The sequence below is a fragment of the Salvia splendens genome, chromosome 17, assembly GCF_004379255.2.
Source record: "Salvia splendens isolate huo1 chromosome 17, SspV2, whole genome shotgun sequence".
In the NCBI taxonomy this organism is placed as follows: Eukaryota; Viridiplantae; Streptophyta; class Magnoliopsida; order Lamiales; family Lamiaceae; genus Salvia; species Salvia splendens.
This window is the reverse complement of record NC_056048.1, coordinates 209,676-343,195: the sequence shown is the minus strand read 5'-3', so window position 1 is coordinate 343,195 and position 133,520 is coordinate 209,676. Positions and strand designations below refer to the sequence as shown.

The following is a 133,520-nucleotide window of genomic DNA, read 5'->3' as shown; positions in this document are numbered from 1 at the left end:
ATTGAATAGATTCCTTTCCCAAGCAGCCGAAAAGCAACTGCCGTTCTTCAAAGTGTTAAAAAAGGCACCAAAGTTTGAGTGGGGAGCCGAGCAGAAAAAGGCTTTTGACGAGCTCAAAAGTTATTTAGCCGAGCTTCCTATTCTCTCTGCTCCAACAGATGCCGAAGTGATTTTCTTATACTTAGCGGCATCCGATCAAACCATTAGTGCGGTGCTTGTACGAGAAGAAGGCCTAAAGCAGTTTCCCATCTACTTTACAAGCCGAGCATTAAGAGGTCCAGAAACAAGGTATCAACCTCTGGAAAAAATTGCTCTGGCATTAGTGAATGCAGCAAGGAGACTGCGGCCATACTTCTATGCTCACAAGGTATGCGTCTTAACCGATCTGCCTCTTCGGCAAGTTTTGACCAAGCCAGAAGCATCAGGCAGAATCGCCAAATGGGCCATAGAGATGGGAGAACACTCAATCGAGTACCTACCTCGGAAAGCCATCAAGGGACAAGCCTTGGCAGATTTTCTTGCAGAGGCCAAGTTCGATCAAGCAATCCCTGTCATCGCCGAACAGAAAAATTCTGCCAATGCCGAACTAGCACAGCCCTTGGAATCCGAAGAAGAGCCGCCGGACTGCTGGAGCGGATTCGTAGATGGAGCTTCGAATAAAACGGGAAGTGGAGCTGGTATTCTGCTTATCGCTCCCGATGGACACGAGGTAACCTATTCACTTCGGTTCTCATTCCCAACCACTAATAACGAAGCCGAATACGAAGCCCTCCTTGCCGGACTCCAGCTAGCGCAAAGTCTATGTATCAAGTCTCTCAAAATCCATTGTGATTCACAAATCATAGTGAATCACATGTTGGGTACAAGTGAAGCCCGTGATGAGAGGATGAGGAAATATTTAGACAAAGCGCAAAGCATTAGCCGAAGTTTCTCTTATTTTCGGATAGTCCGCATTCCCAGAGCAGGAAACAGCCGAGCAGATACTTTAAGTAAGTTAGCCGCATGTCCAAGCTCAAAAGTGGAGGAATTGATGCATCGAAGCATTGACGAAGCTGAGGTGCATTCAGTAACCAGCTCACCGAACTGGATGACGCCGATCTTACAGTATCTAGATCAAGGACAATTGCCCGAGGATAAGAGAGAAGCTCGGAAGATCACGTGCCGAGCACTTCGGTACGAACTTCATGAAGGAGTCCTCTTTAGAAAGTCTTACCTCCAGCCGTTATTGCGGTGCGTAGGACCAGAAGAGACGGACTACATCCTCAGAGAAGTTCATGAAGGATCGTGCGGTAGCCACATCGGAGCTAGAGCTTTAGCTAAAAAAGTTCTAAGATGGGGATATTATTGGCCAACCTTGGTACAAGAAGCAGTGCAGCTCGTCAAGACCTGCCCGAAGTGCCAAATCCATGCAAATATCCCAAGGATGCCGCAGACCGATCTATCCACTATGCAGAGCCCTTGGCCTTTTATGCAATGGGGCATAGACATAGTGGGACCACTTCCTCAAGCTCCTCGGCAAATAAAATTCCTAATCGTTGCCGTGGACTACTTTACGAAGTGGGTGGAAGCTGAACCATTAGCTACGATAACGAGCTCGAAGGCATTGGATTTCGTCTGGAAGAACATAGTGTGCCGATTTGGCATACCCCACATCCTCATCTCGGATAACGGGACTCAGTTCACCGACAAGACGTTCAAGAATTGGTGCCAAGAGCTGAATATTCAACAGCGGTTCACTTCGGTCTCTCATCCACAAGCAAACGGACAAACGGAGGTAACAAATCGTATCCTGGTGAAAGGGTTAAAAGCTCGGTTAGAACAAGCCAAAGGACAATGGGTAGAAAATCTCCCTCAAGTCATATGGTCCTACCGAACTACACCCACAACCTCCAACGGTGAAACTCCGTACAGTCTTGTGTACGGCACTGAAGCCGTGATTCCGGTGGAGATCGGCATACCCAGTCCCCGAACTCTAAATTTCTCGGCAGAAATGAACGACGATGGACTGAGAGCCGAGCTAGATCTTGCCGAAGAAAGAAGAGAATTGGCATGCATAAAAGCAGCCAAGTACAAGGAGCAAGTAGCCCGGTATTACAACCAAAGGGTGAAGAAGCTGCAATTTCAAGTGGGAGATCTCGTCTTGAGAAACAACGAAGTAAGCCGAGCAGAAAAGCTGGGCAAGCTCGAACCCACGTGGGAAGGTCCTTATCGGGTGTCAGAAGTCCTCGGCAAAGGGTCTTACAAATTGGCTCACATGTCAGGAGAACAGGTACCCCGAACATGGCACATTTCCAACCTCAAAAAGTTCCATTTGTAAGAGACAGACCGGTCAGTCAGTCTTAAGTCCTGTTCGGTCAATGTGCTTTCTTTGGTTTGCTTGGTCTTTGTTTGTCTATGTGCGTTTTGTCTATGTGCGTTGTGTCTGTCTATGTGCGTGTCGTCTCTTACAAATGTTACTGAAGTATCTTGTTCTTCGAAGGCTGATCCCCTTCTTAGAACATATACAAGCCAACGATTGTGAGTCAAAGCTTCTACAGAAGATACAAGACCACAATTCAGCTTAAACAAGCAGTTCGTCTGAAACGAGCTGCAACAAGCCAACGATTGTGAAGTCCAAGCTTCTAAAGAGGATACAAGACCACAATTCGGCTTAAAAATCAAGCACTTCGTCTGAAACGAACTGCAACAAAAGTCCGATTCACGCGATAAAACTTGCCTGAATTAGGACAAGGGAAAGTCCGATCCACGCGATAAAACTCGCCGAATTAGGACAAGGGAAAGTCCGATCCCCAAATTAGGACAACGGAAAGTTCGATCCGAGCGATAAAACTCGCCAAATTAGGACGCAAACCAAGTCCGGTCAAAGAAGAGTTCACTTCATCAGACCGAGGACAAACATCAACATACCCCGTACCTTTATCCAGAATGCCGAAGTGATTCACTTCGCTTTTCGGGGGGGGTAGTGATGGAGTACGTACTAAACAAGCCCATCAGCCTAAAGCCCAAGAAAGAGTATCAGTCCGGCATGACTAAAGAGTTCAGTTCGGCACAACCAAAGAGTTCGGCCCCAGCCTACAGCTCGGTAAAAGCCAACCAATCAAACTCTGCTCTCAGGTCGGCATCAAGCTCTACTCTCAGATCGGCAAAAGCTGCTCGGCAATAATTCAGCAGTTCGGTCTCAGTATTCGACCGAACTGGGAGATAGCGGACTCATGCATGACCTCCACGACATCCACGACATAATTACTGATGATGTAAGCCACTGCCTAGTTAGTGGCCACGCAGGATCTCATGACCTCCACGACATCCACGACATAATTACTGATGATGTAAGCCACTGCCTAGTTAGTGGCCACGCAGGATCTCATGACCTCCATGACCTCCACGACTTAGGGTGGTGATGCAAGCCACAATCTCAGTTCAATATATAAATAGAACTTAGATCTGACAGAGGAGGACTCTCACTCTTTCGTTCTCTAGAGACAGAATAGATTATATAGCAAGTGTGTATTGTAAGCTGTAATCCCAGATCAAGCAATACAACTCTGCCCTCTTTTCTTCCCGTGGACGTAGATTTACTTCAGTAAATCGAACCACGTAAATTCATTGTGTCGCGATCTTTATTCTCTACCAACATTTACAAACATCAGAAATTCGCGGCTTCATCAATATCAACAGGCAAAAGCCTTTTGTACAGAGTTCTGATAAATTTGATGTAAATTTCGCAGTATTGTATTTAAATTTCTACTTATTTTATAACTTTAAATTTTCTTAAATGGACCTTCGACGTTCGTACTGCTGCCCATCAATTTTAGGCTCTATCAACTTCTTTTATTTTAAGAATTTGACGATTTTCAAATGCATATACTATATACTTCTACTATTCTTATTAATTATCAAAATATAGTTCCTTGAATAGAAATATAATCTATTATATTGTCTTCATCGTCGTTATATGTCTAATTTTACAATTTTGGGATGTCAGTAGTTGCATGTTCCGTTTTTCTTTTCATTTTTAGATTCTCTTTTGTTTTGCTGCTTGTGATCTCTAGATTTCAGATTGAGGGGTGAATAGGGTGAAAACGGAAGGGAATATTAGCAAGAGCTGAAAGAAGGTTCAGGTGATCGGGGCTATTTCCTATCTTCGGGGGAAGGGGGTCCGGGGAAAGAAAGGCCTTTGCTTATCTTGCGTGATTCTACTGTGTGCTGTAAGATCAATATTTCATCGTGTTGATGTCGTTGGGTGAAATTGTTGTTTGTTTTTGTTAAACATTTAGCATACTTTTGTTAGCGTAATGGAGTAGTTTTCTACTGTATGTAGAAACATCGTTCTTGATGTACTATGTCATGCTTGCCAATTTTTAGATTAAATATTTTTCATTTGTTAAAATGTATAGTTAACTACAAAAATTAAAATAAACCTAGAAATATTGAAATGCCACGATATAGTGAGCGCAATAGATTGTCATCGGATTTACATCTCATGTAATACTGTTAAACTCATGTACTTTAATACAATGACTACTACTGGACCTCATGGTAGTACAATGTGTCACTTTCTTGTAATTAATTAACAGTAATTAATAGTTTGAAGAGCCACTTCAAAAGAGATTGATTATTGAGAAAACGGGCAGTGTATATTTATAGCCAGCTCCAACTCTCTCTTTTTAGACCGATTAATTTCCCATTTCATTATTTAAATAGTAGTATCTGATATTTTTCATCAAACCTAAATTTGACTCTGAGTACCATACATTGCACAACATTTAATTGTGTTTTATCACATCATAATTTTGGTTAAATATTGGTGTTTCTTATAATTCTGATACAGTCAATAGCCAGCTAGCAATATTAACTCTTAATTGGTGTTATACAAACAAATACTCCCCACGTTTACGAAAAACAGTTTGAGTTTGCTATTTTGGGATGTTCACCAAAAAAAAAGTTTTATTTTTAAAATTAAAAAAATTATCTCTCATATTTACTTTTTCTCTTCTCTCTTATGGAGTACTACTTTGTTTACATTTTCTATTTATCTCTCTTACTTAACCTACTTTTTCTCCTTCTCACTTACTTTATCAATTTCATACTATTAAAACTCGTGCAATCCACAAATGAGACTATCTTTTTTTGTACGGAGGGAGTAATCAGGAAACAATATTATTAGGCCTACTAGTTTATGTTTAATTTGAAATATATAGTTTATCTTATGGTGCACGGAAATAAAGTCAAGATAAACAACGTAAGGAAAATGCTAACTATTGTTCACCTTCAAACTAATACTAGTTTTACATAAATTATATATGCAACGTCTACCGTCAAAACTATTAGTAATAATTTAATAGTGAAGAGAAAATATATTTATGTACAAACCAAATGAAAAATGACTATTAGTTATAGATAAAATGATTATTGTTAGTGAGTGCATCAGTTTATAAGTAGTAATGAAATTCGACAGCCAAGGACACTTAAAAAATGGTGGGAGTATACTATGGGTATTTGTATATAAATTCTTAAACTTATGCAAAATTTTAATTTTGTATTCCTATTTTAGGATTTACGACGTATACATATTGAGCTATCGATTTATTTTATACGTATTTGTAATCAGTTAAGATTTTGACTTAGTCGTAAACTAAAATGCAGTCATATTATAGATAACAAAACAACACCGTATTATAGTAATTAAACTAAAAAATATCATTTGTTATAATACTTCATTTTATCTCGTTTCTCATTTTTTCCCCTTCTATCTCATCCTTTTGTTTTGTTAGCTCTAATTAAACAAATGAGATTATTTAATTAATAACAATAGTTTTAGTTGAGAATCTAATTGTGTCAAATATGTAAATCATCGAATCGAGTCAGTATCAAAATAAGTACTACTATGAATTAGTTAGAAAATCTAAACAAGTTATTAATTCAATTACTAAACCTACAAAAAAATCCAAATATAAATATTGGTGAGCGTGGGAAACAGAGTAGAGAGTGAGAGAGAGAAAGATAGAGAGAGGCCCACCGGCGGCAGAGGAGGCAGAAATGGGTTTCGGGAAAGCCGGCGAAAAAGTCGAGTGGCTCTGAGCTCTCTGCAAAAAGATTAACAAGCCTAACTGATGGAGTACGTACTAAACAAGCCCAACAGCAGTAAAGCCCAAGACAGAGTATCAGTTCGGCATGACTAAAGAGTATCAGTCCGGCGTGACTAAAGAGTTCAGTTCGGCACAACCAAAGAGTTCGGCCCAAGCCTACAGCTCGGTGAAAGCCAACTCATCAAGCTCTGCTCTCAGGTCGGCATCAAGCTCTACTCTCAGATCGGCAAAAGCTGCTCGGCAATAATTCAGCAGTTCGGTCTCAGTATTCGACCGAACTAGGAGATAGTGGACTCATGCAAGATTTCCACCTCCACTACACCGACGATCTATTTAGTGGTGTCCAGCAGTCATTAACTCATGCAGGATAGTGGACCCATGCAAGGTCGCCACGATCTCCACGACATCCACTACCTAATAAATGCTGCATGCCACGATCTTAGTTCACTGTATAAATAGAACCTAGGTCAGATAGATAAGGGCTTCTGCTTCTTCTTTTAAACTCTAAAAAAGCTCTCTAGAGAGAATATCATAAAGCAGGCCAGTGTTGTAAGCTGTAATTCGCAGATCAAGCAATACAAACCTGCCCCCATTTCTCCCCGTGGACGTAGATTTACCTCAGTAAATCGAACCACGTAAAACCTCTGTGTCGTAATTTATTTTTACGTGCATTAATTACCATCGAAAATTCGCCGCCTCATCACTGGCGCCGTCTGTGGGAAACCAGAGAACCAAATTTGTGATAAAGCGAGTTTTTGATCCTCTTCTACCAAAAAAAAAAATGCATACCAGATCACATAACACCCGTGCCTCCGTCCGTGATAACCATGAGGAAGCTAATCCAGCAGCCCATAGGCCTGGAAAGCAGCCTCGTGAAAAATCTACTTCCAGTTCTCACGGAGAAGGAGCAAGCCGCTCAAAAGGTCCACACACCGAGTCTTCCCAGCAGCCTGATTTGAACGAGGCTGTCAAGCTGTTCTTGGCCGAGAAGCAGGAGGAGTTCTTAACCTTCCTGCAGAAGAGCCAACAGTCGGAGAAGACAACGGCGGATTCTCCCTCCTCATCCAGACATGAAAGTCACTACCGCAGTAGTGACGTGTCTTCCAGGAGAAAGAATCCTCAACCCCGACATGTTCCTCCTCGGTACCGGAACCACAGGAGAACTCCATCTCCTCCGTACCGAAGAGATGTCGGGTTCGCCATGTACGGAGCATTAAAGACTCCATTCTCGGACGACATCACCCGGACTCCTTTGCCGCGGAACTACCGGACACCGTCAATGACTTATGACGGGCTAGAGGATCCTCATGACTTCTTGGGACGCTATCAATATAATATGGCGAACCAGGGTCTCAATGAGGTCCACATGTGCAAGCTGTTCCCCGAGTTGCTCATCGGGAACGCCAGAAGGTGGTTCGACAGCCTTCCTCAAGGCAGCATCAGATCCTACCGAGATCTCATGGATGCTTTCCACAGGAGGTTCTTTCAGAAAGCGGAAGCCCGAATCACTTCGGCTCAGCTGCTTTCTATACGTCAAGGTCGCGACGAAAAGATCAGCGACTTCCTGACGAGATTCCATAAGGAATGCCTACAAGTAGATAATCTCAATGATCTACTTGTCATCTCGGCATTCCAAAATGGAATCCTGCCCGGAGCTCTCTACAGAAAGCTCGTGGAGTGCGGTCCGCAAACAGCTCAAGAAATGTGGGACATTGCGGACCAGTTTTCTCGTGCGGATGAGGCAGACCGTCGAAAACGGTCGTTAGACAGCTCATCCCAAGGAGACAAAAGGAAGCCCGATCAAAGCGACCAGGTGCTTCCTCGCCGAACTCCTTTTGAAAGAATTCAAAGGGCACCAGTACAAGGCAGATTGGGACCACGTCTCAATCCTGAGAAGCCGCTCGCTCAGTTCGTACCATTAAACAAGTCAAGAGCGGAAATTTTCGAACTACATTCCGATATGTTCGAAAAACCAAAGCGGATGACGAAATCAGCCGCACGGCGACTTCAGGATCAATATTGCTCCTTCCATCAAACCCACGGTCACGATACCGAGGAGTGCCGAGATTTGGCTGCAGGTATTGACGTTCTTGTGAAAACAGGAACGTTAAAAAAATACCAAAGCAAGCAGCCGAAAAAGAACAAAAGGCAGAGAAGTGCGAACTGCAATCCTCAGGATCCGAAAAGACATGAGGATCCCGAAGACGACGACGAGCCGCAATACGATGGAGTAATCCTGACTATTGATGCTCTCCCAGCCGGGAAGACTAAGTCGTCCCTAAAAGCAGAACGCAGAGGTTCCAATCAAGAGGAACCAACACATAAAAGGCTGAAGAAAGACGAAGTGATTACATTTTCAGATGCCGATCCCGTCCCAGCCATCTCTCCTCACCAAGACGCTATTGTCATCCAAGCCGGGGTGGCAAACAAACTGGTCCACAGAGTATTTGTGGATACAGGAGCGTCAGTCAGCATTCTTTTTAAAGAATGTTTCGATAAAATGGAAGTGGATCCAGCTCGGCTCAGTCCGGCTCCACTTCCTCTGAAAAGTTTCGCCCAGGAGGACACCCGCCCTGAAGGTATTATCAGCCTTCCGATCACGGTGGGAAAAGCGCCTACAAGCTCCAATACGATGATCGAGTTCTTTGTGGTGAAAGCTCGGTCTCCGTACAACATCATCCTGGGGAGGGACTGGCTCAACACAGTTCGGGCCGTTTGCTCTACTTATCACCTCACCATCAAGATTCCCACTAAAAATGGGATAGCGGTCATCCGAGGTGATCAAAAGAGAGCAAAAGAATGTCTGCAGATTGCGCTTAAAAGTGCCGAGCAATCAGTTCGGCACCATCAAGCATAGCAATCACAGCAACCGGAGTCGGAGGCAAGCGAGATGACCGAAGTCACTTCAGAGCCGAACTCAATGACCGTTCAGTTATACGAAGATGATCCATCCAGAACGGTCAACGTCGGCTTCGCAGGAACGCCTCTACTCCGGGAAAAGACCATTCAGCTCCTCAAGGAGTACAAAGATGTCTTTGCATGGTCTCCGTTGGACATGACCGGAGTGCCCCCCGAGGTAATCACTCATCGGTTAAATATTGATCCTTCAATCCGGCCAGTAAAACAGAAGCAAAGACTCTTTGCGGCAGAAAGAAGCCAAGTCATCCATGACGAAGTCCGCCAATTACTAAAAGCGGATGTACTATTCGAGGTGAAATATCCTTCTTGGGTGGCCAATCCTGTGATGATCAAGAAAAAAGGAGGAGGATGGCGGATGTGCATAGATTTTACCGATCTAAACAAGCACTGTCCAAAAGATTGCTATCCCCTTCCGAATATAGATAAAAAAGTAGAAGCTTTGATCGGCTTCGAAATTTTCTGTTTTCTTGATTTATACAAAGGATATCACCAAGTGTTGATGGATGAGAGTGACGCTCCGAAAACAGCTTTCATCACCGATTTCGGCATTTTCGCTTATAAAAAGATGCCATTCGGTTTAAAGAATGCCGGAGCCACTTATCAAAGGATGGTAGACAAGCTTTTTCGGCACCTAATCGGGAAACAGGTTGAAGTGTATGTCGACGACATAGTTGTCAAAAGCAAAAGCACTTCGGAGTACGAAGACAACCTCAAATCCACTCTCGACGTGCTCCGGAAAGCCAACCTCAAACTCAACCCCCAAAAATGTACCTTTTTGGTAGATTCAGGAAAATTTCTGGGTTGTTGGGTTTCAAAGGACGGACTCAAGGCAAACCCTTCAAAAGTTCAAGTCATTCAAAACATGGCAATGCCGAAGTCCATACATGACGTGCAAAGGCTAACCGGATGTCTAGCCGCACTGAATCGATTCCTTTCCCAAGCAGCCGAAAAGCAACTGCCGTTCTTCAAAGTGTTGAAAAAAGCACCAAAGTTCGAGTGGGGAGCCGAGCAGAAAAAGGCCTTTGACGAGCTCAAAAGTTATCTAGCCGAGCTTCCTATTCTCTCTGCTCCAACCGAAGCCGAAGTAATATTCTTATACTTAGCGGCATCAGATCAAACCATCAGCGCGGTGCTTGTACGAGAAGAAGGCCTAAAGCAGTTTCCCATCACCCGGACTCCTTTGCCGCGGAACTACCGGACACCGTCAATGACTTATGACGGGCTAGAGGATCCTCATGACTTCTTGGGACGCTATCAATATAATATGGCGAACCAGGGTCTCAATGAGGTCCACATGTGCAAGCTGTTCCCCGAGTTGCTCATCGGGAACGCCAGAAGGTGGTTCGACAGCCTTCCTCAAGGCAGCATCAGATCCTACCGAGATCTCATGGATGCTTCCCACAGACGGCGCCAGTGATGAGGCGGCGAATTTTCGATGGTAATTAATGCACGTAAAAATAAATTACGACACAGAGGTTTTACGTGGTTCGATTTACTGAGGTAAATCTACGTCCACGGGGAGAAATGGGGGCAGGTTTGTATTGCTTGATCTGCGAATTACAGCTTACAACACTGGCCTGCTTTATGATATTCTCTCTAGAGAGCTTTTTTAGAGTTTAAAAGAAGAAGCAGAAGCCCTTATCTATCTGACCTAGGTTCTATTTATACAGTGAACTAAGATCGTGGCATGCAGCATTTATTAGGTAGTGGATGTCGTGGAGATCGTGGCGACCTTGCATGGGTCCACTATCCTGCATGAGTTAATGACTGCTGGACACCACTAAATAGATCGTCGGTGTAGTGGAGGTGGAAATCTTGCATGAGTCCACTATCTCCTAGTTCGGTCGAATACTGAGACCGAACTGCTGAATTATTGCCGAGCAGCTTTTGCCGATCTGAGAGTAGAGCTTGATGCCGACCTGAGAGCAGAGCTTGATGAGTTGGCTTTCACCGAGCTGTAGGCTTGGGCCGAACTCTTTGGTTGTGCCGAACTGAACTCTTTAGTCACGCCGGACTGATACTCTTTAGTCATGCCGAACTGATACTCTGTCTTGGGCTTTACTGCTGTTGGGCTTGTTTAGTACGTACTCCATCACTACCCCCCCCCGAAAAGCGAAGTGAATCACTTCGGCATTCTGGAAAAAAGTATGGGGTAAGTTGATGTTTGTCCACGGTCTCATGAAGTGAACTCTTCTTTGACCGGACTTGGTTTGTGTCCTAATTTGGCGAGTTTTATCGCTCGGATCGGACTTTCCGTTGTCCTAATTTGGGGATCGGACTTTCCCTTGTCCTAATTCGGCGAGTTTTATCGCGTGGATCGGACTTTCCCTAGTCCTAATTCAGGCAAGTTTTATCGCGAGAATTGGACTTTTGTTGCAGTTCGTTTCAGACGAAGTGCTTGTTTAAGCTGAATTGTGGTCTTGTATCCTACCTTTAGAAGCTTTGACGCACAATCGTGGGCTTGTTGCAGCTCGTTTCAGACGAACTGCTTGTTTAAGCTGAATTGTGGTCTTGTATCTTCTGTAGAAGCTTTGACTCACAATTGTTTAGCTTGTATATGTTCTAAGAAGGGGATCAGTCTTCGAAGAACAAGATACCTCAGTAACATTTGTAAGAGACGACACGCACAGAGACAGACAAAACACACAAACAAAACGCACAGAGACAAATAAAGACCAAGTAAACCAAATAAAGCACATTGAGCAAACAGGACTCAAGACTGACTGACCGGACTGTCTCTTACAAATGGAACTTTTTGAGGTTGGAAATGTGCCATGTTCGGGGTACCTGTTCTCCTGACATGTGAGCCAATTTGTAAGACCCTTTGCCGAGGACTTCTGATACCCGATACGGACCTTCCCATGTGGGTTCGAGCTTGCCCAGCTTTTCTGCTCGGCTTACTTCATTGTTTCTCAGGACGAGATCTCCCACTTGAAATTGCAGCTTCTTCACCCTTTGGTTGTAATACCGGGCTACTTGCTCCTTGTACTTGGCTGCTTTTATGCATGCCAATTCTCTTCTTTCTTCGGCAAGATCTAGCTCGGCTCTCAGTCCGTCGTCATTCATTTCTGAGGAGAAATTTAGAGTTCGGGGACTGGGTACGCCGATCTCCACCGGAATTACGGCTTCAGTGCCGTACACCAGACTGTATGGAGTTTCACCATTGGAGGTTGTGGGTGTAGTTCGGTAGGACCATAGGACTTGAGGGAGATTTTCTACCCATTGTCCTTTGGCTTGTTCTAACCGAGCTTTTAACCCTTTCACCAGGATACGATTTGTTACCTCCGTTTGTCCGTTTGCTTGTGGATGAGAGACCGAAGTGAACCGCTGTTGAATATTCAGCTCTTGGCACCAATTCTTGAACGTCTTGTCGGTGAACTGAGTCCCGTTATCCGAGATGAGGATGTGGGGTATGCCAAATCGGCACACTATGTTCTTCCAGACGAAATCCAATGCCTTCGAGCTCGTTATCGTAGCTAATGGTTCAGCTTCTACCCACTTCGTAAAGTAGTCCACGGCAACGACTAGGAATTTCATTTGCCGAGGAGCTTGAGGAAGTGGTCCCACTATGTCTATGCCCCATTGCATGAAAGGCCAAGGGCTTTGCATAGTGGATAGATCGGTCTGCGGCATTCTTGGGATATTTGCATGGATTTGGCACTTCGGGCATGTCTTGACGAGCTGCACTGCTTCTTGTACCAAGGTTGGCCAATAATATCCCCATCTTAGAACTTTTTTAGCTAAAGCTCTAGCTCCGATGTGGCTACCGCACGACCCTTCATGAACTTCTCTGAGGATGTAGTCCGTCTCTTCTGGTCCTACGCACCGCAATGACGGCTGGAGGTAAGACTTTCTAAAGAGGACTCCTTCATGAAGTTCGTACCGAAGTGCTCGGCACGTGATCTTCCGAGCTTCTCTCTTATCTTCGGGCAATTGTCCTTGTCCAGATACTGCAAGATCGGCGTCATCCAGTTCGGCGAGCTGGATATTGAATGTACCTCGGCTTCATCAATGCTTCGATGCATTAATTCTTCCGCCTTTGAGCTCGGATCTGAGGCCAACTTACTTAAGGTATCTGCTCGGCTATTTTCCGCTCTGGGAACGCGGATTATCCGAAAATAGGAGAAACTTCGGCTGATGCTTTGCGCTTTGTCCAAATACTTCTTCATTCTCTCGTCACGGGCTTCACTGGTACCCAACATGTGATTTACTATGACTTGTGAATCACAATGGACTTTGAGAGATTTGACGAGCAAACTTTGCGCTAACTGAAGTCCGGCCAGGAGGGCTTCGTACTCGGCTTCATTATTAGTAGTGGGGAATAGGAACCGAAGTGAGTAGGTTACCTCGTGTCCGTCGGGAGCGACGAGTAAAATACCAGCTCCACTTCCCATCTTGTTTGAAGCTCCATCTACGAATCCGCTCCAGCAGTCTGGCGGCTCTACTTCGGATTCCAAGGGCTGTGCAAGTTCGGCATTGGCAGACTTTTTCTGTTCGGCAATGACAGGGATTGCTTGATCGAACTTGGCCTCTGTAAGAAAATCTGCCAAGGCTTGTCCCTTGATGGCTTTCCGAGGTAGGTACTCGATCGAGTGTTCTCCCAGCTCTATGGCCCATTTGGCGATTCTGCCTGATGCTTCTGGCTTGGTCAAAACTTGCCGAAGAGGCAGATCGGTTAAGACACATACCTTGTGAGCATAGAAGTATGGCCGCAGTCTCCTTGCTGCATTTACTAACGCCAGAGCAATTTTTTCCAGAGGTTGATACCTTGTTTCTGGACCTCTTAATGCTCGGCTTGTAAAGTAGATGGGAAACTGCTTTAGGCCTTCTTCTCGTACAAGCACCGCGCTGATGGTTTGATCTGATGCCGCTAAGTATAAGAATATTACTTCGGCTTCGGTTGGAGCAGAGAGAATAGGAAGCTCGGCTAGATAACTTTTGAGCTCGTCAAAGGCCTTTTTCTGCTCGGCTCCCCACTCGAACTTTGGTGCTTTTTTCAACACTTTGAAGAACGGCAGTTGCTTTTCGGCTGCTTGGGAAAGGAATCGATTCAGTGCGGCTAGACATCCGGTTAGCCTTTGCACGTCATGTATGGACTTCGGCATTGCCATGTTTTGAATGACTTGAACTTTTGAAGGGTTTGCCTTGAGTCCGTCCTTTGAAACCCAACAACCCAGAAATTTTCCTGAATCTACCAAAAAGGTACATTTTTGGGGGTTGAGTTTGAGGTTGGCTTTCCGGAGCACGTCGAGAGTGGATTTGAGGTTGTCTTCGTACTCCGAAGTGCTTTTGCTTTTGACAACTATGTCGTCGACATACACTTCAACCTGTTTCCCGATTAGGTGCCGAAAAAGCTTGTCTACCATCCTTTGATAAGTGGCTCCGGCATTCTTTAAACCGAATGGCATCTTTTTATAAGCGAAAATGCCGAAATCGGTGATGAAAGCTGTTTTCGGAGCGTCACTCTCATCCATCAACACTTGGTGATATCCTTTGTATAAATCAAGAAAACAGAAAATTTCGAAGCCGATCAAAGCTTCTACTTTTTTATCTATATTCGGAAGGGGATAGCAATCTTTTGGACAGTGCTTGTTTAGATCGGTAAAATCTATGCACATCCGCCATCCTCCTCCTTTTTTCTTGATCATCACAGGATTGGCCACCCAAGAAGGATATTTCACCTCGAATAGTACATCCGCTTTTAGTAATTGGCGGACTTCGTCATGGATGACTTGGCTTCTTTCTGCCGCAAAGAGTCTTTGCTTCTGTTTTACTGGCCGGATTGAAGGATCAATATTTAACCGATGAGTGATTACCTCGGGGGGCACTCCGGTCATGTCCAACGGAGACCATGCAAAGACATCTTTGTACTCCTTGAGGAGCTGAATGGTCTTTTCCCGGAGTAGAGGCGTTCCTGCGAAGCCGACGTTGACCGTTCTGGATGGATCATCTTCGTATAACTGAACGGTCATTGAGTTCGGCTCTGAAGTGACTTCGGTCATCTCGCTTGCCTCCGACTCCGGTTGCTGTGATTGCTATGCTTGATGGTGCCGAACTGATTGCTCGGCACTTTTAAGCGCAATCTGCAGACATTCTTTTGCTCTCTTTTGATCACCTCGGATGACCGCTATCCCATTTTTAGTGGGAATCTTGATGGTGAGGTGATAAGTAGAGCAAACGGCCCGAACTGTGTTGAGCCAGTCCCTCCCCAGGATGATGTTGTACGGAGACCGAGCTTTCACCACAAAGAACTCGATCATCGTATTGGAGCTTGTAGGCGCTTTTCCCACCGTGATCGGAAGGCTGATAATACCTTCAGGGCGGGTGTCCTCCTGGGCGAAACTTTTCAGAGGAAGTGGAGCCGGACTGAGCCGAGCTGGATCCACTTCCATTTTATCGAAACATTCTTTAAAAAGAATGCTGACTGACGCTCCTGTATCCACAAATACTCTGTGGACCAGTTTGTTTGCCACCCCGGCTTGGATGACAATAGCGTCTTGGTGAGGAGAGATGGCTGGGACGGGATCGGCATCTGAAAATGTAATCACTTCGTCTTTCTTCAGCCTTTTATGTGTTGGTTCCTCTTGATTGGAACCTCTGCGTTCTGCTTTTAGGGACGACTTAGTCTTCCCGGCTGGGAGAGCATCAATAGTCAGGATTACTCCATCGTATTGCGGCTCGTCGTCGTCTTCGGGATCCTCATGTCTTTTCGGATCCTGAGGATTGCAGTTCGCACTTCTCTGCCTTTTGTTCTTTTTCGGCTGCTTGCTTTGGTATTTTTTTAACGTTCCTGTTTTCACAAGAACGTCAATACCTGCAGCCAAATCTCGGCACTCCTCGGTATCGTGACCGTGGGTTTGATGGAAGGAGCAATATTGATCCTGAAGTCGCCGTGCGGCTGATTTCGTCATCCGCTTTGGTTTTTCGAACATATCGGAATGTAGTTCGAAAATTTCCGCTCTTGACTTGTTTAATGGTACGAACTGAGCGAGCGGCTTCTCAGGATTGAGACGTGGTCCCAATCTGCCTTGTACTGGAGCGGATTCGTAGATGGAGCTTCAAACAAGATGGGAAGTGGAGCTGGTATTTTACTCGTCGCTCCCGACGGACACGAGGTAACCTACTCACTTCGGTTCCTATTCCCCACTACTAATAATGAAGCCGAGTACGAAGCCCTCCTGGCCGGACTTCAGTTAGCGCAAAGTTTGCTCGTCAAATCTCTCAAAGTCCATTGTGATTCACAAGTCATAGTAAATCACATGTTGGGTACCAGTGAAGCCCGTGACGAGAGAATGAAGAAGTATTTGGACAAAGCGCAAAGCATCAGCCGAAGTTTCTCCTATTTTCGGATAATCCGCGTTCCCAGAGCGGAAAATAGCCGAGCAGATACCTTAAGTAAGTTGGCCTCAGATCCGAGCTCAAAGGCGGAAGAATTAATGCATCGAAGCATTGATGAAGCCGAGGTACATTCAATATCCAGCTCGCCGAACTGGATGACGCCGATCTTGCAGTATCTGGATCAAGGACAATTGCCCGAAGATAAGAGAGAAGCTCGGAAGATCACGTGCCGAGCACTTCGGTACGAACTTCATGAAGGAGTCCTCTTTAGAAAGTCTTACCTCCAGCCGTCATTGCGGTGCGTAGGACCAGAAGAGACGGACTACATCCTCAGAGAAGTTCATGAAGGGTCGTGCGGTAGCCACATCGGAGCTAGAGCTTTAGCTAAAAAAGTTCTAAGATGGGGATATTATTGGCCAACCTTGGTACAAGAAGCAGTGCAGCTCGTCAAGACATGCCCGAAGTGCCAAATCCATGCAAATATCCCAAGAATGCCGCAGACCGATCTATCCACTATGCAAAGCCCTTGGCCTTTCATGCAATGGGGCATAGACATAGTGGGACCACTTCCTCAAGCTCCTCGGCAAATGAAATTCCTAGTCGTTGCCGTGGACTACTTTACGAAGTGGGTAGAAGCTGAACCATTAGCTACGATAACGAGCTCGAAGGCATTGGATTTCGTCTGGAAGAACATAGTGTGCCGATTTGGCATACCCCACATCCTCATCTCGGATAACGGGACTCAGTTCACCGACAAGACGTTCAAGAATTGGTGCCAAGAGCTGAATATTCAACAGCGGTTCACTTCGGTCTCTCATCCACAAGCAAACGGACAAACGGAGGTAACAAATCGTATCCTGGTGAAAGGGTTAAAAGCTCGGTTAGAACAAGCCAAAGGACAATGGGTAGAAAATCTCCCTCAAGTCCTATGGTCCTACCGAACTACACCCACAACCTCCAATGGTGAAACTCCATACAGTCTGGTGTACGGCACTGAAGCCGTAATTCCGGTGGAGATCGGCGTACCCAGTCCCCGAACTCTAAATTTCTCCTCAGAAATGAATGACGACGGACTGAGAGCCGAGCTAGATCTTGCCGAAGAAAGAAGAGAATTGGCATGCATAAAAGCAGCCAAGTACAAGGAGCAAGTAGCCCGGTATTACAACCAAAGGGTGAAGAAGCTGCAATTTCAAGTGGGAGATCTCGTCCTGAGAAACAATGAAGTAAGCCGAGCAGAAAAGCTGGGCAAGCTCGAACCCACATGGGAAGGTCCGTATCGGGTATCAGAAGTCCTCGGCAAAGGGTCTTACAAATTGGCTCACATGTCAGGAGAACAGGTACCCCGAACATGGCACATTTCCAACCTCAAAAAGTTCCATTTGTAAGAGACAGTCCGGTCAGTCAGTCTTGAGTCCTGTTTGCTCAATGTGCTTTATTTGGTTTACTTGGTCTTTATTTGTCTCTGTGCGTTTTGTTTGTGTGTTTTGTCTGTCTCTGTGCGTGTCGTCTCTTACAAATGTTACTGAGGTATCTTGTTCTTCGAAGACTGATCCCCTTCTTAGAACATATACAAGCTAAACAATTGTGAGTCAAAGCTTCTACAGAAGATACAAGACCACAATTCAGCTTAAACAAGCAGTTCGTCTGAAACGAGCTGCAACAAGCCCACGATTGTGCGTCAAAGCTTCTAAAGAGGATACAAGACCACAATTCAGCTTAAACAAGCACTTCGTCTGAAACGAACTGCAACAAAAGTCCAATTCTCGCGATAAAACTTGCCTGAATTAGGACTAGGGAAAGTCCGATCCACGCGATAAAACTCGCCGAATTAGGACAAGGGAAAGTCCGATCCCCAAATTAGGACAACGGAAAGTCCGATCCGAGCGATAAAACTCGCCAAATTAGGACACAAACCAAGTCCGGTCAAAGAAGAGTTCACTTCATGAGACCGTGGACAAACATCAACTTACCCCATACTTTTTTCCAGAATGCCGAAGTGATTCACTTCGCTTTTCGGGGGGGGTAGTGATGGAGTACGTACTAAACAAGCCCAACAGCAGTAAAGCCCAAGACAGAGTATCAGTTCGGCATGACTAAAGAGTATCAGTCCGGCGTGACTAAAGAGTTCAGTTCGGCACAACCAAAGAGTTCGGCCCAAGCCTACAGCTCGGTGAAAGCCAACTCATCAAGCTCTGCTCTCAGGTCGGCATCAAGCTCTACTCTCAGATCGGCAAAAGCTGCTCGGCAATAATTCAGCAGTTCGGTCTCAGTATTCGACCGAACTAGGAGATAGTGGACTCATGCAAGATTTCCACCTCCACTACACCGACGATCTATTTAGTGGTGTCCAGCAGTCATTAACTCATGCAGGATAGTGGACCCATGCAAGGTCGCCACGATCTCCACGACATCCACTACCTAATAAATGCTGCATGCCACGATCTTAGTTCACTGTATAAATAGAACCTAGGTCAGATAGATAAGGGCTTCTGCTTCTTCTTTTAAACTCTAAAAAAGCTCTCTAGAGAGAATATCATAAAGCAGGCCAGTGTTGTAAGCTGTAATTCGCAGATCAAGCAATACAAACCTGCCCCCATTTCTCCCCGTGGACGTAGATTTACCTCAGTAAATCGAACCACGTAAAACCTCTGTGTCGTAATTTATTTTTACGTGCATTAATTACCATCGAAAATTCGCCGCCTCATCACTAACCATTTCTCATCCATCCCCTTCTCACCATTTATTCCCCATTATTTTTTATTTTTTTGTCATTTTTCTATTTTAGTTTTATTGTTTTTCAAAGTTACCATGTACTCCTACTAGTAGTACTAGTTATCATTTTCATTTTATTTAAATCACGAAAATTATATACTCCTTATTACTCTATTATTTTTTTTATTGTTATGACATATGTGTACCCGTATGGAAATGCCTTGCTTGGGTATATATAGAAATATATTAGTCATTTTCTCTTTGAAAGTAAAGAATATTCTTCCGTTAATTAACCACGTACTTACATATAAAAATTAGTATTACTAAGTATTGTCACTATAATTAGTGAAGATGCAGTTTTCTTTTTTTCCTGGGTCACTTAAGGGCACCCGCAACGCTGTGCCGTTGCGGTTCCTATGCCGTTCCGGCGGAACGGTGCCGCGGCGGCACGCGTTGCAGGCTCCGTTCCGTCGCCATTCCGTGCCCATGCCGTTCCTATGCCGTGTCGCGTTCCGTTCCGGAGGAACGCGGAACGAAACGTTCCGCCACGCGCCGAGGCGACGTGGCGGCCTCCCATTCGACGCGTGAAGCCCACTCGCTGCCCCGCGAGTGGGCTTCGTCCCGGTGACGCAATAATTCAATTTTTTTTAAAAAAATTCGAATTTAATAAAAAAAATTTTGCAACGGTAATGTGACCGTTTTTTTATATCCGTTTTGTATTTTTTTTATTTTTTATTTATTTATTTACTCTATAAATACTCCTATTTCATACTCATTTCAATCACAAACACACATCTATTCCTCTCTATTTCCACCCCAATTTTCATCTCAAATCAACTCTGCTTTTCTTCTCCCAAATTTAATCAAACTAATGGATCCTTTTGAACAAATGCGTCAAATATTACAACAATCACTTGAAGAAGATCGACGACGGGAGGCCGAAGTGTGTAATTTTTAATTGTGTGCTTTTTATTTTTTTAAGTTTAAGTTGTAATTTTTTTAATGTTGTGTGTTTTTTAATAAAGTGTGTTTGTTTTTTAATAAAGTGTGTTTGTTTTTTAATAAAGTGTGTTTTTTTAATTGAATTTAGTTGGAAATAAAAAAATGAAATTGAATGAATAGTAATTTAAGGAACGGTTAAGGAACGGAGGGTTGCAGGTTCCGTTCCTTAGTTAATGAATGGAGTAAAAAAGTACAGTGGGGCCCGCAAATAGTGGTTTAAGGAACGGTATATGAACGGTATAGGAACAGCGTTGTAGATGGCCTAATATTGCTAAGTAAAAAGCGCTTTTGGCCCGTGTTCGCAGTGAGTGAGAGTCAGATGTACATAATGCGATTTCAGAGCGAGTCTAAAGCGTGCTTTGCTTTCATGTTATTGTTTTTGCTATTTTCTTTTTCTCAAACACAGCCTTGTATTTATAAATTTAAAATACAAAAAAGGATAAAAGAAGTATGTGTAGTCGAGATCAGTTGGACCTCATGTAGTAACCCGTTTTGTCCGGGTTGCTTATCCTAGGCTGTACCCAACCTCATCTAGGTGCCATGCAATTGAATGCCTGACATTTGGTTTCCTCTTCTCACCTACCATTTCCCCCAAATTACAACCCTATCCACTTCTCTTCTCTAGCTAATCACTAATTAAGGGGTTGCGGGGGCATATCGTGTCTCCAAGGGTGGACGCAGAAAAAATTCATAGTAAGAGTTGCAAGTAGGAATTCGTTCTTCGGTAATATTGGCTTGATAATGATTTTCCAATTTTTTTTTAAAATTTTAGAAGTAGAAAATAATTTAAAAAGAATCTCGGTAAGGGCTTAAGCCCTACCCTATTACAAGATGTGCCCACCCTTGCGTGCCTCATACAGGTTATAGTGGCACCGACCGCAGCCGCGATCGAAAGTGTGGTCCAAGCCGTACAAATTCATGTCATCATCTGATTTTATGCAGCAAAAATTACGAACAGGAAACAAATTTCGATTCATAACTAAGATTGCACGTAAAATTTGAAAAGGTTTGTCGCATGTAAATAATATAGATCCGATGAGATTTTATGGTATGATTTGTGAATTGTCTAATTAGTATTACCCGCCCTTAGTCTCTACTCTCTACCAAGTTAATATTGCAACTAGGGGTGTTTCTATCATTTAAGAAACTTGTATATTTTTGCCTTATTAAATATTCAATCCAAAATATTAAGTAGTGATTAGTGAAATAGGGGGATCATTTTTCGCCTCTTTTATTCACTACTTCAAAAAAATCCCTTGCCTCGCTCCTTTTGCAAGGCTTTGTCTGCAACTCTTTTTCTTTTCTAGTAACATTATTTAACTGTTTTATTTGATCATTTGTGCCTCTAAATTCAATCAAGTACATTAATATTTATGATGATTGTGAAATAAGATGATATGCTATTTAGCTTCAATACTTATCCGTCTTTTAACCGTTCCTTAAATTACTATTCATGGGCTTCATTGTACTTTTTTACTCCATCTTTTAACTAAGGGACGGAACCTGCAACCCTCCATCTCTTATCTGTCCCTTAACTGTCTCTTAAAATCTATTCATTCGATTTCATTTTTATTTTTATTTCCAACAAAATTCAATTAATAAAAACACACTACTTTAAATAAAATAAAATTACAACATAAAATAAAAATACAACTTAAAATTCAAAAAATAAAAAAACACATAATTAAAATCCTAAAAAACTAAAAATTACATAATTTAAAATACAATTTAATAGAAAAAAAAACTAGTCCCCTGGCGAATCATCCCCCGAAGGCTGTGGAGGTGCACTGAAGCCACCTGGAGGCGGAATACCAAGTTGTCTTGCCATAAACTCAATTCCGGCAAGATAGGCTTGGTATTGGGGAGGCGTCATGCGAGAAGTGTCCGCCATTGTGACGGTCATGTACATGGACATTGGGGAGTTCGAGGGTGCCCCCGAGCCCGAGCCCGAGCCCGCCTGGCTTGATTCGGCTCGGCCCCTCCTCCCTCTAGCCGCCTTCGCCGCATTTCTCCCTTACGGTCGATGGCGCCCACGGGAGGATCCCCCAGCATCGTCTGTCGTGCGCTCAACCTCCTGCGAGGCAAACTCTTGTGAGGCGCTGCCCGAACCGCCCTCACTAGACGAGTATTGGCCACCCGCAGTGTGCTTCGTGCGCTTCGAGGTCGAGCCCGAGCTGGACCGGACACCGCCGACCCACGACCTTCCAAACATCGACATGTTTGAATTGTTTGGCGGTGTCGTCGAAGTAGACTCGCAAAGCCGACCTCAGAATGTCGGCTCCCGTGGCTCCGCTTTGGTAATGAGTCGCTTCACTCTTGTAGATGGCACAGAATTTTTTGACCTCTCTGTCGACTCGGTCAAAGTGAGCGCAAGGCATCTTATATGTGCGACAGCGGGACCCCTCCGGCTTAATCTCGTGGTAGGCCTCGGTGACCTTTTACCAGAAGCACTTCCGAGATTGTTGATTCCCGACGATGGGATCGTATGAGACGCTTATCCAAGCGTTGTACACCGCCAGCGTTTCTTTGGGGCTGTACGGATGCCGGCCTAGATCCCCTCCTCCTCGTCCGTCTCCGCCCTGGAGCTTCCACCGCCTCGGCCTCCTCCACCGCCTTGGCCTTCTTCCGCAGTGGGTTCAACGGAATAATCCTCCCGAATATGGGATAATCCCTGCGAATACCTCGGGGCGGAGGGACGGGCGTATGAATCCACATCAAAATGGAGTGGTTGGTACCCCCCGGCGTCGACGAACCGGAACCACCACCCAGGACATTGTACATGCCCCCAGTCGCCGAACGCGTTGATGTTGAACCCGCCGGAGCCGCCACCGCAAAAGTTTCTGTCGCCGGACATTTTGTGATGAGAGGTTAGATGAAAATTAGAGAAAAAATATAAATCATTTGGGAAGAATACATATGTATTTGTGTGTGAAATGAGGATGAATTAGGAGTATTTATAGAGTAAAAAAATATATATAAAAAAGAAAAAATTGTAATATTACCTTTTTTTGTTTTTTAAATTTTTTTAATTCGAATTTTTTTAAAAAATGATTTATTGCGTCAGCGTGACGATGCCCACTCGCGGGCCGACGAGTGGGCGTCACGCATGGCGCCGGAGCGCGCCACGTCACGCTGACGCGTGGCGAGACGTCTCGCCATCCGTCTCGGCGGGACGGTACTCTCGGCAAGGCTGGGGACGAGACAAGGCGCTGCAACGCATCATGCCGCCGTCTCGTCCTTGTGCGACTGATTAACGGCCACCCGCGGACGCGTTGCGGGTGGCCTTATATTAGAGGATGGATCACTATTTGTAATAGAGGATCGTGCTTTTATTAGGGCGTCGAGATTTTTGTTGCATTAATTTCATCTATTGGAAATGGAATGAAGTATCGAATGTGTAACACCAAAAATAACACGACGAGACTTTTAATAAGAGACAAAGGAAATATTAAATCTGTGTATCTGTGTCCCGTTGCACTATTAATAATGCGAAAACCGTAATACTTATGTGTTAATTTTTTTTGTTCGATAAATATAAAATTGAACTACAACAAAAGTCTTTAACGTTTCCATTTGTGTCACCGCAGGTCACTAACAAAAAAAATATCGTCAGACAACCCTAACCTTAAACATAATCACATATCATATATATGTAGCCATTTTTTGACCAAAATACTCAAATGCCTTCAGGGGCATTTTAGTCAACTTACCAAAAACATGTACACCTACACTGCAAACCTCCACTGCCTTGCATACCTACCCTCTGTAATGTCATGTCATATTTGAGACCTTGATGATTAAATTTATTTTATTCTAAACAAACCCTCCGAATTAACTAAAGTAATACTTGTATCAAGTCATGCCTATAAATTGTAGTACTACTACAACAAATAATACTTCGAATTAATTTACATGCATGTGCATGTACAACCTATGTATTTATAGTTTGTCTATTTTATTAATTTTAAAACCAATTTACACTAAATCATTTAGTCCTAAATCGGCATAATTAAAATCATTCCATAACAATTCCATCCTAAAATTTTAAATTTATTAATTTATCCCCAACATTCTAAAAATTTTCGACCTACTAATCTATCAATTCTACTCAATTATTTTTCATATATTTACTTCTAAAATTAAAAATTTGTGTATATTAAAAAGTGAAATAAAATCAGTAAGCTTAAAAAGGTTAGAACAAAATTATTGAAAATTAGAGATAAATTTGATAATTTTAAATGTTGAGATGAATCTGATGAAACAACTAAAAACAAGATAGATTCGATACAATTTTAAGTCAATAAATTTGGTCAAAACTTTGCTCAAAAAGTGTTTTATGGGGTATTTTATTATTTTGTATAAATGCAAATTCTCACCATTATTTTGTGAATTTACACTCATGCTTCAATTGTTCATAAAATAAGATATATTATTAATTACTTTACTCAATTGCAAACTCTGATATTTTGTGAATTTTGCAATGTCATATACAGATATACTATCAACTATTCTTAAATACAATAAATGCTACGCAATTTTGCAATCATGGATCCAACTTTATTCTTAAATACAATAGATGCTGCACAATATGTTCAATCGCCAACCATCACTGAAATGATCGGAATGCCCTTTTAGGGCTTAAGGGCAATATAATCAGAAAAAACACGATACGTGATTATGTTTAAGGTTATGATTGTTTGACGATATTTTTTTTGTTAGGGGTCTGCAGTGACACAAATAGAAATGTTAAGGACTTTTGAGATAGTTCACTCTAAATATAAAAATGCTTAAAAGTCATGAAATTGCAAGCATTGTCCACCAAGAATAATGATAATCCAAACAAAATATAAACACGATTTATCAAAAAAGCAAAAAAAAAACTAACAAAAAATAGAAAAACAACTATCAATAAACAAAAACACACAAACAATATCAAACTCATTTATCTTCCATATTTTCTATTGTAAGTAATCTCAATAATTATTTACTCTTATGTTTGTTGCATTTTTCTAGATTTGTGAGCGATTATTTTACTATTAAATTCTCCCAAAGGATTCTCATAAATAAAATGAACATATGAATTAAATCTCCAAGTATTACTTTATTGCTGTATTCTGGTCCATCATTGGCCCCTTTATTTATTTCTTCACCAAATAAATTAATATAGCAAGCAAAATGTTGTGTCCAAACTATCAATAAAGATGTTACAAGGTGTTGTAGCCATCTAGCATAGGAGCAACAATCAAACATCTGACTTTAGACATAAATATAAATTTATTTTTTTGATTTGGCCAACTATATTAAACTCCTACTACTCCTATTAAGTATGCTTAAAATAACAAAATAAATTATCATCCAAAAATTTGATAGTCAATTAAATAAGGGTAAGGGACACGAGGGAGATTTGTTGAAGTGTAAGGGGACAGAATAGACATCCCCCGAAAATAAAGGGGGCTTTTTTTTAACACATTTTCTCTCTCTCTCTCTATCTCTATCTCTATCTCTATCTCTATCTCTCATAGTCGTCGTCGTCGTCTTCATACAACCCCCATACCCCCAACTAACTCCCAAAACACACACAGTTGCTACACTCCAATCAATACATACAGCTGGGCGTGTATCTACATCCCACGTAGGCTAAGCCTACAGCCCAATAAAATCTAGCATTTTTCATTAATATTTTATTACACATTCACTCTCTGCCACACACATACATCATCGGTTTTCCATAGCCCAGTTGCTGCAGCGCTGCACTTTTGCAGCTGCTGCAGCTGCCATTTGCGGGCCCCACTCATACTTATAGTATTACTCAAAGATCAAGTCTTTTTCATTTAGTAGTGTTATCCAATTATTATCTCATTTTAGCGTCCTTTAAAATATTTCTAGTTTTGTATTGATACAACTTTAAACAGAGGTTAATAAAGGCTGATTTTGATGCACAGTGAAGAAAGGCATCCCCATTTTGGTGAGAGAAAGCTAATGCAGAGCTGCTAAAGTTAAATAACATAAAGGTACTCTCTCTCTCTCTCTCCATCTCCGATTTTGTTGGTGGTGTATGGAAAGTAGAAGAAGCTCGCAGCAGCTGATAATTCCCTAATAATCCTGGTTAGGGCTTGAATATGGTGATGTGCGGTATGATCGATTTGAACACTGTGGACAATGAGGATGAAATTGCGTCGGCCTGTGGCTCACCTTCGTCGTCGGCGGCATCGGGGAATTTGGAATTGGCTACGGCGCCGCCGCCGTCGGTGTCTATGGAGCTGTGGCACGCGTGCGCGGGGCCGCTGATTTCGCTGCCCAAGAGGGGGAGCGCCGTCGTCTACTTCCCCCAGGGGCATGTGGAATTCCTTCCCGAGCATCCTGCTGTAGCTTATGATCTCCCTCCTCACGTCTTTTGCCGCGTTGTTGATGTTAAACTCCATGTAAGTTCCTCTTTTTTTGGTGTTGAATTGTTTGATTTTTGCCGTGGGTTGTGTTGAAGAATTGATGTTTGTGTTTGTAGGCGGATGCAGCTAGTGATGAGGTGTACTCACAGGTGTCACTGGTGCCGGATCAACAGGTACGACGATGCAATGTTGAATAGCATTCTTTTTGTATGACTGCGTTCTACGTTAATGGTAAATATGAAGAAAATGGAGAAAATTTAATGAATGTGTTTAAGAAACCTTGCTTAGGTTCCTCTGTGATTTGGTAATGGTTAAATTTAGGATATTTATCTTTCTTGGGAATGATTGTTGGATTCTGGGTTGTTTCTTTACAATGGAAATAATCTCTCTCCCTCAGAATTGGAAAGAGCTAGTTTTCATTCTTGAAGAGGCTAAAATTTCTGTTTTTGGATGATAATGTAGTTATCAGTAATGATATGCTTGTCTGGTATCATTGTCAAGATACTGCTGTTCTCTAAAGAGAGTTTTTATCAAGTGAATTCATTTTGGCAGATTGAGCAAAAATGGGGGGAAGGGATAATGGAATCTGAGGTCGAAGACGAAGATGTTGAAGGTGTGAGGAAGACCATGACACCCCACATGTTCTGTAAAACTCTTACCGCGTCGGATACCAGCACACATGGTGGATTTTCTGTTCCTCGTCGTGCTGCTGAGGACTGCTTTCCTCCACTGGTAGCTAAAATCACACTAATCCGATCCCCCTGACCTCGCCAAACCCCGAAAAGGATTTTTTTGTCCTAATGCTGAGCTGTTGTGTTCTGTTTTTAGGATTACAAACAACAGAGGCCTTCACAGGAGCTTGTTGCTAAGGATTTACATGGAATTGAGTGGAAGTTTCGTCATATATACAGAGGTGAACAATAATGCGTACTTGGGTGGTCACAATGTATGTGAGTGCTATTCAAACCCTTTGTATTAGACAAAGGATCTCAATTTTGTTGTGTCACAGGTCAGCCTCGAAGGCATTTGCTGACTACTGGTTGGAGTGCATTTGTCAATAAGAAGAAGCTGGTGTCTGGAGATGCTGTTCTTTTCCTAAGGTTGGGATTGTTATGCATTTACTTGGCTATAGTTAAATTGGTTGATTCTTCTTACAACGGAACATTGTTGCAGAGGTGGCGATGGAGAACTCAGGCTTGGAATTCGTAGAGCTGTGCAAATCAAAAGTGGTGCAACCGTCCTCCCCCCCACTAGCCAACAGTTCAATGCTAGCAGCATTGCTGCAGTAGTGAATGCCATATCCACTAGGAGTACATTCGACATTTGTTATAATCCAAGGTACATTATTTACCAGGTGACTTTTGCCAATGTAGTTCTCAAATCACTAGTTACTGTTCCCTAAGCTGGCAGAGGAAAGTGTATTTAGGCTCAATATTGTAGATAATGAGTCTACGGAATGTTTTTTCCTTTCTGTTTTTGTCTGTGCTGGATCAGTTTTAAATTCCACTACTCTTCCATTGTTTATTCTTTGAACTATAACTGCAATCGGACAACGGAGGGGGGTCTGCAAGCACAGCCCAAAGGTTTACCTTTTCGTGATAATCGCTGGATTTTTTTTTCTTACTGTATCATTGTCGAATCCTGTATTGTTGTTAATCTTTATTTCGCTGCGGGTGTGTCCCATTTTTGTGATCATATTATACTTTTCTTCAGCAACTTGTTTTCTTTAAAAAATTGTATGCTTGTCCTTTTGTAGTTAATTTTCGACTTCATGCAACTGAATCTCTAGTCATGTTATGTAGAGTGCGGTCATCAGATATTATTGTGCCTCATCATAAGTTTTGCAAGAGTCTCACACAAAGTTTTTCGTGTGGAATGCGGTTCAAAATTCGATTTGAAACAGAAGATTCTTCCGATAGAAGGTTGGTTTCTTCTAGTTTAAACCTTTCTTGCCTACACTGCATCAGAGGACTAATTTTAACTTGGCAGGTGCAGTGGCCTCATTGTTGGCGTCAGCGATGTAGATCCTGCAAGATGGCCGGGTTCAAAGTGGAAGTGCTTACTGGTTAGTTGCTGGTTCACATATCGGAAGTACCATGCTGTGCATATGCTTTTGCTGTATTAGTATAACAGAAGATTCAAATGATTGGTGCAGGTTAGATGGGATGATATGGAAGTCAATCGTCTTAATCGGGTTTCTCCTTGGGAGATCGATGTAGCTGGTCCTATGTCTGGACCCAACAGCTTTGCGTTGTCGGGCACCAAAAGAAATAGGATCGGCTTCCCACCAGCAAAACCCGATGCTCCCATTCACAGAGGTTCGTACATATGCATCAGTCCTTGAATCTTTGTTTTTCTCCCTATTTGTAAATGGTGGTTTGAGACTAATATAGTATTGTGCAAATGCTTCTTGCAGATGGGAGCGATGTTTCGGACTTTGGAGAGCCTCTACGGTTCCAAAAGGTCTTGCAAGGCCAAGAAGTATTTCCTTTCGGCTCTCCATACGCCGGAGCTGAAGCTTCCAGGAATCACCTGTCAGACATTAGGGGATATCCTAGCCTCAGCACCTTTAACGCTGGAGGAAACAGCATCAGGCAACATCACGCAGATGCTCGGAATTCGTCCACTGTAGGCGAATCCTTTCAATTCCGTAAGGTCTTGCAAGGTCAAGAAACCATGCCAATCCTGTCATATTGGAGAGGTCCACAGGAAAAGAATGCTAGTAATGTTTATAATGGGATTCAGGTGCCCAGGAATGGTAATTGCTGGTCCACCACACCCCAGTACAATGCTAGCCCCCGGCTTTCGCCATCAATGGTTCGAGGGCTATCACCTTCTTCTGTACTACTGTTGCAGCAGTCGAGTCCTCAAAGCTCTCAAATCGCATCACTGCTTCATGGCTATCAGAATAAGCATGAGACTAGCTATCAGGATTCGTTCCGTGTTCCTCAGAGAATTACGAATAAGTTTGCACCATACGAAATTGGCCCAAAAGACAGTCTGCAGCATGGATACAGATCCAATGGAGCCACAGAAGCGCATAATAGCCCAACGGTGTCAACTCATCGCCCTCTCCTTACTCAACCCCTGTTTAGGGACAGCCAGAACTTCGTGTCGATGTGTAAAGACAGCTGCAGGCTCTTCGGGTTCTCCCTGACTGAGGGGATAAACGCAGATAATCAGGCAGCTGCATCTGCTTCCGCTTATGAAGAACAACTGCATCAACCTCCTTTAGTGGCAAAGGTTATGGCTAGCAGTTATACAAAACCAAGAGACTTGTACGCGGTGAGAGACCGGCTTCTGGATATCGCGCTGTAAACACAAGATTCATGAAAGGCTTCTTAAAAGCAGCAGCTCCTCAGGTACCCTTGTTATTGCTGCTTTCACTTTGTAGTTGAAGATTCATGAAAGGGTAAGAAGAAGTTTTCTTGATGACAATGCTATTTATTGTGTGTATTATTATGCTGACAGGTTACTCTTATGTATTTCTAGGTCCTAATCATGTCACTTACTATTGTATTCTTCTTTTTAAGTGTAAATCATCACTAAATGATTTAAAGAGATAATAATATTTGTGTTCTAGCTAGCTAGCCTTATCATGATTTTGCAACTAAACTCTTTGATTTTGACAAAAACTCCTCTATAGACAACAAAGGAAAATTGGTTTGCATGAGTGCATGCTTCTTTGTTTAGCTTTAATGAATATCATGTATAGAAAAATAACGATATTAATATGTTTAAATATAATTATACAATAACAATTTGTTAGATGATAGTAGTATTTTTTTCATATACGGACATAATTATTTTGATGATAACTTTTAACATTATTATCTAATAATGTCATTTTGCGACTTCTGTACATTCGCAATTTATAATACTTCAGTACTTATTCTTTACTATTTTAATTTTTTAGTATGTTAATATTGCACTGAACTAAATCATAAAATTAATAGTATGTAAAATAAATTATATGTTGTATTCACTTTTTCACTCAATTTATTTTACAAATTAAAAAATCTGTATTAAATCAAAATGAGATTTAGAAAATATAGTGCGGAGGTCCGTGGTCCGCAGTAGCAGACGTCCCGGCAGACGTCAGATCGGCGTGCCGGACGTCCGCCATTGTGTGCATGTGACGCGGATACGGGACGTCCGCCATTGTGTGCATGCTGACATCCGTCGCGACGTCCGTGCGGACGTCCGCCATTGCGTTGACTCTCGCGGACGTCCCGATTATTGCTTTAATTTTTTTTAAAATCTATAAATACGTCTCGTTGCACTTCATTTCATTCGCACCACTTGTATTAACGAGTATCTCTCTCTAAAATACTTTTCTTTCGAAGAACAATGGAGCATCACGATAGCGATTCCCCCGCTACGAGCTAGTCACAGTCGCCTTATTTTCCCGGCGGCGGGAGTACGCCGGTGTCCGCCGCGATGCCCCAAATGCCGGGGATGATGCCCCAACCTCGAATGGCGGCGGGGATGATGCCCGGGTACTACAACATGTACTCGCAGTGGTATAGAATGATGCCTCAAATGTCCCAGATGCCCGGGGCGAGTGCCGGAATGCCCCAAATGTCAGGGATGATGCCCGGAATGTCGGGAATGATGCCTGGAATGCCGGGGATGATGTCCCAGATGCCCGGTATGATGATGCCGGGGATGATGCAGGGATCACCGGCGGCTGCGGGGGGAATAGGCAGGGGGTCCCCCAATCACCGGTTGACAACGTCTACCGGCCCTATATGGATTTACTGTCGACGGACAACCCCCCGAGTACTCATCTCGAGACTCAGTTCACTGGCATCGACACGTTCTCGATGGAGGAGTTGGGGCTATCTCCGATCCGGGATTCTCCCACAGACGCACCAACAACGATAGGGAGGAGGGGGGACAGGGAGAGTGAGGGGCAGGAGATGGGGCAATACCTCGCCCGTCCCGATGTACGATGGTGAGGCGGGGGAGGGGTCCAGCGGGAAAAAGAGGACCGTATGGAGTATAGAGGAGTGCATTGCGCTGTCGAATGCGTAGATCAGTGTTGTGAAGGATCCCTACGTCGGGGCGAACCAGCACATCGACAGGATGTGGTGGCGCATTAGCCAAAGCTACCTCCAGTTCAAACCGCCAGGGGGAAAGCCTCACAACGGAGAGCAATGCTGGAAACAGTGGGAGCGGCCGAGGAGGCAGCCGATTTGCCGGCATTTACACAAACAACCTCCGCTAGGCAACCAGCGGCATGTCTTCCGAGGATGTGAAGCTTCTGGCGCACCAGCAGTTTCCCAACAGTGAAAAGGGGTTCGGGGAATTCAAATATTGGAAGGTCTATCTTGTGGTGCAGTCTTCGCCCAAGTTCACTGCGGACGTTGAATCTGACTGGCCGAAGCGGACGAAGATCAGCTCTTCCGGGGAGTACAGTAGCAGTGCTGGTTCCCACGAACTCCCCCCGTCGAGCCAGAATTCCCGACACCCATATCGTCGAACCGCCGCCGTCGCCCGGTTGGGCAAAAGGCGGCGGCGCGGACTGCTAGGGGAAGCGCCAGCGGATCCGCAAGGGGCCAATCGGTTGCACCCACCCAAAACAATCCCGAGAACCCCTCCTTCGCCCGCATCGCAGCACATGAAACCTTGTTACGTGCGATGGTTGAATGGCGCCAATGGACCGACCCCCATTACAAGCGGTCGCTTAAACCCCTCATCAACAGTATGCGACACGATTTGGGGTTCGGAGACATGTCGGGGAGTGACGACGAGGGTACTGGCGGCGGGGAATCCGAGGAGTGAGCCGACGGTTTTTTTATCTATGTAATTTTTTTTAATTACTATGTATGTTTTTTATAATTATGTATCTTTTTTTTAATAAAGTGGTTGTAAGATCTCCGTATTTGCGTCGAATTGTTTAAATCCGTAAATTGTTTAATTTGTGAATTTGTGAATTTTTATTAATGTGGGAAGTACGTCGGGATGTCCTTGGGGACGTCCGCCACTGTGCAGTGAGATGTCCGTATGACGTGGCATCCGCAGTGGGAAGTCCGTATGACGTGACATCCGCAGTGGGAACTCTCAAAACGTATTTTGAGAGTTAGGACTGCCAACGATATTATGCTATGACTAATTACTAATTATTTAATAAATAGATTCTTAATATTACCGACGGATCACATTTCATGCGGTAAAAAATAACATTAAAAAAAAGCAGTGAATAGCAATTTTTAATCGGCTTAAAAATAAAATACTTAAACAAAGGAAAAATATTACCGACGGAAATTCCTTCGGGAATCACCGAGGGATTTCCTTCCGTAGGTAATTCCGTCGGTATACCAGCGGTTTTTTTTGTAGTGGAGTGCAGAAAATGAAATGACATAGTAATTCCGTAGGTAATCAAAAATCACATAGTAATTCATAGTTATTATCTTAATCAACCAAAGACCCAAACAAAAAAAATAAAGAGAGAACGCGAGAATGAAATATAGCTAAATAATAAATACTAATCAAAATATTATTATGCCTTTAGGGGTGCAAAGTACAACATAAAGTCATAATCCTAAACCCAAATTCGAAGATCAATTAAAATAGTACTCTAATATAGAAGTTCAAAATAGTATCTCTATCAACTTAAGAACATTTAAACTGCCCAACTAAAAGATTATTTTCTAAACTAAGGCTCATTGATTAAACAAATTGTAATTGTAAAGATATCATTAAAAAAAATATCTTCCAAAATAAAATAAATTCCCTGTTCTAGTTGTTCTACCATCTAAAACATGCTTAAAAGTTAAAATAATACTCCAGTCCATCAGTCCCTAAAATATAATTACTGTATAATTTTTCATTTTTTTTATTTTAATAAAAATTAGTCAATTTTCATTTATAGATAGTTTTGTGTAATGGAGTAATATATTACTCTCAATACATCAATGTATATATTTACAATTCAAAGCAACATGATCCACCACTTTAACCGCACCCTATACATTTATTAATCATTGCTATTTACTAATACAGTCATTAAATTAAGATCATACAAAACTACACTCACCACATTTATATTTCTTCAAAATCATCAATTTGGTTGTATATTATTGATTAGGGAGGAATCGAAGTGTCTTACCAACTAATAGTCAACTAGCATACTTGTTTTGTGTAGATGTCAAGATACTCAAGGAAAGTAATGTTATGATTGCTATACTGAAAAGCATATTTCGAACATGTTGCACGGATAGAATTGCTTGTATACAATATATTCTACAATCCACTTTTAACCCAATGCGAGAAGAAGTAATTTTATCGCATTGGTGTTTGCTTGTGCATTTATAAGATGTTTCTCAAACATTTAAATGTATAAGAAGCAAACAAGTCTAATTCTTCTGCATAGTAGACTGATCGTAAACGATGTTCACAGAAGGTGACGCAGTCGGTCCTTTGTAGAAGAGAAATAGAATTTCACAACCTAGATAGACTTTGGCAATCTATCATGAAAGGTTGCAGTGTCAGTCCGCATGTTTCCTTACCTTAGGAAATAAATGACACTGGTGTGGTATAGCACTGAAGGATCGAACAGTTGAGATAAGTCTTTCTTGCTATTTACTGAAAGACGAGGTCTCGGTGATTGTTATTTCTTAATCATTGTTGACATAACATTGAACATACGATATTGATTATGCACTACTTTGATTTATCATATGGTGCGAACTTTTCACAATCCAAGAATCTTGATATCTTGGGTAGTGGTGATCAATGTCTAGAGGTGCTAGTATTGTTATTGCAATAAATCGTGTGCTTAGTGAGACCAGTTTGATAATATCCTCAAGAGGTGTTCGAAAAATGTTTTATTATTCAGAAACCAGGCCGGTTGGAATTTATTCCAGAATAATAAATAAAGATTTTAACTAGACAACTCTTAGAAAAAGATATTAATTAATTAAAGTCAAATAGCAGACTTAAATTAATTAATGGATATTTATATCTTAAACACAGAAAATAATAAATTAAAGAGGTAAAGCCCGGATTACTCGTAATTTGGGATTGGACGGGCAGTCAATATTATTATACTATAGTGGATGGTAATAATATTATGTTTGGGCTTGTATAAAATTAGGGCTCAATTTAATTAGTAAAAGACCAACAAATTTGGCTAAAGTTTAACCTCCATGGATCCCTAATCTAGCTCATCATAACTCTATATAAAGGGAGATTAGAAAGGAGATTAATTAATGATTAAGCTCAAAATTTCGTTCCCCTCATCTGGAGTGAACGATATTTTCAGTTATCTCCAGAACTGAAAATCTGCCTAATCAAGCCCTTTTCGATTCTGACAAGCTTTGCCTACCCAAAGGTCGTAATCTGAGTTCTAGATACAGATTAGAAGGTTCGTGGTTGAGTACGAAGAACATCACGTGGAGAAAGCGCAAGCAATCGTCGATTCTTCGGAGAATCTGTTCGTTAATCCTAAACCGTAGAATATCACGAATTAGGGTTTAATTCCTTAAAACATGATTTATGTGCGTTCTTGTGTGCAATTGATTGTTTAACATGTAAGTAATTGATGCCATAATTGGTCACATAGATCTGTAGATCTGATTTATTTGTTTATGCATGTTTTCCGCTGTGGAAGGGGCACCAAACCCCAACAAGTAATTTATGATATTGATCTCTAAGATTTGAATGAAATGGTATTGATTTCATTCCACATTTGTTTGTGAATTTTTCCTACCTTGCATAAAATACACCATATTCAAAGCCGCTGATTTCAAATTCACAATTTCACACCACAATAACACCAATCATAATTGATTAGTTTCTATGCTTCTGAATTTCTGATATTGAGTGACATAACCATTTGATCCACACAGCAAATTAACTTGTCTATGTATTACCCTAATCATATATTGTTACAATAGAAAAGCCATAAAAAACATATATATTCAAACTCACCCTAAATAATTATTAACTCCTATATATAATAAAACAACAAAACACAAAATTTACACAAGCAAGAGTTATACCAAGAACTATCCAAAGAAATCATATCCATCGAAGGGGCCTCCACCCCCAACCAAAGATGCATACAAATCCCTCTCCATATTATTATCCCCGGAGACGAGGCTCCCAACCTCGTCTCCTGAGCGCGAGGAGTTGAAAGAGCCCAAGGGGGCCGCGCCTCGGGCCCTAGTCAACTCCTCCCTCAGCCTCTCCACCTCGTCCCTAAGCCTCGAGTTGTCGGTCAGCACCCTCTCGAGCTGCGCCCGCATGGCTCTGTGGTCCGCCTCTAGCCCATGGATTTTGTCGCGCGCCCGCTTGTTTTGGTACCATATGGCCACCTGCCTGGGCGGGACTCCGAGCTCAAGCGCGAGGCGCGACTTGTGCTCGGGGTCTAGTTTGTTGTTGAAGTTGAAATTGGACTCCAATAGGCGCAATTGCTCCTCGTTCATACGTTTCTTGTGTGCCTTTTGCTTCTTTCGGATTGTGGGATAGCTGAATTGATCCATTTGAAGTGTGATTTGATATAACCACTTTTGGAAATGGATGGAAATTTATAATTGAATAGAAAGGTTAAATTTTTTGGTGTAACATCATTATCGTACGTGAATGGCAGTGACCTCATGTGGGGTATTGGCCTATTAGTCGAAAATATTACTCCATCTCAGATGTAACTAATTTTCGTGGATGAATTGAAAATAAAATTGTGGTGAATTTTGTAAACATAATATTGTAAAGGTCAACTTATCATTTGCGCCGACAATAAATTACTACCATTTATTGCTTGCAATTTTTCTTGATGCTCGAACTTAGGCTTTTGAATTTTGATAAACTAATTGAACTAAGCAATACCTTTGAATTTGAAATTTGAGAGATAGAGAGAGTTGAATGTCAATATCAGGAAATGGTGGGGCAGAAGTGGAAATTCATGAAACACGACATTTGATGTATTTGGAAATGTCAATAAATGGTGACTGTTGAATATTTGGATTCACCTTATTGGTGGTGCATGCACTTAGTGGAAAGATCACACAAATGCATCCCTTGTGCACAACTAGCCAATACATGAGTTGACCATCGTTAATTGCAAGTGGATTATAGTTGCTTAGCTACTTCTTGTTAGCATTTATTGCATAGGTTAACCACGGTTTATCTTTAACATGCAATATGCGTTTTTTTTTCTTCTTATCCAAATATTATTTGTAGTTTTGCATGCAATGCTATGTAAAATTCAGATGGGGTTGGGGTTCACTGATATACCTTCAAGGTGAAGTGATCGGAGAAGAAACGCATACGAGGAAGGAAGCCGCGGAGGAGACAACCTTGAACTAGCTAGTGTAAAGTTCATTATGATTAGTAAATAGCAAAACCCTATATTATACTAGTTATAGTAGTTCGGATCTTTGTTACAACTCTGGAAATACCCGACAAAGAAAATCTAGAGCAGAACTTGTAATATGTTCAGACCCAGTTACATGACTTTTAACTTAATTAAACATAATCCAGAAGATAACATGGCCGAGCCACTTGGAAATGTGGGCGCCTCGCCTCACAAGGGTGTGTGCCCACTCTGGTCTCGGGTATAAGTTGTGGTTGATGGCTAGGAGATGCCAAGCTCGTGCATATCATCGATCGATCCCACCATCGGTCCATGAGGCACAAAAAACTCTATTAAATTTGGTATTATAGTTGTCGCACCGGATAAGTGGTTCTAACCTAATAATCTCTTTAGTCCTACTGCTTCTATTTATTTATTTTTAAAACTAATTAGTAGTATCAATGTATTATTCTGTTATGAATCTAATAATTTGACATTATTTTATTTAATTGTATTAGTCCTTGACTAATATTCACTCATATTCAATGTATCGCCTTCAAGGTACATACCCATCTTTAATTTATTATTGAGGAAATAATTAAGTGTAGTCATAACTCATAAGTGCGTCTCCATCAACAGGCTGGCTACTAATGTCATTTTTAGGTGTCTAATACATTGAAATTTAGATTTGAGAACTATACCAATAAGGGTGATGTTTTTTATTTTATATTACTTGATCAAAAGTTGTAACAAAGTAAGTAGTTATGAATAAAATTAATAAATTAAGTTTAATGATATATAAATTTAATTATATTCTTTGAGTACTAGCCACTAGGATATTTTGCTAGAAACAATGGATTCTGAACTATAGCAGAGGCATATGTATTGCTCAATTAACTGGAGCCCCCAAATTCCAAATTTAATATAAATATTATGACTGTTCTTATAATATTAGCAAATACTTTAAATATAATGATAGTAATGAACTGCTATTATTTTCATAAAATCAAACAGACTTAGAGCATCTTCAGTGGTTGCCCGTCCCACTAGGACATCCACTAGGACTTCCCAAAAATACATCCTGCCACGTCACTAGGACTTCCCATCCCACTGTCACGTCACTAGGACTTCCCCTGCATAATCCGCCCTTCCCATCGCCCTTCTCACTAGGACTTCCCGCAATAAAATAAATCAGATCTGCGGGAAACGTTGGAGTACGCGACTCGCTCGTGGCGGGGGAGTTCCTGTTGCTATCAATTAAGTAGAAATGAAATTTGTAGTAAAAAGAAGAGAGAAACTTGTTAACACAAGTGGTGCGAATGAAATGAAGTTCAACGAGACGAATATATAGAGTTCAAAAAAAATCAAAAAAAAAAAAAAAAATCGGACGTCCGACCCCCCCCCCCCCCCCCCCACAACACAATGGCGCCCGTCGACTCGGACGTCCCGCGGATATCCGAGGACGTGCGACGTCCTACCTGCATGGGCGTATCCGACCTTATTTTCCACTATGGCGGACGTCCGCCGCTGGAGATGCTCTTAGTATTTTATTTCATTTCATTTATAATTTTGTAAGATATGAACACCACACCAAAAGGCTGATGGAAAAATTGTGGTTGCCCAATTTTGTATGGTATCCTTAGCCCGACTAGCCCAACTCATCTTATCAAATTACGGCTACAGAAAGAGATCCAGGCCCAACAGAAAAGCAAAGCCCAATAAGATGCAACCGAAGCTATACGTATTGCCTAGCTTTTCCGTTTCTTCTTCTCCTCTCTGCAACTTTCCCTCTCTTCCATTTAAAAAGTGAGACGACACGTTTTCTCACATTTCACCTCAGAATCAGCAAATTCATTGGAAAAGTTCGATAATATGAAGCGATTATTCGGCCGAAGCTCGGCCGCAGAATCTCCGCATTCGGCTTCTCCGCTGACTCCACTTCCCGCCGCTTCGCCCAATATGTCTGCCGGGCCGGCGAGGCCAATCCGACTGGTGTACACCGACGATAAGGGTAGGTTTCACATGGATCCAGAGGCGGTGGCGCTGCTGCAGCTGGTGAAGCAGCCTGTTGGGGTGGTTTCCGTCTGTGGCCGTGCGCGTCAAGGCAAAAGCTTTATACTGAATCAGGTACAATTGGTTTGGATTTTCTCCCTATTAACTTCGGGCTATTTGTATTTTTCACCCTAACTCATCGGAAGTCTTGATTGGATTTTCTCGCGCATTAGGGATTTGGATAGTCTGTTTGATTGAAATTAGGTTTTGGGATTATTGCTTGACGAGCTGTGGGTTTTGTTACTAGTTTAGGCGCTGTACAACTAACAAAAATGTTTTAGTTTTTTTAGCTTTCTACTTTTCAGGGGTGTATGTATCAATTTAATGTTTTGAGTGAACTCATAGCAGCTGATGGAAATTTTGGGACTTGGGTAGAAAAAAGACAAAAACTGGACTATTCTCTATCTGCTCAATGCAACACCATAGCTTGCTTCTTTCATTCTTGCTGAGTGAAGGTGGTTACATTTTAGGTGAATTAATGTGGTTCTTCTTTCTTATAAAAAATTAGCTTGAAAATTAAGTGGCTCAAAACTTTTTTCTTTCTTCTGTGTTTATCGGCTCTTTCATCTGTAATAAGAAGGTTATGAATTGGGAAACAGCTACTTTAAGTATACATACTATTTGAGTAGTTTCTGAACTTTTTTTTTCGCAGCTTCTTGGGAGGAGCAGTGGATTTCAAGTGGCTTCCACACACCGTCCTTGTACAAAAGGTCTTTGGCTGTGGAGTACCCCCATACGGAGAACTGCCCTAGATGGAACTGAATACAGCCTCTTACTTTTGGACTCAGAAGGAATTGATGCTTATGACCAAACGGTCAGGTTTTGTTTCTTTTATTGCTATTCAATTTGACAGCCACCATTTATTATTTTCATGATTAGGTAGTCTTCCTTTGATGTTATTATAATTGCTTTGATCTATGCCTAGTGCTTATGTGTTTTTATTTCTTGGTGATATGCGTAGTATTTTGTGCATAATCTTTCCCATATTGTATTCTCATCTCCTCTCTCTGACCTTTTTTTTGACAGGGAACATACAGTACACAAATATTTTCATTGGCTGTGCTCTTATCGAGTATGTTCATATATAACCAGGTAAATACTTGTTGAAGGCATTCTCTCAATGTCTAACAGTAGAATGTTGATGTTTATCTTGTATTCTTTTATCTATCCTCTTTATCGGCCAAGTCCTTTTATCTTATAATGGAATGGTTTTAAGGAAAATGACATTTGATGCCAAGAAAATAAGCATACTGACATTCTGGTTCTTTGACTTAGATGGGTGGAATTGATGAGGCTGCACTTGATCGCCTCTCTCTTGTGACCGAGATGACAAAACATATTCGTGTTAGGGCATCTGGAGGTAGGAGTACAGCTTCAGAGCTTGGACAATTCTCTCCAATCTTTGTTTGGTTGTTGAGGGTAAGTATTAGAATATAGACATGCTTTGTTTTCAACTATATTGCTATTTTTTTTTTCTTCTTTGTAGGAATCAGCAATGCCACAATGTTTTGGTGTTTTTCTTCTTGGTAGAACTTATAACTGTTACGAAATGCATATGTGTAGGACTTCTATCTCGACTTAGTGGAGGAAAATCGGAGAATTACGCCGCGTGACTACCTAGAACTTGCTTTGAGGCCGGTTGAGGGAGGTGGAAGAGATGTATCAGCAAAGAATGAGGTTATTTGCTTTTATTTGTCTATGCTAATGCGCTGTTGGATATTTTAATATGTATTTTTAAGCTGGAGAACTGTATTGATGTAATCCTTATCTTTTCAACAACTTTATTATAACTCCCTCTTATGCTCTATAAGTCTATATATAATATGCTGAGCCGTTGTCGGTTGAAATACTTGACTAGATTCGAGAATCCATCAGAGCTCTTTTTCCAGACAGAGAATGCTACACTCTTGTACGACCTCTAAGCAACGAGAATGATCTTCAACGACTTGATCAGATTCCTGTCAGTGTTTTTTGATACTTTGTACATTTTTATTATTTTATTTTGTGTGGCTATCTCATCAGCCTTGGTTGACTTTGCTTTTTCTTCTTCTTTCCTTATGCATATATTTCCATATCTTGCAGCTGGATAAATTAAGGCCGGAGTTCAAATCTGGTTTAGATTCTTTTACAAGATTTGTTTTTGAGAGGACAAGACCCAAACAAATGGGTGGAACTGTGATGACAGGACCTATTTTTGCTCGTATTACTCAGTCATTCCTTGATGCTCTCAATAATGGTGCGGTGCCTACAATAACATCTTCATGGCAGGTTAGCATGCATATTTTTATCTGTGTGCAATTTGCTTTCACTGAAATGTGTCATGATCTTTTATTTTACATATAATCTTTTATATGATATGAATATATAGTTGTCAATGCTGTAACATTTATGCATGATTGTATGTTATATTGCACTGCAACTTGCTGTTTAATGACATTGCTCATTGCTCTAAAAGTTCATGATGATTTTGAAGTACTTCCACTATTTCATGTTCAATACAGAGTTTCCATGGCATGAGTAGTTAGTTTATGGTGGCACAACATCTTTTTCCCTTAATGAGAGGACACCTTCTTCTGCTAAATTAGTTTTTTCATTTATTATGTTTAATATTTTCATTCAGAGTGTCGAGGAAGCAGAATGCCAGAGAGCATATGAAACGAGTACTGAAGTGTATATGTCTACTTTTGACCGTTCCAAACCTCCTGAAGAAGTGAGTATTGATTTTTCTTGTGGGGGGTGTGTATTTCTTTTCTATTATTCGCTAAACTTCGGGACTTGTGTAGGCTGCCCTAAGAGAGGCACATGAAGATGCAGTTCAGAGGTCAATGGCCTCATTTAATGATAATGCTGTAGGTGCTGGCCAAGTTAGGCAGAAATATGAAAAGCGTCTTCAGTCTTTCTTGAAAAAGGCATTTGAGGTACATGTCCTAGCTTATCATAAAAGATCTTCAGTACATCTTGAGGTTTTATACATTTATCTTAGAACTTAATTAATGAAATTTATGATATATTATGATATTTGGAGTTGTTGATTATGTTTTCGAATTACCGAATGCCATTATGGGGCCTGTTGTTGATTAAGATTGCATGTTGATTGCAGGATATTAAAAAAGATGCTTTCCGGGAAGCTTATCTGCTATGTACACGTACCGTAGAAAATATGGAAAGGGAGTTGAGAACAGCTTGTCATGCTCCTGGTGCAAAAGTAGATGCAGTTTTAAAGGCAGGTTTTCATTGTTGCTAAATGTTTCCTTTCGTTTTGAGAACATCCTTCATGGTCTAGTTTAGTGCTTATATTTTAGATTTAAGCTCTTGTTGTAAAATTAAGATCTTGTATCATCTAACTTCCAAACCATTTTCTTGCTTTATGCTATTAAAAAATGCAATTTGTTTTTCTCACTCATTCCCATTGCGAATATCCTTTTCATCTTTGTCTTTTTATCACTAAAATGTAACACAAGAAACCTGTAGTTATTAGTTCCTACTCTATGTCTAACTCGATTGAGGCACAAATATATGAAACTGTAAAACCAAATTCTCAATTGAAACAGTCATACAAGACCTAATACTCATGCTCTGGCAGGTTCTTGATGGACTCTTGAGCAAGTATGAAGCCTCTTGTCACGGACCAGAGAAGTGGCAGAAAGTAGTTATTTTTCTTCGGCAAAGGTTTGTGTATCTTGTGTTTTTACTCTTTGTTATGTATGATGGTTGACTCTGAAGTTCTGTTCTAATAGTATTACTCATTTAATTGTCCAGCTTGGAGGGTCCCCTTCTGGACTTCATCAAGAAGCAAATTGACCATATTGGAGCAGAAAAGAGTTCTCTTGCTCTGAAATGCCGTTCAATTGAAGACAAGATAGAATTGCTTAACAAACAATTGGAAGCAAGTGAGAAGTATAAATCTGAATATCTTAACCGCTATCAAGATTCTATTAGAGACAAGGAAAAACTCTCAGACGACTACATGAGTCGTATAAACAATTTGCAAAAGAAATATAGTTCCTTGGAGGAGAAGTCCTCTAACTTATCAAAAACACTTGATACAGCAAGACAGGAATGCAAAGATTGGAAAAGGAAATATGAGTTGGTTTTATCCAAGCAGAAGGCTGAAGAAGACCAGTTTGGCGCTGAAGTTGCAGTGCTCAGATCCAAAAGTTCTGCTGCCGAAGCAAGATTCGCAGCAGCTCAGGAAAAAGCTCAGTCTGCTCATGAAGAGGCAGAAGAGTGGAAGCGTAAATATGATATTGCTGTCAAGGAAACAAAAAATGCCTTAGAGAAAGCTGCTGCTATCCAAGAACGCACAAATTATCAAACACAATCAAGAGAAGCTGCTTTAAGAGAAGAATTTTCTTGTGCCCTGGCAGAAAAGGTGAAATTTTCTCACTCTACCCTATCTTCATCTATCATCAGATACATATGTCTAGTTATTTACATGGAGGCTTATACATTAGTTTGTATCTCATTATGCTGGGTCTAATTATGTGACTTTGTTTTATGTGTAATAATGTTAACAGGAGGAAGAAATGAAAAAGAAAACCACACGGATTGAGGAAGCTGAGCAGCGTCTGACAACTCTGAGTTTGGAGTTGAAGGTAAGATTTAGACAAGAATCAATCATTTGATTAATTTTAGCTAGCTTTGTGCATAACCCCTCCGCGATATGGTTTAATTAGTCCTCCAGGTTCCACCTTTCACGACTTCTGTTGTCAATTTTGTTAATATTTGTATTACTGTACTGGTTTAGTTTATGATTATTAAGTAGTAGCTCTCTATATCAGTCAATTTTTGGTTAAAGTTCCTGCCAAATGGATTGACTCTTATGCCCTGACAACCGACCATTTTCTCAACAACTGTCTGTTATTACTGAAAAGTGAAGCTTACAATATCTTTGTGGCATTGGTTTCTTTCTTTTCCTGTCGTTATAATCTCTACCTTGATTCATTCTTCAAGGAAACTCAATCTATATTAGTTCTGTAACTTATTTATCTGACGTTGCTGGCTACAGGCTGCCGAATCAAAGCTGAAGAACTATGATCTGGAGACATCAAGATTAAAGCTTGAAATCAGGGAAGTAGGTGAGAAGGTAGAAGCAGCTAATGAGACTGCTCTTTCAGCGCAAAGCAAAGCCAGGAGTCTGGAACAAGAAAAAATACATCTTGAGCAGAAGTATCGAGCTCAGTTTGACAGATTTGAAGAAATTCAGGAGAGGTGCAAAGCAGCTGAAAAAGAAGCTAAAAGGACAATGGATTTGGCTGATGAAGCCAGAGCTGAAGCAGCTTCTGCCCAGAAAGATAAAAATGATTTCCAGCGTGCAGCAATGGAAAGACTGGCACAGATTGAGAGGGCTGAAAGGCATGCTGAGACTTTGGAGAGGCAAAGGGCTGACTTGGTTAATGAAGTTGAGAGGCACCGGGCCGCTGAAAGGGATGCCTTGTTTAAGGTAGAAACGCTGGAAGACAGAATCAGAGAAAAGGAACAAGAAATCGATTCACTTTTACAATCAAATAACAGCCAGAGAAAGACCACTGTTCAGGTACTCGAGACTCTATTGGAAAGTGAACGCGCTGCTCATACAGAAGCAAATAACAGGGCTGATGCCTTATCGGTTCAGCTACAAGCTACTCAGGGGAAACTTGATGAAGTTTCTCAGGAACTAACTGCTCTTCGATTTGGTGAAAAATCAACAATAGATGGCAGACCAAGAACTGCTTCCCGTGCTAAACGTGGCAGGACCGATGACTATGAAATGGGTGCTGACTCAGTACAAGATACGGGCACAAATGACAAAGTAAGCAGAGGAAAGAAAAGGACCAAGAATACCAACAGCCCTGTGAAGTTTGGTAGTCCAGAAGATGGTGGCTCTGTTTTTAGGGGTGGCGAACCAACCAGTAGCCAGAAAGCAAACCAGGACGACTACACCAGGTTCACAGTACAAAAATTGAGACATGAGCTTACCAGTCACAACTTTGGTGCTGAGCTGTTGCAACTTAAGAATCCCAACAAAAAGGACATCGTAGCTTTGTATGAGAGATGTGTTCTCAACAAAACATAGCTACAGTTTGTCAAGAGTAGGCCCTTCTGTACATTGGTGAACTTCCTAGAACATTCAGATGCCACTATTAGTTTCAGTGAGGCTAGAAATTATGTATCTGGATATGAAGACTCTTCATCTTGCAACTTTTATTTAGGGTCAAATGATTTTTCTTTATACTAGAACATTGCTTTTATTAATTGTCAAAAATGTTTTTGAGGTGTGCTTTAAAATTTGGGGTTGGTATGAAGTATTGTACTTTTTGTGTTTTTGAGGATTTGATGTTGGGAATCTGTTTCACACATCTTCAATACATTTCATTCATATTTTTACTAGTATAAATTTTCTTCTCTTCCTATTTTTTCAATTTAAATAATCTAGAAGTTACTGAGAAAGGAAAGGAACATTATACCTCACTATTTAAATTATCAAATAAAAGCTTTCAAGCAGATTAACCAAAATACATGAAAATTAGATATCCATAATATTATTTAAATTATTATCAAATAAAAGATTACAAAGCAGATTATCCATACACATAAAATGTTCCTATACTAAATATATAAATCATCATATATATTCTACCAGCTGCATCAGTATATATATATGAACCAAAAACACAATAGTATTACACCTAATACAACAACTCTACATAATTTGTGTATGTGTGTATATATATTTATTTACTAGAGAATGTCATTTGGCTTTGCTTGGTTGTGAAGGCATATGAAGAAAAGAGGAAGATCCATGAGCATGAACAACCAGATTCTGAATGAGCTGGGGTGGGCTGTCTCTATCAATAGTGGTGTTGGTGTAAGGATTATAGTAGTCAACAAAAGTCTGGTTTTTCAAGACGAAGGAGTCCGTGTTAGTGGTTTTGGCGGCGCATTGCCTTGGCTGTGTCTGAAAGAAGACTTTAGAGAGGACGAGTTCGCCGTCTTTCTCCTCCTGGTTGTGGCCGAGGTGGTATTGGTGCATCACCCAGTTCGTCTTCTCGGGTTTTCTCTGGCGGCCGTAGTTGGTGTAGAGGACTAGGATCTTCTTGTAGCCCCTCACGGTGCCTGCTGCGGAGACGGGCCTGGTCTTTCCTGTTTTGTGCCATCGGGTCTCCCCACCGTCTTCGTCTGTGTGCACCTTTCTTCGCTTTCGTGTACCCGTCGTGTACGCTTTGGACGGCCGGTGGAAGAAGTGCCGCACTTGCCCTTCTTTGCGTACTCCTGTCATGAATAAATTCATAATCCTCAGTTAAATAACTTATTCTGTCTACGATTACATGTCCTACTTTTTATAAAAATTGTTGGTGAAAAGAGGTAATGGAACATGAGTGCACGTACTTTTATACACTCCCTCCGTTCACTACCAACATGCGAACTTTAATGCAAAATTAGTAAAGTAAGAAAAATAGAAAAAAAATTTGGATGGTATATTGTTATGTAGATGACCTGAATAGAAAAATAATATTATTGGTCATAGAAGGATATAGTATTCATTTAAAATGAAATATGAAATAGTATATACTTATGAATAAATAAGTTAATCGAATATGAAATATACTTGCTATATATCGTAAAATTAAAAATAAAATAAGACAAAACTCGCATACGAAGAGAATAATATTTTTAAAAATTTATATTTGTAACATATAATTATACTAAAACATCCTAATAATATTTCAAAACTGTTCTCCTACCATCACCATGTGATTACAACACATCACATGGGACTCAATATTTTGTATCAAGACCTAAAAACCATCATACATACTCTACATAATTATTTACCAACATGATTAAATGAAAAACCTTTCCAACTTACCTTGTTAACTCATCAATGAATTCAGACATGCGACAGCCATGAACACAAAAACTATGAACCTATATACTTGTAAAAACAAAACACAACGATGATTACCGGGTAACTTCTCGGGATGCGTATAGCAAATCCCATTTTCACCGTCGATGGTTGGGATGAACTCATCAATCAAAGGATGCAGCTTCTTCACATCCGAATACACTTTGGCTTCCAAGTGCTCTAGAATTTCTTGATCCGACGGATCGAACTTCACCCCAGCAGGTAGCCCCGGCAAATCTTGAAGTCCACTCTGATTTTAAATCAAATTAATTAGATCAAAAAGCAATCAGCTACAACACAAAGAAGAAATAGATAAAAACCTGATCTTGAAGCTTTACAGTATGTCCACATGAAGGGCAGATTACTGTCCTAAGCTCATCACAATTGGAAACACTAGAATTTAGTTTGGTAGCTGTAATAATTTGGATTGCATCATTATTGTTTGAGCATGTCATCTTTCTCTTGCTCTTATTCCCATCCCAAATTTGGGGTTTCTTCTCAATCTGATCAACAAGAGAGAGAGAGAGGAGTCAAGAGTTGTGTTGCTTATATTCTTGAGAGAGAGGAAGTAGTATTAAATTAAATTAAAATAAATGAAGGTTGCTTGGACGTCAAGTTTGGTTTTATTTCTGTATTACACACATGTACCAGAATAAATCAAATCCAGACTTAGGTTTCATTCCTCTAATAAGAGATTTGTCTCTACTCTCAATTCTCAAATATATGTAGCTAGTAGTAATAAATAAAAAGATGAATATTAGGAATAGAAGGGTAGAGTGGATATGGGGCAACAGCTGATTCTGCAAAGACGTTTCACCCTCTTAAGTCTTACTCTCAAATTGGAGTGTCAATAAAGTTTCTGCTCACAAAATATACTAGTAGTATATTATACCAACCAATATCAAAGTAACAAACTCTCATTACACCAAACCTGTATTCAATTTACCAACCCTTTTCATAATATTTTATGTTTTTCTTGGCGTAGACTTCTCTTATTAATTCGGTTCGCAACTCTCTTTCACACACACACACACACAAATATATATACACCTATGTGAATAAATGAGAAATGATATATGACGATATGTAACCTATTGGTTTTGATTTTGGAAATGTAGGGTCTTGTTTTTATCTTTTTGTAGCAATAAAGGTGGTGAGAAACATGTTTGGTTACTTGTTGGTCATTTTCTATGAGATTCTTGGTGGTAAAAGGCCATCATGATCCGCATGAATTAATGTTTGGGAAATAAATACATATAATCACAAATATAAAAGAAATGAACATAAAAATTATTTACCCAATTTAATACTGGAGTAAAGGCTCATTTTTGTCCTTAACATATTGCGATTTATTAATTTTGGTCCAAAATATTATCTTTTGAATTATTCGATCCTTCACAAATAAAAACGGGTCACATTTGGTCCGAATTTGACGGAACCGTTAAAAGTTAACGGTCAACGCAAATAAGTGAGCCCAAATTAATATAATAACCCCAATTAATATAATAACCCCAAATGAATTAGAATTTCAATATTTCTTAAAAATTAATAAAAAAGAACGTGTCTTCTTCCACGTTTCACCAAAAACATTCTACAATCCAAATTACTCTTTCTTCTTCTTTTTGGTTTAAACCACTACTTCGGCGGCTTCCTCTCCCCCAGCTATGGTGGCGCCACACCCTTCCTGCAACTCCCCATTCTGCTCCACCGCATACTCTTCCTTCCCCTCTTCCCATCTTTGCGCTATCACTAATTGCCCTCTCAAAACCATCAAAATGAGCACTTGCCACAAGTTTCCTGCCCCTCATACTACCCCTACGACTACGGCAGCTTCGCCGCTAAGCTATACCATGACACCCTCCCCTCCTCCCCATCCTTAAACCTCTCCAATTTCACAATTGGTTGCGCGCATTCCGTCCTTAGGGAACCCATTCTCCGAGGAATTGATCGGGCTCTGCTGCTGGTCTTTCAAATTAGGGCTTTCCGAACCCTCTCCCTTGAGCTCTCGAAACTCGTCGTTGTTGTTATCGTTCTCTTCGGGAAGGAAACTCGTGCTCTCAATTCCGACTCCGCCGCCATTGTGGGCGGCGGAGGGGTCGAATTTGTTCCAATTGATGCGTGCCCTTTTCGTGGGCTTCTTCACTTTGGGCTTGTAGTGGCCGAAATCGGCGAAATTCTTGGCGATTTGGAGCGAACCGTGGAAATTGTCGGCGGCGGCGGCAGCACCGTTGACGAGGTTGGTTAAAGGTCGGGTCTTAGAGGTTTTGGCGGTGAGGGGTGGGTCTTTGTGGAAGCGCCAGGTGGAGGTTTTAGTGGGGCGGGGAGGGGCGTCGTCGTAGGGCGAGTAGCCGCCGATCCCGCCGAGGCGGACGCTGGGGCGACGCTGGCGTTTGGAGGGTTGGATGCGGCGGCGGCGGCGGTGGTGGGGTTGTCGAGTGGAGGGGGGTCTAATTAAAACAAATAATATCAAATAATTTAGAATTAATCTATGTTCTTGTTTTTTAATTTTCTATTTTATTTTATTTATTAATCTATTTTCTAAATTATTATTTTCTAAATAATTTTAAAATTCTAATAATAAATTGTTAATCCAGTAAAAAAACTCACTTATTTGCGTTGACCGTTAACTTTTAACAGTTTCGTCAAAATCGGACCAAATGTGACCCGTTTTTATTTGTGAGAGACCGAATAATTCAAAAGATAATGTTTTGGACCAAAATCAATAAATCGCAATATGTTAAGGACCAAAATGAGCCTTTAGTTTTAATACTGCTATGTATCTATGCTTGGGGCGATGTTAAACCAAAGATTTCACTATATAATTTCTTTGGCAGCACAGTTTATAATGAAAGAATAAGAGAACTTTAGTTCTAATCACACTAGCAAACTTTATTTAATAAAATGTAGTATTCCCTCATTTCCATGGTAGTGAGAGCATTTCATTTTTACTCGTGATTTAAGAAAAATTATGTTGTGAATTAAGTAAATTAACAATAAAGTATGAAATGAAAAAAAGTAGAGAGATAAAGAGAGAATAAAGTAAGAAAAAAGGAAAATAAAAGAGAAGAAATGTATTGTTTTTTACTAAAGGGAAAGACACTCCACTATTATAGAACGTACGGAGTACAAAGGAATAAATCCCAATCAAAATAGAGAAGCCTCCAAATTCCAACAAGTAAACCAATGGGTAGTAATTGGTGTAATTTTATTGCTTCATTCCAGTTTTCGGCTAAGAAGAAAAATACAAAGAGGTGGCGAATTCAACTACAAATTTACCATATGATTTAAAAAGTCAATCTGGACCATTGTTCAAAAGGGTTTGACTGATTAATTACGGCCATTTAATAGAAATAAAGAAAAAGAGAGGGTAGACAAATCCATTTTTAGACAAAAGATATAAAAATAGTAGCCGACATATTTTTTTCTTGTGTAGGATATTAAAATGGCTGTCTATTTTTTTATGCATCAAAGCTTCCCAAATCAGCTACGCAACGTAAAGCTTAGGGAAGAAGCTTCAAAATTAGGGTTTTCTAAACGTATGGAAGAGGGTTTTGCACATCAAACTTTTCAAACAAAATTCAATTTCCTTTCGAAATTCTATAGTCAACGGTGCATGACATGGCACAACTTATTTCTACGCAGTTTGCGGGTTATTGCATAAGAAACATGGTATGAATAACACGCACGCCTCATGTAGTCGTAGTCTATACAAAACTATTACTATTTGGATACATAAATCTATCTATATATATATAAAAGCGAGTTTTGGCCTTATTTTTAAATTTTTATGAGTTTTAGGATAAATTTGAATATTTATAACTATTATGTAACTAATTAATTAAGAGGATAAATGATGAATGTGTCGGTTAAATTTTTTAAGTTAAAAACTTAAAAGAAATTAAGGTCTCTTGAGGAACATTATAAAATAAAATTAAACCATTCTCTAGGTAATAATGACTTACGTTCTTAACCGGAAATATTTGATTGGAACAGTCAACTATCTTATTTGTATTTAATGTATATAATAACGTTTAGTAAATTTTTTAAAATTTATTTTACAATCTTAACCCTTATTTTTAATTTTATTATAAATAAATGGGACAAGTGAAAAATTTAAGAATAAGGTCTTCATTGTTTAGTGGACTATAAATATATGACACGTGGTACCTATAAATCTGCTCAGTCATTACTTTATTTTTTATTTTCTAGATTTGTCACTAAATTTTTGAACTTTGTTCCTTGGCTTTATCATCCAATGAAACTTTGTTCTACGATCTTCTATAAGTGTTATTTGATAGATTTGAGTAACTATCATTGTTTATGTAATTGCAGGAATTATATACACTACGTGAGTTGTGGCGTTGGAGGCAATTGTTTATGCATAAACTTAAAAGCATTTCATGTAAGTACAAGATTTGTAGTTTATTTCAAGAATTGATATGAACATATCTATATTTACTTCATTTCAATTATAACAGAGGAAACAAGTTTAAGATGTAGGCTGTGGTGGAAGTACATTGCAGACGAAATGAACATATGAGTGAAGAAGAAGAAGCAACATTGTATTTATTTTTGGTTAAGATTTCTTTTATTATTTAATCTGTATCTATGTTTAGGCTTGGGTTTAGAGTTTTAAGTGTCAGACTTAGTCTTGGAAATAATTTTCATGTACAATTATTGCGAGCAATATATCATTTTTTCCAAAGAGATTAATTGTTTTGAAAATTTTGTTTTGTATATACTAGGTTGATGATACTTGCGATTTCACTATTAATATTTTTTACAAAGAACTTTTCTAAAACTTATGAACTACTTATATTATTATCATCTTATAAACTTGTTGCATACTTAGCTACTCTATATTTATATTTCAATGACTCTTTAGCAATGATGATGATTATTATTTTGTGTTAATATTTTGATGTGAATGATATGAGAGTGTTTATAATGTCCACTAAAATAATACTATAAAATTATGACTGTTGTTTTGTGGTAGAGATAAGAAAGTGGTCATTGAAAGTTTTGAACTACTTTATGAATAATGCACATTCAATACAATTATATGCAATATGTTAAGTGCTTAGTTGATTTCTAAAGTTATTTAAATTTAATTTTTAGGTGTTAATATTTTGATGTGAATGACATGGGAGTGTTTATAATGTCCATTAATATAATATAAAATTATGATTGTTGTTTTGTGGCAGAGATAAGAAAGTGGTCATTGAAAGTTTTGAATTACTTTATGAATACTGCACATTCAATACAATTATATGCAATATGTATATGCAATATGTTAAGTGCTTAGTTGATTTCTAAAGTTATTTAAATTTAATTTTTGGGATTGCATATTTAAATTGTATTACATGTTTATAATTTTTAATCTCTAGATAATATAGATGTATCTGATATAAAGTAATTAATTCAATATATAAATTTATCGTGATGAAATTAAATCTATCCGTGCATCACGCGGGTGTCATACTAGTACAACTAATGGGCTTCTATGAGGACCACTTATGTACTTTTTATTTTCATCATTTTATGGCTAGCCCTCTTCCTATAATAATCCGAATCTGAGCCCAAGCCCAAGCACATCTATGTCGCCCTCGTTGCGACTTACAATGGATGCTTCGTAGGCGTTTGCCTGCGTGGCGCATATGTGCCAGCAATTACAACACGTGGACGAGCCATGCATCTTATAAGGCAAATTAGTCTTCCAATTCGACAAATAAGTGTAGTTATTTTCACTATTGAATAGTTTTCTAAATTACAGAACTCTAGTTCTTCATAGTCTTAACCATAAAACACAATTTAAGAGACTATAATACACTAACTACATGGAAAAAAGTGAATTCCTACTTTCAAGAGATAATATATATATGGGACCTTAATCTTTGATCATTGCAAGACCTTTACTCAATATAATTCACAAGTGTACTTCAGTGTTATATAGTCTTCATTACTTTCATCATTAATATTATGATTATGTAAAGGTATTCTCAAGTACAAGTGGAAAGGAAAAGAAAAGAAAAGATAATTAGTTGTGTTAATACCTTTAAAGAACCAAATTCACTTAACATAAACACGAGCCTGTAGTTCACCCTCCTTCATAATAGTGAGAGGCTAGGATCCGATTTTTGGTGTGCGTTAACGGTTAGCCTCGCCGTTAATTCGAAGATGAAACGCAAATTTGTTGGTAAAACGTCTATCCTCTAACATTAAATGTGCTTATATGGTTAATTAAACTGACTAAGTGTGCTTTATTATATCTAAAAGTGGAGGGAAACTGATGCTTTAAAGTTCATAATTTATTCTTGTTGTTTGGACTACAAAGGAAATTGCGTAATCAACTCAACTAAGCATAAGTATCTTCTTTTTATTTTCGTTTCGAATAAAAATCCCAATTATTTACTTTAATTGGGCTTTTATAGTCACTGGCCCACTAACTTTTTATTTTGGAAAAATCTTATGTAAGTGAATGATTGAATTTGGGGTCCCTTGTCCAGCCCAATATATTATGAAATCAACTAGATCTAACCAATTGCATATTCTCAAGTAAATAATCATATAATAAGCATTTGTTTATACACATGTCGTCCTTTTCTACTTGACTTACACATTACTTTAATGATTTCTACCATATTTTTTTAGCAAAGAAGTAATCTCAATCAAATGATAGTATAACCAAGTGAATGAAATGAAATAATTAACTTCTCATTCTCATTAAATTTTATATTTGGTTGTCATAGATAACATCACATGGGGTAGTCAGTGGTCCATTACCATTTAAGGCAAAAATCTATCATTCCAACGACTAAATCAAATATGCAAATAAGAATCCCCATTTGATGCAAGAGATATAAGCTGCATTAATAAGATAAGGTGTAAAAGCAGAATATCTCCAAACAGAGTAACAAAAGTTAATTCATTTACATTATTGCAACTCTCCCTCACCTAATATGTTTTCACCTTGACATTTTTACACCATTCCATCCCTCAGCTTAGCTGCAGTATAAAATTGTGGCTGTGATGATCTCTCTCAGGTGGCAGCCAACAACTTGCCATCTTTCCCGACGGTCTTGTGCTGGGTGCCGTTGGCAACGGCTTGCATCATCTTGACCACGCTTCTCATGGATGGGCGGTTGATTGGGAGGGGGGATGTGCACTGGAGCCCTATGTTCAGGACTCTGCATATCTCGTCCTTGAAGCACGGGTCGAGCCTGGGATCGATCACGTGCTCCACGTCCTTCTGATCCACCGTCGTGCAAACCCATTTCACCAAGTCCTTCTCCCCAAACTCGGGATCGATGGGATGCTTCCCGGTCACCAGCTCCAGAATCACAACCCCAAAGCTGTATATGTCGCTCTTCTCGTTCACATGAAGCGTGTAACCATATTCTGAAGTGCCAACAAGAAGTACACTTATTACACCCCAAGAAAGAAACTTCCAAACTCATTTGCAAACACAACACATAAATTCAATGCAGCATTAACATATATGATCACACCATTATAAGCACATTAACTAAATCAGGGCATCCAAACAACACATTAGTATATATCACATCTCATCAAAACAATGTTAAAACAAAATTGATGAACTACCTGGAGCAATGTAGCCACAAGACCCTGCAATGCCAGACATGGAATGAGTCCCCTTGGCATTGACATCAACCATCTTCGCCACGCCAAAATCTGCAACCAGAGCCCCAAACTCCGAATCCAGCAGTATATTATTCGACTTGATATCCCTATGAACAATCGCAGGAGCACAATCATGGTGCAAGTAGGACAGCCCATCAGCTGCATCCAATGCGATCTTAAACCTTATCGGCCAATCCAACAAGCCACCTTTCGTGCTGTGAAGAAGATCACCAAGGCTACCATTAGGCATGTACTCGTAAACCAAAAGCTTGCAATCCTTGGTGCTGCAGCAACACCACAACTTGATGATGTTCTTGTGTCTGATCTTCCCCAATGTCTCAACCTCAGCGTCAAAACCACCATTGCCCTTCTCCAGATCTACACTGTCCTCTGCTGACTTAGGCCGCCCCCAGAGCTTCTTCACAGCAACTGCCTCCCCGGTGCTCAAGACCACCTTGTATACCTTACCGGACGCCCCGGTTCCAATCACGTTGTCCTCATCCAGAGCATCCAATATCTCATTCTCACTGAATCTCAGTTTGTGAAACGACATTAATGTCCATTTTGATCTATCCATGGACCTCTTTGTCGTGCTTAAGTTCCTGTACTTGAAGTAGAACCACACCGAACCAACAATCAGCACTAATCCAGCAACTATGAAGATTGATCTTAACATCCATATGTAACTCATTTCCTTGAATCCACCTTTTCCATTGCATGAACCAACAGTATCTCCACATAATCCTGGATTCCCCAAGAAGCTATCTTTGTACATTTCCTTGGCATACATGGCTGGAATAATGCCGGAGAGGCTATTATTCGACAAATCGAGGCGATTAAGCTTCAGGTTCTGCAATCCAAGAGGGATTTTGCCAGATAACTCATTTCCAGATAAATCGAGATAATTAAGAACAGATAAATCCCCAATTTCATCCGGAATATCCCCAGAAAATCCATTATTTGCCAAATTGAGCTCATTTAACCTCTTCAGAGAACGAATCCCCTTTGGGATTTCACCAGATAACCCATTGTTGTGAAGATCAAGCTTCACTAATTGCCCAAGTTTCACTACACTACTTGGCAAGGAACCAGATAGCTTGTTATCGTTGATCGAAATCTCCAGCAAGCCATCCAAAACCCCGATCTCGGCGGGCAAACTACCGGAAAAGTAGTTCCCTGACAAAATCAGCTGAGATAAATTGGATGCGGCGGCGATGTTTTTAGAAATACCGCCGGAAAACGAGTTTTCAGCAAGCTCAAGTAGTGAAACGTGTGGAAGCCCCCACAAGCGCTCCGGCACCTCGCCGGAAAAGCTGTTGTGCCCTAACCGCAACCGCACTAAGCTACGGCATTCCCCGAGGCTAGCCGGTATTTCGCCGGAAATTGAGTTTTCGATTAACAGCAGCTCCTCGAGAGCCCCGTGGAGACACAAATTCTCCGGCAATGGACCGGAAAACTTATTGGTTGAGACATCAATCCACTTCAAAGGCGAGCGCTTACCGAGATTCGGCGGTAACCGTCCAGATAAGTGATTCTGGAACAACCTCAGCTCGTACAAATTGGGGGAATTAGCAATGCCGTCCGGCAGTTGACCTCGCAGGTTGTTCTCGTACAGATTGAGCGACTCGATCGGCAAATCGCAGAGCTCGGCAGGAATGTAACCGCTCAACTCGTTCATCGACACGTCAATCCGCCTGAGTGACGTCATGTTTGACCAACCGGAGCTGGGCAGCTCACCTGTCAATGAGTTGTTGTAGAGCTCCAGCTGAACTAAGCTCTTCAATTCAGTGAGCGAACTCGGGATCGCGCCGCTCAACGAGTTATACGCCAGGTCCAGATCGGTGAGCCTGCCAAGTCGACTCAGTGTATCAAGTATCTCACCGATCAAATTCGTCTCAGTCAGCCACAGCACCTCCAGATTGGTGAGGTTGCCGAGCTCCGGCGGGATCCGACCCGGGGAAAACGGGTTGTATGATAGATTTAGCTGCTTCAGTGAAGACACATTCCCGAGAAACGCCGGTATTGTTCCATCCAGCAAATTCTCCACTAATGCGAGCACCTCGAGCTTCTGGAACGTTCCGAAACTTTCCGGAATTGCGCCGGAAAAGTTATTCCCGGTCAAATCCAGATACTTCAAATTGGGGAGATCGGCTAAGGTGCGCGGGAGCTCGCCGGTTAGATAGTTCTGCGCCAGATTAAGGTGCTCCAAGGACTGGCACAAAACGACGTGGTCACCGCGAAGAGTGGAGTTGATGAAGTTATCGTAGAATGAAATCGAAAGTAGGTTTTTGAGGCGGCAGAGAATGGAAGGGAAGGGGCCGGAGAGATTGGAACTGGAGAGGTCGAGCGAGACGACAGAGGCGGTGGTGGGATCGCAGACGACGCCGCTCCATTTGCAGGGAGTTGCGTCGCTAGGGTTCCAGTTGGCGAGGACGGAGTTGGGATCGTCGAAGCTAAGCTTGGCTTGATGGAGGTAAAGGCCTTCTTGGTTGAGGCAGAGGATTAGAGGCGAGAATGTGAGAGTGAGGAGGAGGAGGAGTAGCAGAATAAGGTGGTGCGGCATTGTTCCGGCGGCGGAGATGGGAATGCAGTCGGTGGTGCCGCCGGAGGAGTTAAAAGTTGGGGATGGAAAGCTGGGGATGTGAAGTTGGATCAACAGGCCATGTTTGGTTATTGGTTGATGATGGATAGATAGAAATCAATACTCCAAAATTCAAATATAAATAGAATCAGAGAAATTCAATAGTACTTCGGATTTTAAATGAATAAACTCATAAATGTTCATGAAGATTGGATTCAAATCAGCTATGGAATAAAATTAGCTTGAGTTCAAATTTAATTTATTTTTGTCTATAAGGTTAAGAAAAATAACACATGTAATATGATACTATTAACTCTAGTACTATATTGTTTGGTCTTGTGATTATAGTAAAGACCTACAAAAGGAATGAATGAACCTCTTTTTTTAATAAATGAGAATCCTTTACCTACAAAACATATACTTAGTACAAGTTAAAAATGTAGTAATAGCGATTTAACTTCGTTTGAATTCCAATCAGTTCACACAACTACAAATAAATTCATTCCAGAAGGTACGTAGTAGTATAAAAAAATATTTCAAATGTATTCAGTGATACTCCTGGCCTATACACGTGTCATTAAACCTAGACAAAAAATGTTTTTCACTGTATTGGAATTGGAAATGCCAGCCTTCTGAACCCAAGATTGACTGTAAAATGTAAATACTCTGCGTTGAACACAAATACAGATAAGAAATATACTTGTCTGTTTCTAAAAAATGAGCACATTTCCTATTTTGTGATGTTTCTTTAAAAATAAATTAATTTTATTTATTGAAATATTTTTCTATCGGATAAAGTGAGACTTATTCTCTACTGACAATATTTCAATCACTTTTCTTTTCTATCTCTTTCTTACTTTATCAATTATGCAATAAAACTCTCATTTTTTAGGGACGAAGGGAGTGTACAGTGAAAACTGTGAGCAGATTTACCGAACAAGTCAAACTAAACAGTGAAATCTGAGTCACTCTTACTTCAAAAAATTTCAATTTCTGTACTCCTTCAAACATTAGAGATCTCTGGGATCAAAAAGAAAAATTGTTATTAATTTGGGAAGAATAAAGTGCGTTTGTTTCAGATAAATCAATGCGTACACTTCTCCAAACAGTGCAAGCAAAATTATGAATATTTTGTTTGAAATATGCTTTAATTATTGCTATGTTTTATTTAAAAAAAATACTACTAACATTTTTATTTGTGCAGTTGCTTTAGAGGTAAAAACTTCACCTGAGGGAGATGTAGGGGTAAAGTGTTGGAAACGATCAGATTTGTACTTGAGCTAGCTATCTTTACAGTTCCAACAATCACTGTCACTAGAATTTACAGTTTGTCTTTTTCTTCTATATTTTGGTAAGAGTACAAGTTTTTGTTTCGAGAGGGAGACTGAGTTTTGACTTTTTTTTGTGGATATCAGATTAATTTGGTAGATTATGATATGTAAACTATTGATATGATTTGTCTTTTTACCTTAATTTTTTTATGTTGTCTGCTGTTTTTTTTCTTTTGTAGTGATTTTGATAAGAGTTTTGTTTTGTCTATATGTTGATTGTTATTTTTATTGCTAACTATGTTATGAATTGTTTCTTGTGTTAGGTGTTGTTTCAAACTCAGAAATCTCTCTCTCCTTTCTAATAAATCTGCTTGAAGAAGCAGAAATTATAGCAGTAATTTGCTTTGAATAAAAGAGAATAATATGAGAAAAGATGAAGACAGAGAGATGATCGAATGTAGAACTTGAATATTTGATTTGTGAATACAATCGATCTTAAATAGAGGAAAAAACAACTAACTAACCACTAAACACGTACTGCATCAGTAACTCCACTAACACACTAACTTAGCCACTAAAAAGACTCCTAAAAAATAGCAACTAACTTTACTCTAGAAAGATACTGCAGAAAACAAGTCAAAGACTTGCTTTTACAGATTATTCGAATAACATAAACAGCAAATACTAAATTTGAAATGCTAAACTTAAAATTCAAAATCAAGTCTAATTCACTTCACCACATATCTCATCCTTGAATTAGACTCTTCAACACACTCCAACTTCATGAATGAGTTGATTGAACCTGCTCACAGCAAGAGGTTTAGTGAACACATCAGCAATTTGATCTTCTGTTTTGCAGTATCTCAACTTCACTTCATCATCTTGCTGCACTTCTCTAAGATAGTAGAACCTTAGCTTGAAATGCTTTGTCTTTCCATGAAACACTGGATTTTGTGAAATAGCAATGGTTGTTTGGTTGTCCACATGTAGTATTGTTGGTCTGTTCTCCTTCATGCCCAGATCACACAACAATTTCCTTAGCCAAACAGCATGTTTAGCAGCTACCGTTGCTGCTACAAATTCAGCTTCTGCAGTGGATTGTGCAACTACTTCTTGCTTCTTTGTGCTCCATGAGAAGCATCCTGATCCTAAAGAGAAACAAAAACCTGTTGTACTCTTCATATCCTCTGCAGAACCACCCCAATCACTATCCACATAGCCAACCAGCTTCATTTCCTGAACTTCCATAAATCTCACCCCATAGCCTTGAGTTCCTTTCAAGTACCTAAGTACTCTCTTTGCTGCTGTGAGATGTTCTTCATTTGCACAGTGGAGAAATCGAGACAGAATACTCACAACATGTTGAATATCTGGTCTAGTAGCTGTTAAGTACATCAAGCATCCCACCATCTTCTTGTATTCACTTGCAAGTTCTGACTCCTGCTCGCTTCCCCTGCTCAACTTCTCCTTCTGATTTGCAGGAGTTGAAACCGACTTGCATTCACTCATATTGAAACGCTTCAGCACCTCCTTGGTATACTTCTTTTGACATAGAAAATGTCACCTTTCTTCTGATGAACTTCCATGCCTAATAAATAAGCCATTTTTCCAAGATCAGTCATTTCAAACTCCTTCATTAACCCATCCTTCAGCTTCTGAATTTCACTCTCTTCATCTCCAGTAACTAACAGATCATCCACATAAATGGACACCACAACCAGACCATTCTTATTTTGTTTAAAATAAAGAGTCACTTCACTTAAGCTTTTCTGAAATCCGAGCTGTTGAAGATGAGCATCAATCTTGTTGTACCACGCCCTTGGAGCTTGCTTTAAACCATATATAGCTTTGTTCAGTTTGTAGACTTTCTCCTCCTGACCTTCAACAATAAAACCATCAGGCTGGTTTACATAAATTTCCTCACTCAGCTCACCATTGAGGATAGCTGATTTTACATCTAACTGGTAGACATTCCATCGTTTCTGAGCAGCAACAGCAAGTAGCAGTCTGATAGTATCCGTTCTAGCAACTGGAGCAAATACATCAGAGTAATCAACACCACTTACTTGAGCATGCCCTTTGACAACTAGCCTGGCTTTATATTTGTTCACTGTGCCATTTGGATTCAATTTTGTTTTGTAAATCCATTTGACACCTATAGCCTTTTTGTGTGAAGGCTTATCCACCAACTCCCAAGTATTATTCTTGTTGATCATCATCAATTCCTCCTTCATGGCATTCAACCAATCTCCACTTGCTTTGGCTTCCTCTATGGAACCTGGTTCGATCAATGCAACATTACACCTTGCATAGATTTCACCAAGTGACTTGGTCCCTCTTACAGGTTCATGGTCGATTGATTCCTCAATCAGGAGCTCAGCTTCAACATCACCATTTTGCTCATTTTTGCTCTCTAATGCAGCCACTTCAGGAACTTCATTGATCTCTTTTTCATCTCCTGTCTCCTCCCACTTCTTATCTTCAAAAAAGGTCACATCTCTGCTTACAATAACCTTATTCATGACTGGACAATACACTCTATAAGCCTTAGATTGTGAGTTGTATCCCATAAATATTCCAGCCTTCCATCTATGATCTAACTTGTCTCTTCCAATTGAATGAGTAAGATAGAAACATAAACAGCCAAATTCTCTTAGACTACTGACCTTTGGCTTGTAACCATGCCAAGCTTCAAATGGAGTGAGATTGGTAAGTTCTCTCGTTGGCAATATATTCAGCAAAAACACAGCAGTATTCACAGCTTCTGCCCAGAACGGTTTGGCCAACTGTTTCCCATGGAGCATACATCTTCACATCTCCACGATGCTTCTATTTTTCCTTTCACTCACTCCATTTTGTTGAGGAGTGTAAGGAACAGTGAGTTGATGTTTAATACCAGCAGCTTCACATATTTCTTTGAGTCTGTTGGAGGTGTATTCACCTCCATTGTCTGTCCTCAAAATCTTGATTTTGCTGTTTGTCTCATTCTCCACCTCATGTTTGAACTTGAGGAAGACTCCATCGACTTCGCCTTTCTGTTTCAGAAAGTATACCCAACAAAATCTTGTAGAATCATCTATGAAAGTCATAAAATACCTGCTCCCATTCAGAGACTTTTCTGGCATTAGACCACAAATATCCGAGTGCACCAGCTGAAGCTTTTCCCTCGCTCTCCAGCTTGATCTCTGAAATGGTTTCCTTGCAAGTTTCCCTTGCAAGCAAGTCTCACATCATCCATTCTTCCTTTTAACTGAGGCATATCCTCTGCAAGACCATTTCTTTGCATATACTCCAGGCCTTTGCAATGAAAATGGCTCATTCTCCTATGCCATAACTCCTCCTGTTCACCCTGCACACAGGCCATGGCTGTGCTCCCTCTTTTTGCAGGATCAAATGCAAAGACTTTATTTTGCATTGGAATTTTGAAGAGAAATTTCCCATCTTTGCTGGAAATGACACACCTTTGATTTTCGAAAGTCACACTCATTCCCTTCTCCACCAACCGTCCTACACTTAGAAGGTTTTGGTCTAATTTGGGAACAAAGTAGACATCAGATAACAACTTCATACCTTCAGTTCCTTCAAGCAATACATTGCCTTTCCCTTTTACTTCTAGCAATTCTCCATTCCCTATCTTCACAGTGATATCAAAATCTTTGTTGTCAATCTCAGTGAAGATAGCTAGGTTTCCAGACATGTGGTTTGAACACCCACTATCCACCAACCATCCTTCGTTTGTAGTTCCAGTGGCATGACACGAAGCAACAAACAATTGCTCCACTTCTCCTGTAGCAGCCTGTGCCTCTTCTTGTGGTGAGTTATTCCCCTTGCAAATCCTTTCAATATGGCCAATCTTTCCACATTTTCTGCATTTAACATCTGGTCGCCTCCAACATTTAAAGAACGGGTGACCGTTCTTCCCACAATGTTTGCAGGCTTCGTTACCACCTTTTCCAGGCTGAGATCCAGCAGCATAAGTTTTGGTGTCTGCCTTCTTTTTCCAGTTACTACCATGCTTCACCTTGGCTCGCATTGCACCTTCAATAGTTGCTTCACCTGTCCTCAACATCTTCCTTTGCTCTTGTGCTTGAAGAGCACTCACAACTTCAGCAAATAGCATCTCCGAGATTTCTTTGGTGTTCTCAAGAGAGGCTATCGTTGCTTCAAATTTTTCAGGCACCAAGCATAGGAGTTTTTCAATTAGCCTTTCATCTCCCAGATCAGTGCCTAACACAGCCAATTTGTTGGTTGTATCCAGTAGCTTATCTGCAAACTCTTGAATTGATTCACCATCCTTCATCTGCAGCCTTTCAAGTTTCCTTTTCAGATTCATCGCCTTCATGGCTTTGATTCTTTTGTTTCCTTTATACTCTTTCTTCAAGAACTCCCAAATACTCATAGCAGAATCTAGATGCATGATTCTGTTGAATATTATGGGAGTGACAGCAACATAAAGACTGGATCTCGCCTTTGCTTTCCTGGTAACACGTTCCTTGTTAGCCCTGATTTGGGCTACTGTAGGATTGTCTCCCAAAGGAGGTACTTCGTAGTCATTCTCCACAGCCTCCCATAGGTCAGCCCCTTCCAAAAAGGCCTGCATCCTTATTTGCCAGATCTGGTAGTTGCTCCCATCAAGAATTGGAGGACCAGCACTCATGACTCCTACAGCCATTGATCCAGTTTCCATCGCCCTTAAGATGCTAAAGGCTCTAGATACCACTCTGTTGTTTCAAACTCAGAAATCTCTCACTCTCATCTCTAATAAATCTGCTTGAAGAAGCAGAAATTATAGTAGTAATTTGCTTTGAATAAAAGAGAATAATATGAGAAAAGATGAAGACAGGGAGATGATCGAATGTTGAACTTGAATATTTGATTTGTGAATACAATGGATCTTAAATAGAGGAAAAAACAACTAACTAACCACTAAACACGTACTGCATCAGTAACTCCACTAACACACTAACTTAGCCACTAAAAAGACTCCTAAAAATAGCAACTAACTTGACTCTAGAAAGATACTGCAGAGAACAAGTCAAAGACTTGCTTTTACAGATTATTCGAATAACATAAACAGCAATTACTAAATTTGAAATGCTAAACTTAAAATTCATAACCAAGTCTAATTCACTTCACCACATTAGGTACATTTTAAATGTTTTTATTTTAATTAATATCGACATGTGAAAACAGGGAAATTGAGTTTCTTGTATAAAAATCAGTAAAATGAAATTGAAACGGTTTGTCTATCCTCTATAAATTAATAAATAAAATTGCGACAACCAGCTTTGTTGGTAATTTAAGGACGTTGAATTTAATTTGTTCTGGAATATTTTTCTGCATTTTTACGTAATTGCGTTACCGTAAACATAATAGATTAATAGTCCATTTGTGTCCTTGAATATTAAATAATGTAGGTGAAGTATATAAATTTTCATTCCTAAATTAATAAATGTTTTCCTCCAATAAATTAAAGATTTCAGGCCAATAATGATCTTGCAGTCGCCCAATGAGTCAATGACTAGGGGACAATATCTCAATTTCAATTAATTACATTTAACCAAACAGTGTACGAGTAATTAAATTCAAATATCCTCGTGATGAATACTTAGCTACTTTCATGAAAATTAGATACACAATGAATATTCTGACTGCTACGTTACAGCTGCATTCTACAAACGTGCCGATAATTTGATCGTTTTTTTTTCCAAGATTACAGGGCAAATAAAAACTAGAGAAAATTAAAGATATCACCTCATAATATGGTCAGTCTGTAATATAATTGAGTGATGCTAAATCATATTTTTAAACGTTGCTGCCCATACAAAGCTTTTTTATTCACCTTTTAAAATTCTAAATTTGTTAAATATTTAAAACTGTAAATTAGTTAAATTATTTAACAATAATAAAAGTAACTTAATGAACTCTTGTTTTTTTAAAGTTAAATTATACTCAATTTATCCCCTAAAAGATCTTGTGTAATAACACATCGAAAATTATGTGGTTCGTGAGGAAGACCTAAGCAGGCAGCAGTAAATTTGGCATTTAATATTTCAACTAGAAGAAATATACAGTTAATACCAGTTTTATTATTGCAGGAGTAGAGTAGATGTTGATTTTGCAGAATAATGAATGTGGTAGTTTATGGAGTAGTAGTATTTTAGCCAGCATTTGCTATTCTGACCGTTTTTTGTTGAACTCATTAAGAATCAAATTAATATTGTAGTGTGGTTCAACCCAAAAAAATAGTATCCAGTATTTAAAAAGTCATTCGTTCTATTTTAATAATAAAAAAATCTGTATAATCATTACCACATTAATGGTGGGAATAATGTGGAGTATGGAAATTGATTGGATTATTGGATTATATCGACATTTGAGCTATAGAGTGACGAATAAGTTAATAAATAGTCACCAGAAACAAATATATAATAAATTAAATTCAGATATTCATGATAGCTTGACATCTTTAAATTGGCGTGTATAAATTAAATTGGTTTCATGAATGCATTTTTCTCCCGTGACTTCAAAGACACATAATAATAGACGAAGAAATCCTAAATGTCATAAATATTAAAAGAATATACTAACATATTGCTTCTACTTGAGTTTAGTTCTGATTTGACCTAAAAAATCTTAGAGTAGTTAATTTAAAGTATAGTACTAATTAGGCCTAAAAAATCTTAGAGTAGTATAGTACTAATTTGGCCTAAAAAAGTAGAGTAGTCGTTAAGAGATTTGAAGTTTAACACTAACATAGTATCCTCACAACCAAAAAAGGAGAAGTTCTAAAACATTTTCTTAATCCAGATACTCAAATTCTAGATTTTTTGCAAAATCTATAATCTGGAATAAACTTTTACATGTTAATTTTATATATCAAAAAGCTTGAACAAAACAATACTACTGCATTTTAAAAGCGAAAAGAGTGGAGAGAGAAAATTAATTTTATTTGTATGCCAAAAAGTCACAAACTAACTATTAACTCATATCCTTATCACATGGAATTACAAAAATGAATGAAATTAGGTGCAATTAATTATAAAAATCACCAAATTGTTGTCGAGTTTTCTTGTCTAGAAAAGGAACAAATAAATGCTTATAAATTATTGAGATAGAAAAAGGATAAAGCAACAGCTGGAAAATATTTGATAGTTCATATAAATCAAGAAAACTTAGAGAGACAATGATTGATATCGCCACACTTTGAATGTGAAATTTGTAAATTGTGAATGGCGTTTTCTATCATTTATGAGCATCATTGCATGGGAGTATAGTTGTAAGAAAAAAAATCACAAAATGCAAAAATCTGAAAAATATATACAAAACATAGTAAACAAATTGATTCATATAGTGTTATTGGTTCTATTCCAAAATGAATAGACGTGCTAGTGTTTTTACTTTTTTCTAAAACTCACTTAAAAAAGGTCCTCTTTTATTACTGTTTAATTGGACCATTTTTGTAGTATGCTTTGTGATTCATTAACTCAAGCGAATTCAATGGTCAGAGTATTTTCTATCATAAAACATAGTATAACAAGACTATACTGTTACATTTGACCATTTGAAAATTTGGTTTGATATATCAAAATTAAGATAAAATTAAAATAACATCTGTAGAGAACAAGAATAAATGGTCATTTGTAGTTTTGATACCAAAATGAATTTGTGATTTCAAAACCAGAACCTTTAGAGCACAATGATTATCCATTTATGGTTTCAGAAAGTAAAGTAGAAATCAATCGATTTTTCACCAGATATATTTTCAGTTGAAAAACATTGGCCCCTCTTTTCAATAATTAGGCCACGGGAAAATATACTACTACAACATTTCATACATTTTTGTGCATATTAGCTTTCCCCCAACATCACCCATATATATGTAATGTACCTTCAATTTCATATGTGATATGTCTCCTTATCCCAAAAACATATCACAAAATAGTAAACATATATTATATTCTATATAAGTCTATATATGAAGCATATAAGTTTTTAATGCATTTATTCTCATTAAATTGTCAAGAAAAACACAAAAAATGTTTATTGCTCGAGGTTCATCCATTTGGTGGGGGTCGCCTTTTATTAAAGTGACACAATACAAAATGATGGCCTTCTCCCCCACAATTAGTTGTCATTTTATTAGCTTATTTTTATCAATTTTATATCGCTAGTTGGTCAATTTTTATAACTTAATTAATTTATCATTTTTGACTATATGAAAAGAATGATCGCACAACTATGAAGCCATTCTGTGAAGAAACAAAATACTACTAAATCCAAGTTGTGCAAATAATAGTACTATTTGTATTTTGTAATTAATTAGTGTAAAAAATCATGGATTAAATATGCCCGGTCAATGGATTTTGACCAAATAATAAATGTGACGAGACATTTAATTTTGTGAAATTAAATGACATAGCGTCGATCTACATTTTACGTAGGTAAATGTAGTATATTCACTTTCTCAAATCCGATTTCCGGTGAGTGAGAAATAGTGGATTAAAGTTGGGCATAATTAGCTTTTAATTAAAGCTTGGAGATGGAGCTTAGGGAATAATTAACTAGTGTTAATTATCCCACATTGGAGGATTAACACATCTTTAATGTGTATAAATTAAGTGACTTTATGTTACTTAATAATTATAGTGGACCAAGATGGGTGAAAGAGCCCACACGCGCGCACACGCGCGCGCCGCCGCCGCCCGCCCGAGCCCGAGCCCGTGCCCGTGCCCGTGCCCGTGCCCGTGCTCGTGCTCGTGCTCGCGGGCCTCGGGCCTCGGGCCCGATCCCGATCCCGATCCCGATCCCGATCCCGATCTCGATCTTGGACTTGGACTTGGACTTGGACTTGGACTTGGACTTGGATCTTGGATCTTGGCAATTGGTCTTTGGGTGGTCTTTGGGCTTGGTGCTTGGCCCAAACTATTCTTTTTGGACCACCGCCGAGTCAGCAATCCAAGTGGCTTGACACGTCGTCAAGCGAGGCACAGTCACGGTTGCCACGTGAGAAATCCACACGCTCCACACACGGATGGCACACTCCTGCCACACGTCTGTAACCGACGTCGGTTACGAATTGCCATGATGACAGCCATCATGGCTGTTGACCCCCTGCAGTGGACTGAGCCTATAAATAGGCCAGCCATTCCATGCATCACTACACAATTCAAAAAGCATTCTGCATCATAAGCTCTCTCCCTCTCCCTGCATAGTTTTTTCTGTCGAAGCTCTGCCCTCTCCTCCATCCAGTTCGCCGGAGCTCTGTTGATTGCGGTGCTGCATCAATAGAGACGTAGCCGTTTTACCTTTGGGGACGACACGCCAAACCGAAGAGCACTACCGGGGCGTATCTCGTCTTGCGGGAAGAGGCCTCCTCGACTCGGCTAATCACACTGGTTTAGTAGTTTCGATTATACGTTGTATTTTTTAAGTTCAGTTCTTCCTTTCCTTTCTTTTGGGTTGTATTACGCCCGGTAGTTATCTTTGTAATCCGAGAAACCAACAATCGCAAGACGAGATAACTTGCCTTTGAAGGAATTTGGACTTCTAAACTGAACTAAAACTTTCGAAATATTAAACACCTTTGCTGGAGATGTCTACCGACTCCAACACCGCCGCTGCCACCACCGCCGCCGCCATTCCCTCCACCATGGCGACCACTGGACCGGTCAACACTTCATCGATTCCCTCGATGATGCCAACTTCTGGCTTCCCAGCCGCTTCATCCACCGTCCCTTGGGTTTGGGACAACCCCTTCGGGGCGTCCACTGGTTCCACCTTTGGTGGTTCGGTTGGTTCCACTTTTAGTGGTTCCTTCGGATCCTTTAATGGATCGAGTGTTGGTGCCTTCGGGCTCAATACTAGTGTTGGATCTTTCGGGATCAACACGAATGCTGGGGCCTTCGGGTCTCATGCGGGTGCTAGTCCCTTCGGGGCTGGTACGACCATGGCGGGCTCTATGCCCAACATGAATGGTGGGGGCTCTATGCCCAACCAAGTTGTTGGCTCCTTCGGGGGCAACGGAATTGGTTCCTTCCAAGGACCAACTGCGGCACCTTTGGCACCAAGAATGATGCCACCTGCCGAGAAGCCACCAAAGTTTGGAGGATCTGACTTCAAGCGGTGGTACCAGAAGATGTTGTTCTACTTGACAACATTGGGCGTCGCCAACTTCCTCACGGAGAACGAGCCGCCCGCGCCAAGCGACCAAGAGACTAGGCTCGAAGTCATGGCGGACTATGAAGCTTGGAGAAAAGGGGATTATCTATGTAAAAACTTTATTTTAAGTGCATTAGATGATAGCCTCTATAATGTATACTCCAATGTAACCACATCTAAACAAATGTGGGAAAGCCTAGAGAAGAAATATAGCATAGACAATGCTGCAGGGACTGAACAGGTTGTAGCATCCAAGTTTATGGACTACAAGATGGTCGACTCTCGACCCATCATGGAGCAAGTCCAAGAGCTCCAAATGATCATCCACTCCTTAGTGGCTGAAGGGATGACCTTGCCCGATAAGTTCCTAAGGTGCACGATCATTGACAAGCTCCCTCCAAGTTGGAAGGACTTCAAGAGTTATCTCAAGCACAAGCGAAAGCAGATGACCCTTGAAGACTTGATCGTGAAGTTGCGCATTGAGGCCGACGTGCGCAAAAGTGATCAAAAGGCTAAGGGCTTCACCCCAAATGAAGCCAAAGCCAACCTGTTGGAGCGGGGCGGTCCCTCCAACAAACGCCCTCGCCCAAACCGTCCAAACGACAAAGGGAAGGGAAAGCAGCCTTCAAAGAAGTTTGAAGGCGACTGCTACAAATGTGGCAAACCGGGCCACTTTGCCAAAGACTGCCGCAGCAAGAAGAAGAAGCCGGCAGCCCACGTCGTTGAGAAGGAGTTCAAGGACTGGGATGAGAACGACCTCATTGCAGTGGTCACTGAAGAGGTTAACCTTGTTGATAACAAGGGAGGCTGGTACATCGACACCGGCGCTACTGCTCATGTTTGCTCCGACAGGAGCAAGTTTGCCTCCTACACTGCTGTTGAAGGGAGGAAGATCAACATGGGGAATCAAGCATCGTCAGAAGTCCTCGGCGTTGGCAACGTGATTCTCATGATGACGTCTGGCCTAACTATCACTTTGAAGGATGTGCTGCATGTCCCGGACATCCGCAAGAACCTAGTGTCAGGATCAATACTAGTTAATAAAGGGTTTAAACTTGTATTTGAGTCCGATAGGTTTGTCTTGTATAAGTTTGGAAAATCCATCGGAAAAGGTTATGTAACCGATGGGCTTTTCAAGCTTAGTGTAGCAACTCGAAGTGTTGCGAAGCCATTGGCCAATAAGAATAAAGCATCTACTTCCTCTTATTTGATTGAGTCTTCAAATTTGTGGCATTGTAGATTGGGACATGTAAATTCAAAAGCCATTAAAAGATTAGTAAATTTAGATTTACTAAAGGCTAATGAATTGGATATCCAAGATAAATGTGAAATTTGTCTTGAAGCAAAATGACTAAGTTGCCGTTTCACTCGGTTGAACGAAGCACAAAACCCCTTGAATTAATTCACACGGATGTATGTGATTTAAAGATGTTGCAAACTAGAGGTGGTAAAAAGTACTTTATCACTTTCATAGATGATTGCACAAGATATTGCTACATTTATCTTTTAAGAAGCAAAGATGAAGCAATAGAGGCGTTCAAAAATTATAAGAACGAAGTTGAGAATCAACTTGGTTGTAAAATCAAAATGATTCGAAGCGATAGAGGAGGCGAATATGTAGCCCCGTTTGAGGAGTTATGCAACGCAAGTGGTATAATTCATCAAACAACTGCTCCATATTCACCACAATCCAATGGTGTTGCAGAACGCAAGAATCGAACTCTAAAAGAGATGATGAATGCACTGCTACTCAGTTCAGGATTACCACATAACATGTGGGGGGAAGCTGTTTTGACAGCAAACTATATCTTGAATAAAATCCCTCTCAAAGGAAAAGATGTTACTCCTTATGAGTTGTGGAAGGGAAGGAAGCCATCCTACAAATACCTCAAAGTGTGGGGGTGTTTGGCAAAGGTGATGGTTCCTCCGCCCAAAGAAGTTACAATCGGACCTAAGACGGTTGATTGCATCTTCATTGGATATGCACTTAACAGTAGTGCATATCGATTTGTTGTTCACAAGTCTGAAATATCGACTATCACAGTAGGAACAACAATTGAGTCGAGGAATGCTGTATTTCTCGAAAATACCTTTCCTTGCAAAGATAAGGAAAAAGTATCAACCAATTCTGAGACAAGAATTGAAGAAGCCACTAGTTCTAAACAAGTGGAAGAAGAAGCCACTAGTTCTAAATCAACAGATGCGGAACCTGAATCGCGCAAGCGTGCAAGGCCCGATCCAAAAGATACAGTACTAAGACGTGGTAATAGAGTCAGAACACCAAAAACTTTTGGTCCTGACTACATTGCTTTCATGTTGGATGAAGAACCAACATCGATAAAAGTAGCCTTTGCTGGCCCAGACGGGCTGCATTGGAGAGAAGCTGTTCAAAGCGAAATTGATTCAATTTTGCTAAACCACACATGGGTGTTGGTTGATTTGCCCGAAGGTGCTAAACCTTTAGGATGCAAATGGGTTCTTAAAAGAAAGTTTAAGGCCGATGGAACAGTTGATAAGTATAAAGCCCGATTAGTAGTAAAGGGTTTTAAACAAAAAGAAGGACATGACTTCTTCGATACCTATTCACCTGTAACAAGGATTACATCTATCCGGGTGCTTCTCGCTATTGCTGCATTGCACAATCTCGAGATTCATCAAATGGATGTAAAGACCGCGTTTCTGAATGGTGAACTAGAAGACGAAATCTACATGGAACAACCCGAAGGGTTTGTAGTACCTGGACAAGAGAAAAAGGTATGCAAGCTCGTGAAATCCCTATATGGATTGAAACAAGCGCCATTGCAATGGCACTTGAAGTTTGATAATGTGATGTTATCAAATGGGTTTAAAATCAACGAGTGCGACAAATGTGTCTACATCAAGAGCACTAATAACGGTCATGTTATAGTGTGTCTCTACGTTGATGATATGTTAATCTTGGGTAGCAACACTCAAGTAATTAACGATACAAAGGCCATGTTAAAGAGAAACTTTGACATGAAAGACATGGGTCTAGCCGATGTAATTCTTGGAATGAAGATTTTAAGAACGAATGATGGAATCATCTTAACACAATCACATTATGTTGAGAAGATATTGAATAAATTCAAAGCCTATGATGGCGCGCCGGTTAAGACTCCAATTGAACTCGACGTTCACTTGAGCAAAAACAAAGGCGAGCCCGTTGCACAAGAAGAGTATGCACGGGTCATCGGGTGCATTATGTACTTGACTAATTGCACTCGACCTGACATTGCTTGTGCCGCGAACAAGTTAAGTCGTTACACGAGCAATCCAAGCAAAGAGCATTGGAGAGCTCTTGTGAGGGTTTTGAGATATTTAAAACACACTCAAAATCTTGGGCTACACTTCTCGAGATACCCCCCGGTGCTTGAAGGGTACTGTGATGCCAATTGGATATCCGATAATAGAGACTCACTTTCAACAAGTGGATATGTCTTTACTATTGGGGGTGGTGCTGTATCGTGGAAATCCACAAAACAGACCTGTATAGCCCGATCAACAATGGAATCGGAGTTCATTGCCTTGGATAAGGCTGGTGAGGAAGCCGAGTGGCTTAAGAACTTCCTTGAAGACATTCCATGTTGGTCTAAGCCAGTGCCACCAGTGCTGATTCACTGCGATAGCCAAGCGGCTATTGGAAGGGCAAACAATGGTTTCTATAACGGTAAGTCTCGACATATACGTCGACGACATAACACCGTGAGACATTTGATCACAACAGGGGTGATTACAATTGACTATGTGAAGTCAATAGATAATCTAGCGGATCCGCTAACCAAAGGGTTAAACCGTGATCAAATGAATAAGTTGCTAGAGGGAATGGGTTTGAAATCCACAAACTAAAGAATTGTCATAGTGGTAACCCAACCATGATGACTGGAGATCCCAAGAACTTGGTTCAAAGGGACAACTAAGCTATGAGAGTTCATGGAAAAACACTCAAACTATATCTATTCCCTAGAGAGCAATAGAGTGTTGGAGAACTTGCCTCGTGGTAAAGGCTAAGTCTATGACTTTTAATGGTTCTTAAGGATCTCAAAGAGATGGAATTCTCAAAGAGACCAAGTATGGCAAGGTACTTGACTAAGAATCACCTACGTAAGTGCGAAGTGTGGTCGCTTCATAAAAAACGCACTTATGAATCCAAAGTGGTGTCCAAGACCGCAATGGACACAAAACGTGAGAACGGATGAGGTTGAGGTGTTTAAGTGTTAACACCATTGTCTCGGTGCACGCCGTGGGGGATTAGTTCAAAGCATCGCGCTACTAAGCCGCCTGTGTATCCGATGGTGTCGACTATGGAGGGTTCAAAGTCAACAACTACCTATCCTTATGCTTATATACCTCGCGAGGGTTGAGCTTGTGTCTGCATGCATATGCATTCGGCTATTTCCACTCATGTGGGGGATTGTAAAAAATCATGGATTAAATATGCCCGGTCAATGGATTTTGACCAAATAATAAATGTGACGAGACATTTAATTTTGTGAAATTAAATGACATAGCGTCGATCTACATTTTACGTAGGTAAATGTAGTATATTCACTTTCTCAAATCCGATTTCCGGTGAGTGAGAAATAGTGGATTAAAGTTGGGCATAATTAGCTTTTAATTAAAGCTTGGAGATGGAGCTTAGGGAATAATTAACTAGTGTTAATTATCCCACATTGGAGGATTAACACATCTTTAATGTGTATAAATTAAGTGACTTTATGTTACTTAATAATTATAGTGGACCAAGATGGGTGAAAGAGCCCACACGCGCGCACACGCGCGCGCCGCCGCCGCCCGCCCGCCCGAGCCCGAGCCCGTGCCCGTGCCCGTGCTCGTGCTCGTGCTCGTGCTCGTGCTCGTGGTCGCGGGCGCGGGCCGCGGGCCTCGGGCCTCGGGCCCGGGCCCGAGCCCGATCCCGAGCCCGATCCCGAGCCCGATCCCGATCTCGATCCCGATCTCGATCTTGGACTTGGACTTGGACTTGGACTTGGACTTGGACTTGGACTTGGACTTGGACTTGGATCTTGGCAATTGGTCTTTGGGTGGTCTTTGGGCTTGGTGCTTGGCCCAAACTATTCTTTTTGGACCACCGCCGAGTCAGCAATCCAAGTGGCTTGACACGTCGTCAAGCGAGGCACAGTCACGGTTGCCACGTGAGAAATCCACACGCTCCACACACGGATGGCACACTCCTGCCACACGTCTGTAACCGACGTCGGTTACGAATTGCCATGATGACAGCCATCATGGCTGTTGACCCCCTGCAGTGGACTGAGCCTATAAATAGGCCAGCCATTCCATGCATCACTACACAATTCAAAAAGCATTCTGCATCATAAGCTCTCTCCCTCTCCCTGCATAGTTTTTTCTGTCGAAGCTCTGCCCTCTCCTCCATCCAGTTCGCCGGAGCTCTGTTGATTGCGGTGCTGCATCAATAGAGACGTAGCCGTTTTACCTTTGGGGACGACACGCCAAACCGAAGAGCACTACCGGGGCGTATCTCGTCTTGCGGGAAGAGGCCTCCTCGACTCGGCTAATCACACTGGTTTAGTAGTTTCGATTATACGTTGTATTTTTTAAGTTCAGTTCTTCCTTTCCTTTCTTTTGGGTTGTATTACGCCCGGTAGTTATCTTTGTAATCCGAGAAACCAACAATTAGTGGTTTCCCCATCACTAATAATAAAGCCTCTATTCTTTCACGCATTTTATTTTGATAATTAGTTGAACAAACATATGATAAATCTCTAATGTATCATTCCTAACCTTCTAATAAAGAGTTTTTGTTAAAAGTCAAGATTACGAATATTTGACAATCTCAATTAAAAAAATTAAAAAAACTCATACCCACTGCAGTTTATTAGATAAAAATTTAATTAGAATCTTTGGTGAGAATTGTTGAACAACTAGTAAATATAATGTGCTTAATAATCACAATTAGTTAAAATAGAATAGTGTAACTTTTTTTAGAGAATCAATGATTAAAGTAGTATCATACATCTTCCATTTCATGAATAAAAGACAAAATTTTATCATTTTAGGATGTCCATCAATAAAATACACATTTATATTTTTCTATTTTCAGTAATTGAACCTCACACTCTACTAATTTATACTCCTCATTCTACTATAAAATTAATATTTATAAAAATATACCCCAGTAAAATCTATTTTTGGAGTTGCACCTCATAGTAGGACAGCTTTGCCGAAACTATTCGAGATAGGACTAACTTCGGTTCTTCGTATGTCATCCACGGTCGAGAATGGGCGTCGCTCGGCGATCCCATAAATACCTTTTTTTTTTATCAAGTATTGTGCGTGAGAGTCGCTTATGACTATCAATATGGAAACATGACATTGAGCTAATTTTCTAAATATGGTCTGTTTTGGCCTTGGGCACATTTAACGAATTGAATATTTAAATTGAACTGGGCTCAAAACACAGCCCAAGCAAAATGGGTTTATTTTTATTTTATTCTTTTTAAAACATCAATGATTTTGCCTAATACTCGGGTAGAAGTGAAAATATAATAATGATTCACCTTTTATCATTATTTATCTTTAATTTATCGCGGACAATTTTATTTTATAGACCCAACAGGAAAGACCAAGTTTAATGCCATTGCCATGATTTATGATAATGTGGTTAGCGTTTCAAATGTAATGCCAATTCCATATAAAGTATGCTCATAAAAAACCGTTAACCATAATTAAACTGAAAGATCCGTCACCAAGCAAAAGCCCCACATTTTAATAATTAGTAAACATTTATAAACTTTGCGTCCCAGCAATATATGTAACTGAAATTGAAATTGAAATTGAATGACCATCATATACACTTTTCTACGCAATATATATCAACACAAAAAAACAAATATTCCCATGGTGATCTTGCAACTCACATCCCAAAAACGGCAACTTTAGTTGCCAAAGAAATTGATAAAAAGTATGGTAATCTTACTAGTAATTTTTTTTTCTGTGTTCACTCTTGCTTTCTCCAATCAAGAATATGGATGTTGAGGTCGAAATGGTCACACGCTTATAAATGGGAAACCTTTATTGATTATGTTTAAAACACCAAAAAAAGGGCATGCAAAAACCTGACTCAAAGTTAAGCTTGGAGACTGATATCCAGTTAAAGAAACTGCATTAACTCAAACAAACCTCATGAAAAAAGGGAAAAAAAATGAAAACTCCCTTTCCCCAAAACGGTGGTGTGTTTAATCCGTGATCGTTTTTGTTCCTTGCAAGGCAAAAAATCCTAGCAAATTGGATTTCCTTCTCTTCCAATCCACACCTATAAACAAACCCCTACAAAGGAAAGGAATAACAGAAGTAGCCATGTTAATTAGGACATCTTCGTCTATAGAAATCATGGAGGACGAAGAAGAGAAGGCGCCGTTACTTTCAAAGAAAGAGCTGCCGGAAGTAGACAGAAACCTCATCCAACAAGGCATCAGCCAGACGTTCCGAAGCACGGCTTGCCTTGCCAACCTCCTCCCCACCGGCACGGCCCTCTGCTTCCAGGTGACGTGAATTTCTGTCATGATACAAATTTCATATAGATTTATTTATAACCGTTATTACGTATTGAACATATAAATGACAAATATAAATCACTAAATTGTTGTGAAATTTGTTTCTAGTGTTTTGATCAAATTTTTCCATATTCAATCCGATGCCACAACTTTTCTTAATTAATTTTGCCAAGTTGAACATAGTACTTATTATTTTATCACATATATGCTCTTATGTGCATTAATTAATCAAAGTCAAATATTAATTAATTAAAGCATCATTGACAGGTGCTCGCGCCAATATTCACAGGCGGAGGAAAATGCGAGGCGGCAGGCCGGGCCATGACGGCCGCGCTCGTGGGGCTCTGCGCGTTGTCGTGCGTGCTACTGAGCTTCACGGACAGCGTCAAGGACAAGAAGGGGAACGTTTGCTACGGCTTCGCGACGTTCAGAGGCATGTGGATCATCGACGGGTCGGTGACTCTTCCGCTGGAGATCGCCGCCAAGTATAAGGTGAGGTTTATCGACTTCGCGCACGCGGTGATGTCTTTGGTGGTGTTCGCGGCGGTTGCGATGTTTAATGATAGTGTGGTGGAGTGCTTGTGGCCGTCGCCGTCGCCGGGGACCAAGGAGGTGCTGGCCGCGCTGCCGGTGGGGATCGGGACGGTGGGAAGTATGTTTTTCCTTTCTTTTCCGACCACGCGACATGGTATTGGCTTTCCCCTCTCTTCTACTTCAACGTAATGCCCCTTTTTTATACTACTCCATTTTATAGATTCCAAACATAATTTATTAAAGGCTAATAATTTTTTTATAGTCGTATTTGTTTTTTTATTGACCTTTGTAATTACCTAAGGACACATTATTTTTTAGTACTACACATTTTTGGGCACTTCAAACGGTGAAACTCATCCTTTCGGAATCATTGATAGAATCGAATTAATTTCGCAAAGATTGAATAGTTGCAAACAAGAAACGATATTGGTGTTGCAACAAACACACACCATGGAGGAAATCGAAGAACATTCAGGCAATTCATCGGCCATTTAATGCAGACACTTTAATCGACATAATCATGCCTTAAAATTCGAAAATTCACTATAAATTCGTTCCAAATTGTATCGGCTCTAGTACCAATTGTTTGAATCATTCCGAGAGATTCACATGCAAATACATGTCGAATAATGTTTGTCTTTAAAATGAAATGGTACCAATGAACTTTAATCGGATTTGTAATTATATTGACTTTTGGGAGCCAATGGCCCAAAAACAACAATCAAGACGTCTTGTCTTGCTATCAAACCCTTCACATTTAGTTAACAATTTGATTTTCTATAATAACAATCTAGCACTAGATGAAAAGTGAAGACATAAGGCTGCAGATGATCAGATATCATTGTTGAGGTCCGTCTCCAACTCATCGATCAGCTTAGCCTTCAGCAACTCAGAAGCTTCACGAACTTTCCTTCGATCCCAGAACCCAACCACCACTCCATTCCATATTTCCTCACCAGGAATGCATCCATCAACAACCATCTCCTCCAGAACCCGAGCAGCCTCGTGCAAATCTCCTTTCTTGCAGCAGAATTGTATAAGAGACTCAAAGGTTCTTGCCTCAACCGATATGCCTCTACTACGCAAGCTCCGGTACAGAGGAAAAGCTTGGCTATGGCTACTCAAGCTACAAAGACCTTGCACCACTCTATTGTGAATTCGAACATGAAGGCCCCAAGTTACTCGATTTGGAGTTATCCCGGAAAGAGACATCTCATCGAGGAAATTTGCAGCTTCGTGGAACTTCCCCACCTCACAGAAGCCATTGATCACTTTCGAATACAATCCTGCATCAGGCTTCAAGTCTTGAAGCTTCATTCTATCAAGAATCTGAACCATTTCTTGGATTTTACCCTCCTTGGAGAGCCCATTTATCAAGGAACTGTAAGTGATGGAGTTTGGAACTAAACCCTTTCGCGCCATCCTCTCCATTAGCTCAATGGCCTGCAACGAATGCCCATTCTTGCATAGGCCATCGATCAGAGAGCTGTAAGTGTACACATTCGGGTCCACGCCTTTCCTTTTCATCTCCTTGAAGAGCTCCATTGCATCGGAGAGCTTGTTCGACTGGCACAACCCGTGTATCAGGCAGCTGTAGGTGAAGACCGAGGGCGCACAGGCGTTCGCCTCCATGTCGATGAGAAGCTCCTTCGCCTCAAGAATCCTGCCGCCTCTACACAGCCCATTGATCAAGGTTCCATAAGTGTACGAATCGGGAGTGTGGCCTCGCTTTGGCATCTCCTTGAAGATCTTGAAAGCTGAATCCATAGTTCCAGTGCTCTTGCAGAGTGCCTTGATCAGAACATTAAGCGAGGGGACGCTTGCCGGAATCCCCTGCTTCCTCATGTAACGGTAAAACGTGAACGCCATTTTCAAGTGGCTTTCGTCGACCAGAATGGAGAAGACTGTTATGTAAGTTCTCGCGGTCGGTTCGCATTCGAACTCCTTCATCTTTCTGAAAATCCTGACTACTTCGACGGGCTTGTGGACTCTGCCGTATGCTCTGCAGATGGAGAGGAATATATCTTCGTTTGCATTGCAATTCTCTAGCTTCATTTGGGCGAGCATTTCCTCGGCGTGATGGAACTTGTTGGCGGAGAGGAGTCGCCGGATCATGAGGCCGAATGTGGTTTGGTCGTGGCTGAAGCCGTTGGAATATTCGGCGGTGGCTGATTCGAAGACGGAGATTGCTCTGTCCAAGTCTTTCTCAGCTGACATCAGCCGCTCGACCAGAGACGGCGTGATTTGCTTCGGCCACTTTACCATCGACTTCGTACCCATTTTCCTTTTTTTTTTTTTTTGGTTAGAGATTTCGTCGAACAGTTTGAAGTCGTTCAGCTGGTACGAAAATTCTACGACACAAGTGAAGTCACAACATTGACAAATCCGGAAGATAGTGCGCCAACAGTAACAAACCTATTTTTTCCAGTAGTTGAACAATTCCGGCGAGCCAGAAACGAGAGATCGGGATGCTAGGCGACGCCGCTTTTTCAAGCTTTAGTTTTTCCGGTGAGATTTTATTCGGTTGTTGCTTGAGATTTTAAGCGAGTTGGACGCTCTAAATAGTTGGGCCAAATTTAGAGGAAACATCTATAAAGTACTTCAATACTCATCGTATTGGGCCGGATCATATGTTTGGGCCAGGTTGGGCCGAACCCTCTTATCGATGGACTTTTATATATTTCTCTAAAAATAGCAATATTTAAATTACAAATTTCAGCTAAATTCTAGTCATTTATTACAAAGTTTGAAAATATAACAGTATAAAATTTTAGTATTTATTTTTTTAGTTATCTCCAATCTTTATTGATGTGAGAATCGAAATTTCCCCAATCTTGTGCCCAAATTTTTTTCTCTTCCTCAAGGCCAAATCTCCCCCTATTTGGACAGTCCTCAATTTATGTCATATTTCTATCGATTTTAAAAATAAAATTTTATGATTTAATGTTATATTTTAAAATTTTACATTGAATAGAATATGACCAAATTTTATACTGATTATAATTTCAAAAGGTAGTAAATCATTTGATCAATATGGATGCTAAGAAATGGGGTGGGAGTGTGTAGAACCTCTCGCTTGGCTCGGATAAGATAAGATAAGAATGGCCCACTTTAAAATTTATCACCCTTCCATTTGATTGATAAGGATAATCGAGTCATATTACTATATCCCATTTAGAAATACAAAAAATAAAAATGTAACACCACTATCCAATTTGTCGTGCTCCACTTAATTGGCCGTTGGACGAATGCATTCTGATATTTTTAATTGATTTGTGACTGTTAAAATTTTGTCGAATTAATATTTTAAGAATGGGATATATGGTTGATGTCCTTTTTGTAATTATTTCATTTTGTTGTAATTGATTTCACAAGAATCAGCTACATAAAATGTCTTTCTTGTGAAGTGGTTATGAGTCACCTATGTTGAAATATATGTTTATCTAAGATCAATTCAATAAAAGTTATTCACCAAATAGTGAGTGGTACGGTAATGTGAATAATACGATGTAAACTAAAATTTTAATTTATGTATATTTCGATTTTCTCCTTGTTTTGTAAAATGAAATGTGCATCACAGTCGCAACTCAAGGCCTTAAATATGATTTGATTTGATTTTATTATGATCATAAAAAATTAAAGATAAAAAAATACTCCCTCCGTCCCGCCCTACTCGCACTTATTTCCTTTTTGGGCGTCCCAAGTTACTTGCACTCTTTCCATTTTTAGTAAAAAATTTCACCTACAGCCGTCATTTTTGACTTTCCTATACACTCATTCCTTAATCTCCGTGCCGAAAAGGAAATGAGCGAGTAGCCCGGGACGGAGGGAGTACTATGGTTCAAGTTTATTGTCTTCGTCTTGAGAGGCAATGCCATGCCATGCCATGCCGCCCACCTGTTTGCCACTGCACCTTTTCAAAATAATCCGCGGTAGATTTTAGTCCCTTGGATTAAACTTTCAATTTATGCGAACCGTCGATTTCATTAGCCGATTGCATCCACTCATCCTCGATCGCCACTCCCCTGGTGTACATTAACCTTCAATTTATTCCTAGCTCAGGCCTCAATCACTCTCCCCATTCTACTTCTCTTTGCAGTCAAAAATGGAGTCTCGCGTGCTCACCGGCGCCACCATTCGCGGCCTGCCTATTCCCCTCAAGCCGTCGGCTAGACTCACCGGGAGCTGCACTCTCCCCGCCACCAAGCTCACAGGAAGACTGAGCGACGGCGGGAACTTGATATGGGGAAGGCAGCTCCGACCGGCAATACTGCTCGAAGCTTCACCGGCCAGCGTCTCTGTTCTGCCGATGAAGAGAGAGAGCATCCGCTCGTGCTCCGCCACTGCGGAGGGCAGCGACTCCGCCGGGTGAGATCACGTTTTGATGTTAATTTTTTCACGAGAAACGCTAACACGACTCCGTTTCGTGATTTCCTTATCCTCAATGCATTTCTTCTTCGCAGGGGAGCTAAGGTCGGGTTTTTAGAGAAATATCCGGCGCTCGTCACCGGATTTTTCTTCTTCATGTGGTACGTCTCCTAACTTTATTCATCTCGCCTGTTAATGGAGATTTTGGAATGAACAATTCCATTTTTGTAGGTACTTCCTGAACGTGATATTCAACATTCTCAACAAGAAGATCTACAATTACTTCCCCTATCCATAGTAAGCATTTTGTGACTAGTTATAATTTTGATTTGAGTCACAATTATCCAAAATTTAGTTGAGTAATTGGGCAATTTTTGCTGCAGTTTTGTATCAGTTATACATTTGTTTGTTGGTGTTGTCTACTGTCTCGTATCCTGGGCTGTTGGCCTCCCTAAGCGCGCTGTAAGTGCCTCGTCAGCTCTTAGCCCCATTATCTATGGTTGTAGGTATAATGTACTAACATTTACTACTAGTATATACTATTAGCTTTAATTCTTTTTGAGTGATCGCCACCATAAAAACGTCTAATTTCTGAGATGGCTAGTAGTTGTATAATGGAGATTGAGAATCTGATTTTTATGGTCCAGACTCGTTAATGTACAATAGCTGCTGATCTCATACTTCTGTAATAATGCACTTGGTAATTGTATGTTATCGGCATTAATCATTGTTGTGATTTCTTCTTCTTCTGCTTCTTGGTATGTTCCTAGCCAATTGACGGGAACCTCTTGAAGTTGCTCATCCCTGTCGCTGTATGCCATGCACTAGGCCATGTAACTAGTAACGTCTCTTTTGCTGCCGTTGCAGTCTCGTTCACTCACACTATTAAAGGTGATCATCTGTGATTCGGACTGAAGCTTTTTTTTCTTAGAGAGATACTCATTTGGCTTGTCTTTTTCTTTAACTTTGGATCAGCCCTGGAGCCGTTCTTCAATGCTGCGGCTTCACAGTTCATTCTTGGACAACAGATACCTTTGACGTTATGGCTGTCTTTGGCACCAGTTGTTATTGGTAAGTTCCACTTTCACCTTATGAAGTGCCAAGTTAAGATTTTTTGCACTTGTAAAAATTGGAGCAAGCAAAATATTCATGGCTACACTCCAAAATAACTTTGATGGATCTAATAATATGATTTATTTTGTCCTAATGCTGGACATGGTTGTCACTTATAATACATGACTATAAGCTAGGCCATTTTCCTCTATCCAGTTTCAAAGTTTTAACTTGACCGACTAACTGCAGGTGTGTCGATGGCATCACTGACCGAAATGTCCTTCAACTGGTTGGGCTTCATTAGTGCAATGATTTCCAACATCTCCTTCACTTACAGGAGCATATACTCAAAGAAAGCTATGGTCAAGTGGTCTTCTTTTACCTGAATTTCGACTGGATCACTATCTTCTCTAGTATGTCTCATCTTTATCTGATGAATTCTCTATGCAGACTGATATGGATAGCACGAACTTGTATGCCTACATTTCAATCATTGCCCTTATCGTCTGCCTCCCTCCCGCGATTATTGTATGTTTTAGTCTCTCTCTCTCTCTCTGTCTCCATGTATTTATGCACTATTTATTTCTTCTCAATTGGATTCCTCACTCATGCTCTTATGCACCAAACAGATTGAGGGACCTCAATTGCTCAAGTCTGGTTTCAATGATGCAATTGCAAAAGTGGGTCTGACAAAGTTCATCACGGATCTTTTCTGGGTTGGAATGTTTTACCACCTCTACAATCAGGTAACTACTTGAGCATTTAAGTTATTAACTTATTATATTTAATTCTAACTAATTCCTCTAAAGATACTGTTTTTTAATTAAAATTAATTATTGCTTCTTAGCTACCTAACAAATTATAAGTGTTGCTGCCCAGTCATGTGGCAATGGTTTATTCCTTTTCAAGCTTGGGATCTTACAACCTAATCTTTTTACACTCTCAGCTGGCAACCAACACCCTTGAGAGAGTGGCGCCTCTAACACATGCAGTTGGGAATGTGTTGAAACGTGTTTTCGTGATTGGCTTCTCAATCTTGGTCTTTGGTAAGATTCTTCTACAATTTTTGGCAATTTATATGCAACATGGATGATGAATGTAATGGCACAGCGAGATATTTATTATGAAATCTTTGATCTCAGGTAACAAGATTTCACTACAAACTGGTATTGGTACTTCCATTGCCATTGCTGGAGTTGCTATGTACTCTTTCATAAAGGCTAAGATGGAAGAGGAGAAACGAGTAAGACCAATTATAAATCCGTTTACAATCGCAATTACTTAAGCTATGCTGCATGGCCTGCTGAAACTAAACGAAAAGCATATCACGAATCAATAATCATCATCCTACTATTATGAGCTATAAGCATCTTGATTACCGGGAAGAAAGTTTAGGTGTTCTTTCTTGTTTGATTTACATGATTTTTTACGTTGGCGTGATGAGTTTGTTGCTTTGTTCTATGCAGCAAGGGAAAGTGGCATAGGTGCTGAACACAGAAGAAGTCTCAGGTGAAGTTGTAATACTATATATCTCCGACAACAAACTGGCTGCCTGAGAACATCTTTTGGCGTCTATTAATCTTCTTTTATTCTACTTTCAACTGTCGTATGTATTTTCGGTTAATAATATGACTCGTGGCGCGGTCAACATTGTGATCAGAAGCCCTGAGCTTAATTGTTATTAGAAAGTCGAGGATGAAATTTGTGAATAGTCTATTTTCGTGGGAACAGACTACTGGAAGGGGTTTCATTTTAATTTCTTTTTAATGTTCTTGTTCTTCGTCCTCGTTCTCACACTGATCTGAGCGTTCTCGTGTGAGTTTCTGGGATGATTATTGTAAATAATTGAGTTATCAGGTAATGAATGAACTTTTCCTCATTTTGCAATTGGAAAAAAATTGATATACTGAGCATAGCAATGACACAACAGAAAATTTAACGCATTTATGTAAAGATAATAGTAGTAGTAATGTTACATAATTCCAAGGATATAAAAGACAATTTATCCATGTAACATATCATCGTTGCAATACAAATAATTAATTATTGACAATAAATAAAGGAAACTTAGCTAGTTTTAGAAAGCAGTTTTCACTATAATTATATCCCATTTTAAAAAATGAATTGCAGCCATTTGTTGATTATTTATAGTCCACAACTGGATTCAAGTTCCTGATACGGATCAAATGTAAACCCGGCCCAATATATGGCCATTTAGCTAACAAAGCCCACATCTTGATATTCAGATTAGCGGGAGATTAAACTAGAAAACAAAAGATTAAAATTGAAGGAAGCCCCAAAATACCAAAAACACCCAGAATCATAAATCGAAGTCCCCAGCTTTTATTTTACCCCTCAAAGAAAAACAATCGAATAAAAGCCCCTCGAAAATAAAAATATTTAACACATTTGGAGAAAAGATGGATTTTGATAGAACCGAGATGGAGCTAGACTATTACTGCCGCTACTGTTGTTTATGTGTTGTTGGTGGATTTAATTTCTTCGCTTTTTTATTGGTTTTTATTAATAATTCGTCTCTGGATCTCCAAATCTCCTCGTTTCTTTCTCTCTCTATCTACAAATTTCGTATTCATCAATTGGATTCGCAATCACACCTGTCTCTATATATTTTATATATCGTGTTTCTATTTTTTTATATTACATGGACTTCACACGCGCGTCAAATTCCTCGCCTTTTTATTTTGTTTTGTGTTCTTTCCTGCCGAGATAGGGAGGGGAAGGATTTTTATTGGCCTTGTTGGAACCCTAGCTACTGAGGGGCGGAATTTTGATTTTTAGAGTTTGTGGTTACCGATTGATCTCTAATGGATGCTGGTTCCGAGGGGGAGATCAACAGGATCATGAATCATAGCCCGCCAGAGGGGTCTAAGCGGCCCAAGCGCCAGATGAAGACGCCGTTTCAGCTGGAAATGCTCGAGAAAACCTATTCCAGTATGTTGTCTTTTTTTCCCCGGTCATGTGGATGTTGTTCTGCTCTGTGGTGATGCAATTCGTGTGTTTCTCTCTCTTGTTTTTTTTTTCTTCTAAAGAAAAGTTTTTTTTCTGGGTAAGTTTTATTTTGGTTATACTAGGATGTTTATGTATGCTGATATGATTAGTGTTGTTATTAGTAATTTGTTTATCAGAAATTTTGTTAGAAGATGCGTGGCACCTGTATGTTTCTTTTTTTTTCCTTGTTTCGTAGATTGGTTTTCGAAAAAAAAATTGGACTAAGTGATAAAGACTTGAGGTTGTTAAATTGCTGAGTTTCTTTCAAGTTCTGAAACCGACGTGTTGTTGTCAATTGAATGTTTGAATTGGTTTGGAGCGTGGATATAAAGAAAGTGCAGGCTGTGTTCTGATTAAATTCTACTTGTGAGTGATGGTATTGGCTCTTGTGGCTCTTTTATGCAGTGGAGACATACCCCTCCGAGGCAACCCGTGCTGAACTATCAGAGAAACTAAGTTTAACGGATAGGCAGTTGCAAATGTGGTTCTGTCATAGGAGATTGAAGGATAAGAAGGAGTCGGTGGGTGTGCCAACCATGAAACCACACACTCCTGGACCTGTTGGAAGGAAGGGATTCATCGAGCCCCCCAGAGAGGAACTGATGACAGCTGAACCTGGCAGTGGACATGTCTCTGGTTCTGGATCTGCCTCTGGCTCTGGGTCAGGTTCAAGTCAGTATAATGCTGAAGATGGTATGCCTATGGCGCCTACTAGGTATTATGAGCCACCTCGATCAATCATGGAGCGTAGAGTGATTGCATGTATAGAGGCACAGTTGGGAGAGCCTTTGAGGGAAGATGGACCAATTCTTGGTGTGGAATTTGATGAATTGCCTCCTGGTGCATTTGGTGCCCCTATAGGTATATTTGGTCTTCTTACTTATTGGTAGTATTCAGAACATTGAATAATACATGGCTGTAAGGTATCAAGGCTTAGTTGATAACTTATGTTACCTTAAGATATATACACGAATTGTTTAAGAACTTACAATCTCTGTGATGCTCATATTTCAGTTCAAGTGGAGCAGGAAGACAGATACAGACATTCTTATGAGAGCAAATTATATGGGCAGTACGATGCAAAGCACATCAAAGTTTGTTCTCTGTTCTTCATAAATAGTTTATAATGTTTCTTTACTTTAACTTGTTATACGAACTCTAGTGGTGCTAAATGAGAATAATTCAGTTCTCATTTCATACCCCTTCCCTTTAATGTACTCTGAAGATAGTACCGTCATTAAGCTGCTTTTACCACATCGCAATCGATACTTAAATGACATAAGTCACTAATATCTGTTGATTGTTGTTCCTACACACCAGCAGTTCTACTACTTTTGTTTCACTGAAATCAACAAATGGCTGAAATTTATACAATCCTATTTCTTAGACTACATTAAGTGGCCCTCATGAAGCCTTGGAGACCAAGATTAGGACTGATGCATATGGACATGTCACTCAGCCGTACGTATATGACTCACCAGTTGATGGTCCTCTCCCGAAAGGTTCATCGCTTAAGCATGAAAATGGGCTTCTCTCCAGAGAACATGTTGTTGAGGGTCACACCTCAAGAACAGATCTGTATTTGCAGCCAGGCAGACAGATGCAGCTTTCCTTGTCTCCTAGTACTGACTTTGTTACACCAAATGATACTAATGTTTATATGGAGAGGAAACATAAGGTAGTCCTTTTATGTTTGGTTTTTAGTAATAAAAAGATTTGAATATTGTACTGATCAATCTGATAATTTATCTTAACATCATATAGAATGATGACTCTCGAATTGGAAGAAATGGTCAATCCCATGAGAAGAAGATCCGAAAAGAACTTGAGAAACAAGATGTATTAAAGCGAAAGGTCTGGGCTTTTGTTCATTTTCTTTTAAGGGCTAGTTCATTGTGAGGTAACTGCACAGAATCTCGGACTTGCTGACATCTGTCTCTGTTATTCTGTCCACATTGTAGAGAGAGGAGCAAGTAAAGAAAGAAATGGAGAGACAAGATCGTGAAAGAAGGAAGGAAGAACAACGACTTCTGCGAGAGCAGCAGAGGCAGGAGGAAAAATTCCAGCGTGAGGAAAAGCGTGAAATGGAGCGGAGGGAAAAGTTTATGCTGAAGGAACTTATGCAGGTATGTTTTAAGGTTATGTTTGACATACTATCTTCTTTCTGACTCGTTATCTTTCTTGATTGTGGTAGTGACTATTGAATTTTATTTTGTTCCAATTGCTAAATCCAGGCGGAGAAAAGGAAACAGAAAGAAGAGCTCCGCAGAGAGAAGGAAGCAGCAAGACAGAGAGCTGCAGTGGAGAGAGCGACAGCTAAGAGAATTGCTAAAGAATCCTTGGAGCTAATAGAGGATGAGCGTCTTGAATTAATGGAATTGGCTGCTTCAAGCAAGGGGTTACGTTCAATATTGTCTCTTGATTATGACACTTTACAGAATCTTGACTCATTCCGAGGTTGGTATTGCTCACTACATTATTGTCTCTTGATGGTGACATTTTTTGAAAAATCAAAGACTTAGGTATCTAATTTCAATAATTATACCAGAAATGATATATTGGTACCAGTACTTTTCCTTTACATTCATATTTATGTAAATGCCATGGAACTGAATGCCATGTTTAGTGCTTCTTGTCAGTGCCTTCACATAACTCGTACTTGCTGATTCTTCTTCTTTTAGATCTTACACTAGATCAAGGGTTATACCAGCATTTGATAATATAAACCAAAGCGTGTCGTGATTAATACATGAGGGTTTTAAAGATATAACTAGAGAGGGAGTTGTATTTATAGTTGGGTTGCTTTATGCTGAGAGTTATTTATTAATTTATTTCCCCTTCAGATGCTTTGTGTGATTTCCCTCCAAAGAATGTAAAATTGAGAAAACCTTTTGCCATTCGACCTTGGATGGATTCAGAGGAAAATGTTGGGAACCTCTTGATGGTATGTTTCTATACTGCAACTTCTTTCATCTTCACTTCCTTTCCAATGAGTTAGAGGGGACCTTCATATTCTGGAGATAATACTCCATGTTTTATGAATTTCTGAAATAATATTTCTCTTTCAGGTTTGGAAATTCTGCTTGACATTTGCAGATGTTCTTGGCCTTTGGCCTTTTACCATCGATGAATTTATACAGGCTTTTCATGACTATGTAAGTTTTAGGATGCTTTTGTTTTTCTATACTTTCTGACAAGCCACTCTTCACTTTTATTAATTCCTTGTTGTTTACTTTCTTTTTTTGACTATTCTATTGTCACCCTTGTCTCTGTGTACTGATGTGAGAGCAATAACCATAATTCCATTTTTTCTGAGTTCCTTTCATATTTATTCATCTCGGCTTTCCTTTTGATTTCCTTATTTTCACCTCTTGTTTCCGATGCAAGTATTCATGGTTTCTTGCTTCCTCGTCATAGGATTCAAGACTACTTGGAGAAGTACATACTGCACTTCTGAAGCTTATTATAAAAGATATTGAAGATGTCGTGCGAACTCCTTCAGGTGGGCCAGGCACAAATCAGTATAGTGCTGTTAACCCTGAAGGTGGACACCCTCATATTGTTGAAGGGGTGAGTACTCCCAGTGGATCCCATTCTTTTTTATTTACTTGGGGTTTTGTTTTTCAATAGCTGTTACATCATTAATATCTGGCCACTGTTGTAGGCTTATATGTGGGGTTTTGACATAAGAAACTGGCAGAAGCACTTAAATCCATTGACATGGCCGGAGCTATTAAGGCAATTTGCACTATCAGCTGGTTTTGGCCCTCAGTTGAAGAAAAAGGGCATTGACCGTGTTTCCAAGAATAATAACGATGAGGTATCTTTTTGGTTCTGCCTCCATGACTCCATGTGTATTCCATGTACCTGAGTACATACTTGTCTCCAACTGCATTATACCAGACTTCAATTCCAGGATGGAACTGTTAATATCATATGGGAAATCCAAAAAAATTAAATTGTTAGAGTAATACACTTATTATTAGCACTCAAACAGCAAATTGATCATTAAATTCCACTCACTTCATGCTCTTGAAAACACCGTAATTTCCTTTTCGTTAACTTTGGCTATATATAATTGCACTCATTAATATAATGCTTGCCATCTTTCAGAATAGAGGTTGTGAAGAAATAGTGTCTACTCTAAGAAATGGTTCAGCAGCTGTGAATGCTGTTGCTATTATGCAAGAAAAAGGACTCAGCCTCCAACGCAAGTCAAGGCACCGGTTGACTCCAGGAACAGTCAAATTTGCGGCTTATCATGTCCTTGCTCTTGAAGGCAGCCAAGGGCTAAATGTTATAGAGCTTGCAGAGAAGATTCAAGTAAGTAATAGCTAAAATTTCATAGTGCTTCTCTGATTGTGTTGTCATGCTTCACTTTCAGTTTTCAGGATTTCTAGTTGGGTTACACTTTACTATGTCATGTGGTTTTAGTCTTTCATGTGGAGACAGAGAGTATGTTTTGGCTAAAAATAATGTATGTTTTGTTGATTCAAAGTCTATGTTAAGGATCATATTGATCATGTGGTTAGACATGTCGAAATATATGTTAGTGGTAGGCGCCAGATTGAGCATTGATGACCGCACAGGATTGAGAAGGCTTTTGGTGAGCCTGAGCTTGAGCCGTTCCTTAAACTGGATTAAACAAGCATGGTCTTTAGTGTTTATCATAGTAAAAAAGAGGGAAAATATGCTTTTGGGTTGGGAACTTGGTGATGGGGGATGGCCTTCTTATGTTTTACTTTGGTTTTGTGTATTTTGTAGAAATCTGGGATCCGTGACTTGACAACAAGCAAAACGCCTGAAGCTTCAATATCTGTTGCCTTGTCGAGAGATCCAATACTTTTTGAAAGAATTGCTCCTTCGACATATTGTGTGCGGCCAGGTTATAGAAAGGATCCTGCTGATGCTGAATCAGTGATTGCTGAGGCCAAGGATAAGATACTGAGATATGCAAATGGTTTCTTAGCTGATCAAAATGTCGACGAGGAAGAAAGGGAGGATGATTCAGAAAGTGATGCTGCAGAGGGTACAGAAGTTGATCCTTTAGCAGCCACTTTGGATAAAAACGTTCCAAGCAATCAAGTTGTCTCAGACTCTGGTAATGGTAAAGGCAAGCTTCCTGGTGATGGTTTACTGCAAAATAAGGTTGCTGCAGCTGGTAAGAATTTAAATGTCTTGTTGCATTTTTTATTGCAACTTTTTTTAAATGTTTGAAATATGAAAGCTCGAGCAAGATCACCAATTAGCTACCTTCTCTTTTTGCAGATATTGGAGATGCTAATCCGGGCCAAGATGTTGAGATTGATGAAAGCAAAACTGGTGAACTCTGGATCCAAGGGCTCACCGAAGGAGAATATTCTGATTTATCTGTCCAAGAGCGTCTTAGTGCCCTTGTTGCCTTGATTGGTGTTGCAAATGAAGGAAATTCAATTCGTGTAATTCTTGAGGTATGATATTTTTTTAATGTTTTAAACTTAAAGAAGGGTTCTAGATCAGTTTAAACTCAGAAGGGCGACTTCTGACTAATATAATGGTTGTAGGACCGCATGGATGCTGCTAATGCTCTTAAGAAACAGATGTGGGCTGAGGCACAGCTTGACAAAAGGCGAATGAGAGAAGAACCTATTAACAAGTTGTATGATTCTTCTTTCAATGCGATCACAGAGGGTGGTTTAAGTCCACTAGATGCAGAAAATAAAGCTTATGATCCCATATCTTCTGCTGCGGGAGAGGATGCTCACAATACCATTGATAATCCTGACACTTCCATGGGCCAATTAGTTTCTCCAGCCCAGCAGAATGGAAATATAACAGAGAGGTCAAGGTTGCAGCTAAAATCTTATATTGGCCATAGAGCAGAAGAGCTATATGTCTACAGGTCATTGCCCCTCGGTCAGGATCGAAGAAGAAATCGTTATTGGCAGTTTATAGCTTCGCCTTCCTGCCTTGATCCTGGTTCAGGGAGAATTTTTGTTGAAACTCCCAATGGCTGTTGGAGACTTATCGACTCCGAGGAGGTAGTTACAAATTTATTTACCCAGCTCCTATTCCCTCCTTATCTGTTTTCTAGTTAAATGCTTTGTTGTTGCGTCTGTAATGTTCCTATCAGCTAGATTGTTCTTGGAAATGCCATCTTTACTCTATTTCCACCCTATGTTGTTTTTGTTTATACTATCTCAGCTCATTTGATACTCCTTTTACACTTCTTGCAGGCATTTGATGCTCTTTTGACAGCGTTGGACACTCGGGGGACAAGAGAATCCCATCTTCATATTATGTTACAAAGAATTGAAGCGTGTTTCAAGGGAAGTGTTCGAAAGAATCGTTTGTATCTTAATGGGGACAAGGGTCGACAAGAAGATACTGAACAAAATTCTAGCTTTGTTTTTGAAAGTACTGAGAGTCCGAGCAGTGCAGTTTCCACTGCCAGTTTTGATACACTAGAACCGTCGCTTTCATTCAGAATTGAAGTGGGAAATAATGAAAAGGAGAATTATAACTTCATGAAGAGGTATGAAGACTTACAGAATTGGATGTGGAAAGAATGCTTCAACTCATCCATTGTGCGTGCCCTGGCATATGGGAAGAAAAGGTGCTCGCAGTTATTAGGAATTTGTGACATTTGCCTTGCTACTTATGCTGAGGATGATTGCCCTTGTTGCCGCCTGGCCCAGAGCATGATTTCCACTAAAGGACATTTCCCTGTGCAATTCAACTGTGAAAATAATATGATGGATGGGAGAAACAGCCCACTGAGAATCAGATTGATCAAGACTATCCTAATCTCACTGGAGGTGTTACTGTGTGCTTTTTTCTGCATTCTAGGAATCATGTAAAACCATATGCTTACCCTAATTATTGTCTTACAGGCTGCTGTTCCCTCTGAAGCCCTTCATTCTTCTTGGACTGAAGACCAAAGGAATTCTTGGGGTTCTGAGCTCCACAACTCTTCATGCACTGACGGTCTCCTACAGGTGTTTACACCACAAATGCTGCTAGTACTTTATACATGATTGTATCTGGTCTACTATTTTTATTCACACACTTATTTGATTAGATATCTGATTGGTGTTTGGCAACAATTTCAGGTCCTTAATCAGTTTGAGGCTGTCATAAAACGTGATTACCTATCAGCAGATTTTGAAACAACTGAAGAATTATTGTGTTTTTGCGAGTCGAAATCTGCTGTTAATAAATCTAATTACCCTGGATCTGTTCCCCAACTTCCTTGGATTCCCAAAACTACTGCTGCTGCAGCTCTGAGGCTTTTCGAACTGGATGCATCCATCTTCTACACCCCAAGTCAGAAGGCTGAGTCTCACGATGAAAAGAAAGTGGAAACTCTTCCTGTGAGTGAATCCCTCCCTCCCTCCCTCCCTCCCTCTCTCTGTCTCTCCCCCGCCCCCCAACAACCACCCTCCCTCCAAAAAAAGACCCACTTATATTATGCTTTTAACGAGGCTAAAATATGCAAATGTGGAATGTCTCTTTTTTGCATTGCTTGGTTTCTTTATTTGCTGGTGGACTATATCATGAAGCTGTACCTAAAAGAATTGCTTGATAATTCTGATGATTGATCTTGCTGGCTTTATATGAATTCAGTACGCATGCTTCTAAGTTTATTTTTCTGTGGCATACAGAATCTGGCATTACGATATGGTCACCCCAAAGATATCCAGGGGGCTGAATCTAGGGGATTCGACAGATATGGATCACTGGACGAAAACTGGAATCATCTTCGCGACGCCCCTGGTAGCTCTGGGTACAGACAGGTGGCTCGTGGTAGAGGAGGCCGGCCGCGTGGAAAGTCACAGAAAAGGGTCATTAATTCGGCACCATCTGGCAAGCGGAGCATGAAACAAGGTGAGACGTTAACTCATTTCCTTCTGCAGCAGGGAATGAGTGCCCCAGGGCAAAAGCATAAACGTGGTCGCCGAACCGTGAGGAGGAGGCCAGAGAAGAAAGATGTTGCAGAGAGTAAACTGGACAACTTGTATGACAATGACACCTTCATGAATGCCGTGGAGGAACCAGAAAATTCTGGCAGGGAGGAGGCGGTAGCGCCTGATTTTAGTGCTAGAAATATTGTGGGTGAGAACGATGATAGTAGCAACAATATGGATGTCGACTCAGATGAAAATGTCGATGACGACTCCTATCACTATAGTAAATGGGGAGCAACCACCTATGACACCATCTCTCACAGAAGCACTGAGCTGGTCGATATGAGCGAAGATGAAGCTGATGACATTGGTGATGGACAAGGTTATGATGAGGAGGATGGTGAGGATCTAGGGGGAGATGTTGAATTTAACAACTTCCCCGACCGGGATGTCGAAGGGAACGAGGATGATGATGGTTCTGAGTCGTTAGCTTCTGGAGATTACAGCGATGACTGATCGCTAGCTATACAGTGAAAATTATTTTTCCTATTTTTTGGTATTCTTTAGAAATGCAGCAGTTGAATTAGCTGGTCTGGTGTAAACTTGGTTATTGTTTTCTTAATCCAAAGGGCTACGAGTTGCCTTTGTTAATGATTAATTAGGAATACAGCATAATATAAGACATACTATGTTAAATGGTAAAAAGTTGATTACAGACTATTATGATATCTTGAGCTACCAAATTGCATCTTCACAAGATGAAGGATTCTTCAAGCACTACTTAATTATCTGCCGTGTGTAAAATAGCATAGCAATACAACATGATGGAAGAAAACTTTCATAGCTTGAACTTCTTCAAAGGCTCGATTTACAAGATGAACATAGGATAAACAATCAAGTTCAAGAAGCACTATTGGTTGATATAATAACAAACATGTTACAATGTACTGCATATATATATCCTTCAAAACTCAAACCCCCCAAGAGAAAAAAATCAAGCAGAAAGTAGTTTCTTGATTCCAGATTTCTGATCAGGCGTCAACCTAGTTGGGAACTTAATGTTGAATTTGATTCTGAGATTGCCCTTCTTGGAAGGGTCTTTAGGAAAAGGCATACCTTCTCCGGGAACAACCTCTTCGTAGTCGGGATGGATGAGAGCGTTGATGGGGACGGTGAGCGTTCTCCCATCCAACGTAGTGAGGTGAAGTGTGTATCCCGTCAACGCTTCAGCCAGAGATATCCTCTGCGTTACAACAAGATCATTTCCATCTCTGGTGAAGACTCTATGCGGCTTCTCATCGATTATGAACACTAAATCGGAAGGGATCACATTCGGCTGCTCGTTCCCCTTCTCCGGGAAGGTGATCTTCGTCCCCTTCTTCCACCCTCGTTTTATGTCAATCGTCAGAATCTCCTCCACCGGCAATGTCTTCCCACTGGCGTCGTATATTTCTCTGGAGATTTTCATCTTCTTTGTACCTCCCTTGTAGAGCTCTTCCAATGTACACGGCAGCTTCTGCTCGATCGGCGGCGCCTTTCTGGGGCCGGGACTCATCGGCCTGGCTTCCCCGCCGCCGAATGAGCTGAAGATGTCGTCGCCGAACATGGACCCTCCGAAGCCTCTAGTGGCGCCCCTCATTCCTCCTCCGCCGCTTGAGAAGCCGAAGAATTCTGCAAATATGTCGTCGGCGTTTCGTGGATTGAATCTGAACACGTTCGGTCCGTCTCCTGATTGGAAGAACGTAGCGCCGCCAGCGGCTTCCGGCGGCGGCACACCGCCCTTGAGACCTTCTTCGCCGTACTGATCGTATACAGCTCTCTTTTGAGGATCACTCAGAACCTGCGGAACGAATTGATGTCGTCTGATCAAAATTGGGGATAAATGAACGAACACCAAATCGTAACAATCCGAAAACAAAAACGGTTAGGATAAAAAAGGAAAGGAGTGACATACATCATAGGCTTCGGAAATCTGCTTGAATTTGGCCTCGGCGTCTTTCTTGTTGTTGGGATTCTTGTCTGGATGCCATTTCATAGCGAGCTTTCTGTAAGCTTTCTTCAAGTCATCGTCTTTCGCATTCTTGTCCACCTGCAATATCTTGTAGTAATCAACACCCATTTTTCTGTCTCTCGAAGTTGAGGTGAATGCAAATTCCTAATGAGTTGCGATATGAATGTTTAAAAATGACGAGTGAGTCTGTGAGTGAATGATTTAATGGCTGTGGAGATGAGTCTGGAAATCAGCACGCTGGCTGGACTAGAATCAGCTCGAACTTTCTGGATTCTAGCTACTTCGATCCGGTCTATGTGCCTCATTTCTATTTTTTTTATTCCTATCAAATTAGAATATTTCTAGATAATGAATGGAGGGATAAACAAGACAAAAATGAGAAAGAAGAGCTGTGAATTAATTTTGGGGAAACAAATTTACATCTACACCTTTCAATCATTGGTTAGCCATATCACTACATTTGCTTCTTTCATGATAACTCTTATTAATATTGTCAAAAAAAATATATGAAATAACTCAATATAATTGAGAGGAAGTACTCCATCCGTCCACGAATATGAGTCACATTTTTCTATTTTAATCCTTCCGCGAATATGAGTCTCAATTCACTTTTACCATAAATGGTAATAGGGTCACACCTTTCACTAACTCATTTCATTTAAAATTAATACATACAAGCGAGACTCATATTCCACTAATTTTTTTTTCACCAACTTTTCTTAACATTTATTAAAACTCGTGTCGCCATGATATGAGACTCTTAATGGCGACGGAGGGAGTATAATTTATGTGTCTAATGAAAGGGTCTTGATGGAATGGATGTACTACTCACTTTGTCTACGATCACACGTCCTAGTATTTTTTAGCGGCTCGAATTAAAAAAAATAATATGGATAGAAAAGTTAATGAAATCTGTTTTCCTGGGCTCGTCACTTAATTGGGCCATATTTTTCTAGTTCTTGTAGTAATACTTAGTATTTCGATCAATTCTTCCTCTTTTTTTTTCTTTCTATGTAGGCTTTGACTGAAGATCAGATTTTATAATCAATTGGGCTGTGAAATGGCCCAATATTGTGGAAATGCTTATATTTTGCCGACTCCATAAACCAGGCCTATGTTAAACAATGTATCTTGGTATCATAAAGTTAAGATCCAGTAGTTGAAAATTCAAATATTTGTCTCATTTACAATATAGATGCTGGTAAGTTTTACCACTAAATTACAAAAAAATTTGTATTAACTAAATTAAGTAAAAGAAATGAATAATTTATAATGTATAGATGATAATCTCATACCGATATAATTTAAACTATATTAATGTATTCTGCTGAATGGGAGGATTGTGAATACTAATGAAATATAGTACTCATGTTTCTTAGTAGAAGGGGAAGTGACATCAACATCTGCGGCTCGAAGTTTTAGGTCTTTCCATTTGCTTTCGCTTAAAAGAAAATAAATGATTTTCGTGAATATCTTTCTATATTTCTTTCGGAATACTACTATATTCGGCATCCATTAATGGCGACTTTCAAGCAAGAAATAAATGAGTCATTTTTCAGTGGGGGTTCTCACTTTCTTCAAATTAGCTGGCTTTTTAGAAAAAATTACACTGTGAAGGGTAAAACTTGTGGCCATCTAAATCAAAAAATACAAATTATATGCATGTGACCAGCTAAAAAGAAAAATTATATAGAGCAAAAACTTTGATCTGAAAGATCATGGTAGAATTCAAGCTCGTAAAAAGAAATGCTCGAACATATATGAAATCTTAAGAGTGTGTGGACCTAATGCTTGTATTGATAGGCAGGGCAACTCTTTGTGGTTTAGTCGAAAACAAACAAGCAATGAACATGCTCATTGAAATGGGTAGACACATGTCTCGATTAATATTTGACTATGACAATCTTAACCAAATACACTTCAGTTTAATAAATCTTCTAGGTCAGGACAAAAGGATCAACATCTAACTATTGGAAGCTATTAATTTAAGTGATTTTTAAATGTAAAGAAACTATATTATGTCACCATATTTGAGCCTTTTTAGATATCATCATGATTTTAAATGTTTAAATTGTTTATACAGGTACATTCTCATGTAAACATCGGAGTATTTTTTTTTATCATAAATTTACCGGTAACAAAATAAATTAAGTAAAAAAATTCTCAAACAATGAGTAAAAATTTACCGTTACACATTATAAACACACAGTATATTTTTAAAAATAAATGATTAAAAGTATTTGTACATTATTAAAAATGAGTTTTATTTGTAAAAATAAGTTTCTATTTGAATGACAGTTCAGATTTCAAACTATATATAGTTGCAGGAAAAGGGGATGACATGTCGACAATTTCAAACAATATTTATGGCCCTTATTTTGGAATTTCAATTAAATTAATATTTTCCGATAATCGCGCAAGAATTTCGCTTGGCCCAAGGAAAAATCAAGGCAAATGTGATTGTTATAAAGGTGTTTTACATATTGGGAAGATTGATTGGTCAAACACTTACTAACTAATGTGATTTGGTGATTTGATTAGCTATCCATCTCCCATTCCAACCCAACACCAAAATGCTGCCCTACGTACGTATAATTTTTTTTTGAAAAATTTATAATATCAAGAAATCAAGATTTGTGCATCTTGAGATTGAAATATAACTGAAAAACAAGTATAAACACTTACGACCCACAAAATGCAAAAAAAAAGATGCAATTATAGAGACCTTAAACGCCACCATTGATGCATTCCTTAATGAGGATGCTTCAACCTCATCCAAATAATTAAAATGGGAAGAAAAAAACCCCAAAGTTTTGACGATTCCATTATGTGAAATTAGTATTACTCCATTTATTATCGCCACATGCAATTCATCAAAGCACGAAAACAACATAAAGTGGCAGTAACAAACGGTCAAATAATTTGTTGGGTATTTATTAAATATGAGTGATATAATGAATGGAAATATAAATTTCTCATACTACCCACCAATTATGGTTCTATAATAGTACCAAACATAAAAAGATGCAACCCATCAAATTAAAAGGCATTAAGTTAAAAACATAAAGAAGTCAAAAATCATGGTTGAAAACATTTATTACTTGAGCCCAAAAAAATAAATAGAGTACAATGGTCTATGAAGAGAGAGGGGGGCCGGTAGAGTAGGTGTGAAGCAACTCTACTATATTAATACAGTATGAAAGATTAGGGGAAATTTGTTTATATACACCTAAGGCTAATGCATATGTTAATAATCAAATTTAGAATATGTTTTTAATTTTGACATACTAGTACTAGTTGATTGTCGAAATTTGTCATAATCATATAGTTTCCAAGTATATGGATCTTGTCCTATATATAAATCTAAACCCATCAAATCATTTCCTCAAAAAACAATATTCACAATGCTACTCATATTTAGCATACCGAAAATTGGGTTTTCTAGAAATGTAGTGGCTATAAGTCTTAGTTAGGACTGAGATATTAGAATGAATTTTAAAAATATATGTAAAGTTGAATTTTGTGACTTGAGTGTGGGAGGCCCCCCATCAAAAATAAATTCAATAAGTGTAAAGAAGAGTTGGTGCAACTCTCAATATTTGAAGAGGCACATGGTTAGTGTAGAACTATATTTTTTCATGTCCCACCCACTCATGACTATTCTACCCACATTAATTTCCCTAATTTTTGGAGTTTTATTTTTTCCTTTTGGAGTTATTTATTTAACTCCATATTTATCTATGATAAATGGCATCTACATATATTAAACGTGAAGCTTTTGTAGTATGCTTGATTCATACATAACCATCCATTGTACGTTTTATTTTAATCATAAAAGTTGGATTTACACTAGGCGCAGATATAATTAATTCCCATTAAAGAAGAAATTATGGAAATAAATACCTAATTTACATACTACTATTATTTAATCTTATTTGTGACCTAATCCTGACCTATACTTTATGTCCCCATTTCCACCGAATCAGTTGAAATTCTACACTGACTCACTCACACTCAGTTTCCCTTTCCCCTCTATAAAACACACACAAACCAAACAAACTTCACAATACACACACACACACACACAGTCTCTTCTCTATCTCTCATTTGCAATGGCTTCCCCTGCCATGAAACTCTCCATCTTCCTCCTCCTCCTCACCCTCTTCTCTACTCTCCCCACTCATGCAAGAGACAGCCAGTTATTCAACAAAATCCCTAGCACCACCACCAACAATGTTGTTGTCCCAACCAATCAACAAGACCCCAATTTCCTCCCTGCAAACGAGAACAGCTACGGCCTCTACAGCCACGAGACCGGCCAAAACCCCCCTTCCACCTCTGCTGAATACAAACAACCCCTCAACAAATACCTCCCCAAGAACTACAACCCCGTCGCCTACGTCACCCAGCCCGAATCTGAAGAGGAGAGAACCTTCACCACCAACCCCAACAACAACAACAACAACAACAATGACGACGAGAACAGGAACAGTTACTACAGTGGTGAGGAGAATTACTACAACAACCAGCAGCAGCTAGACGAAGCCGAGTTCAGAAGCTACCCCACCACCACCGCCGCCACCAACAACAGAGACAACGGCGTCGCCAACTTCTACTTAGGCAGCAACTTCAACAGCGGGCCGGCCTTCCGCAACACGTTCCAGCCGCAGGGAATGAGCGACACGCGCCACTTGGAAAATGGGAAATATTTCTACGATGTTAACTCGGAGAAGTACAGCAGCAATCACCCTTATGAAACCTTGAAAGCCGCTCACCAGCAGAATGATTTCACCAACACTAACTTCTATGGAAACAATGCCTATGAATTCAACCGCCACACTGAACAACACTTCCAGGACGAGGAAAACATGCCTTGAAAATTAACCAAGTGATGGTGTTTTTAAGTTATGGTTTTTACTGAAAACCAAACCACACATTTTATTTTATTTTATTTTCATGCTGCTATTTTTACGGTTTTCGACTATAAAATATTAGTAATAACTTGTATATTAAATGCTATATTTCGGAATTGAAGTTTGTGTGTTTGTTTTATTTAATATAATTACATGGTGTATTTTTTCCTGGCGTGGTTAATTATGATTGGTGACACCACTTTTTTAAAGGCTTGAGACATACCACAAAAAGTGTTATAATTTGATTGTTGGTATATGGTTAAAGCAAATTTCGTCCTATTTTTTTTGTCATTTGTCTGATTTTTGTAATTTTTGTAAAGTTGTGAAGCAAACGCCACCGATAACTGTCATACATAAAATTCAATATAAAGCAGTAGAATGAGAGAGACTTTCAAATTTTGTGGTAGCATTACTTGTTGTTTCTACCAACTTCCAAAATGATTTTCTTTTGGTAGCTTATTTTTAGTATTTTCTAAAGATTTATTTATTGTAGCGGGGATGTAACTGTCATTACAATCGCTTTTAAAAGTAAAAGTTAACTAAGTGCTTTCTCGAAGGTTACTTTCGTTTTTCCTTTTTGTTCCGGTCATTGAAAAATTGAAATAGAATTTCTGGAAGAAATTACACATCTAAGTATATTTAAATATTTATAGTTATGATTTTGAACGTCGCCGGAATGGAGGGGGAATTTGAAAATACAGTGCCCAATATTCCAAGGCAAAATCAAATTTATTGATCACAATCCAAAAATAGCCCACTCCCCAAAGTAATTCCTTTCACTATTCTTTCCCTTTTTTTTTCAATTTTGAATAAGATACTAATTTAAAAAGTGACAATTAATTACACATGCCGGTCCAATTCTCCCGCTTATCACGGCAGAATGCCAATCTTTATTTAGTCACTTTTTTAAAAAAATTCTCTCAAGTTTCTTTTTGCTTTAAATTGTTACATGTCAAATATATGTACCAAAATCTCCAGCCACATTTTCATGATCTATCAATTTAAAATTTATCATTTGTTTCTTCTTTAAAAAAGTGAAAGAGAAGAAACAGGAAGGGTGTATTAATATTGAAAGGCATTACTCTTAGAATGGAGGCCCATGTCACGAGAGTTGTAGTGTAATGATGTTGGGGGTAAAATTGTCAGAATGTCTGTAGAGATGAAGGTGTGACAATGCAGCAAATAATCATAGCTTCCATCTTCTTAATCATGAATAAATTCTTAACGCAGCTTCTATATAAATCTTTATTTATATCACATCTCTTTGATAGGGTTATACTAATAAGCGGAGTAGTACTTTTTAATTGAAAATTTTGAGTTGATGCATAATGTTAATGAGCGAAAAAGGATGAGAAGTGAAACGAAACAAAACAGAAAGAATATTTTGCTGTCAAATTCCAAGTGAGAACAAAACATAATACTCCATAAGGTCACATGCTACTTGAATATAAGTTTTCTTTCTTGATAAGTTGATATATATTGTAAATGAAAAATAGGATGAGTTCGAGTTGAAGTTCAATATTTAGAGGAAAGTTTCACTTTCTGTTGAGTTGGCTGGATAACGAATTAACAGCTAATTCGGCTCATTTGTGTGGTCCGTATTCTAGTCTCCATCCATCTGTTTGTTTAATACTCATATATTGACAAGCTTCATAATTTTCCAGCCATGTGGAGTGTGCATCATATTCATACCAATTGCTCAAGGTCTGAAATTAATTTTGTCATAAAGAGAGAGTCAAGTCAAGACTAATCTACATGATAATATATCCTGAAGTTAATTGCTAGATCATATATACATCACCGAACATTATTCATAAGATCCAATTACATCCAATATATCCATTCGAACAACAGTCATGTGGTGGTATTTTGGTGTGCAGTGTTAGAACTATTGTTGGGCCCAAAATAAATAGTCTTACTTATAGCAGCAACTGGGATAAGGTCTTATATCTAGAACAAATTGGGCTTAAATATTGGGCCAAGACAATTTTTATTTGGGTTGCTTCATTAAAAAATAAAAGAGTACTCGAAAAAAGAGGATCTCTGAGCGAAATCTGGGGCAGACCTAAAACCCCAATAAACCCTACCTACCTCTGTACTCTGTATTCGGCACCTGAGCTGAGATGGCCTCCTTCGCCGCTAGATCTGTCTTCCGCTCCGCCGCCAGAATATCTGCCAGCGTCAAGCCGAGGCCTTCTCCGTCACCATTTCGCCTCCCATCCCAAAATCCGCTTCCAGCTCGCATTTTCAGGTAATTAACGTCGGTTGAGTTCGACTTCCCGCTTATGTGATTCCAATTGCGACGATTTGGAGTTTGAGATGCGCTTTTGCGCTAGGTCACCCGTGGAGATGAGCAGTGTTAGCGTGGCTTCGTTTCTGCCGTACCACACCGCGACTGCCTCAGCTCTGCTTACTTCGATGTTATCCGTCGCTCCGCGTACTCACGCTTGGACTATCGAGGGTAAATTCTTCATTTTCCTCGGTGCACATATTGATGTTTTCTGTTGTAACTCTGATATAATCTTAGTGAGCTTTATTCTAATTATCCACATATGATGTCTATGATTTTTGCTGTGTGTGTCCAACACTTAATCAAATAGCACCTATTGCTGTATGATTATATAATGTGTATATGTTTCCCCAAAATGGATTGTACATCAGTTTGATTAGGCGGTGTTTTAGTAAGTATTTAATATACTAGGCTCAAAGTATATTTGTTTCCTGAGCAATTACCCTCATTGAAAGTAGCAAGCTGATACTCCTCGAAGAAGATAATTAGCGCTTTTCTGGCTCAATAATAAATAATCGTAGGAATGAGTAAGAGACAATTAACTAAGTATTAGTTTTGATTTTTTTTTCTCTTATTCAAGCCTCTATATTTACATTTCATGCATTCTTCTATTTGAGGTCTAGCACAAAGCTCTCAAAATGAAAGAGCTGTATTCTTTCCATCTTGTAGGGCAAGAAAGGACTAGATGAAGGTCATGAACAGGAGGTGAAGAAATGTTATTCTTTTATCTGATTAATATAATGTACTAGTATGTTCTGCCTTCCAATTTATAGACGAGGTACTCAAACCTTATATCTGTAGAGTGTAGACTGTATAAATATCCCTTTAGTTAGGCATGGGAGATGGGATAGAAGGAAATTTTTTTTCAGAATAACCTTCAGCTTGCAGGCTCATAGGATTGAAGGAAAATTGCTGATTTTTAAGACATAAATTATTTCCTTTCTTTAGGAAATATATAGCTGTAGCTCTAAATTAGAATATGGGTGCATATTATCACTTTCCTCATAATATTGAACTGTTAACAATTTTGGCCTATTTTTCATGTTTTTTTCCTTGGAATTATTTTACTAGAGTTTCCCAATTATTGTACATTGGGGATTTTGATGCCTACCATCTGTTACATATTATCTGCAGAACTAGGGCGTTTCATCGATTACCCTGCTTAGAACCTGTTTGGCTGAATTGTTGCTTAATTAGCCGTATAAATGTCTCGCTGATAATATGTTGTATTCATCAGCTTGCATCGATGGGGTATGATGACTGTTCGATTGTTCCAAGAAGTATTTTCGCATATGCACTAGAATAGTACATCTGATAAATAGTCATATGGCTAGAGCTCAGCACAAGAGATGACCATATTTTTGTGGATTTTCCTTTTGTGGTCTACTAGAGTATCAAATAAGGAGATAAGAGTTGCTTGTTAATTTGTTGTAGTGACAAGTGACTGAATTATGTAAAATTGTGGCATCTATTCCTTGAGATGTGGTAATTGTTATGCAACTTCGTCATACTTTACCTTAAGGCACGAACCTGTCGTAGCCAAACTCTGACAGGTCACAGGTTATGATAAATGCACTACCTGCTATCTGTTCGTTAACGACCTTTTGACTTGGGCTTCTTTTTCTTTCTAGGATTGTGATAACTGCTCATGGGGTGATATTCAGATTGAAGAGATATTCCAAATTGTGCTATTTAGTTTATGTTGAAGTTGTATTATTACAAGACCAAAATTAATAACAAGGCACCTTGTTAATCGGTTTTCTTTTAGTTTATGTTGAAGTTGAATTTTCAATGCATGTAGCAAATATTCTTGTTCATTTTAACTACTGGCTATAAGAATTCTTGTTCTTTATTGTAGATGGATGATTGTTACAATGTGGGCGTGATTGTTCTGTTGCTGTTCATTACAAATTATAATACCGCTCTCAGAGGCATTTTTTAGCTTTAGTCCAATTGGAGTCTCAATGCTGAGCTGTTGTTTATAGCTCTGTTTTTTTTTAATCGTAGATTCTTCCATTTGGATACTCAAATTACCTTCTGATGTTTGGTAATCAGGAATGCGTAATTGATGAAGTTCTTTTTTTGAAGTTTATAGTACTTATTTTAAGCTCATTTTGTTTGGGAAATAGTTGGCATAAGATTTGTAATAATACGATAATATGTTTCTTTGCCCAACGATGACTGGAAAGGATCTGATTTGCTTTTTGAGACCCGATCCTATTTTCATAGGTTTCTTAAAATATATTCTTACGAAGCTCAGTTGTAGCATCTATCCAGCTATCAATGTGGACTATATACGCAGCTGGGCAAGAAAATCTATCAATAGACAAAAATCTAATAGAGATGTGATATAAACCAAGGCTGATCTTTTTACACATCAACAATTAAAACCAAGCTAACTCAGTCCTACGAGATAATTACCTTAATGGGAGAGAAACAAAAGACAAGCTAATCAGATAAATCAGCCATAAACTAAACTGAACCCCAACATGTTCAAGACTCTTCAACAACATTAACCAACTCATACTCCACAAGCGACAAGTTGTTGTCCTCTTTGACCACAAACTTTTCTGGTTCAGCTACCTCAATGCGGCCCCACTTGTCCACAGCCAGCCTCATTGACCCCTTGAACATGTCAATTTTTGCATTTCGGAGTACCACCGTGTTACCTGGCTTCATCATCTCAACTGCAAGTCAAGTAAGCTTTTCGTCAACAAAAACAGCTACATTTTACCTTCAAATTCACAACACCGATAAAGAAAATAAGAAACAACTGATCAAAAGACTGAAACGCAACTCAAAACAGCCTCAACAAGCACCTAAGTTTGCATATTGTATATCCATTTCAATCAACAAAAAAAACTAAACACTAACATGCTTCTGGAACGTATTTGATAATGCCACCACACAAGCCAAAGATTGGGTCAAGCAAGACCCAAAGCTAAATTGCCTCAAATCTTCATTGTAACTTCCAACAGCTAAAAGAACATGTTTTCCAAAATTAAAGTTAAAGGGTTTAGGTATTCACAGTGCTGTTAACAGAATTTACTAGGATACATCTTCATGAGAATCTGTAGACATCTCAAACGGACAAGATTGCTGAAAGCATTTTAAGAAATGAAACATTTATTCATCGTCAGAGAAGGAAGAAGGAAGGCTGAGTAATGAGCATAACAGTTTGGATATAGGGTGCTTAACTTGAAGTCACCACCATTTTAAAACAAAAAATGCAGAACAAACATTAGAAATGAGACTAACACAACTAGAAGATTGGTGAGCTGGTGAGAAGATTGCAGACAAGAAAAACAGATCAAATCACACTAAATGACGACACTAAAGAATACATACTCAGAATTCAATTTTCCTACTTGACAATTTATTTTTACTGCGGATATTTTAATTGTTCTACTAAGGCCTTTAAACTGAAAACAGGATGAAAATTTCACATAATGTTTTCAGACTAAATAAAATAAAAGCAATGCCGCAAAAAAATTTGAAAACTTATTCACTTATTACTCAAAATAATCGCTGAAAGGGATGAAATTTATTTTTCAAAAACAATACAGATAAGTTTCCGCCTGAATGTGGGCGTCTGAGAGAGTGACGACATACCCTGGTCGTTGCGGGCGGTGAAGAGGATCGTTCCGGTGTCATCGCCAACCAGACACTCTGCGATTTTCGTGTTCTGATTTTGAGCTCCGCGAAATGTCGGATTGCGTGGCTTCTTGTTGAGAACGGTCTCGGCAGTCACTACTTTCACTGTCAGCGTGTGCCCATTCGTACCCGGCTTCAAGCTGTCGACTTTCACGAATACCGGCTTCCGCAACTCCGTCTTCTTAACGGCGGCGGCGCCATCTTGCTGCGCCGTTGTCGATGATGCGGATTTGGTTGCCATAATTGGGGACACAAGTGACGCGAGAAACAGACAAAATGGAAAATGAAATGTTTTTTTGGGGTTAAATGAGAAACCCTAACCCTAAATTCGCGATTGAAAATTTGGGGGCTAGCCTTAGCACTTCGAGAACGACGTCGTTGACTTATTCTCTGTTTTATATGGGCCTTTATGCTTTACGGGCCATGTGATTTGTATTGGGCCTGTACAACTCCATAGATTTAACTCTTGAGCTGGGCCTTTTTTCTAAAATAAACATTTGTCAAAACAACTTGAAACCTACTGTACAATTTTTTGCAATTGTATTTGGAATATTACCTCATATTTTTTATTTGATAATACTAAGCATATTTCTTAAAGTTTTGTGCAACAAAAGATATATATTTGGTTGGTATATGAATAGGCAAATGTACACATCATGTACAAACAAAATCTCCACACAATTACACTTTCCTCATATCAACAAAGAGTCATCAGAAACTATAGTCAACAGAGAGTACTTCACTTTGATTCGTATCATCCCATTCTCCACGCAGAGCTTTGCTCCGGTCACCACCCAATACCCCGGCGTATCTTCAGGCCCCCTCACCATCTCCTTTGTGTCGACAAAGTGCGCCATCTTGGGAGCTCTGGCCGGCGAAGGCGGCCCTCCCGGGTAGACGGCCGAGTTCAAATCCACCTTCGGCGGGAGCTTCTGAGGTTGATTCAGAGCAGTACTAAACGGTGTGGTCATCAACATCGAGATCAACCCCGACTTCTTTGACGTCGCGGTTGGCCCATCCCATTCGGACCGACGGATGACTGCCGATGCCACCATCGAGAACCCAAGCCTCATGAAGAGCACCTTCTTCATTCCGATCCCCTTGACCTCGAACCACGCCCTCGTCACGATAGAGGCGGAGTCGTCAATCCGTGCACCGAGGTACTCGACAGGAGCAGTGCATATGTGTGAGAATATACTCCACTTGACCGGCTCAAAGTAACCGCGGTCCAGAGACTCATCATCTGGCTCGTAACTATGGTCGGGCGAGAGCTGGAGCGAGTCAGGGAGTGTTGATAGATGCTGCAGATGAATTGCCAAGTGATCACTCCTCTTTCCTTCCAAGTATAACCGGATGCCCGTGACAGGCCGGCTACCCGTATCGACCTGCACGTTTGTTGTCGTTAACGGAAATCATACGTGTCCGAAACACTACGACAACAGTATGAGTGATGTTTACCTTCACAATATTGACATAGAGCTTAGGACCCAATAGAGAGAACTGAAGAGCTGGAGACGACTTTTTCTTGCGACGAGGTCCGAGAGGAAGATCGTTGTATGCCGGTGCCCACTGCCTTGGCAACTGATATTCCAGAAACTGGGCCAGTTCCTCTTGAGGTGGTTTATCTGCACAAAAATGTGGAAAAATAAAAATATTACAAACTGTCAAAAATAGTTAAATAACCACATTTTTTACCAACTTATGAATAGCAACTTGAGACGAGCATACGCACATCGGAGGTAGAGATTGATTGCGTGGCTTAAGAAACCACCGCCCCGGACGCCGCTGAGAAGGGAAACAATAGGCACAAAAGACATCGATATGACATTGGGATATTGAGACACGGTCGAAAGCCACTGGTTATGGCTTTGGGAGATATCTAAACCCCCTCGTCCAACATGAATGCTCAACAAATCCTACATAGAGAAATCGATATACTTAGTTGCTAAGAAATATTGGAGAAGAATTACTTATCAAGTAATCTGATATATAGACTTACTTCATTTTTGGAGTGGGAAATAACAGGCGGTCTCACTGTACTTGCAAATGGTAACTGAAGATCCCAAACTATGGATTGTTCGACCTGCAAGCAGGGGATTCTTTCATGTTTAAATATTCGAGTATCAAATTTGCGGAAAATAGAGATGGTTTTCTGAGTGCATTAGCATGGTGTGGACTCCAATCGTCCAAGTACCTTCGGCTTTCTTGATGATATATCTGAGTTAGCTGCAGAGTTTTTGTCTCCGTCTTCACGGAATCGTTCATCTGCTAACTGCTTCAACAATTTCTGCACTTCAGCAGGCTGGAGATTTGAATTTTGAAGCTGCTTTATGTGAATTACATCTTTACCTCCCATTTTAACCCCAACGACAACGTGAGTACCATATTTATCTATAAACCTGGAAATTCAGGACGTCACTGATCAGTTGCCATATTAAACCATTGTCTCAGTTGCCATATTAAACCATTGTCAATAATATCTGATGCATTCGTTGAGGATACCACCTGATATAACCTAAGAGTCTAAAACAGATTCTAGTAATAGGAAAATATGAAGGTCGAGTAACGAAGCTTACTCAGCAAGAGCAACAGGATCCCATGTAGACGGCACTTCCTTTTTCACGCTTTCACATAAACTCAGTTGAGATCTCTCCAACTCAATTGTGTACAAACCGATGAACCAACCATCAAACGCGAGAATTTTGGTTGTGGACGCATCGTTCTGCCAGCAGCCTTTGAAGCCGAACATTGTGTTGAACAGACCAGATGGTATTTTACCCGACAGAGACAACTCCTGGTTAAAATGAGCTGACATCTGAACATTTCCAAGCCAATGAAATGACCGTGTAAGAGTTTTGACGATGTGGTAAAGATGATCACATTACACCTAGAGATGATAATCCAAAACTTTTCCTCCCATGCATGGATCCAAACATAATTATTTTCATGACTAAAATCACAAAAAATCAGCTGGATAAATTGGCTGAATCATTCTCTGTTTTAAAAAAATATGTAGTATCTTTATTCATGAATGACAACTACAAGTCAACATTATACAGCATATCATAATGCCATTTAAGATAGGAGTGCAAAATAAACAAAATTATCATTTAAAAAAAAGGAAATTTATTCCATCAGTTTTGTTCAACCACTCAAATTCAATGAGGTTAGCTCAACGGTTGACTTCAAGATTAGAAGATGCAAGACAGCTCTTTTTGAATTAGGAACCAAATTCTAGACCCGGAGATGTAAGAAAAAAGATAAAAATGATTTTTTATTAAAAAGGATAAATTTTAAATCAGAATTTAAGTTATAAGCCGCCATATTTGAACAACTAGCTCTTAATGTAGCTCAGAATTGTAGCTGAAAATGACAAGGCAATATTTATTTGTCTTTACTTTGTTAATAATAGTATGACAGAAAGAATAGAAACAAAACTAATTATCACTAATAAACACTTTTGTTACCCTACATTCCGTTTATGCTTTTAAAATTCACTATTTATCAATAATTACCTCATACACACATCAATAAATCAACGTGATTTACGATAAATAATTGAAAATTGACTTAGTCACAAATCATAATTCGTCCCCATATGAAATAATGAAATCACAATCTAATAAGGCACAAAAAAAAACTAGGAATGAATTTTCCAACAAAAGATGAAATTAATAAATTAAGGTACCTGATTGAAGGTGAGGGCGTCGGAGCTGAACCTTGTACGCTCGCCTTTATCACACCTGATGGAAGAAGGGGCGTCGGAAACGACGACGTTTCCAGGAACCACTAAGTCCTTGGTGCGGGTCCGGTCCAGTTCAATCAGACCCGACCCGGAGGGGCCGCGCTTGCAGGCGGACAGGCGGAGATCCGACGTCAGATCGTATCCGAATCCGATTACGGAAACGGCCTTCTCCGCCGCCGCCCTCGCGTCCATCCGAACATTGCTGGTCGGATTGTACGCCATGGAGCTGCTGTTTTCGGTCTTTGGAAATCAAACTTGGAATGGAGCTGAGAGATGAAATCAATAGTTTCGTTGACTCTTTTATACGGTCGTTTAATCAATGATCGGTGGACCCTGTAAATTACTTATATACCCTCAGTCTGATTTGAATAAAACGAGGGTAGTTCTGTCATTTAGGGCATGGTATGTTTTGTCCTTTTATTTTTTGTTGGTAATGAGATTATAGTTTACTCGGAATGTCCGAATTATATTTATTAAATGGATTTTATTTACGGTAACAAAATTTTGATATTTTGTTAGATGTATTAAAGATGCTTTATTTTAATTTATATTAATACTATCTCGGAATACATAATATCTATGCACACAATTTTATTTGAAATGCCTGTCATTTATTGTTAGTAACAACCATCATTATTGTCCAGGGACGGATCCAGGAATATAAATGAACGGGGGCAAAATTATATGTATTGGAAATTTAAGAATTTGAGAAGGGGCAAATATAAAGAAATTTCAAAAAAAAATTATAAAATTGACAAAATAGCATATAGTAAAAATATTTGAGGAGGGGCATTTGCCCCACCTTATATTAAGGTGGATCCGTCCCTGTTATTGTCTATGTATTCCAGTTTAGTAAACAATCTTCTTCCCACTTCATAAATTTCATTTTGAAGGACTATATGCTATGTTATTCACAAGATTAGGTATATAAACTAGCCATTGTGACATGGGAGTATGTAACTCGCCTCTTACAATGTAGGTGTATGGATATGATATCACTATGAATGAGTTAGGAATATTGGACTACTTTTAGGTTTTACATGTGTATCAATTTGGAGTTATTCTAAATGGGATGTGCATGATGATATACCTTATCGGATATTTAAATTGAACTTGTCTTGAAATTGTCTACGATTGAACTTTCCAAATGAGAGAGCAACACTCATACATCTATGATTAATGATAGTGACTTCGTCTCGATATTAAGTAGCAGATCATATCTATCCAACCAAACCACATCCGTGAGGCTCAATCTTAGTTAACTCTTCAAACTGGACACCGCGTTGATAGCTATCATGTATCCGACCTAACTAAGGTACTACAATACTTATTAAGGAGCTCTTTTGATTACTATTATCCCTTCGTTCAAACTATATAATTAGCTCCAAATGTTATTTTGCTAGCATAATATAGACCTATTATTTTGAGGTATTAACATGATGCATACTTCAGGAATATATAGACTTGAAACGAGTCTAATAATTTTTTCATGAAGTGATACTCTTATAACTATAAAATGCTATATTGCACTACTTTTATTTTTATTATAGTTAGTCGATCACCTTGGCCATTCAAAAACAGATTGTTAATTGACACTCTTTTGTAGTACTAATACTTAATTTTTTTTTTTCTAATTTCATGTTTGAGTAATAAACTAAACACCTATTCAGAGTAGGAAAAATAAAATATAAATAGTGAACAGTTGACACGGAGAAGGATATGATTAATAAATGTATTCTCTTAATTTAATCAATTGGATTTATAGCAGATTTTTGGGCAAATTGCTACTACTTCCGTCTCGGATAATTTGTCACATTTTTCTATTTTAGTCTGTCCCATATAATTTGTCATATTTCACTTTTACTATTTTTTGTAGTGGACCTCATATTTCACTGACTCATTTCTACTCACATTTTATTATAAAACTAATATATAAAAGTAGGATCCACATTCCACTAACTTTTTCAACTCATTTTTCATTACATTTTTTTAAAATTCGTACCCGGTCAAAATGAGACGAATTATTCGGGACAGAGGGAGCATGTGTTAGGACGGAAGTAGCGTGGGGGTTAGGGGGCGTTGACTTAGACTATTTATTCTCTGACTCGTGAAACTCTTTTGTCAATGTGAATTAGCGTTAGTTGATACGGCGGCTGACGACTTTTTCTTCCTATGACACCTGGCAATCTATGATGTGTACGAAAATCCAATAATATTTATATCTCACTACTTTTATTCATAAAAATAAAATGATTTTTATTACAGATAATATTCCACCTTGAACAAATTTATATTGAAATGATAATTTCTTTGACGAGGAAACATCCCCTTCATTACTGGTTTACTTTTAATGTCCGAATCTAAATCCGTGCGCTTTTTCCAACCGTGTATTATGTGGATTTTGAACTGCAAATTATGTGGTTCATGGCATCGTTGCAACTTGCTAGTATTCTTTAAGGAAAATGCCTAGCTAGAAGAGCTAAAAATGAAGACTTCTTATTTTACTCAGTTTGGTGCGCAATTAGCTAGGAGGGTCATGTCCAAGGGAAACACTACACTAACCGGAGATAAACTTCAATAATAGAATTCGCTCTTATATATTTGTAATTTTTCAAAGATAGTAATCGAGAGAAGTATGGAAAGATTGATAAGGCATTTTGAAAGTAGAAGGTAAAAAGATATGTTTCTTGTATGTTTTTCTTGTATATTTGAAAATGCTCATCTCCCTAGTATTTATAGGGAGATTTGAGTCTCTTTGAGTACACCAATATATAAGTATTGGAACCACACCACAACTAGGAACTCTACACTATTAAATATGTTCTAGGAACTCCACTGCAATGAATGAGGGGCGGCTAATTTATGATTTATTTTTCCAACACTCCCCCTCAAGTTGAGCAACGGTATCTCCGATACTCAACTTGCCCAGAAATTCTTTGAAGACTTTAGGACTCAATGCCTTGGTTAGTATGTCTGCAAGTTGTTCCTCAGATCGGACGAATGGAAATTCAATGATGCCGCTTTCAAGTTTTTCCTTGATGAAGTGACGATCAACTTCGACGTGTTTCGTTCTGTCATGTTGAACTGAATTCTCTGAAATGCGGATTGCGACTTTATTGTCACAGAAAAGTTGACTTTTTCGTGAAGGAGGAAAGTCGATTTCTATTAACAACCTCCTAAGCCAAAGTATCTCCATCAGGCCACTTCTGACCCCTCGAAATTCTGCTTCTGCACTTGATAATGCTACAACTTTCTGCTTCTTGCTTCTCCAAGTGACTAGGTTTCCCCCAACAAAGGTAAAATATCCTCCAGTAGATTTTCTATCGACTGGATTGCTTGCCCAATCTGCATCGGTGTATCCATCAATCTCCAAATCTTTCTTCCTTTCTAAGAATACCCCATAGCTGGCTGTTCCCTTTAGATATCTCACAATTCTCATGACAACATCCATATGGTCTTCCTGAGGTTGATGCATGAATTGACTGACCGTTGATATCTTTCACTGTCTGTAGGCTTAGCTCCATCCACAATCTTCAATCCATGGTTGGGTACCATTGGCGTTTCAGCAGGCTTGCAGTCCTGTACGCCCGTTTCTGCTAACATGTCAAGAACGTACTTCTTCTGCCTTAAGAATATTTCGTGCTTGGATCTCAATACTTCAATTCCAAGGAAATACTTTAAAGTTTCCAAGTCCTTCATTTCAAACTCCCTGAAAAGATTCTCCTTTAGATTTTAAATCTCCTCGGCATCATCTCATGTTATGATCATGTCGTCAACATAGATTATTAGACATGTCATTTTGCCGTTCCTCTTCTTTAGGAATAGTGTGTGATCTGAATGGCTCTATTTGAAGCCATGTTTGAACATTGCCTGGCAAAATCTTCCAAACCACACTCTGGGGGATTACTTTAACCCATAAAGAGTCTTCCTCAGTCTGCACACCTGTCCTTTTCCAAATTCTTCACAATAACCTGGGGGGCCTCCATGTAGACTTCTTTGTCTTTCTCAAGTTCTCCATTAAGGAAGGCATTTGTAACATCAAACTGGTATAATGGCCATTCCTTACATGCAGCTACAGATAGAAGTGCTCTTACTGTATTTAGTTTGGCCACAGGGGAGAAAGGTTCTTCGTAGTCTACTCCATACACCTGAGTATATCCCTTAGCAACCAATCTTTCCTTGTATCTCTCGATTGAACCATCTGCACGTCTTTTTATGGTGAAGATCCACCGACATCCTACTGGTTTCTTTTCCGGAGGTAGAGTACACTTTTCCCACGTTTCATTTTTTATCAAAGCATCAATCTCCTTCTTCATGGCTTCCCTCCAGTGCTTGTGTTTCATTGCCTCTTCGAAGGACTGCGGAATCTCTTCTTTTCATAAAGTGCAGCTTCGAACGCCCTAGCCATTTAGGTAAGATGGCCCTGGGTGAGATTGGCAATACTGTACCTAGATTTCAGCCCTTTCTAGTCTGGCGAATATCTCCGAGGAGGAATGCCCCTTGTACTTCTTTGGGAAAATCTGTCGTGCCCTGTCTCTTGTTCCGTCGGTGGCTCATTTGTACTTCTTTGGGGAAATCTGTCGTGCCCTGTCTCTTGTTCCGTCGGTGGCTCATTTGTATCACTTCTGTTTTCCCTGTCACTGTCAGTGGTTTCAAGTAGGGTACCAATATTGGGATCAGAAGCTTTTACCTCAGGATTCAAGGACTGGTCAGATAGCTCGGTGGGATCCTGAAGCGACACATTATGTTCTTGGGGATTTGACTGCCCGATGGTACTGCTAACTTCTTCTGTTGGACCAACTTTTGTGACAGGATTTTGGTCCGACTCATTTGGTTGGTTGTTCTCTCCCTCCCCCTGAATGGTTTCTCCCCAAAGAGGTAGCCAATTTAGTGCGTCACTAGTCGAGTTTTCTAACTTACTCTCCCCCTGACCGCTAGATTGGCTATAGAAATATTCATTTTCAACAAAGTCGCAGTTCATAGTTGTGTACATACGATCTGTCGAAGGGTATAGCATCGATAACCTTTTTGATTTTTCCATAACCCAAGAAGACACATTTCACTGCACAAGGTGAGGATTTGTCACGGTCATATTTGGGGATGTGGACAAACACGGTACAACCAAAAATTTTGGGGCCGAGATGGAGGGATGATGGAACTGAGTTTTGGGAAGAGAAGACCTCTAGAGGAGTTTTGAAGTTAAGGATCCCTGTGGGAAGACGATTTAAGAGATAGACGGAAGTTGTGATGGCTTCTGGCCAGAAGGATTTTGGGATGTTTGATTCAATGAGGAGGGCAAGGGTGATTTCTAGGATATATCGATTTTTCCGCCCGACTACCCTATTTTGCTCTGGTGTATAGGCACATGAAGTTTGGTGGACAAGGCCATTTTCAGTGAAGAAAGATGTCATCTTAGAGTTCACGTATTCCCTCCCATTATCAGATCTATGGATTTGAATTCTAGAGTTATATTAGGTTTGGACAAGACGATAAAACTCAGTAAATTTCTCGAAAACTTCTGATTTTGTTTTCAAAAAATAAATCGGAGTCATATGCGAAAAATCATCAATAAACAACAAAAAATATCGAAAACCTTGTCCTCCAGTAATCGGAGCAGGGCCCCACACATCAGAGTGAACCAAAGCAAAAAGGTGATTTTTCTCTAGTGTTGTTTAATTTGAAGGAATGTCTGTGACTTTTTGCTAAAACACAAGTTTCACAATTCAAAACATGCGTAGAAGAAACTAACTCAGGAAAGAGTATGCGAAGATAACTTATGGATGGGTGCCCTAACCGGCGATGCAAGAGCCAAATCTGTCTGTCAGTTAGTCCGTGAGTTAGCATCGCAGTACTCTGTTGGGCTATCTCATCCACGTAGTACAATCCATGTCGCTTAGTGCCACGCCCAACTATCGTCCCCGTCTTGATATCCTGTAACATACAAAAATGAGGTTGCATTAGCAATTTGCAGTTGAGATCTCTTGTTACATGACTAACAGACAAAAGTTTGTGGGACAATGTAGGAACATAAAGACAGTTCGAGAGGCAAATGGTTGGTGAGATGGTGACAGTTCCTGCCCCCTCTACTTGGGCTAACTCCCCACTGGCTGTTTGGACAAAATTTTTTGTGGATTGAGAAATATCGAGGAAGTCCGATGCATCAAAGGACATGGTATCAGTTGCCTCACAGTCAAAAATCTAGTGGTAGTCTTTAGGTCCTATGTGGGAGGATGACGAGTACGCAAGAGGTTGGAAAGAATTTATACATGGAATTTTTGAATTTTCGAAAGATGAAGCCATTTTTCTGGATTTTTTGACCACTTGGGGGGGCTTTTATGGTATTTTTGGGACATCTGGGGTGTTTTTTGATATTTTTGGACAGCTGGGGTGTTTTGGGTTATATTTTGAGAGTGTCTGGGAGTTTGGGGACCATTTCGGAAAGTGAGAGGTGAGTGGGGTATTTTTTTTAGAGGGGCTTGGAATTTGGGGGGCATTTGGCAATTTTGGATGAGGGTTAAAACTCCCCCATCTTTCCCACTCAACCGCAGTCGCTTCTGTCTCCATCAAACCTTCTTCAACTGTGTGATTTTCAACAAGAAACTGGCCGCCGGCCTTCCTCCCCTCGGCTCCCTTGTCGGCGGTGGTTGATCGGTCCTCGCCGCTCGCCCAAATTTCGCGTCTCCTCCGTTTCTTTCTTCTTCCTTGCTGCACAGCCTTTGTCGCAGACGCTGCTTCATGCGACGGATGCTGCTGTCGACTGGTGTTGCTTCTTCCGCCGCCGACGCTGCTGTCTGTGACGGGTGGAGCAGCTGCCGCCAACACCGACTCTGCTTCAGCAGCCGCCGCTGCATACGTCTTTTTCGGAGTAGGGAAATGAAAGTTTGTTGGTGTAGTCTCAAGCTTTATCTCGGGAGTTTCTTCAGCTTCTTGGTCAGTTGCGTCTCCAGATTCAACATAATTGGTTTCTTTACTTTTTTCGCTAACAACATTTGGGGATTTCTTAGGAAGGCAGTGGCTCATGGTTGTTGCTGCATCGACAGCCTTAAATACAAGGTGCTTCTCGTAGGTGAGCCGCTGCATTATTTTTGGGCGTGAATGAGTTGCAGAGAGTGGCTGTAGCGGAAAATGATTAGTCTCTGCGCCGAAGTTCTTCGGCTGGTAGGAATTTTGGTTCTCATTTGTGCTGGCTTTATACAAATCAATTAGATTTGAGATTGTCTCGATCAATAGCTCGAGAGTGTATATTTGGCTGACCTCCAATTGAGGTTGTGTTTTTTTAATTTCCTGCTCTGGTATCATCTTAAAGATAGTAATAGAGAGAGGTATGGAAAGATTAATAAGGCATTTTGAAAGTAGAAGGTAAAAAGATATGTTTCTTGTATGTTTTTCTTGTATATTTGAAAATGCTCATCTCCCTAGTATTTATAGGGAGATTTGAGTCTCTTTGAGTACACCAATAAATAAGTATTGTAACCACACCACAATTAGGAACTCTACACTATTAAATATGTTGTAGGAACTCCACTACAATGAATGAGGGGCGGCTAATTTATGATTCCTTTTTCCAACCCACTTCACTAACCGGAGATAAACTTCAATAATAGAATTCGCTCTTATATATTTGTAATTTTTCAAACATCATACTATCGGTAAATGCTAGTTGTGTTCATGTGTATGCATCACACACAACTTAGACGTGAATATGTGAACCCTGAACCTAATTCCAATTACATCAACAAATTTATGACAAACAATACGACTTGATCAGCGAACATTGAATGAGAATATCGCAGCTGGGTTGATTTTACTTACACACCTTATTGTGAAGCTATGATCATGAAAATTAAATAAGATCTCTTGTGTGTGTCTTGAGTGTGATCACACGACCTCATTAATCATGTAATTAACAACTATATTATAGTTCATTCATCCTCCATCTACTAATCATGCATTCGTACTCGAACTAGTAAAGAGTGTGTATTAATTGTTTGGAATTTGGATCATAAGGAACTAAGGATTAAGAGTGGTTGGGTAGCCATTTGGTACGAGTTATTATTTGAATTTTTGACGGAGATATTATGGGATTTAAAATAAATAGAATGTATTGAGAATAATGGAATTTGAATGATGTTGGTGTGTGTGATGGGGTACGTACTAAACAAGCCCAATAGCAGTGACGGCCCATCAGCCCAAAGCCCAAGGAAGAGTATCAGTTCGGCATCACCAAAGAGTTCGGCCCCAGCCTACAGCTCGGTAAAAGCCGACCAATCAAGCTCTACTCTCAGATCGGCAAAAGCTGCTCGGCAATAGTTCAGCAGTTCGGTCTCAGTATTCGACCGAACTGGGAGATAGTGGACTCATGCAGAACCTCCACGACCTCCACTACACGATCTATTTAGTGGTGTCAACTCATGCAGGATCTCATGCAGGATAGCGGACCAAACAAAGAGATAGTGGATCCATGCAAGATCTCATGACCTCCACGACATCCACAACCTAGTTAGTGGTGATGTAAGCCACGACCTAGTTAGTGGTGATACAAGCCACGATCTTAGTTCAATGTATAAATAGAACTTAGATCAGATAGACTGAAAAGGGGGAAGAGAGCTCTCTAGACATCAAATATCATATAGCAAGTCTGTATTTGTAAGCTGTAAACCAGATCAAGCAATACAATCTTGCCCTCCTTTCTTCCCGTGGATGTAGATTTACCTCAGTAAATCGAACCACGTAATTCCTTGTGTCGTGATCTATATTTTCTTTTACCTGCATTTACTACCATCAAAAATTCGCCCAACCATCAGTGTGCAATGCAGATTTTAAAAACTTGAGGTGGATTCGAATAATTTTTTAAAAAGTATTTAGGTTTGATGCGATTTACATCGAGGAAATTATATTATTGCTTCTATTTTGTAACCTTTGATATGAATGTTGGGGAAATTCTTTTCACTTCAATAACAAAAGTTATCGTAATAATAAATGAATTAATTAATTTAATGCCGCCGACCAAATAAGTAGGGGGTTAATATTCCCCGTCTCTAACCGCGACGGGCTCTCCGCAGCCGCGCCTGCGCCGACCACGTACGCTGTAGTAAATGATCAAATTAGTTTCAACGCAGCGCAGCCATTGTGGAAATTCATGCAGTGTTTTTTCTTCTTTTTTCATACATGTTACAAGTTTGTGAAACATATTTGGCATATATATAAATTAATGAATCTGCTTTTCAAAAAAGATGAAATGAAGAAAGAAAAAGTTAACGTCGTATTGCGGCTGTTACGTGGAAATTTCGTTGACGTGAGTAAACCATTTCACATCGGACATTGGTCGAGTAATACTACTCTAAAATATAGGTTGTTAAAAGTAGATAATATTCGTTACATAAATTTCTCATATGTTATAGATTCAATTGATAAAGCTAAAAAAATGAAAATATATTTGCTGCATTTAAATATTGCCATGGAAACAAAACAGAAAGTTATAGGTGGTTGTGAGATTGTAGAATTAGTCATATAATTTTTCCATAATTCGCAACGAAATAGAATCAGTTGGTAACAGGGCGTATCTAGAATTTTGAGTATGGGTGCAATAAATAATTTATGGCATAGAATGCGAAGATTGAGAGGAGTCGTAGTAGCCAAGTTTTTTAATGACTTAAAAAATAACACTTCTATATTATTGTACTGCCTCCGTTCTGTAGCAGTGGAGTCATTTTTGCATTTTGGTACGTTCCATAATAGTAGAGTCATTTCTCTTTTTTGTAAAAGTAACCCATTTCTTCTGAGTAGGGATGTCAATGTAACCCGAACCCGCGGGCCGGCCCGAATAACCCGATAAAAATACAGGGTTAGGGTTGTAATTTCGCAGCCCGAATTTAAAATCGGGCCATTCGGGCTGACCCGTTCGGGTTGTCGGGTTAGGCGGGCTGACCCGTTCGGGTTACGGGTCGGCCCGTCGGGTTGAAGGCTTTTGCACAGCGAGCAGTTTTTGTAACAGTCATAACTTTCTCTACAAAGCTCCGATTGAGGCGTGCAATATATCCACGCGAAGCTCTTTCGAAGACGAAGAGAATGATATGTATTATAGGTTTATCAGACTTCAAAATCGAGAGAAACATTGACTCAAACAAGACTGCTGCACATCCACATATTTTGTGTACATTTTCTAATCAATTTTCTATCATTTCTCAACAAACATATAAACATACCAAAATATAGAAATATAATCAAAATCATCCAAGACAACCCTCTAAAACCATGCAAAATCCAAATACGCCAACCGACTATATAAGACCATGAAAAAAATCACCATGTGGTTCATGGATTCATAAATACTCGTATATAAAAGTTTTCTTTTAGTATATTTCCAATATAATAGTGCAAAGTGTTTTGACGCCGCTTCGTCATTGAATTATGCGTACTTTGATGATTCTTAAAACAAAGATAAATTATTATTTGACTTATTTACAGCTGGAATAAATTAAATTTGACCAATCATAATTCAAGAAAACTTAGAGTTACTCCAATTAGCTAGCATCTTGATAATTCACTCTTTAACAATTCAAAATATTTTTGTTACATCTACGATGCACCTCTCACGTTATGAAAATTTTATTTAATTTTTTACGAATTGATTTATGTTTGAATTTTGAAACAAAGTGTTGATTTATGTTTTAAATACATAAACATAAACATACTATTTATAGATATTCTGTAAATAATTATGTAATGAATAAGTTATTTAAATTTAAATAACTTAATCTTTTTAAAAAATATTAAAGAAAATTAAAAATATGTATTTCATTGTTGAATGATTAATTAAAAATATGTATATAATTAAAGAAAATTTAAAACACGTATTATTTTTTAAAATATTAAAAGAATTAAAAATACGCATTGGCCCGAATAACCCGGTGGGTTAGCCCGAAACCCGAAGGGTTAGGGTTAGGGTCGAAATTTTATAACCCGAAAAAATCATAACCCGAATAGCCCGTACCCGAATGGCCCGACAACCCGAACGGGTTGGCCCGAACCCGAACGGGTTGGCCCGATTGACATCCCTACTTCTGAGTTACTTTCATCTCTCTTACTTTATTCTCTCAACATCTCTCTGCCTTTTTTCTTTTCCTTCTTTATTTTTTCTCTATATAACTCACCTAACATAATTTTTCTTAATCTCCGTGTCGAAAAAAAATGTCTCCATTACTATGGAACGGAGGGAGTATAGTTTTAGCACTTCTCCTTTCTCATCCCACACCTTTCATATCGGTTGCATCGCTGTGTCCTTCTCCAGCGAAGGCCGTCATTATTGACGCATCGACTGTCGATAAGATGTCACATTTCACATGTCACATTTATAACTCAGTGGTTCTCTTCTCTAAAACTAAACTCGGAGGATATATGGAGTTTATATTAAGTTAATAATCATATAATACTACAAATTTATCTCTTGTAGTAAGATAGATATACATCATTGGCCGATAAGATGATTCCCTCCAATTAAGAAGTTGATAATTTATATATGTGTACTATATAGCTATAAAAAGCAAACTTTTGTAATCTATAGCTACAAATAAAACTTATATCGGAGTACAGCCATAATTCAAGATTCAAGTTTTTTCATGTGTTTGAGTGTATTGAAACTAAAAAATCATGTAGGAGTATAGTGTATAGTGAAAATATCAAAGAATGAGAGATGGAATGAGAGATGGTAATGAGAAACACATGCCATTCAAAGCATATAGTATAACCACACTCGCTCGTTTACACTTCATACGTATCTAATCAGCAATGCCGCCAACCAATCCTGGTTGCCACGTAACCCATCTCCCCAACCTCTCTATATATATTAAGTACTCCCATTTCCACTCATTCTCTCCCCCAAACAACCAACCCACTTTCATGGCGGCGGCTGGCCGGCTCCGCGACACAACCGATTCGCACTTCCGCGGCGTCAGGAAGCGCCCCTGGGGCCGCTTCGCCGCCGAGATCAGGGATCCCGCCAAGAAGAGCCGCGTCTGGCTCGGCACTTTCGACACGGCCGAGGAGGCCGCCCGCGCCTACGACGCCGCCGCCCGCCGATTCCGCGGACACAAGGCCAAGACCAACTTCCCTCCTCCGACCAGCCTCAGCCAGAGCAGCACCGTCGACTCCAACCTTCTGCACCTCACCCTCGGCCGTCCGGCGATGCTCAATCTCCGCCCCGAGTCGCGGCAGGAAACTATACAAGTGATTAACCAAATGCGGCGCCCCACGGTGGATTTCCTAGGGAGCGATTCAGACTCGTCTTCGGCCGTGGTGGACATGCCGGGTAGAGGCATCGTTCTTGATCTCAACCTCCCTCCCCCGGAATATATATATAGTTAGGTGGAGGAATTTGTATCCCTTTCGTAATAAAAATAGAAAAGAAAAACAAAAATTTTAGATGGTTAATTGTAGACGAGATCGAAGACCGTCGGATGTCAATAGTTAGAATATGTCCCATTTTCCGCCGGGATTTGGGGTTTGTTGTTTTCTTATCAATGGAATGCTATTTCAGCCGTCAGCTTACAAAATCAACCGCTTCTTTGTTTTTCCTCTTAGGGTATCCACAATAGGGACGGCGCGCCGGCCGCCCCGGAGTCGCCGCAGACGTGCCTGGCTATTGTGCATGAAACGTCCGCCCCGGCTTAGCCGTGTGAGAGGCCGGGGAAAGGCCATCGCCGAGTATTCGGCGAGGACACGGTGGGGCGAGGACACGGAGCGGCGATAGGCGTGGCGGTCTGCGGTGATTGCGCCGCGGCAGGGGACAATTTTTTACGGTTTTTTTTTAAATTTTATTTTAAATGCATATAAATACACCTCATTCCCCTCATTATTTTCACATCATTCCAACTCTTTATTCCTACTTTGTCTCTCTAAAATTTGTGGATTTTATTGCTATTAAAAAATGGATGATTTGTGGAATGACGCGTGAGATTCTCTATTCAAGAGGTGTAGAAGGAAACCGACGAGGAGGATGCGGTGGAGGCGGCGGCGGCGCTCCCTCGTTTGATTCATCATCATCGGACAATCCCACGAGACCATACCAGAGCGCACCAGCGGCTGATGGTAGACTACTTTGGCGATAACCTCCGTTACCCACCAGAGATTTTCCATTGGCGTTTCAGAATGTCGAAACAGCTCTTCACCCATATAGCGACGACATTGACGGCGCGGTACAGGTGCTTCACCCTCCAGAGTGATTGCACTGGCTGGATCGGGCTGTCTACTTTTCAGAAATGCACCGCTGCAATTAGACAGCTTGCCTATGCCGGACCGGCTGATATGTTCGACGAATACCTACAGATGGGTGAGACGACTAGCCTAGAGGTGCTCCGACAGTTTTGTAAGGGCATCCGAGAAATCTTTGGTCCGGAGTTCCTACGAAAGCCAACCTCTGATGAGTGCCAGAGACTGCTAGATATGCACGGTTCGGTGCACGGTTTCCCAGGGATGAGAGGCAGCATCGATTGCATGCATTGGGAGTGGAAAAACTGTCCGGTGGCGTGGAAAGGCCAGTTCACTACTGGTTTCAAAAGCAAACATCCCTCGATGATTCTGGAAGTCGTTGCTGACTACTGTTTGCGGATCTGGCATACGTATTTCGGTGTTGCAGGTTCGAACAACGACATTAATGTTCTGCAGACATCGCCTCTCTTCAATGATGAGTGCCGGGGGGAGGGTCCAGAAATCAGATTCGTAGCCAACGGCACGCAGTACCACATGGGATACTATTTGGCAGAAGGGATATACCCTCGTTGGCCCGTATTCGTCATGACAGTTCACCAACCGGTTGGAGCGAAGAAACAATATTTTGCGCAAAAACAAGAGGCTGGTAGGAAAGATGTTGAGCGAGCTTTTGGTGTGCTCCAAGCGCGATGGGCCATTATACGATACTTGGTACGAGTTTGGCACGAAGATGATGTCGCGAATATTATGTTAGCATGTATCATATTGCACAATATGATAATAGAAGATGAAGGATTTGCTGCAGAGCGCAGGGCACCGGAAGATGGTGCAAGTACAAGTCACGGTGTTGCCTCCGCGCCGATATAGATGGGTGTACCGCGTAGTAATGAATATATGCTCCAACGTTTCACTGATATGCGCAGGAGCACAGTACATACCCAACTCCAGGCCGATTTGATTGAAGAGGTCCGGGCACGTAGGGGAGGGGGCGCACTGTGAAGAACATGTGTGATTTTCCATATATGAAATTCTCGTTGTATAATTTTCCCCTTACTTTAATACGATGAAAATTTAGTTTTCAATTTTAATTTATTTAATTAGCCGTTTTTTTTTTGTAATTATGTATAGTCCGATAATTTTAATCTTCATTGAATTAAAATATACATAAAATAAAATAAAGTAAAATGTGGTCAAAACAATGTCTACTATTGATGTGGAAACCTTTTTTTTGTGGCCGTGGACAAATCAGAAGTAACTAAGGATAAAAAAAAGTGATTTGTTCAGGGAAATGTTCTCATTATTGTGGATACTCTTATTGCACGTTTTCACTATTGGGGATGTACGTTTTCGCTGACCACCGTTATAGTGATAAAAAGAAAGAGACGGTCGGAAACCGGCCGGGAAAGGGGGCTAATTCGGTGGTACAGTTAAGGCACGTGTGGTGTCAGTACGGACGGACACTAATTGCTGTGGCTTCTGACTTTTGCCACGTTTATTTTTCATACTACTAGTAGTATTTTTTTTTCACGTACAAATACAATTCATGAAAATACCTACTATTTCCTTTATTTTTCTTTTTTTAAGCGTGAGAAAAATGCATACTTAATTACTTACAAAATTAAAAATAGTGTATGTGTTTGATGATTCATGACAATGACAGCTTACGGAAACAGTCAAACCTACGGCATTTATGCCGTATATAAGTAAATGATTATATGGTATATACCTCTTTAATTATTAATCACGTTAATCATAAATATAGCGGATCATTTCTATTGGCTCATATCGGGAAAATATATTAAATGTTTAATGTTATTGATCCGAACGAAGGTTGAGTTATTTATTAATACGTGTTCTCTAATTTGTAGTGTGTAGACTGCAGACTCGAAGTACATGTTCACAATCAAATTAATTTGTTTCAATGTCTTAAATAATAAAACCATCATCAATTAATTTCATGACTGAAAATAAGGGGAAATAATCGTACATGGTCTTCTTCTCCCTTGACAGACTATAAGTTTAGCAATTAAAAATAAAATATTATATACACCTCATAATAAATGGTAATAAGAATTAAGAAATCTATCTCCAAATCACGCGTGTAAGGTCATCCACAACGCTGTCTCTATACCGTCTCTTAAACCGTCTCTTAACTACTATTTGAGCACTATTTGAGGGCCCCACTGTCCTTTTTTCCTCCATCTCTTAACTAAGAGACGGAACCTGCAACGCTCCGTCTCTTAACCGTCTCTATACCGTCTCTTAATTACTATTCATTCAATTTAATTTATAATTTTTTTAAAAACCCAATTCAATTTAAACAAACACACTTTATTAAAATTAAAACAATATTACAACTTAACATTAAAAAAAACGAAGACATAATTAAAATTCTAAAAAAATAAAAATGACATAATTTAATCTTCTCCGCCAAAGTATTCGCTATGTGGAGAAATAGCGGTTTCCGCATGCGGAAACGGCGACGGAAATAGGTATCTCCCCAAATCGGGTTATCGCAGAAGTAGTCGCGTACTAACCGTGCGGCGGCTTCCTCCCGGTTCCGATTGATGTACTTCCGGGAGCGTCGTGGGGGTGGTGCGGCTTCCTCCGCCTCTCGTCGTCGATCTTCTTCGAGTGATTGTTCCATTAATTGGCGCATTTGCTCAAAAGGATCCATTTGTTTGAGTTGATTGAAGATGGAAATTGGAGTGATAGAGAGGATTTGAGAGGAATAGATGTGTGTTTGTGTTTGAAATGAGTATGGAATAGAATTATTTATAGAGTAAAAAAATTAAAAATTTAAAAAATGAAAATAAATATTTAACGGTAATATTACCGTTTGAAAAAAAAAAAATTTATTAAAAATCGATTTTTTTAAAAAAAAAATGAATTATTGCGTCATCAGTGACGACGCCCACTCGCGGGCCAGCGAGTGGGCGTCACGCACGCATGGGGACGTGCCACGTGTCCCTGGCGCGTGGCGAGACAGCTCGTCTCGTGTCTCTCCGAGACGAGCTACGCGACGAGACGGTCGCGAGCTGGAGACGAGATGGGCGCTGCAATGCGTCTCGCGGGGGTCTCGTCTCTCCGAGACGAGACGCGAGCCCGGCGCGAGACGCGTTGTGGATGGTCTAATACCATAGCAGTTAATAAGGAAATATCGTACGATGCTATACATGCGCATACTCGAGTAATAAGTAGCATGGTAGTAGTAGACTAGTAGTATAATATTTGGATGACCAAATGCATACACAACATTTCATTTAAATGTACGTATATTTAGTACTGCAAAACAAAGTGGTCCAGAATGAATAAATTGTGTGCTCACACTACCAACCCATGTATATGGCAGTGGGCCTTTTAAGATGGCCTTTCTACTATATAGCTATAAACTATAAACTATAAACTATAAACTATAAACTATAAACTATAAACTATAAACTATTCCAGTCAATAATAGTATATGACCATAATGTATTTAAGCTGTTGAGCATTACAAAAATTCCACAAATTGCACAATAATTTACTTAATCACAATATATGTCCGTCTAATGCAAAAGTTACTGTTACAATGGTGCAACAAAATCGTAGTAGTAGTAACACAGCAATTTCAATTTCAATTTCAATTTCAATTTCAATTTCAATTTCAATTTGGTACCCTATAATCTAAGACCATCCACAACGGGACTCGCCGGCGTCTCGCGTCTCGTCTCAGCGAGACGAGACCCCGGCGAGACGCGTTGCAGCCTCCATCTCGTCCCGTCTCGTCGCGCGTCTCGTCGCGCGACTCGTCTCGCCGAGCCAGGAGACGAGCTGGCTCGCCACGCGCCTCGGCGACGTGGCGCAGCCCGGCGTCGTGCGTGACGCCCACTCGCCGGCCCGCGAGTGGGCGTCGTCACGTGCTGACGCAATAAATATTTTTTTTTTAAAAAAATCGAATTTAAATAAAAAAAAAAAATTTTGTAACGGTATTATTACCGTTTTTTTGTTTTTTTTTTATATTTTTTTTGTTTTTTATTAAATTTTTTACTCTATAAATACTCCTAAACCCATCCTCATTTACACACAACTACACATCTATTCTTCATATCATCTAAATTTTCTCTCAAATTTTCTCTGAAATTTTCATAACCCAACTCAAGATGTCCGGCGACGGCGAGGGCAACTATGGCGGCTCCGGCTCCGGCGGGTGGGATCTCAACTCATTCGGCGATTGGGAGAACATGATCAACACATTGGGCGGTGGAGGTTCGTCAACGCCGGGGACCCAGGGTTCGGCGACGCCGGGGGGGTACCAACCACCCAATTTTGACCTTGATGCATATGTTCGTCCCAACGTCCCGCGGTTTTCGCAGGGATTATCCCAGATCCGGGAGGATTTTCCAGTTGATCCCACGCCGGGAGTAGGCCGAGGCGGTGGAGGGTGGCCGAGGCGGTGGAGGTGGCCGAGGCAGTGTACAACCCCAGACGGGCGAGGACGAGGAGGAAGAAGAGGAAGAGGATCTTGGCCGACATCCGTACAACAACCTCGAAACGATGGCGGTGTACAACGCCTGGATCACGGTCTCGTACGATCCCATCGTCGGGAATCAACAAACCCGGAAGTGTTTCTGGGAAAAGGTTGTCGAGGTCTACCACCAAATAAAGCCGAACCGCTCCCGCAAGCGCACAGTTAAAATGATCCGCTGTCACTTTGACCGAGTCGACCGACAGGTCAAAAAATTCTGCGGCATCTACTCGGCGGAAGAGGCGCGCTACCAAAGCGGCGCCACGGCCACCGACATTTTGACGTCCGCTTTGCGCGCCTACTACCAGGACGAGGGACATCAATTCAGATTTGTTGATGTTTGGCGCGCCGTCAAGGACGAGGAACGATGGGCCGGCGGTTTCCGCTCCAGCTCGGGCTCAAACTCGAAGCGCACGAAGCATACGGCGAGTGGCCAATACTCGTCTAGTGCTGGTGCGTCTGGTGGTGACACTGCTGAAGGCATCAGCCAACATGATGCTGAATCCCAGGAGTTTGCGGGTACGGTCGGCGATGCAGGAGGATCCGCGAGTACGCGCCGTCGGCCGCAAGGGACGAAGGCGGCGAAAGCGGCTAGAGCAAGGAAGGGCCGAGGCGAATCAAGCCAGCCGGCCTCAGGATCGGGCTCGCGAGGAGGCTCGGACACACTTATGGTGGCGTACATGACCGCCACAATGGCGGACACTTCCCGCTTCTCGCACTCCCAATACGCGGCCTGGTGGAACGGAATTGTGCATATGGCAGCACAACTTGGCCTTCCGACTCCCCCTCAACCTCGACCGCCTCCGGAGGATGATTAGCCCTTCCGATTAATTTTTTTTTATTTTGTGTGTTTTTTTATTTTGTGTGTTTTTTATTTTGTGTGTTTTTTTTATTTTGTGTGTTTTTTAATTTTGTTTTAATTTTAATAAAGTGTGTTTGTTTAAATTGAATTGGGTTTTAAAAAAAATTATAAATTAAATTGAATGAATAGTAATTAAGAGACGGTATAGAGACGGTTAAGAGACGGAGCGTTGCAGCCTCCGTCTCTTAGTTAAGAGATGGAGGAAAAAAGGACAGTGGGGCCCTCAAATAGTGCTCAAATAGTAGTTAAGAGACGGTTTAAGAGACGGTATAGAGACAGCGTTGTGGATGGCCTAAAATGCGCCATGAGTGGAGGCAGCCGCCAACGACAGCCGTGGAACAATATAAAAATAGAAAATGTTAATAATTTACGTATATAAGCCGCCGTGACGCCTCTACTGTTACCGACAGAGTTGCTGCGTTGCGGTGACCCATCTATCGAGAATCTGCCACGTGTTACCCCGTATCATGTTTCTCAATTTTCAACATTTCCGGCACCACCAAATATCGCCATGTCGTTTCTTAAAATATTTATTAATTTCAATACTATATGGATTCATTTTGTGAACAAAACTATCTCTAACTATTTAGGTGAAATTTGCTAACTTGATTAAAATGGAGGCAATTAATGTGGTGGGAAGCAATAAAAATTACTCCTAGCTAGTACAGTACTCCGCAAATGAAAGGGGAAGAGGCTGCGAATCTGAGAGACGACTTTATTTAGGGGAAGAGAGAGTCGGGACTTGCGTGTTTTATTACACAAATTATGCTGCCCACATGTCATTCTTCAGCCTTTCTGACAATACTGATTTTTACCCCTTAAGAGTGTCCAGTGTGCGCATGGGCCACCAAAGTTGGTCCGGTCACCAAATGTGGCTCTCCATGGCCCTCTATAATTTTAAAACCCAAAAATAAGAAGGGCCACAAAATATGACCCTCTCCAAAATAAAAATTAATTTATTTATTTTTAATGATATTTTTTAATTTAACTATAATAAATTTTATTAGACTATAATTTATGATATTTATAATTTAAATTAAAATAAAATAATTTGGATTGTAAATAAAAAAAATTCACAGCCTAACCAAAAAAAGTTTAACAAGAACTTCGTCGGAATCCATATTTCAGAAGTTGAATTAAATAGATTGAAAAGATTGGAAAGAGTAGTGTCTGAATTGAGATAGAAAAATAGAGGAAAAACGGTGTGTATTTATAAAAAAAGAAGCAAAAATAAAAAATAAAAAATTTCGGTGGCTGGGCCACGAAACGCGGCCCGCTGCATTGGTGGGCCGCGGAACACACGGCTCAGCCGCGTGAAGGCCGCGGCCGCGGCCGCGGCTCCCTCTCGGCTCTCGGCCCTCAGCCACCGTTCGTGGCTCTCTGCAGTGGGGGCCGCGGCTCTCCCACTATGGAAACTCTTAATCATCACACAAGGTCCACATTCTTTACCCATCCTCTGTGCATATGTTCTATCTATATTCATATAAATTGCTACTGTTTAGATTATCCAATCTTTTAAAACATTTATCACCTATGCCCTATTTCATACTCAACTCATCTTTCCCTTCAATTTCTATATTCCAAGTCACAATTTCTATATTCCAAAAATATTTTCAAGCCCACCTCAAGGGTCAGGTCCACCCATCCAGGACATGGACGACAACCTAACACATTGCCTCTTGTATTATTCATTATTAACAAATCAATTTATATACTCCATTAGTATTACTAAACAGATATAGTTATCCATCACATGCCATATTTTAATGACAATTACTAAAATGAACTTTCTGTTAGTGTGAGGTACTTTTCGTCATCAATACAAAATTTGACTCAATCATACAAACCAATCTCTGTAATGGGCAGTCAGTTCGAGCAAATGGTGTCTGGCCCTGCAAGATTGGTACAGCGACACCCTAAATTTGAAGGCCAAATTTTCAACACATAATAATTATCGTGACATCCATCTTATTAATATTTAAATAAATTAATTACTGCTAAAATAGTAGTTCCTCCGTTCCATTCAGAGTCATGTTTTTATTTAAATTTTTCATAATAGTAGAATCATTTATTTTTTTAGTAATAAAAATACTAAACATTTTCTCACTTCAATTTTTATTTTCTCTTATTTTATTATATCTACTTTGTAAGTGACGTCCCGTTCTAAAAATGATAAAGTGGTTTATTTTTGTAGAATAGATAAAGTATAAGTGTGGCCGCCCCATCTCTTTTGTCTCCTATTATTAGTCTTTGTCTCCTGTATTTATTTAACCTTATAAAACATGCAAATTTTTATATAATGGTTAAAGAGCCAGGGCCCATAGACTATGACAACAAACACAAATTCATCGCCTTTTAGAAGCACTTTCTCTTCCCAAACATATCCATTATTATTAATTACCATAGACGGTCTACTCGTGCAATTTTATTGGACGTACAATGATCGGAATTCATTTACTACTATTACTTATTATAATTTGATACTACAATAATTCAATTGGTTGTAAAATTCGAATGATGTAAGTATATGTTGAAAGTATAAAATATACTCTATTAACTATTACACATCCGTGCCACAAGAATATGCACTCTTTCTTTTTTAATCCGCCCACAAGAATATGCATCTTCTAATTTGGAAAACTATTATATCTAATGAGGTAGAACTCATTCTTCACTAACAATACTTTAATTACTTTTTCTTCTACATCTCTCTTACTTTACCAATTTTTCATTAAAGCCTGTGTCGAATCCAAAGTACATATTCTTTTGGGACGGAGGGTGTACTAGTTAGTAGTACAAAATATACTAGTTGAAATAACTTATTAGTTTCCAACTGACATATTTTGTACTTTCAATAGATATTTCTAAAAATTCTTATTTTAAGTCGGTTTCAACTATTGGTGGATCCAGAGAGGGGCATGAGGGTGCGGTCGCCCATCCCTGGCAACCAGTTACTACGGGCACGGACGTATATTTTTCATTGTCCCCCTTCCGTTTGCTTCTAATTTCGCTTCAAGGATGAAGCACTATGGCGGTTCCGCCCTCGTCATCTTTTTATCCTAGATACACCACAAATTTTACTGAACCACTTCCTATATAGTATGTATATACACGTTTACTTGCATAGTTGTGAAATGAGTATTTATAGTGGACGACGAAATCTGACTTAAAAGTCATAACATCCACTATTGAGTAGATGTCGGAGTAGAGGGATTTGGATCTCCTACTGTGCTGCGCACACAGGGGATAATAAAAAAATATTTTTTTATTAAAAAATTATTTTGCGAGTGTGCAGCAGGTTTGTGCACCGCAGAGGATCTACCCCCAGAGTAGAGTAGTTTTTCCCCTTAGTGTTGTGTGCAAGGACACAACTTGAAAGCCGGCATAAGATCCACGCGTCCCATTAATAACTTCGCCGCTCTCTATATGAACATGACTTTGTCCATTTTACAATTGCATGTACAATTTTTATTTAATAAATATGGTACCAACTATTCTCTTTCTATTTGGTCCCCACGTTACACTAATTTAATTTTACCCTTACAGCATCCACCGTGGAACGGACTTCTAAAAAACACTTCATTTCATGTTATAAGAATATCTCACTGCACAATGGCGGGCATCCCCAAGGACATTCCGAAGGACATCCACAATAATAAAAATTCACAAATTCACAAATTAAATAATTTACGGAATTAAAATTTCGACACAAATACTGACGGAGAAAGTGCAATGAAAATTTCATTAAATAAAAAAATTAAAAAAAATACATTTCAACAAAAAAAAGTCTAAACAAATTACATTATAAATATCAACGACGACCCATTCGCGTCCATAGCTCTTCAATTATATCGTTCTGAAGTCGAATATGGGCTTGTTGGCGCATGTCGGCAAATGCACAGACTCGATCGGCCTCTTCATGGGGTATCCCCATACGTACATTGGCGGTGGTCACGCCGTGGCTTGGACCGGCAGCATCAAAATCATCATTGGCCCAATCAGTCAGTGCTGGACCTTCATCTTCGACAATCATGTTGTGCATGATAATACATGCGTACATGATATCAGCGATGTTGTCAATATACCACAGTCGTGATGAACCCTTCACTGCCGCCCATCGAGCCTGGAGCACACCAAATGCCCGCTCCACATCCTTGCGCGCTGCCTGCTGACGACCCGCAAAATAGATCTTCTTTTCGTCTGTTGCGTATCTGATCGTCTTCACAAAGACGGGCCACATAGGGTATATCCCATCCGCCAAATAATAGCTCATATTGTGCTTGTTGCCGTTGGCGACGAAACTGACGGCCGGACCAACGCCCATGCAATGGTCGTTGAAAAGGGGCGACGACTGGAGGACGTTGATGTCGTTGTTTGACCCTGCTACTCCAAGTATGCGAGAAGTTTATTAAAGCTCAAATTCACACAACCCACACTTTTGTTTCAGTTATATGTATTATTTAATACAATATATATTAGTTATATAAATTATTTTTCTTTTCTGGTTAAATCTTGCATTAATAATTCATAGGATCGAGGGTTATAAATCTGGAGACAGGATCAGGAGTTCAGTAAGTTTGTCTATCATAAGCAGGTGTGTATAAATCACACTTTTAATTTTTACATGTTTTATTTGCTTCCTTGCTAGGTGTTAAACAAAATGAATGATTTGATTATATGATGTGATCCAATATGATTATATGTTATTTGATTTTGATGGTCGAATATGATATGAATATTTGTTTGGTGAAACGGACGTGTTTTTATAGATATATTTGATAATTTGATGGAGTAAGATATGGATATGTTATTGGTGCAAAGGATATATTTATGATACCGATTATGTGAGTCATTGGACTAAAGAGGATCTGTGACGGTCTTGCCCTGGATCTGAAATTACAGAGGGACCTACGGGTCAAATTACAGAGGGACCTTCAGGTCAAATTACAGAGGGACCTATGAGTCCAATTATAGAGGGACCTTCGGGTCAAACACAATGGGACCTTCGGGTCAAATCATAATGGGACCTACGGGTCAATCATAGAGGAATCACGGGCAGATACCAGGCTTGACTGTTACAGAATAATAAACTGAATAGAGTGGCATATGCATATGAATATGAAATGGTTTGTTTTTAAATTATGTTATATATTGTTTATGATTATATGTATTGATAAAAAAATGTGCTTGATATTTGTATCATGTAAGATTAAAGGTGAAAATTTATATATATTGAGTTGTGGCTCATATAAACCACTAAATTTTTCAGGAATAAGATAACAGTAAAGTTTTGACTAACATGGGTCATAGTCACTCCACGTGTTATCAGGTTCGGCGGCTGACGCATATTGGCAACCTTCTCTTCCTCATCATTTCGCATGTAGATAAATGTATAGTATATACAGTGGTGAGAGGGTTCCACTACTTTATAGGATATTTTGAAATATGTATCGGATAAGTGTTGGTTTGAACTTATATTATATGGGTGTTCTATGAATTAGACACGTGTATTGATTGCTTTTATGATAAGTGGTTTATTTATTAAAAGAGTATACGTCAGAGGGGTTGAGGTGTGACAAAATTATTAAA

At 39.9% G+C, this 133,520-nt stretch overlaps 15 protein-coding genes across 21 annotated transcripts; 8 read left to right on the top strand and 7 right to left on the bottom strand.

Moving 5' to 3' along the window:
• Positions 1 to 25,576: 25,576 nt before the first annotated feature.
• Positions 25,577 to 30,032, top strand: LOC121773491 (auxin response factor 3-like). 4 transcript variants are annotated; one of them, XM_042170361.1, is made up of 12 exons: positions 25,577 to 25,692; positions 26,003 to 26,071; positions 26,171 to 26,482; positions 26,563 to 26,619; positions 26,999 to 27,178; positions 27,275 to 27,359; positions 27,456 to 27,546; positions 27,620 to 27,784; positions 28,249 to 28,368; positions 28,436 to 28,511; positions 28,602 to 28,764; positions 28,863 to 30,032. In XM_042170361.1, the coding sequence occupies exons 3-12, from the start codon at positions 26,180 to 26,182 to the stop codon at positions 29,762 to 29,764; spliced, it is 2,142 nt and encodes a 713-aa protein (XP_042026295.1). In that variant the 5' UTR covers positions 25,577 to 25,692; positions 26,003 to 26,071; positions 26,171 to 26,179; the 3' UTR covers positions 29,765 to 30,032. The 4 variants fall into 4 exon arrangements, with proteins under 4 accessions (XP_042026295.1, XP_042026294.1, XP_042026296.1 ...); XM_042170360.1 differs by lacking the exon at positions 25,577 to 25,692 and adding an exon at positions 25,705 to 25,862; XM_042170362.1 differs by lacking the exon at positions 25,577 to 25,692 and having other exon boundaries at positions 25,718 to 26,071; positions 28,442 to 28,511.
• Positions 30,033 to 35,223: 5,191 nt separating this feature from the next.
• On the bottom strand, positions 35,224 to 36,079 carry LOC121773936 (homeobox-leucine zipper protein ATHB-52-like). Its single transcript, XM_042170850.1, has one exon. The coding sequence runs from the start codon at positions 35,935 to 35,937 to the stop codon at positions 35,461 to 35,463; it is 477 nt and encodes a 158-aa protein (XP_042026784.1). The 5' UTR covers positions 35,938 to 36,079; the 3' UTR covers positions 35,224 to 35,460.
• A 2,440-nt stretch (positions 36,080 to 38,519) lies between these two features.
• LOC121775092 (guanylate-binding protein 2-like) lies at positions 38,520 to 45,104 on the top strand. 2 transcript variants are annotated; one of them, XM_042172063.1, is made up of 14 exons: positions 38,520 to 38,873; positions 39,451 to 39,612; positions 39,825 to 39,890; positions 40,074 to 40,217; positions 40,362 to 40,475; positions 40,657 to 40,758; positions 40,881 to 41,066; positions 41,419 to 41,508; positions 41,582 to 41,716; positions 41,899 to 42,021; positions 42,382 to 42,467; positions 42,558 to 43,170; positions 43,316 to 43,393; positions 43,807 to 45,104. In XM_042172063.1, the coding sequence occupies exons 1-14, from the start codon at positions 38,619 to 38,621 to the stop codon at positions 44,851 to 44,853; spliced, it is 3,201 nt and encodes a 1,066-aa protein (XP_042027997.1). In that variant the 5' UTR covers positions 38,520 to 38,618; the 3' UTR covers positions 44,854 to 45,104. The 2 variants fall into 2 exon arrangements, with proteins under 2 accessions (XP_042027997.1, XP_042027998.1); XM_042172064.1 differs by lacking the exon at positions 38,520 to 38,873 and having other exon boundaries at positions 39,493 to 39,617.
• A 189-nt stretch (positions 45,105 to 45,293) lies between these two features.
• Positions 45,294 to 47,237, bottom strand: LOC121773440 (NAC domain-containing protein 73-like). Its single transcript, XM_042170297.1, has 3 exons — positions 47,004 to 47,237; positions 46,744 to 46,933; positions 45,294 to 46,049 (listed from the first exon to the last, which is right to left on the bottom strand). The coding sequence occupies exons 1-3, from the start codon at positions 47,136 to 47,138 to the stop codon at positions 45,529 to 45,531; spliced, it is 846 nt and encodes a 281-aa protein (XP_042026231.1). The 5' UTR covers positions 47,139 to 47,237; the 3' UTR covers positions 45,294 to 45,528.
• Positions 47,238 to 53,527: 6,290 nt separating this feature from the next.
• On the bottom strand, positions 53,528 to 57,076 carry LOC121773700 (receptor-like protein kinase HSL1). The gene is made up of 2 exons (XM_042170608.1): positions 54,289 to 57,076; positions 53,528 to 54,081 (listed from the first exon to the last, which is right to left on the bottom strand). Exons 1-2 carry the CDS (start codon positions 56,888 to 56,890, stop codon positions 53,723 to 53,725), a joined length of 2,961 nt encoding a protein of 986 aa, XP_042026542.1. The 5' UTR covers positions 56,891 to 57,076; the 3' UTR covers positions 53,528 to 53,722.
• An 18,517-nt stretch (positions 57,077 to 75,593) lies between these two features.
• LOC121773333 (protein DMP4-like) lies at positions 75,594 to 76,771 on the top strand. The gene is made up of 2 exons (XM_042170160.1): positions 75,594 to 75,882; positions 76,161 to 76,771. The coding sequence occupies exons 1-2, from the start codon at positions 75,697 to 75,699 to the stop codon at positions 76,614 to 76,616; spliced, it is 642 nt and encodes a 213-aa protein (XP_042026094.1). The 5' UTR covers positions 75,594 to 75,696; the 3' UTR covers positions 76,617 to 76,771.
• A 129-nt stretch (positions 76,772 to 76,900) lies between these two features.
• LOC121773331 (pentatricopeptide repeat-containing protein At5g46100-like) lies at positions 76,901 to 78,984 on the bottom strand. Its single transcript, XM_042170159.1, has one exon. The coding sequence runs from the start codon at positions 78,705 to 78,707 to the stop codon at positions 77,259 to 77,261; it is 1,449 nt and encodes a 482-aa protein (XP_042026093.1). The 5' UTR covers positions 78,708 to 78,984; the 3' UTR covers positions 76,901 to 77,258.
• Positions 78,985 to 80,393: 1,409 nt separating this feature from the next.
• On the top strand, positions 80,394 to 83,727 carry LOC121773712 (triose phosphate/phosphate translocator, chloroplastic-like). The gene is made up of 12 exons (XM_042170626.1): positions 80,394 to 80,795; positions 80,891 to 80,956; positions 81,027 to 81,092; positions 81,179 to 81,257; positions 81,566 to 81,686; positions 81,771 to 81,866; positions 82,098 to 82,210; positions 82,299 to 82,376; positions 82,478 to 82,594; positions 82,795 to 82,894; positions 82,991 to 83,091; positions 83,315 to 83,727. Exons 1-12 carry the CDS (start codon positions 80,533 to 80,535, stop codon positions 83,330 to 83,332), a joined length of 1,218 nt encoding a protein of 405 aa, XP_042026560.1. The 5' UTR covers positions 80,394 to 80,532; the 3' UTR covers positions 83,333 to 83,727.
• A 503-nt stretch (positions 83,728 to 84,230) lies between these two features.
• LOC121775162 (homeobox-DDT domain protein RLT1-like) lies at positions 84,231 to 93,401 on the top strand. Its single transcript, XM_042172166.1, has 19 exons — positions 84,231 to 84,800; positions 85,263 to 85,718; positions 85,872 to 85,951; positions 86,245 to 86,535; positions 86,622 to 86,711; positions 86,819 to 86,983; positions 87,092 to 87,314; positions 87,701 to 87,801; positions 87,926 to 88,012; positions 88,275 to 88,427; positions 88,522 to 88,677; positions 88,971 to 89,180; positions 89,622 to 90,018; positions 90,126 to 90,307; positions 90,401 to 90,877; positions 91,073 to 91,654; positions 91,730 to 91,834; positions 91,949 to 92,209; positions 92,501 to 93,401. The coding sequence occupies exons 1-19, from the start codon at positions 84,674 to 84,676 to the stop codon at positions 93,257 to 93,259; spliced, it is 4,902 nt and encodes a 1,633-aa protein (XP_042028100.1). The 5' UTR covers positions 84,231 to 84,673; the 3' UTR covers positions 93,260 to 93,401.
• A 164-nt stretch (positions 93,402 to 93,565) lies between these two features.
• LOC121775163 (dnaJ homolog subfamily B member 13-like) lies at positions 93,566 to 95,034 on the bottom strand. The gene is made up of 2 exons (XM_042172167.1): positions 94,698 to 95,034; positions 93,566 to 94,583 (listed from the first exon to the last, which is right to left on the bottom strand). Exons 1-2 carry the CDS (start codon positions 94,860 to 94,862, stop codon positions 93,738 to 93,740), a joined length of 1,011 nt encoding a protein of 336 aa, XP_042028101.1. The 5' UTR covers positions 94,863 to 95,034; the 3' UTR covers positions 93,566 to 93,737.
• Positions 95,035 to 98,804: 3,770 nt separating this feature from the next.
• Positions 98,805 to 99,848, top strand: LOC121775173 (protein E6-like). Its single transcript, XM_042172181.1, has one exon. It carries the CDS (start codon positions 98,867 to 98,869, stop codon positions 99,629 to 99,631), a length of 765 nt encoding a protein of 254 aa, XP_042028115.1. The 5' UTR covers positions 98,805 to 98,866; the 3' UTR covers positions 99,632 to 99,848.
• A 1,849-nt stretch (positions 99,849 to 101,697) lies between these two features.
• Positions 101,698 to 104,163, top strand: LOC121773644 (protein NUCLEAR FUSION DEFECTIVE 6, mitochondrial-like). Of its 3 annotated transcripts, none has more exons than XM_042170540.1 (3): positions 101,698 to 101,918; positions 102,004 to 102,128; positions 103,816 to 104,163. In XM_042170540.1, exons 1-3 carry the CDS (start codon positions 101,791 to 101,793, stop codon positions 103,821 to 103,823), a joined length of 261 nt encoding a protein of 86 aa, XP_042026474.1. In that variant the 5' UTR covers positions 101,698 to 101,790; the 3' UTR covers positions 103,824 to 104,163. The 3 variants fall into 3 exon arrangements, with proteins under 3 accessions (XP_042026474.1, XP_042026472.1, XP_042026473.1); XM_042170538.1 differs by lacking the exon at positions 103,816 to 104,163 and adding an exon at positions 103,195 to 103,575; XM_042170539.1 differs by lacking the exon at positions 103,816 to 104,163 and adding an exon at positions 103,589 to 103,814 and having other exon boundaries at positions 101,700 to 101,918.
• Positions 104,164 to 104,280: 117 nt separating this feature from the next.
• LOC121773643 (uncharacterized protein At4g28440-like) lies at positions 104,281 to 105,958 on the bottom strand. The gene is made up of 2 exons (XM_042170537.1): positions 105,570 to 105,958; positions 104,281 to 104,644 (listed from the first exon to the last, which is right to left on the bottom strand). The coding sequence occupies exons 1-2, from the start codon at positions 105,850 to 105,852 to the stop codon at positions 104,451 to 104,453; spliced, it is 477 nt and encodes a 158-aa protein (XP_042026471.1). The 5' UTR covers positions 105,853 to 105,958; the 3' UTR covers positions 104,281 to 104,450.
• Positions 105,959 to 106,199: 241 nt separating this feature from the next.
• On the bottom strand, positions 106,200 to 109,672 carry LOC121774992 (MACPF domain-containing protein NSL1-like). The gene is made up of 7 exons (XM_042171923.1): positions 109,300 to 109,672; positions 108,188 to 108,426; positions 107,806 to 108,010; positions 107,611 to 107,694; positions 107,344 to 107,527; positions 107,070 to 107,236; positions 106,200 to 106,996 (listed from the first exon to the last, which is right to left on the bottom strand). Exons 1-7 carry the CDS (start codon positions 109,576 to 109,578, stop codon positions 106,304 to 106,306), a joined length of 1,851 nt encoding a protein of 616 aa, XP_042027857.1. The 5' UTR covers positions 109,579 to 109,672; the 3' UTR covers positions 106,200 to 106,303.
• An 11,482-nt stretch (positions 109,673 to 121,154) lies between these two features.
• Positions 121,155 to 121,907, top strand: LOC121773773 (ethylene-responsive transcription factor 11-like). The gene has a single exon (XM_042170691.1). The coding sequence runs from the start codon at positions 121,255 to 121,257 to the stop codon at positions 121,717 to 121,719; it is 465 nt and encodes a 154-aa protein (XP_042026625.1). The 5' UTR covers positions 121,155 to 121,254; the 3' UTR covers positions 121,720 to 121,907.
• The last annotated feature ends 11,613 nt before the right edge of the window (positions 121,908 to 133,520 follow it).

What these genes read in the sequence shown, in the direction of transcription:
- LOC121773491 (XM_042170361.1), top strand. Translation starts at nt 26,180, where the DNA reads ATGGTGATGTGCGGTATGATCGATTTGAACACTGTGGACAATGAGGAT. An exon ending in CAAAGTGGAAGTGCTTACTG is followed by an intron (nt 28,512 to 28,601) that starts GTTAGTTGCTGG and finishes TGATTGGTGCAG; the next exon opens with GTTAGATGGGATGATATGGA. An exon ending in CGATGCTCCCATTCACAGAG is followed by an intron (nt 28,765 to 28,862) that starts GTTCGTACATAT and finishes TGCTTCTTGCAG; the next exon opens with ATGGGAGCGATGTTTCGGAC.
- LOC121773936 (XM_042170850.1), bottom strand. Translation starts at nt 35,937, where the DNA reads ATGGATCAATTCAGCTATCCCACAATCCGAAAGAAGCAAAAGGCACAC.
- LOC121775092 (XM_042172063.1), top strand. Translation starts at nt 38,619, where the DNA reads ATGAAGCGATTATTCGGCCGAAGCTCGGCCGCAGAATCTCCGCATTCG. An exon ending in GTATGTTCATATATAACCAG is followed by an intron (nt 39,891 to 40,073) that starts GTAAATACTTGT and finishes TCTTTGACTTAG; the next exon opens with ATGGGTGGAATTGATGAGGC. An exon ending in AACGACTTGATCAGATTCCT is followed by an intron (nt 40,759 to 40,880) that starts GTCAGTGTTTTT and finishes CATATCTTGCAG; the next exon opens with CTGGATAAATTAAGGCCGGA.
- LOC121773440 (XM_042170297.1), bottom strand. Translation starts at nt 47,138, where the DNA reads ATGACATGCTCAAACAATAATGATGCAATCCAAATTATTACAGCTACC. An exon ending in CTGTAAAGCTTCAAGATCAG is followed by an intron (nt 46,934 to 47,003) that starts GTTTTTATCTAT and finishes ATTTAAAATCAG; the next exon opens with AGTGGACTTCAAGATTTGCC. An exon ending in GCATCCCGAGAAGTTACCCG is followed by an intron (nt 46,050 to 46,743) that starts GTAATCATCGTT and finishes TATTCATGACAG; the next exon opens with GAGTACGCAAAGAAGGGCAA.
- LOC121773700 (XM_042170608.1), bottom strand. Translation starts at nt 56,890, where the DNA reads ATGCCGCACCACCTTATTCTGCTACTCCTCCTCCTCCTCACTCTCACA. An exon ending in TTGTGGCTACATTGCTCCAG is followed by an intron (nt 54,082 to 54,288) that starts GTAGTTCATCAA and finishes TTGGCACTTCAG; the next exon opens with AATATGGTTACACGCTTCAT.
- LOC121773333 (XM_042170160.1), top strand. Translation starts at nt 75,697, where the DNA reads ATGTTAATTAGGACATCTTCGTCTATAGAAATCATGGAGGACGAAGAA. An exon ending in GCACGGCCCTCTGCTTCCAG is followed by an intron (nt 75,883 to 76,160) that starts GTGACGTGAATT and finishes CATCATTGACAG; the next exon opens with GTGCTCGCGCCAATATTCAC.
- LOC121773331 (XM_042170159.1), bottom strand. Translation starts at nt 78,707, where the DNA reads ATGGGTACGAAGTCGATGGTAAAGTGGCCGAAGCAAATCACGCCGTCT.
- LOC121773712 (XM_042170626.1), top strand. Translation starts at nt 80,533, where the DNA reads ATGGAGTCTCGCGTGCTCACCGGCGCCACCATTCGCGGCCTGCCTATT. An exon ending in TTTGGCACCAGTTGTTATTG is followed by an intron (nt 81,867 to 82,097) that starts GTAAGTTCCACT and finishes GACTAACTGCAG; the next exon opens with GTGTGTCGATGGCATCACTG. An exon ending in GCCTCCCTCCCGCGATTATT is followed by an intron (nt 82,377 to 82,477) that starts GTATGTTTTAGT and finishes TGCACCAAACAG; the next exon opens with ATTGAGGGACCTCAATTGCT.
- LOC121775162 (XM_042172166.1), top strand. Translation starts at nt 84,674, where the DNA reads ATGGATGCTGGTTCCGAGGGGGAGATCAACAGGATCATGAATCATAGC. An exon ending in AGCTTGCAGAGAAGATTCAA is followed by an intron (nt 89,181 to 89,621) that starts GTAAGTAATAGC and finishes TGTATTTTGTAG; the next exon opens with AAATCTGGGATCCGTGACTT. An exon ending in CTATCCTAATCTCACTGGAG is followed by an intron (nt 91,655 to 91,729) that starts GTGTTACTGTGT and finishes ATTGTCTTACAG; the next exon opens with GCTGCTGTTCCCTCTGAAGC.
- LOC121775163 (XM_042172167.1), bottom strand. Translation starts at nt 94,862, where the DNA reads ATGGGTGTTGATTACTACAAGATATTGCAGGTGGACAAGAATGCGAAA. An exon ending in AGATTTCCGAAGCCTATGAT is followed by an intron (nt 94,584 to 94,697) that starts GTATGTCACTCC and finishes TTCGTTCCGCAG; the next exon opens with GTTCTGAGTGATCCTCAAAA.
- LOC121775173 (XM_042172181.1), top strand. Translation starts at nt 98,867, where the DNA reads ATGGCTTCCCCTGCCATGAAACTCTCCATCTTCCTCCTCCTCCTCACC.
- LOC121773644 (XM_042170538.1), top strand. Translation starts at nt 101,791, where the DNA reads ATGGCCTCCTTCGCCGCTAGATCTGTCTTCCGCTCCGCCGCCAGAATA. An exon ending in CTTCCAGCTCGCATTTTCAG is followed by an intron (nt 101,919 to 102,003) that starts GTAATTAACGTC and finishes CTTTTGCGCTAG; the next exon opens with GTCACCCGTGGAGATGAGCA. An exon ending in TCACGCTTGGACTATCGAGG is followed by an intron (nt 102,129 to 103,194) that starts GTAAATTCTTCA and finishes TGTATTCATCAG; the next exon opens with CTTGCATCGATGGGGTATGA.
- LOC121773643 (XM_042170537.1), bottom strand. Translation starts at nt 105,852, where the DNA reads ATGGCAACCAAATCCGCATCATCGACAACGGCGCAGCAAGATGGCGCC. An exon ending in CACCGCCCGCAACGACCAGG is followed by an intron (nt 104,645 to 105,569) that starts GTATGTCGTCAC and finishes CTTGACTTGCAG; the next exon opens with TTGAGATGATGAAGCCAGGT.
- LOC121774992 (XM_042171923.1), bottom strand. Translation starts at nt 109,578, where the DNA reads ATGGCGTACAATCCGACCAGCAATGTTCGGATGGACGCGAGGGCGGCG. An exon ending in ACGCCCTCACCTTCAATCAG is followed by an intron (nt 108,427 to 109,299) that starts GTACCTTAATTT and finishes GGAAATGTTCAG; the next exon opens with ATGTCAGCTCATTTTAACCA. An exon ending in GATCCTGTTGCTCTTGCTGA is followed by an intron (nt 108,011 to 108,187) that starts GTAAGCTTCGTT and finishes CTGAATTTCCAG; the next exon opens with GTTTATAGATAAATATGGTA.
- LOC121773773 (XM_042170691.1), top strand. Translation starts at nt 121,255, where the DNA reads ATGGCGGCGGCTGGCCGGCTCCGCGACACAACCGATTCGCACTTCCGC.